Consider the following 121,896-nt stretch of genomic DNA (forward strand, 5'->3'; position numbering starts at 1 on the left):
GCTCAGAGAGAATTCTGTGACTTGCTCAAGGTCACACAGCCAGATAGAAGCAGAATCAAAAGTACAATTTAGATCTCCAAATTCTGAGGACAGAGCTGTTTTCTGAAAATATTGTGAGTCTCCTATATTTAGTTTAACCACCTGTTACTTTAAAGCCAAAATTTTATTCTACTTATAAATGTGCCTTATACTTTGAAATATCTTAAGAGGTTTTTACAAAATAAGCTCAAAAGTACATGTGGTTCCAAACAAACAAACAAAATGGCTCTAAGAATCCTACAAAAGTTTTTTGTATGGAAATATAATGAGCTTATCCTATTTTCATAAATAACTCTAGGTACCTCTTGGCATGTATTTATTCTTGGCTCATGAGCCTCTTATCCGTTAAAATTCAAACCTCTACTAATCTAGGCTAGCATTTTTTGCTCTTATTATTGTCATTTTCTTTCTTCCCCACTGTTTTTGTTTTTGTTTTTGTTTTGTCTATGGTCTGCTAGCAGATGGTGTAGAATCCAATTAAGTGGAATACCTAGGTGATTTAGATTATGTCTTTGATTTTTCTGATCACTAATAAGTAGCATGAAAATCTGCCATTGGATTCTTATGCATATCAGAAAGGTATACATAACAAAACTGTAACTGATTTTGCTTAGCATAATACGCTCTAGTTCCATCCACGTCATTGTAAATGGCAAGATTTCATTCTTTTTGATGAAGAGTAATATTCCACTGTGTGTGTATATATACCACATCTTCTTTATCCACTCATCAAGCAATGGACGTTTGGGCTCTTTCCATAATTTGGCTATTGTTTATAGGGCCGCTATAAACATTGGGGTGCATGTGCCCTTTCAAATCAGTATTTTTATATCCTTTGGATACAGGCCTAGTAGTGCAATTTCTGGGTCATAGGGTAGCACTATCTTTAACTTTCTGAGGAACCTAAATCAGTCAGAGAAAGATAAATACCATACGATTTCACTCATATTGGAATTTAAGGAACAAAACAGATGAACATAGAGGAATGGGAGGAAAAACAAAATAAGAAAAACAGAGAGGGAGGCAAACCATAAGTGACTCTTAACTATAGAGAACAAACAGGGTTGCTGAAGGGGAGGTGGGCGGATGATGGACTAAATGGGCATTAAGGAGGGCATTTGTTGAGATGAGCACTGGGTGTTATATGTGATGAATCACTAAATTCTACTCCTGAAACCAGTACTATACTATATGTTAACTAACTTGAATTTAAGTGAAATCTTGGAAGAAAAAAAAAAATGAAACTGCAACTGAAAGTCAAAAGCAGAATTCTCTTTAATTATGAGAAAGGTATTGGGTATTTTCCTGGCCTGGGTCCTCTAAAACTTCCTGTGAGGCAAGAACGAATATGTTAACATTTTATTTGGAAGTCATAAACCCAAACTGGTGAGAGTAAAGAGAAAAGAGAAGGAAGACAAGGGAAGATACTGAGGGATGCAATGCGTTATCATGCTGGCTGTATATTTCATAGCAAAACAAGAAGAGACACAAATAGATAAACCTCAGCACATGGGACTTCTCTTGAAGGGTACAAGGAAGATCTGAACAGAAATAAGTTGCACTTATTGAACACTTACTAATAAAACAAGTTAATATCTATACCATCTCAAAGGAAATACAGTTCAGGAACTTCCAAAGTTCACTGTTCTTTCCAATATATTTCTCAATAGATTATAATATTCAGTGAGTTAATGATGATGACATAATGGAAAGCAACCAGACCAATAAAAATCTCAAAGAAATACTTTTTGATTTTGTAAGAGGAAGATTATATAGTTGATATTCAAAGAAGATATCAAGAGAATTACTATTTTCTCTTTTTTAATGTTTATTTGTTTTTGAGACAGACAGCAAGTGGGTGAGGGGCAGAGAGAGAGGGGGACAGAGGATGTGAAGTAGACTCTGTGCTGACAGCACAGAGCCCAATGCGGGGTTCAAACTCATGAACTGTGAAATCATGATCTGAGCCAAAGTCGGACACTTAACTGAGCCATCCAGGCGCCCCGGGAATTAGAATTTTCTAAACTTCAACGCAGAAAGCTTCAGACATGAAATATATAAGGAAAAGTACCACCAAGCAACTTCAAATTTAAATCTTTATTTTTGGCTTAAAAATTTCTGGACAAGTAGCAATAAATATTTATCAACATTAGAAAGCCTAATATTTATTGGGTTAATTTTTTTTAACAAATGGGACACTTTTGGTGTTTTCTTTGTACAGGATTCCTTCTCTTGAACATACACGTCTTTACAGAAATCAGCCTCTCAAGTGTATTTCTAGTATATGATCTTCCCACCTACTCTTCACAGCTGATTAGATAAAGAAACAGCTAACAAATAAGGAACTAGTCTGGAGATAGATCTGAATCCATCTCATTTTCTTCCCTAGGGAATTAGAATTAGTACATTGAGAAAGTGGGTCAGTTTGAGACACTGGACTTTCCAGATTCATGTGTATTTGGAGTCAGGTAGCCTTGTCAGAAAGGTCTGGCAAATTAAGTGAAGTATGTTCTGCCAAGAGAGAAAAGAGTGAAGCAGAGATACAAGAAGGGGTAACTGCCAGCCTGCAAGGAGAGATGGGAACAGTATTGCATCAGATCAGGTAACCTTCCAAGTTCTGGGACTACTCCTTTGTAAGTACAGTAACCACACAATTTGTCTTCTAAGCCAGGTGTATTGGTTTCTTTGGGCTGCCAAATTACCACATACTTGAAGTTTAAAACAACAGAAGTTTATTTTCTCACAGTCCTGGAAGTCAGAAGTCTGAAATCAGTATCACTGAGCCAAAATCATGGCAGCAGCAGGACCATATTCCTTCTGGAGGCTCTAGAGGAGAATCAGTTCCTTGCCTCTCCCAGCTTCCAGTGGCTGCCAGCATTCCTTGGCTGTGGCCACACAACCCCAATCTGTGTGCCAAGACTCCCTCTACCTCTCTTTTATAAGGAGACTTGTGATTGCATTTAGAGCCCACTGAGATAATCCAGGATAGCCTCTCCATATTGAGTTCTAGAATAATTCCAACTGCAAAGACCCCTTTTCCTTATAAGGCAACGTTTACAGATTCCAGGTTAGGAACTACCTGAGATAGACAGATAGCTAGCTAGCTAGCTAGATAGCTTTACTTACTATGGCAGTTTCAGGACAGATAGCTAGCTAGCTAGCTAGATATTTCAAGTTTACTTATTTAAGTAAATTTCACACCCAGTGTAGGGCTCAAACCCACAACCCTGAGACCGAGAGTCGCATGCTCTTCTGACTGAGCCAGCTGGGTGCCCCGGACCTACCTGACATTTTGGGGGGAACGTACCACACCAGGGCATCTTTGAGAGTCAAAAGGAGGGACCATTACATAACTATGAAAGGATAAAAGACAAAATCCAGCTCTGTCTCAGGCGAACTGCGGATGTGTTCTTCCTTGAGTCCATACATGAGCTAGAGATGAACTTCTGGCCCCAAGGCCAGAACAACCTCATTATTTTACCTCTGCACGATTATAAATGTTCTTCCTGAAACTGCCATAGTAAGTAAATACTAAATTCACTTCCCAGTATTGAGTTTTATAAGAGACTGACATTTCTTTCTGATATATTCTCATTTATAAAACTATTTAGAGAAATGTGTGTGTTTTGCATTCAAAAGATCCCTGATTAACACAGAGGACAAAATTCTGTAAAGTCAAGTTTCATTGTCTCTCCTATTTTTAAATATATGGTGCCCTCTTTGAATGAACCCATACTTTAAGCCTTTCCTACATAAATGTTAAATGACAGGCTTGAATCTATTTAGTAAATAAATAAATAAATAAATAAATAAATAAATAAATAAATCCTGCAGGTGTCAGCAAAAAAGTGAGGGGGAAATTTGCAGTGACGAATAGGCTTTCTGATGTTCCATGAAATGATATCGTCCAGATACCCGCCCTTATACCACCTAAGGTAATGTCACTTTTACTGGACTGCATGCAAAGTCAGTAACTTTCTTTCCTCTGACTATAACATGGTAAAAAGGAAGAAACCACATTCCTATTCTTGCAATAATTCCATTATCAGGTACCAGAGACTATTAGCAATAAGTATTTTCCAGCACTTTTGAGGTAGAAATGAACAAATACCACTCCCTGGAAAAACTTTAAATACGTCTGCACCACAAAAGATACAAGAAACCTCAGAATACACAGCAATCAAAAGAACATTACCACAACTTTTAAAATTAAGACTATTGATTATTTTCATCGCCAGTACGATTGTACATACCACTGAGCATATTATTCAGTGGTCACTAAAATGATTGCATGTGATTCAAAAAGCCATTCCAATAAATACTTCTATTAAGATTACTCTGCTCCTACTAGTTTGTTTCAATTTTAGGGTCATTGGAGGGCAAAGACACATCACTTCCCTCTTCCTACTATCAGACTTTGTGTTTAATATAAAGCACCATTCATCGCTCATTTTTTAATGTTTTCTCCTCTCTCTTCACTTGCAATGACAAAGGTTAGGACTCTTGTATAATTAAAACTAGCTTTGGGGTGCTGGATTGGCTCATTCGGTAGAGCATGCAACTCTTGATCTCAGGATCCTGAGTTCGAGCCCCACACTGAGTGTAGATTACTAAAAAAAATAAACTTTAGAAATAGCATCAAGGTACTAAATCCGTGTGACAGTTTCAGATGAATCACGCAAAAGTTTCCATTCATAGAAGCCATATTAGTCCAATAAGGTCAAGAAATCTTCAGGGAAAAATAGAGTAGGTACTAGGTAATAATTAATTAGTTAATTCAGCCTGTTTCTTTGCTTGAAAATAAAATTTGACACATATTTCTTGAGCCTATGCAACACCAGACACTATTTTAGGATAGAGATAAAGTCTCTCCCCATGAGGCATTTGCAAAAACTTAGAGAAAACAGGATAATCTCAGGGAAAAAAAAAATGTATTGGGCTGTCAAATCTCCAAAACAGGAGACCATGTGTTTCTTGAGTACCAATGATTCCTCAGTCCATAAAAACATAATAAGGATTCAATAAATAATTGCCAAATTAATGAAAGTTAAGTAATACACCATGAACAACGTCACATGACAACTGTCTTTAGAAAGAATTAGAAATGTCTATGAGAGTTCAGATGTGGGAAAAATTACTTTGAGTTGGGGAGGTTCAGGCAGGTGATACTAGGAAAGGATGGGTTAAACTTGGATTCTAAAGGGTGGATGGAATTTAAATAGAAATACAAGAGAACCGAGAAGAAATATGCAAGTTGCATTAAACAACTAAAGGAAAAGGCTGGTTGTGCCAAAGCCAGAGATGGAATATTAAATTAATGGATGCTAAAACTGGAAACACCAGTTGGAGAGAGATTATGTAGTCCTTCCAAGTACATATAGGAGTTAGGACTTTGTTCTGTTATACAGCAGTAAAACTATCAGCCAGGCTAGGAGAAGGTAAGTCCCTATGCATTCACTGGAACTTGAACCTATTCATTCAATCATACTTTCCTCATCTACATTAAGAAAAGATGGACTAGAAATTGGTCTAAGGCATTGTTTCCCAGTCCTGTTGAATATAAAAAACACTTTTTAGAGTAAAAAAAATAAACTAATTAAATTATTTGAATGATCATAACTGTATTTTTCAACATTATGAAATATATAAAAAAGCTATTATAAATTTAACAATGTTTTTTGATATATTTCTACTCTATTGTCCACAATACCAATGACATATTCATTTTTTCTTTTTTTAATTTTATTTAAATACAAGTTAGTTAACATACAGTGCAATAATGGCTTCAGGTCTAGAATTTAGTGATTCATCACTTACATATAACACCCAGTGCTCATCCCAACAAGTGCCCTCCTTAATTCCCAACACACATTTAGCCCATCCCCCCACCCAACACCCCTCCAGCAACCTTCGGTTTATTCTCTGTATTTAAGAGTCTCTTATGATTTGCCTCTTTCTCTGTTTTTCTTATTTTTCCTTCCTTTCCCCTATGTTCATTTTTAAAAGCTCTGATGGATATAATGCTTATCACATATTTTTAATTTGCATTTCCCTAATTAATGATGAGATTATGAATTCTTTCGTGTATTTATAGGTCTTTTTAAGCCTTCTTTTATGAAATGCCTATTCACATCTTTTGCTCATTTCTCTATTGTGCAACCTTTATGATTGACTTGAGGGATACTTTGTATATATCAAAATATATATTTTGTGTATACAAAATCCTTTTCAACTTTTTCCTTTTCAAATGCTTTCTCCTTTTCAAATGTTTTCATATTACTTTCTTTATAATGCTCTTAAAATGAAGAGAAATTCTTCATTTTAATGGACTTAAATTTATCCATTCGTTTCCTTTATAGTTTGTATTTTTTGTATTTTCTTATGTAATCCTTTCTTATCCCAAGGTCATAAAGGCATTCTATGTTTTCTATTAAATATTTTATTACTGGGGCCCCTGGGTGGCTCAGTCAGTTATGTGTCCAACTTCAGCTCAGGTCATGATCTCACAGTTCGTGAGTTCGAGCCCCACATCAGGCTCTGTGCTGACAGCTCAGAGTCTGGAGCCTGCTTCGGATTCTGTGTCTCCCTCTCTCTCTGCCCTCCCCTGCTTGCACTCCGTCTCTGTCTCTCTCTTTCTCTAAAAAATAAGTAAACATTAAAAAAAGTTTTTTAAATATTTTATTTCCTTTCATATTTCAGTCCACCTGATACATGTTGTTGTAGTACAGGATGGGTATAAAAGTTGATTTTCCACATCAATGATTATCCTACACAATTTTTTAATAATCCATCTTCTCCCCACCAGACGCTTAACCAACTGAGCCACCCAGGCGCCCCACTGCCACAATGTTTTAATCACCAAAGCTTTATAATAAAACTTGATATCTGCTAGGGCAAATCCCTCGACATCATCAAGTTCCATTAAATGCAATTCAAAGTGAACAAATGTTCAGATAACATTCACTTCACCAATAAACACATCACCCTCTCTCTTAAACATTTTGTTGAGGGTGGGCCAGGGGAAGATGAACCAAATTACACTAAAACCCTGGATTGCGAGTAACTTGTTCTGCCAGTGTTCCACAAAATGAGCAAACACTTCCAATAAATTTTAACTTGATAAATGAGCAATGTCTTGCAATATGAGTAGTACATGACACCAAATGTCACATGATCACAACTCAGCCAATCATTCTTCTCTCTGTCTCTGTCTCCCTCCCTCTCTTGCTGCAGGACTATGGGTGATCACCTCCCATGTTTGAATGCTCTGTCTCAGGCCACGGTGTTTGGCAGAAGTCAGTGATTTTTTCAGAACACTGGAAGGTGCCCACAACTGGCACTAGTGTAGTTTTTGTTCCTTCAAAAAACCTGTGGACAGGCCTTTGCTTTTCCATACAAGAGTAAGCTTAGGAATGCTTTGCTTCATTCTAGGTCAGGCTGCCTGCAGATATAGACCCTTTCCTCTGCTGCCTTATTGCCAGTTACATTAAATACGGTATATGACAAGAGTTTATTAATACTGTACTGTAGTCAACATCCATGCGAGTATATGCAGTGGCCCCCATGCAGAAAAGGGTTGAAAAAAAAGGTAGTAAGAAGATGATTACAATGGAAGTTAAGAAAGAAATCACTGAGAAGTATGAATGATGTACATGAGTGGCCAAAATTGCAAGATTTTATAAGAAGTCTACATCTGCATCTCGTCTACAGCAGAGGAGAAGAAAAAGGTGGAGGAATCCCTCACTTCAAATGAGATTAGGGAAATGTATAAAATGTGGGAAATGGTGCAAAATTTTGTAGAAAAGCACCACCCAAATAAGGGTGTAGCAGTGCGAACGATGAATCTATTTAACAACAATGCAATGTCACATTTCCACAAAATCCTCAAAAGGAGACAAAAGCAAATGTCATTGGATAGGTTCCTTGTTAAAGTTGAGTGAAAAGAAAAAGATTCCATTGAGCCAATAGATAGCAGGAATTCCGTTAGTGATAGTGAAAGTCACCCTACACGATAACCCTCCTCTCTCTTGTCTCCCTCACACCAGCCACAAAGGTTTTCAGAGGTGAGTGCAGGTTAATTTGTTTATTTTTCTTTATATTTTGTATTTTCTTTATTATTTTGTATTAGATTACAGTATTGTAATCATTTTTATATGAATATTTTTGGGTTGTGGAACAAATCATCTGAATTTCCATTATTTCTTAGGGGGAAATTTGCTTTGATGTACAAATTCGCTTTGGATTATAAGCATGTTTCCAGAACAAATTATGCTTGCAAACTGAGGGTTTACTGTACTTAACTTAAACATATAATCAGTTATGAATAACTGGATATTGATTTTAGTGCATCTCTGGGCTCCTATTCTGAGAATGCCTTAGCCACCCACATAATGGAAAGAAAAAAGCAAATCCCAGATTACCTTGAGACATCTCAGCCACCTACATGAGAAACATTCCAAATAATAACTCGTAACCAGGATGAAATGTACTACCTTTGGAGGCGAGAAAAGTCTTTATTTGACCTTTTCATAAAGTGATGAGTTCAACAGGTGGTGAGAAAATGTTTAAATAATTGACATCTCAAAAATAATTCTATTAAAAAAAACTGTCTAAGGACACCACACAGAATGAGTGGCTAAAGATGCAAACATGTCTGAGTTTCTTTTAATCGTGTTATTTACATGGAAATGTATGAAGGATATAATCTGAGAAGAAAACCTTGAAACAGGTTCTGGCTTACTGTAATATACATGTCATACTCTTTCAGTCCTTCCAATGTGAAATTTTTTTCAAATAATATGCCCCTCCGCTCATTTATGTGCCACATTTTTTCTAAAGATTACACAATGAAAGGAATTATAACTGAACACATAATTCTACTTGAATAATCAAGCTCATTTGGGAAGTCAGTTCTAATGTCTGCAGCTGGGCTGTGAAGGCATTACTGGGCTCGCAGCTATAAGCCCGTAAATGTCAGCAGGAGAACACTTGGAAACGGGTAACATCTTCCCTTCACAGCAGCCTCTTGGTTAAATGGAATGTTGTGCTCTAAACTAAATTACTTTAAGTCTATTTGTGAAACTCAGTTGGATACGTGTTTCTTACATAAACAACGGCTGGAGATAAATCTGCCAAAACTGGTGTGGTGATTTGTATTTTTAGTCATGTAAAACTTTTAAACCCAGAAGTGGAATCTGAGAAAAATATGTTATTTTAGGCCTGAAAATTTCCTGGATATTTTATTGACGACATTATAATGTTTAATACATACATTTACTATTGGCCTCTTGGTAGTGCAGAAATTATACTCATTTCTCTGAACTGTCCCCCAATGACCAACTTACTTCCAGGGCATTTCAGCTGCTACTGAGTGGAAATTGGTAACAAGGGAATTTAAAAGTTGCCAAAACTCTTCAATATTAAAGACAACAAATAAGACATGGTAAGGCCTTTTCTCAAGGGATCAAGACTTAAACACACTTGGAAACACAGGAAATTCTTTTCTAATGTTTTCACACATTTGAGGAAGGGTGTAGTTCAAGAGTTAGCAAGCTATAAATTAGGCAGACTACCGTGATGGCTTGACACATAGGGAGGTAGACATATTAGGATAAACATCTGGAAAATATTCAAATAATATTTATCTCCATTTAAAGGATGAAGTAAGAATGCAAAATTGTGGCAGAGAGAACTGAGGTCTTTTTTTTAATGTTTATTCATTCATTCATTCATTCATTCATTCATTGAGAGAGAGAGAGAGAGAGAGAGAGAGAGAGAGAGAGAGAGAATGCACACGCACAAGCAGGGGAGAGGCAGAGAGAAAGGAGGACAGAGGATCCGAGCAGGATCCATGCTGACAGCAGCAGCCTGACTCAGGGCTCAAACTCATGAACCGCAAGATCATGACCTGAGCTGAAACCGATGCTCAACCAGCTGAGCCACCCAGGCTCCCCAAGAACTAAGGTCTTAATTCCAAAGGCGTGTGGTTCAGGATAACTCATTCCATACTCCTGAGATAATTTTTTAAAACCTCATTCCATAGTTTCCAGTGTATTTATTTCAGAATCTCCACCATTTATACCTCCCCCTCCCCCTCCATGTCTAAAGCAACTTCATCAGTGATGATCCTACGGAGCTCCAACTATTGTTTAGAAAAAACAGAAAATCCCACACCAGTTTACATGAAATTGGATACATTTTGGATAACTACTCTCTGTTCAGGCCTAACTGATAGGACAAAAAGAAAACATTTGCTATTAGGCATAAACGTTCTCTGCCAAGTATAGGTTATCCTTTCAACATAGCATCCAATTTGATAGATGGTAAATCTGAGAGGAATCTGTCCTTCTTATGACGGATGGTAGGTTCACTGGTTCAGTACCTGTTCCAACCCCCTTCTATGGAAGCATGCCAAAGCAGGTAGGCTAGAAAATTATATTTCCCAAACTCTCTGTAGCTAGCATTCTACATGTTATTCAACTGCCAGCAATCAGATATCCCTGTGCGAGACCTTGATTCAAAACCGAGTCACTTAGAGAGGATAGCATGCACGTCAGACTTTCAGGACCTGGGGTGGATTTACACAGAGCAAGCAAAGCAAGATTCAGTACACCTATCTTCCTGGCGGTGAGGCTGGCAGAGCAGGTGAGTGCTTGGTGTCAGTCACTACTGTAGCTGCCTGTAACAGCTCCAATCCCCTCCCCACGGCAGCCTGGTCCTACGCTGGGGCTCTGTAGGAGTGCAGTCAGAGACAGTTTGTGCAGGCTTCTCAATGAACCTGTGAGTTCTTTATTTATTTCTCTGAATACATACTCATCTAACTAAAGAACCCACAGTGGATTCTGTTATATGTATATAAGAACTCTGACGACTAACATCTTATAAATCTCTGAAATATTCTAGCATTAAACAGAAACCAATCACTGGGTGAAATAGTGCACTATCACTCTGAAAATTAACAGTGGGTTAAGAATTAAGCCTTCTTTTTAACAAGTGGTTTACATAGCTATGTAAAAATGTTTCTAAATCAGACAAAAGAGAGAGACTTTGCCTCAGATGCCAAGAAAATACAAGCAATCTTAAAATTATGAGCAAATTATATTCCTAAATTAATTTTCAGGGGAGTAGTTGTGACCTTGGTTATATTTGTATAGAACATCAGTGTTCTAAATAGTGAATGAGTTCCTAAATCATGTCAAAAACATTACATAAGCTTTACTGCAGCAGAAATATCACAAAATTGCCATAAAAAAGAAATAAAAAACTGTCACGTTATGAAACTAGTGATTATACAAAATAGAAACAAATTAAATAAGAAGAATGTAATTCCACATGAATGCTGGTTCTTGAGGGGACAGATGAGTTTCATTAGATGAAGAAAACTCATAATTGTTATTGAGCTTCTCAAAGGAACACTGGAAGTCATAATACTAATTCATTTTTATGTCTAATTTTTCTTCAAAAAATTATGGCATCCCTTTTCTAAGAAATACATGTACCACTGATATTATGCACAGCTTTTCAGTCATAATTAGTGACATTTTGAGAACTCATAAGTACAATAGAGAAGGGAAGGCCAAAGAAGCAAGACAATAAATTTTTCTTAAGAAACTGTTAAAAGAAGAATGAAGATATCTGTGTAAATGTGCAGTAAAGGGTAACTCAGTGGGCTTGGGGTGCTCAAACCCTGCACATTCCAAAAAAAGGACTGGCCCTTAACTGGTTTCCAGGAGTCACCTCTAAGCCTTTGGAATGTCCTACCTGAGACGTTGGACCACACCAGATAGTTGATGCCAACAATGAGATTTACGGTGAATGACCGTTTTTGTTTTCCTGGTCTCCTAGGCCATGCTATATTAGTTTGACCTACTGGGTGGGGAGAAGATAGATAGAAACTGTGCTCCATGGCTACAGGATTGACACCCAGTGAAAAGCCTAAACACCAAGGCTCAGGTGGGCTTGCCTGGTGGGTAATACATCATATATGTTGTCATGCTTGTTTGATGGGAGAAGTAAGAACTATTAATGTGATTCCACCAGAAGCTTACTCTTGACTTCTCCTAGACTCTGCCCTCTGTACCTGTTCCATTTGATGATTTTAACCTGTGTTCTTTTCCTTTAATAAAACATAACCATGAGTAAAACAGCTTTTCTAAGTTCTGTGAACCCCACTGACGCATCAAAACTGAAAGTTGGGGACTCCCAGCACAGTAACTTTGAAAAGAATATTGCATGGGTAGAGTTAACAAAAAGATACTGCTTGCAGTGGAGTTAATAGAAGACAGATCAAGGAGAAAGACAGCATGGGCCCATTTTTTCCAGAGATGGATAAAAAAGTTATTTAGATATGCACATGACCTCAAAACACTACTCATAGATTACAAAGGGTAATGTGCATCCATAGTGGAAAACTCTGGTACTCACTGCCTTCACCAAGTGATCTAGCCCAGCATCGCGAATATTGAGAAGGATGGATGTGATACAGTGAGGAGTTGATATGTAGATTTGGGACATATGTACACACACAAAACATCACACACATACACATACACATACACACACACCCACACACACACCTGTCATGTATATGTATGTAACATACCATGAAGATTGGATTTAATGTAGAAAAAAATGTGGGAATTTTGGAAAGATGATTGTATCTATTATATTATTGCATGTAAATATAATTGAGTTTCTGAAATGGGAAGACAGTATGTATAATATTATAAATGTTTTTTAATGTTTACTTATTTTTGACAGAGAGAGAGAGAAAGAGAGAGAGTGTGAGCAGGGGAAGGGGCAGAGAGAGAGAGAGACACAGAATCTAAAGCAGGCTCCAGGCTCTGATCTGTCAGCACAGAGCCTGATGCGGGACTCAAACCCACCAACCGTGAGATCATGACCTGAGCCAAAGTCAGATGCTTAACTGACTGAGCCACACAGGCACCCCAATATTATCAATTTTTTTTAATTGATTGTATAGATCCATAGAGTTCTAAAGTCTTGGAGCTAGATGAAAATCTAGTATCACTAGGAATTAGTGTCACTTAAGGAATTAACATCCAAAAGCTCACTCTCTCTAGGTAGAATATCATGCTAGTAACTATTGTGGGGATGGGGATGAGATAAATTCAAAGAAACAGAACAGCTTAATCCATACTCTTGAGAAACTTGGATTCTTTTTGGAAAGACAGGACACACTGCTTCTGCAAAAGCTATTATTTTCATTTCCATAAACATCTTTAAAACTTTCCTATTGGAAGATTATTAGAATCCTGTAATAACCAAACAAAAAGGTTATGTGAAATCTTTGAAAGACTAAGTTATTGACTTTTCAGTTCCAAGGCTCAAGCAAATGTTTGATGAAATGGTGCAGAGGAACCCCATGAGAGGTTAAAATGCTGTTAATTTTGGAGGGTCTCCATACTGGAAATGTGACAACTGGGAGAGAGGAAAGAAGTATAGGCTAGGAGTCTTCGGACCTTGGCCAGATCCCAGTTCTGCAATGTGCTGGTATATTACATGGGAAACATTATCTGGCATCTCTGAGCCTCAGCTTTCATTATACAATGATGTCCACAATGATACCACTGAGGGCTCTTGTAAAAATAAAATAGCTGAAATATGTGAAAGTCTTTGTCAATAATTCAGCACTCTGCAAATATTAGGCAGGAGGAGTTGAAGGAAGTTTGGCTACCCACTCCTACTACCTATACCCTTCCTTTTTCTTCCTAGTTTCTATCTCCTTTCAAAACAAAACTTTTGAAGCCTTGGGCTAATATTCAAGAAAGCAGCATTTCTACAGGCTACAACAGGAGAGGTAGACCTGACCCTACCACATCAAACATGACTTTGGAAAGAACAAAATACAAACCTAAATATCCTAATTCAACTGCTTAAACAAGGAACTCCTTTTCTCTGGCAGGTTGCAAAGACCATCTTGCTCTAGGAATTTTTTAAAAAGTCAAAAAATTATTTATTATGAAGTATTTCTTAAACTGATGGGGCATATACCTATAAACTTTCTGGAAAATAAATACATTTTACCAAGGTGACTTATTATTTTATAAGGGTGCTTGAATATTAAGGATATAATTCTTAACATACATAAATACTCTTCAATCCAAGAGTGTTAACTGAATAAAAGTTATCAAAAACTTTCAAAGAAGCTAAAAATTAAAGACACTACCAACACAAGAAAATTTTAGAAGTGTATTTTCATTCTTATGAGAAATCAGGGCTGTGGTGATGGAAAGAGAATGGGACCAGGAGTCAGTTCACTCAGGCTCAGCCAAAGCCTGGCCATTGACTCACTTGACTTTAGACAAATCACTTAACTTTTCACAGCCCCAGTTTTCTCTGGGTAAATTAGATGCATGTAAAGTCTTTTTCAACTGTAACATTCCATGTATATCATTATTTTAAATTCCTATTCTAACCTAAATTTCATTTAGAACCTTCCCTTTTCTAAAACTAGAAAATTGTGAGTTGGTCCTACAATATAATTATTTCCAATCTACTCGACTGAAATGGATTTTAACTTCAGAATGGAATGCTTTTATGCCTAACCCTTGACATGGAGTGCAGTAAAATTTCTCATCAGACTACCAATGAGCCAAGCACAGGCCAAGTTTACCCCCCCCCCACCCAGAAAATGTATTTATCCCTGAATACTAATTTCACCACCCAGCAGAAAATACCATGAATTGAAATTATAAGTAAATGCATTTTTTTCCAACTGCAGAGTACCCTCTGAAATGACTACTGACTTTACTGTGGATTAATTTGTCTTCCCTAAAACCAGCATGTTTCTCAATGCACCTGCCTTAATCTCCATGGCACTCGTCTCTGCCTCAGCCTAACAACACAGCATTCATAGGTCTGCCGCATCTCCTTACCTCTGGACGACATGAGAGGAAAACAAACACAAAGGGCTTGATTTCTTGGTGTCTTACCATTCTGAGGCTCTAGTTATTCTTCTCTAAAAGGGTTATTATTAATGCCTGCAGCACTCATTGAGTCAAATACATGCCAACTCTATTTTCACCTTTTAATATTTTAGCAAATATTTCACTCACCACAGACTAAAAAAAAAAAAAAAGCCCATTGTCTGTTTCTTTTTTTTTAATTTTTTTTTTCAACGTTTTTTATTTATTTTTTTTGGGACAGAGAGAGACAGAGCATGAACGGGGGAGGGGCAGAGAGAGAGGGAGACACAGAGTCGGAAACAGGCTCCAGGCTCCGAGCCATCAGCCCGGAGCCTGACGCGGGGCTCGAACTCACGGACCGCGAGATCGTGACCTGGCTGAAGTCGGACGCTTAACCAACTGCGCCACCCAGGTGTCCCTGTCTGTTTCTTGATATTTATCCTTTTCCCAACAATTTGTGCCCACTTTCTAAATAGAATAATGTTCAACCAGTGCATAGTACCATTTGCTCAGTTCAATTTGACAAAAAGTTTCAAATTCCTACCACGCTGTCTAGATCCAAACATTGTACTAAGCTCTGGAGATATAAAGATGAAGACCATGCTAAAATATTGTCCCTATTTTCACAATGTTTCTATTTACTGAGGGGAGTGTGCTCATAAGTAAAAATAACAAACTATGCACACATTTAATATTATGTGTTTATTATAAGTGGTACAGAGGCATGCAGTAAATATTGTGGTGATACCAAGGAAGGGACAGTAAGAAGGGACTAATTCTTACTAGGGAGTTCCAGGAAAATTTCACAAGGAAGATGACACTTGAAGATTGAAAAAGTTACCCAGAGAAGGAACTGATGGTACAGGAAGCAACATGAACAAAACTACAGAGGGTAGCAAGTATGTAGAGAATGGCAAGACCAGCATGAGCAGTGTGAACGATTCATGGGCAAAGTAACAAGAGATGATCTGGACACTGAATGTCATGCCAGGATCTTTAAAAACACCCTGAAGAAGTGGTGCCTCCTGGCCCAGTCAGTTAAGCATACGACTTTTGGTTTTGGCTCAGGTCATGATCTCACAATTTGTGAGTGTGAGCCCTGCATTGGGCTCTACGCTGACAGCACAGAGCCTGCTTGGGATTTCCCTCTCCCTCTCTCTCTGCCCCTCCCTGACATGTTCTCTTTTCTCTCTCTCTCTCTCTCTCTCTCTCTCTCTCTCTCTTTCAAATAAATAAATAAAAATAGTTTTTTAATTCTGAAGAAAATGCATAATGAACAAAGATTTTTAGCCAAAGTTGTTGAATGATCAAATTTGTATTTGTTTTGTAATGCTAACTCTGATGACAATATTATGGATAAACTATAGATGGGTATACTGGACATAAGGCTTAAATGGGGGAGACTAGGGAGACATTCTCTTGGGGAAATGTAAGAATAGAAAGCCTGATTCTAGAGACATATAACAGGTGGCCTTCACAGCACTTGGTGATCAGATGAGTGTAGAGGTAAAGGTGGAAAGAATTAAAAAAGAAGGAAGAGTAAAAACCAGTTCCAAGATACCTATCTAGCTTAGGGAATACAGGAGAAGGAGCAGTGCTAATGGGAGAAGAAAGGTAGAGGTTGACATTAGATATAGACTATAAGCTACCTTCAACACCTCAACGTTAAATATTCAGTCATTTTAAAGAAAAGTGCTACTGAGCTCAAGTTAATAATAGGTGGATGCTAGAGAGAGGTGACAAAAGGTCTGAGACTCACTAGGGCCTCAGTAGCAGCAGAGGTCATGAGGGTAGATGTGATAACCTACGGGAAGTTTATATGGGAAGAAAAGAACAGGAATAAGGACAGAAGCCTGAGGAATAGCTACATGGAAGGAACATGAAAGGAAGAAGCTTACAAAGAAAGACTGAGAAGGGGTTGAGGATGCTGGAATGGGCCTTACAGTCACTGTTTGAAATGGGAGAGAACAGAGCCTACCAAAACACAAAAGAGCGGTGAAGACCTGTTCCAGGAAGCAGTGAGGAAACTTTTTGTGGCTGATTGTTCTGTCTACCAAGAAATTTCTAGAAACACATACCAAAGGGAGAAATGGAGTGCTGGACCCATCTGGCAAGTCATAAAGCCTGTACTAACTCTTGGGAAGCAGGGCTATCAAGAATGATTAACGTAAGAACAAAAGAGGGAACCTAGCCAGGTCAGAGAGCGGCTGGGAAAGACATCCCTGGGGAGACAATGATGGGGTGGAGATCTGATGGGGAAATGAACATTAGCTGGGTGAGAAGGAAATGAAATAATATTATAAAAAGAGGGATTATCAGGAGCAAATTCTCTATGGCAGGACAGAAAAGGACCTGAAAGAAAGTCAGTGAGTCTTGAGCTCCAGGCCTGACAGAAAGAATAAGCAGATGACATTGGAGATGAAGGACCCAGAAATGATGGGAATGAGAGGCTGTTAAATGGTTCGAGGTAGGGAGAGAGACATGGTCAGATTTTGCATTTTTAAATTTTTTTTTAAGTTTATTTATTTTTGAGACAGAGAGAGAGAGAGAGAGAGAGAGAGAGAGAGAGAGAGAATGAACGGGGGAGGGGCAGAGAGAGAGGGAGACACAGAATCCAAAGCAGGCTCCAGGCTCTGAGCTGTCAGCACAGAGCCCGATGCGGGGCTCGAACTCAGGGACCGCGAGATCATGACCTGAGCTGAAGTCGGACGCTTAACCGACTGAGCCACCCAGGCGCCCCAGATTTTGCATTTTTAAATGATCCAGTTAAGCGGTTAAATGGACAAGGCTCTACAAATATAAGGGACGTGATTTTCTTTTTCTTTTTTTTAATATGAAATTTATTGTCAAATTGGTTTCCATACAACACCCAATGCTCATCCCAAAAGATGCCCTCTTCAATACCCATCACCTACCCTCCCCTCCCTCCCACCCCCCATCAACCCTCGGTTTATTCTGTTTTTAAGAGTCTCTTATGGTTTGGCTCCCTCCCTCTCTAACTTTTTTTTTCCTTCCCCGCCCCCCCCCCCCGCACGGTCTTCTGTTAAGTTTCTCAGAATCCGACTCATTTCACTTAGCATACCACTCTCCAGTTCCATCCACATTGCTACAAAAGGCCATATTTCATTCTTTCTCATTGCCAAGTAGTACTCCATTGTGTATATAAACCACAATTTCTTTATCCATTCATCAGTTGATGGACATTTAGGCTCTTTCCATAATTTGGCTATTGCTGAAAGCGCTGCTATAAACATTGGGGTACAAGTGCCCCTAGGCATCAGTACTCCTGTATCCCTTGGGTAAATTCCTAGCAATGCTTTTGCTGGGTCATAGAGTAGATCTGTTTTTAATTTTTTGAGGAAACTCCACACTGTTTTCCAGAGTGGCTGCACCAGTTTGCATTTCCACCAACAGTGCAAGAGGGTTCCCGTTTCTCCACATCCTCTCTGGTATCTATAGTCTCCTTATTTGTTCATTTTAGCCACTCTGACTGACATGAGGTGGTATCTCAGTGTGGTTTTGATCTATATTTCCCTGATGAGGAGTGACGTTGAGCATCTTTTCATGTGCCTGTTGGCATCTGGATGTCTTCTTTAGAGAAGTGTCTATTCAAGTTTTCTGCCCATTTCTTCACTGGATTATTTTTTGGGTGTGGAATTTAGTGAGTTCTTTATATATTTTGGATACTAGCCCTTTGTCAAATATGTCATTTACAAATATCTTTTCCCATTCCATTGGTTGCCTTTTAGTTTTGTTGTTCCCTTTGCAATGCAGAAGCTTTTTATCTTGACGAGGTCCCAATAGCTCATTTTTGTTTTTAATTCCCTTGCTTTTGGAGATGTGTCAAGTAAGAAATTGCTGCAGCTGAGGTCAGAGGTCTTTTCTTGCTTTCTCCTCTAAGGTTTTGATGGTTTCCTGTCTCACATTCAGATCCTTCATCCATTTTGGGTTTATTTTTGTGAATGGTGTAAGAAAGTGGTCTAGTTTCATTCTTCTGCATGTTGCTGTCCAGTTCTCCTAGCACCATTTGTTAAAGAGACTGCCTTTTTTTCCATTGGATATTCTTTCCTGCTTTGTCAAAGATTAGTTGGTCATACTTTTGTGGGTCCAATTCTGGAGTCTCTACTCTATTTCATTGTGTCTGTTTTTGTGCCAATACCATGTTGTCTTGATGACTACAGCTTTGCAGTAGAGGCTAAAGTCTGGGATTGTGATGCCTCCCACTTTGGTCTTCCTCTTCAATATGAACTTTGGCTATTCGGGGTCTTTTGTGGTTCCATACAAATTTTAGGATTGCTTGTTCTAGCTTCAAGAAGAATGCTGGTGCAATTTTGATTGGGATTGCATTGAATGTGTAGCTTGCTTTGGGTAGTATTGACATTTTAACAATATTTATTCTTCCAATCCATGAGCATGGAATGTTTTTCCGTTTCTTTATATCTTCTTCAATTTCCTTCATAAGCTTTCTATAGTTTTCAGCATACAGATCTTTTACATCTTTGGTTAGGTTTATTCCTAGGTATTTTATGCTTCTTGGTGCAATTGTGAATGGAATCAGTTTCTTTATTTGTCTTTCTGTTGCTTCATTATTAGTGTATAAGAATGCAACTGATTTCTGTACATTGATTTTGTATCCTGCGACTTTGCTGAATTCATATATCAGTTCCAGCAGACTTTTGGTGGAGTCTATAGGGTTTTCCATGTATAATATCATGTCATCTGCAGAAAGTGAAAGCCTGACTTCATCTTTGCCAATTTTGATGCCTTTGATTTCCTTTTGTTGTCTGATTGCTGATGCTAGAACTTCCAGCACTATGTTAAACAACAGCGGTGAGAGTGGACATCCCTGTCATGTTCCTGATCTCAGGGGGAAAGCTCTCAGTTTTTCCCCATTGAGGACGATATTAGCTGTGGGCTTTTCATAAATGGCTTTTATGATATTTAAGTGTGTTCCTTCTATCCCAACTTTCTTGAGGGTTTTTATTAAGAAAGAATGCTAAATTTTGTCAAATGCTTTTTCTGCATTGATTGACAGGATCATATGGTTCTTATCTTTTCTTTTATTAATGTGATGTATCACATTGATTGATTTGTGAAAGTTGAACCAGCCCTGCAGCCCAGGAATGAATCCCACTTGATCATGGTGAATAATTCTTTTTATATGCTGTTGAATTCGATTTGCTAGTATCTGATTGAGAATTTTTGCATCCATATTCATCAGGGATATTGCCCGTAGTTCTCTTTTCTTGCTGGGTCTCTGTCTCATTTAGGAATCAAAGTAATGTTGGCTTCATAGAATGAGTCTGGAAGTTTTCCTTCCCTTTCTATTTCTTGGAACAGCTTGAGAAGGATAGGTATTATCTCTGCTTTAAATGCCTGGTAGAATTCCCCAGGGAAGCCATCTGGTCCTGGACTCTTATTTCTTGGGAGATTTTTGATAACTGATTCAATTTCTCCACTGGTTATTGGTTTGTTCAAGTTTTCTATTTCTTCCAGTTTGAGTTTTAGAAGTGTGTGGGTACTTAGGAATTTGTCCATTTCTTCCAGGTTATCCAGTTTGTTGGCATATAATTTTTCATAGTATTCCCTGATAATTGCTTGTATTTCTGAGGGATTGGTTGTAATAATTCCACTTTCATTCATGATTTTATCTATTTGGGTCATCTCCCTTTTCTTTTTGAGAAGGCTGGCTAGAGGTTTATCAATTTTGTTTATTTTTTCAAAAAACCAACTCTTGGTTTCATTGATCTGCTCTACAGTTTTTTTAGATTCTATATTGTTTATTTCTGCTCTGATCTTTATTATTTCTCTTCTTCTGCTGGATTTGGGGTGTCTTTGCTGTTCTGCTTCTATTTCCTTTAGGTGTGCTGTTACATTTTGTATTTGGGATTTTTCTTGTTTCTTGAGATAGGCCTGGATTGCAATGTATTTTCCTCTCAGGACTGCCTTCACTGCACCCCAAAGTATTTGGATTGTTGTATTTTCATTTTGTTTCCATATATTTTTTAATTTCTTCTCTAATTGCCTGGTTGACCCATTCATTCTTTAGTAGGATGTTCTTTAACCTCCATGCTTTTGGAGGTATTCCAGATGTTTTTCTGTGGTTGATCTCATGTTTCATAGTATTATGGTCTGAAAGTGTGATGGTATGATCTCAATTCTTTAATACTTATGAAGGGCTGTTTTGTGACCCAGTATGTGATCTATCCTGGAGAATGTTCCATGTGCACTTGAGAAAAAAGTATATTCTGTTGCTTTGGGATGCAGAGTTCTAAATATATCTGTCAAGTCCATCTGATCCAATGTATCATTCAGGGCCCTTGTTTCTTTATTGACCCTGTGTCTAGATGATCTATCCATTGTTGTAAGTGGGGTATTAAAGTCCCCTGTAATTACCACATTCTTATCAATAAGGTTGCTTATGTTTGTGATTAATTGTTTTATATATCTGGGGGCTCCCGTATTGGGCACATTGTTAGCTAATTGTTAGCTAATTGTTAGCTAATTGTTAGCTCTTCCTGATGGATACACCCTATAGTTATTATATAATGCCCTTCTTCATCTCTTGTTACAGCCTTTAATTTAAAGTCTAGTTTGTCTGATATAAGTACGGCTATTCCAGCTTTCTTTTGACTTCCTGTAGCATGACAGATAGTTCTCCATCCCCTCACTTTCAATCTGAAGGTGTCCTCAGGCCTAAAATGAGTCTCTTGTAGACAGCAAATAGATAGGTCTTGTTTTTTTATCCATTCTGATACCCTATGTCTTTTGGTTGGAGCATTCAGTCCATTTACATTCAGTGTTATTATTGAAAGATATGGGTTTAGAGTCATTGTGATGTCTGTAGGTTTCATGCTTATAGTGATGTCTCTGGTACTTTGTGGTCCTTGCAATATTTCATTCACAGAGTCCCCCTTAGGATCTCTTGTAGGGCTGGTTTAGTTGTGATGAATTCTTTCAGTTTTTGTTTGTTTGGGAAAACCTTTATCTCTCCTTCTATTCTGAATGATAGACTTGCTGGATAAAGGATTCTCGGCTGCATATTTTTTCTGTTCATCATATTGAAGATTTCCTGCCATTCCTTTCTGGTCTACCAAGTTTCAGTACATAGGTCTGCGACTACTCTTATGGGTCTACCTTTGTAGGTTAGAGCCTGTTTATCCCTAGCTGCTTTCAGAATTTTCTCTTTATTCTTGTATTTTGCCAGTTCACTATGATATGTCATGCAGAAGATCGATTCAAGTTACTTCTAAAGGGAGTTCTCTGTGACTCTTGGATTTCAATGCCTTTTTCCTTCCCCAGATCAGGGAAGTTCTCAGCTATGATTTGTTCAAGTACACCTTCAGCCCCTTTCTCTCTCTTCTTCTTCTGGAATTCCTATGATACAGATATTGTCCCATTTGATTGCATCACTTAGTTCTCTAATTCTCCCCACATTCTCCTGGATTTTTTTATATCTCTTTTTCTCAGCTTCCTCTTTTTCCGTAATTTTATCTTCTAATTCACCTAGTCTCTCCTCTGCCTCTTCTATCCATGCTATGACCACCTCCATTTTATTTTGCACCTCATTTATAGCATTTTTTAGCTCCTCATGACTATTTCTTAGTCCCTTGATCTCTGTAGCAATAGAGTTTCTGCTGTCCTCTATGCTTTTTTCAACCCCAGCGATTAATTTTATGACTATTATTCTAAAGTCTTGTTCCATTATATTGCTTAAATCATTTTTGATCAATTCATTAGCTGTCGCTACTTCCTGGAGTTTCTTTTGAGGAGAATTCTTCCCTTTCGTCATTTTGGGTAGTCCCCACAGTGGCTGCAAACTGCAGGGCACTTCCCCTGTGCTGTCCAGAGTAACTTGTGTTGGTGGGCAGTCAGACCCGATGTCTGCCCCCAGCCCACCACTGGGGCCACAGTCAGACTGGTGTGTACCTTATCTTCCCCTCTCCCAGGGGCAGGACTCATTGTGGATGGTGTGGTCCCTGGCTGGGCTACTTGCACACTGCCAGCCTTGTGGTGCTGCTTCGATGGGATCTGGCGTATTGGCCAGGGTGGATCCACAAGGTGCACAGGGGCAGGAGGGGCAGGCTTAGCTCACTTTGCCGGCGGTGGTCCCCTGCGGAAGGGGCCCTGCAGCACTGGGAGGGAGGCCAACCCATCAGAGGGATGGATCCACAGAAGCACAGCGTTGGGCGTTTGCGTGGTGCAAGCAAGTTCGGTGACCAGACCGGTTCCCTTTAGAATTTCGGCTGAGGGGTAGGAGAAGGAGATGGCACTTGCCAGCACCTTTGTTCCCGTGCCAAGCTGAGCTCTGTCTTCTGGGGCTCAACTGTCCTCTCACCCTCCTGCTCTCCAAGCAGAGCTGTTGACTTTTAACATTCCAGATGTTAAGTCCCGCTGGCTGTCAGAACACATGCAGTCCAGCCCCTCCGCTTTTGCAAGCCAGACTTGGGGATTCCGCCTCCCCAGGTGGGCTGCCCCTCCACCGCCCTGGCTCCCTCCCGCCAGTCCGTGTAGCACACACCGCCTCTCCGCCCTTCCTACCCTCTTCTATGGGCCTCTCGTCTACACTTGGCTCCAGAGAGTCCGTTCTGCTAGTCTTCTGGTGGTTTTCTGGGCTATTTAGGCACATGTGGGTGGAATCTAAGCGATCAGCAGGATGAGGTAAGCCCAGCGTTCTCCTAAGCTGCCATCTTCACACAATTCCAGGGATGTGATTTTCAAAAATGACTAACCACTAAGAGTGATTCACCATAAGATACAGGTTTAAAACTAAACGTGCTCAGGATTCACACTTGTTCAATGAAAAACAGGAGGAAGGATTTTTATCTGCCCTACTATTCATTGCAAGGGATACATCCTTATTTGGCAAAGAGCAGTACCTCTTTGAGATGTGAAAGCAAATCACCAGTATTAGGAACTACAAATTTTCTGAAGGACCTGGAAATCATGGCCTTACTTCTGCCAGAATAAATATAAACTCCTTAGCAAAACTGGAAAATGTCCTTCAAAATCTTGACTCTACCTACTTCAACCTCACTTGTTCTTACCTTCCCCTCTTTACCTTACACTCTCTCATTTTTGGGCCTTTGTCCCCATTTTTTTTCTCCAGGTGGGGAATGCTTATGCATCCATCCTTTAGGTAGCAGTTTAGAAAAAGTGTCTTCAACGAAGTCCTCCATGTTGCGATAAAACTGACAGCCTATAACTATGTACATGTGCACCATATGCATAGCTTGTTCCCAACCTGTAGGCACGCCTCGCCTACTTTCCAGATGTTCTAATGGTGGCTGTGGGGAAGGCAGAGGAAATCTGATATGCTATGGCAAGTGGGGGTCCATACAAGGAAGAGAAGTGGTAAGAAGCCAAGGCGATCCGAAACAAGTTAGGGAGTAAAATCTGACTATTACTCTGTTACTCACAAAAATGATAAAGAATTATTTTGTGAACATTAACACTCAATACTCATCTATTAAAAAAAAACACTTGGAGATAGGAGTAACACAGGGGGAGACTATATCACTAAGCATCTTCCAACCTCCAACAAAAAGATTCACTAGAAATCTTACCATTCTTTCAAAAACTTGATTTGCAAATAGAAGTTCCATTAGTTAGGTAACAGGGGTTGTTAGGAGATTTCAAGGAAGGTGAAATAATTTACAAGTAGAAGAAAGGGATTTTTGTTTCTAGGAATTTCAGTGAAGGGCTGCCTGAAGATAGCAAAGACTCTGATAGGAACGAGAGGTTGTCTCTTCTCCAACAGGCACAGTGGAATTTGGGGAAAAGAACTGTGACTTAACCCAACTTTTTTATATTGAGCTGGACAGGGGGGTCTGTCATCTCTTTCCATAATGCTGTTACTTTACTTTATCTGCATGCTGCACCACACAATCACACAAACTGGGAACCAATGCTAATACTAACAATAGTATTATCATTTCACAAATTCTTATACTTAAAGAAATTGGAAGAAAGAGTGGAGGCAGACTCTATAGCAATTTGGAGTAATGTGACCAGGCAATTTATCAAGAGAGACAGGGACTGCCAGTGATATTGAAAAATCAGTCCCAGGACTTGGAGGATTTTACTGAAGTTACAGAGAAGTTCAAACTGCCAAACTCCCCAATGACTGAAATCTGAAGATCAACGGTTGGCCCAAATGGTATCATTTTCACCCTGCTCTGGAAATTAAGCAGCTCTGAGCTGATAAAGTCCATAATTTAACATGTAGGGCAAATTGCTAAAGCACTTAACCAGTGAGGTACTAATCTTCCTTTCCTATGTGAACTCGAACTGACTCCTGACAGCAAAATCAATTGGAGAGATTTACTCTAGGGATAGCTTCTAAAAAGCAGTGTAATCAGGAGATAAGGGAATTGATGGGGGTGCGTTATCACAGCCCTCCACCGACCCACCACCAGCTGCCAAAGGCTTCTGACAGCCCTGAACCTAGAGCTGCATTCCTCTCGAGCAGATCTCATTGAACTCAAGGTACTTGGAGGTCAAGAAACCTTCTCCCATGTTGATTTAGTCTTGTCACTGGAAACACTTGAGGTCGAGCAAATTCACCACACTGGCTAGGCAGGGGCAACCAGGGCAGCTAGAGAATTATTAAAAAAAGACCTCTGTTTTTTCATGTTTTACAGAATGCTTTGAGCTACCTGCTTGATGTATTTGATGGCTGACATCTTTGCATGTGCATTATGGCTTCTTAAAGTGAACTGTCTGCTTTGAACTCAAGGGGGTTCCAGAAATTCAATACTTTAGTCTTATGAATTTTCCATTAAAAGCAAATAACCATTTGTTGCTTCAAATGATGAAAAGATCATTATGACCTCATTGCCCCATTGCTAAATATTATGTCTTGAAATCCTCACCTCTATGCCTGCTACAGAGAATGCAGTGTGGCATAGTATCAAAGACAAACATATATCAGAGTAAATCACCATAGCTTCTATAGCTTCTATAGCTTACTAGCTGTGTATACACCTGGGCAAGTATTTAACCTCCAAACTGTTTCCTTACCTTCAACTTTTACCACCTTCTTCTAAGGGGTGCTAATGAGATTTGAAGGAGATATCACAGGTAAAGTACCTAGCACAGGCCACGGCACAAAAGAAGATAAATGTTATTTTCTTTCACTCTTTTCTTAGAATGTTGAATAAATTCAAGTCTCCTGTCTAACTATCAGAACACGCTCGGAGTAATACCAGAGGAGGACACCCACCCCAAGCTGAAATAACCATGATCCTCTCTATATAAGAAAACAGCCTGTTATAAAGACTCTCCCAAATCTTTGTCTCTTATTTTGTCTCTTCATATCCCTGCTCACCTCTACCTCACCCCCACCATTACCTCAAACTGTTCCATACCCAAATGGGTTTCAAAATAAACTCATTTGTGAGAGAAAGACATGAATGTAATTGTGGAGGTTATAACGTCTAGAAGTAAATTATTTAAACTTACAGGTGTATAAAGACTATGAGTTTTCACAGAAAGTTCTATACCTGGTCAAATGTAAGAGCCTAGGAGAAGAAGCAGCAGAATATTGATTGGGTCTTGTTGAGGCTCTGTCACCAAACTCCTGCCAATCATTTGATTGGAATAACAGTGTTAAGAAGCCTTTTCATCAGGCTAGCTTTAGCTAGAAATTAGAAAGCTATAGGTGATCTGGATACCTGTGCCATAAAAGGGGCTTAAGTTTAAAGGGGAAGGAATTTTCAGAAAGACAGGATGGCAGTCAGAAGCCACTTGAATGCAAATCAGGCAAAAAGTTAGGGAGAAAGGAAGCTAAGCAAGAACCCTATTAAGTTGTACCATCCCTTTGAGGTTAAAACGTAATTATCTTGGATTGAGTTACTAGAAAATTGGGCTCTTTGAAGTCAAGCAAGCTGAAAACAGCTTCATAGAATGCTAAAAATTCGGGCATGAAAAAAGACTTTAAGTGTTACTTAATCATCCAAAGCTTGGGTGCTTGCTGTAACATCCCATGAAATGATGCCTCTATTCTGGAATATCTCCAATGACTTAAAAATAAATCACACACATTCAACTTTAGATGACTCTGACCATTTGAAAATTCTTCCATATCTTGAGCCAAAATCTGTCTCTCTGGAAGTTCTATTACTGGTTAAAATGCTAAACCTCAACCTTCACAGAAAATCTAATTATACATTCACATGATAGCCCTTCAAATATCAAAAGATGGTCATCACATCACCCAAGTTATCTCTTTTCCGGAATATTTATTATTTCTTTCAACAGGTTGTTTAAATGACATGGCTTACCCACATTGGTTACTTTCTTTTGTATCTCTTGGCTATCAATCTGTCTAAATCTGCTTTAAGTGACCCACTAGAATAGAGAAGGAACAAGGCTACAACTGCTGCCTTTGTAGACATCTACATGCATCCTACAACCCTGAAACATGCTCCATTTTCTTTGAAAGCCCCATCACACTATTAGTCCACTGTGTACTTACTGCTGTATGAAACTTCCTGTATTTTTAGGCAGAATTTCTGGAAACTAATAAGGGACCATATACTCAGACTTGTTTAATTCCAGCATATTGGAATATCTTCCAGATAGTAAAGATATTTTGGCTGATGACTCTGTTATCCACAATTTGGATAAACAGACCTTCTATTTCTTCTTCAATGTCATTGGCAAAAATGGCAAAGTTAAAATAGAAACTTCCCTCCAACTGAACAGAAATCCATTATTTCAATTATATTGGGATCCAATCTGTATGTCTCCATCTTGTCCACAAATTAAAGAGACCTTGTCAAATTTCTTGATTACGTTCAGATATATAGTATGAATTTGGCTGCATTTCCTTGACAAGTTAAGGAATTCCAAGAAAGATGAAGGCAGTCTAGTATGACCTTTTATCAACCCATTCTGTGCCCCAATGATCATTTCCCACTTCTGGTAAATCACAAATATTTGTTAAATAAGCCACCTTTGCTGGTATTGTGGTTATATATGTAAAAATAGCTTTTTTTATTTTCTAAATGAATAATGATATGTTTAGAGATAAAAATAACATGATACCTGAGACTGTTTAAAATTATCAGCAAAAAAAGGTAGGGGCAGTTGTATCAGAGTAACAGTAGATATGGCTAAATAGTGACAGAAATGAGTGCTATGTTTACAGAAATCACCTTTTTCATTTAAAAATTTTTAGAATAATTCCCCGACTTCTGTCTCCTACATCTTGCCCAGCTTCCACAATTTCTCTAGAATAACAAATAGCGATTCAGTTAATTTGTTTGAATTTTCTGAGTACCCTAAGGTGTCATTCTTTTGCTTCATATAATTTGGATTCATTTGAACTGCTAATGCTCTCTCATCACTTTATTTGTGAGTTTGCATTTCCCATTCCAATGTTTGCCCCACTCTTTTTAGTATGAAGATCAAGCTGATACAAGGAAATCTACTGGGTAATACATAATACTGCATCTTCTTCCCCAGTGTTGTTACTTGGCCTCTGCTTGATCTTTTACTTGTTCTGAATATATTGAAGAAATTCTATTTTATTTTTATTGTCAGTGGTACTTTCTGCAAATCTGAGTATACTTCAGCCTTATGGACGTTACTTGTATACATGTGGCTCATCCTTATATACTTGGTAATTTCTTTGTACTCCTTTGTCTATCATTTACACATATCATGCAAAAATCTGAGTTCACTGAAGATCATGTAACAATCTAGAATTCCCCCTAATTATTATCAGATGGCTGGTTTACAATATGCACAGTTAAACTGTATTTCTAGAAAGTTCCCAAATATGTTGTCATCTCCTCTTTATATAGCACACCATAAAATCATGCCTATGTTATTATTCTTTATTTTTATTTTTGAAACCTACCCTCTTGAAGTGTGTGTAGCACGTGGCTGACATTGCCAGGTATCCCTTCAATGGTTATCATGAACTCTAAGATGTCAAAGGACTTCTCCCAAACCTGCTCCTCTCAATAGTCAGTAAATTTCTTCTATATATAAAAGAGACAGACTCAGGGAAACTTTTTCTAATGGCCTACGTTTTGGGAGATTGCTACCAATTTCTCAAAATACCTTATGAGCTTGCAAGCACTGAGCTTCTTAGCAGGTTGAGAATTCTAGCAGATTTTTAATAACTAAATCCCTCAATCATGACTGTGTCTTGACACAGGTCATCGTTTGGACCTCTATCAAAAGCATATTATCTCTTCCTTCCATCTGGCCAGCAAGGTTGGAAACACTCCTCCAACAATATGATTTCTGATTCCATTTTCAATTTTCCTCATTGATAAACCAGCATAGAAACTCACAATGGTGTAGACCATGTCTCCTTGATACATAACTACATCTCTAACCTCTTATCACAAAATGCCTGTTCCTTTGAAAGGGATACTACCACCATCTTTCAATTTTGAATCACGTCTCAATGAATTTCAATGATAATTATGAAAGTATATAAACCTCTTGCCATGTATTAAAATCTCACTATGTCTTGCTCATTTCTCATGTTCTGCACAGGTATGTAAGTGTTAGAGGTCATAATTTTGGCTCTTACTACCATTGCTAATTGTCCATGCAAATCACTACATATTTCCTATATTCCTTATTACTACCTTCATTTTCCAAAAATATAATCTACACAAGTGTAGCTGATCATATGTCTTATTCTCCTTCATATTTGCTTAAGATCCCAACCATATAATTTTGAGACCTGTCCTCACCTTGCAAAAAACGAATCGTGCTAGGGTCTTGAGTTAAGGATCAAAACTCTAAATTCTATTTTTACAACACCATGGTGATCCATCCAACATCAATATTTTCCTCTTTCACGTGTTTATTCAACAAACTTCTATTAAGAAACACTTTGTACAATGTGCTCTGGTAATAACTGGGGTTATTAGTTTATAATATTGGAAAGTTAGACAATGCCTACACCCTCTATTGAGCATGTCAAATAAGTAAACAGGTAATTTTAATACTCATTTACAGCTCCATCCCCAGACAAGAAGTAATAAGGACACCCTTTGTATAACCAAATTCGCGCATTTCTTATGGGACTTCTATGTCACTGTTACTTATCATAAGTCTTCTCTCATAGGCACAATCAACTTCGTGTGAATCAACAGAATGAGAAAATGGATGGCAGGATTGGATATATTAGTGAGGACTCGGTGTCACGTCCCATCTACCTGATCCAGGAAAACAGAGCACCGTCCAATTTCCCATGTTTCCCATGTAAGATTGGCATAAAACTACCTCCATAAAACTGTTACTACCCCCTGAATGAGAAGAAACCAACCATCATTACCTACTTCTCAAACCTCCTTGACCTTGTAAACATGCTTACCTGCACAGACTAGGACCTAGTACTTTTTTTTTTTTTTAAGAATTTTTTTTTTAATGTTTATTTGTTTCTAAGAGAGACAGATGAGCGGGGGAGGGGCAGAGAGAGAGGGAGACACAGAATCCGAAGCAGGCTCCAGGCTCTGAGCTGTCAGCACAGAGCCCAACGCGGGGCTCGAACTCACTGACTGTGAGATCATGACCTGAGCCGAAGTCGGACGCTCAACTGACTGAGCCACCCAGGCGCCCCTAGGACCTAGTACTTTTAATGATCATTCTGTGGAGCATGAGATGGTACCATTTCTTCAAAAGATCCAAACTCCCCTTTTCTGGGAAGGTCCCATATACACAGTATAAAATGTTAAAGGATATGCTCTGCTTTCCCCTGTGTCAGAATCTTCCACTTACCAGTAGTATTCATCTCTCCCTTCTTCATTAAAATTTCCTTTCCTTCTCCCTGTATTCTTTGATTAGGTCCTCCATTCTGACTGGCAAGCACTCATTATCTCTAACCAATTAGAGTTGAGAAAGGCTTGTACCTCCCTGGTTTCTCCTTTATAAGTACAGACTGTAAACTTCTTAAGTGAAGCAAAAAATCCTTATTCACCTTGATGTAGTCCCCTAACACGGGACTCCCTTAACACTGGCACAGGGCCTCGAAGCTCACAGGCAGCGAGTAAACACCTACTGAGGTGACCTGAGACAAGCAGAACAGGGAGAACTGATAAGTCCCATAATTGGTCTGGGCCTCAGACAGGAAGACTAACATCCTGCAGGCGTAGACACACACTTCTGCCCTAATGCACACTTTGTAGATTGTTATAGAAAATAAAGACCTTTATAGTTTCCCTTAGGAAATATCCCTTAAACCGCTGTACCTCATTGCCCAGAGGCTCCTAGGAATACTGCCTTCAAGGAAGCCAATTATATGGCCCCTTTCCTCTCACCTCTGCCCTCTTCTGTTCAGAACTTGGTACCTAACCTAGTTCTCATCTGCTCAAAGATATCTTTATCTCCTTCAGCAATACCAATCAAATGCACACACAAAAAAGTAAATCTACAAAACACTTCTTAATCACTCTTCCTGCCTTTTTTCTGTCTGCTCTAGACTTCTTCTCAGAAACAGTATGGAAGAATGTCTTCCCACAGCTTTAAAAAATTTTAAACACTATCTACTGCATATCATTCCTTTAAAAAACATAGGCAAGAGGTAGGGAGTGGGTAGATATTTTATTTATGAATAGATTTAGCATGAGCGCTAAAGCTCTTTAACTTGATTGTACACTCATCTGAGCCCAGAAAATGGAGGTGAGGACTCATAAAGGAGAAATGTTGACTGGTCCCCTTTCATTACAAATCTGCTTGAAAAATTAGAACACTATGTCAAACATCCATTTCTGAATGCTTTTAAATAGCTCAAACATTATGCAAATTAGCAAGCATAATAAGAATGAAATAAAAATTCAATATTTGGATTCCCCCATGCCCTTTATACATAACAGTAGAGTGACTCCCATCCGCTCTATTTGGGGAAGAAGTTATAGACATTTTCCAAACCAAAACATTAAATGAGATAGTACAAAATCCTAGTATTCACCCTAGGGAACTTCTTCATTTAAAATGAAACTAGAGGGGATGCCTGGGCGGCTCAGGTTGTTGAGCCTCAGACTTTAGCTCAGGTCATGGATCTCATGGTCTGTGAATTTGAGCCCCAAATGGGGGCTCTGTGCTGACAGCTCAGGACCAGGAGCCTGCTTCAGATTCTGTGTCTCCTCCTCTCTCTGTCCCTGCCCAGTTCATGCTCTTTCTCTCTCTCAAAAATAAACATTTAAAAAAATTTTTAAATAAGTAAGATAGTAGAAACTCCACCTGCCTATATAATAATCAGGGTAGAATCTATTGAGAATACTGAAAAGTTTGTAATTTGCAAAGCTCCCAGGAAAAAAAATGAGGGACCAGTTAATTAAATCAAGCAAAACTATTCAGAATTTCAAGTAATAATCATTTAACAAAGTAAATACTCTTACATATCTGGGTACATATGATATATCGTTTTTAATATTTTATCATATTCCCAAAATAACACCATGATAATTTATTCTATTCATCACAGGTACAAAGTTTGACCTGTAGTTTCTAGTAGCCTAAACAAAATACTACAACAGAAAGAAAAATTATTCAGTAGAATTCCTCTACTTCAAATGATTTATTCCTTGATAATAATCCATTATGATCAATATGCAAGGGAATATCAAGTTACAAAAATGTCCTAAATACTATAAAGGGGTAGAGAATTTTAGGCACCATGGAAAACCATGGAAAGAAAACACACAAAATAATAAGGCTGGATCTAGTATGGATTCCATGAGTGAACAAAAGGTTAAAAAGGGGCTATAATCCCCCTTCTCCTCCATATTAGCTTCCTAGAACTGTTATAATAAATACCACAGGCTTGTGGTTTAAACAGAAATCTGTTTTCTTACTTTCTGGAGGCTGGAAGCCCAAGATCATGGTATTAGAAGGGTTGGTTTCTTTTGGGGCCTCTCTCCTAAGGTGTTAGATGTCTTTCTTCTCACTGTATCCACACGGTGTCTTCCTTCTGTACCACTTTGTGTCCAAACTTCCTCTTTCTTTTTAAATGTTTACTTATTTTGAGAGAGAGAGAGAGAGAGAGAGAGAGAGAGAGAGAGAGAGAGAAGGAGCAAGGGAGGGGCAGAAACAGAGGGGGAGAGAGAATCCCAAGCAGGCTCCACACTGTCAGCACAGAGCCTGACACAGGGCTCGAACCCACAAACCATGAGATCATGACCTGAGTCGAAATCAAGAGTCAGATGCATAACTGACTGAGTCACCCAGACACCCCAAACTTCCTCTTTTAAGGACACCAATCATATTAGTCTGGAGCCCACCTTAAAGACCAAGTTGTAAATTAATTACCTTTTTAAAGACAGTATCTCCAAATACAGTCACTTTCTGAGATACTGGCAGTTAACAATTGAACATATGAATTTTGAGGGAACACAATTCATCCCATAACATCATCCTCCAGTGGTGCAGGTGGGGAAATAATTCTGTAGGAGAGAAATGCTTTATAAGGATCTCAGTTGTTTTCTGAAGGATTAAGCTAATGCAAAGGATTAGATTATCAGTCAGGCTCACCTAAACCAAAGATCTCCCCAGCATCAAAGTTTACTAATAATTTCAAAGGATACAAGCAATCAAAAGGCACAAGTGAAACAGGAAATGTCTGGAACATTCCATGGGATTCCCCAGGTCCTCCCATCTAATACTGGAAAAGTGCTGCCCAGCTGAGGGTAACAGGGAGGTCTCCATTGACATACATGGGGCCTCACAGCAGGAAATATTTATGACATGAAAAACCTCCACACTTGACCAAGCTTACACAACATTTCCCAGAGTCATGCCCCATAAATCCATATATCCTAAATTTGGTCACCATTAGCAATCTTAAACCAGGAACACAAGGATTCTCTTCCTTGTAAACATCATTAATTTATTTACTAAAAGTTTTAGATATCAGCATGTTTACAAGAGATTAGACCGGTTCATCTGCTTTGTGCCTTTCCCCCAGGAGTATCTTCCTAGTAATCAGGAGAAATAGATCTGGGCCAGCTGCTTTAACTTCCTCCTCCCCAGGGATCCAGTGCAATGTAAACTCACTCTCCTGTTTCTCTATACAACCTGCAGTATGTGATACATTGCTCGCTCATGTCAAATATAATAAATTTTATGGAACATTTTATTGAGTAAAATCTGTTTGGTTACCTTTATGTGAAATAACTGCATATTCAGTCAGGATATAACCTGTTAAATGGTCATATATAGAGTGTGGTTACTATATACAGAAATTTCACTAAAATTACATTAGGGTTCAACCTCACTGAAGAATTTATCTTGCAGAGGGCACCCACTGAGCTTTATATCCAATGTCTCTACTTCTGGCAACTTCTTTCCCCTTTCCCATCATTTACATGATAACCGAAGTAGCAGACCCTAACGCCCCGCCACCTGAACAGAATCTCCTCACTAGACCCCAGCCCCCAGCCAAATCATTCAATCAATCTAAACGTCAACACCTGATCCTTGCTGAGGCCAAACCCCTTCCCCAAAAAAGTAATTCCAGGTTTAATCTTTGATGTTCTCTTGAACTCAACACTTGTCAGCAGCCACTCTCCCACTACACACAAGAGAACCAGTTCTGTGGTGAGAGAAGAGATATAATCAGATGCTCTGGAGGAGCACAGGTGAAGAAATGGAGAGAGCCCTGATGCTATGCCAATCTCTGCTTCTCGGCCATTCTGGCTGTGTGTTGTCATTGGGTTCTGTATGACAACTGTGCCTACATCTTAAAAATAAATTTATTCTCTTAAAAAAGCATTTTTCTATTGATGTTGACCAAAAGAATCCTAACATGTATCTACAAATCTATCTTCAAACTGTGGCACTGCCATTTACCAATTGTGTGACTTTACATTATTTATTCCCTCCAAGTTGAAGCCTCTTTATTAATAAAAACAGGGATAATACCATGCACCTTAAAAGTTTGTTTTGTAAATGAAATATTAAAATTTTATGGACCACAGTAGGCACTCCATAAATGACAGATGTTAATGGAGACTGAAGCCTCCAGCTGCTGCTCTTTGGATCCCTCATGGTATTCATGGCAAGGCCACACTTTCCCCTGATACTCCCACCCAAGGGCTGAGCTTGAAGGGGGTTACTAGACCTGGCCCACGACTGTCCAAAGCAGGACTCTTCAAATGGGCAATCTTTGCTCAAGGACTTCCCATCATCCTGGGCAAAACTTTCTCAGAAATACACTGCAGTCTGAGACTCCTGCTACCCGGCCCTTCCTTTCCACTCTCCTTTCACAAGTCCTAAACCTGTATCACTACCTAAAGTCTCTACCTACTGACTCCTGTTCCCTCCTCTTTCACCCTCCACTGGCATTTCCCTGCAAAATCTCAACCATATATAACCCCATGTTGACATCAGCTTCTCAAAGGACTTGAACTAACACAATGAGAGTATACTGCAATAATTAATCTGCTGATAAAATACTACTTTTGTTGTATATTCACAGCATATCCCACACCATAGCAGCCATTCCTAAGTATTCTTGGCTCTAAGTCTGTAGCTGATCTCACATGATCTCACATTTCTCTTTAAGATACACAGTAGCTGTCAACTCATCTCAGTTGGTGTATATACACATTAACTTCCAATTTCTTCTAAGAAACTAATGAAACACTTGGCCAGGAATGACTAAAGAAAAACATTTCTCCCTTGGTTCTTCCCAGATCCTTTTCAGCTTTCCTTGTTACATGGCTGTGTCCTTCACTAAACTTTCTTTTTCCAGCTTGTTTAAACCCCCAGCTAGTCTGGTCTAAATCAGTATAGTACAATTATTAAGACTGACAGTTTGTGGAATTCAATTTTTATATGACATCTAAATTGCAGATCTCAGTGCAACTTCTACTATCATCCCATTAAAAGTACATGTGAGGGGTGCCTGGGTGGCTCAGTTGGTTAAGCGGCCGACTTCGGCTCAGGTCATGATCTCACGGTCCATGGGTTCGAGCCCCGCGTCAGGCTCTGTGCTGACAGCTCAGAGCCTAGAGCCTATTTCAGATTCTGTGTCTCCCTCTCTCTGACCCTCCCCCGTTCATGCTCTGTCTCTCTCTGTCACAAAAATAAATAAATGTTAAAAAAAATTTAAAAAAAAATAAAATAAAAAATAAATTAAAAAAAAGTACATGTGAAATTGAAGAAAAAATAAAAATACCTAACAGAAAATCTAAGGATTTGTTGCTAATGTAAAAAGAACTTGCATGAACTGTAAGACCTATAGAACAAAATTCAGCATCAAAAGCAATGGGAAAATACAAGATTTGATACTGACCCTAAGCATATCACTTTCTACAAAGACAGGGACACACTCTTTCCCTCACACACTCTCTGCCTGCCCCATAGTTCAAGATTGTAGGGTCCAAATCAGTTCGAGGAAATCCCATGGGTATTTCTTTTGAGGTGGCCACTATACTAGCTTCTCCCTTAGTTGATATCTCCCTTCTTATATCCATACAGAGAACCCAATTCAGAAATCAACATGTATCACCATGTAGATAGATGACGCCACATTGTGTCCTGGAAAGAGAAGCACCAGCATAGAAATAGGAGTAGAGCTAGGATATGTCAACAGTGTCTAACAGGATGTTGCAGCTTTTCATGTTCTAGCTTGCTTCCAATTGTTAGAAATCAGGTATTGAGGAGAGGAAACCCTATCTCCTCCAGAATAAGTACTTAAGTTACATACATAGGACTAAGAATCTGCACAAGAATCTACGTTGCAGCCATAGGTTTGAGAATAGTATTTAACAAGACTCACTTGAACTTTTAAGAATAGAGCCAAGGAAGATACACATTCTCCATTGGCAAATAGTGGGCCTGGAAACATCTGTTTTGATTCACACATAAGGACGCAAAAATTCATAAGAACGGTGGGAAAAAAATTCTAGAGATCAATGGAACACCATCCTGAATACCTCTGAAAATGACTAGAGGGAACTAAAAGTGAAATTGAGAACACCATTGGCATTCTAGAGTATCAAAATTGATGTACAGAATGAACAGTAGCTGAAGACAGGTTAATTCATCTGAGATTTAAAAAAATAAATCAAAAACTTAAATAAAAATAGAATAAAAAATAAAATGGTATAAAAAAGAACAAGTTGTAGAATAAGAGTATAAAAGCCTTCATTTGTGGTGTAAAACACATGAAATGATATTATATTGTTAGGAATGCTTACACATGTTTAAAAGTATAAAAACTTACATGTTATTGGTATATACACCAACTTTAGGACAGTAGTTATCTCAGACGCAGAAGACAAAGAAGAACCCACCAGGAATGAGTAAAGAGGGCTTCACCTATGACTGAAATTGTGCATGCATGTGTGTGTGTGCACGTGTATGTGTTTCTATGGCAAATAGGCCAAAATGGTAAATCTTCTTACATGAAGGCTACATGAATATTCCCTAGATTACCTCTATAATTTCATGTATATTTGAAGTGTTTTATAATTTAGAATTTTAAATAATACACAAGATTGTAAAACAAAATTCAACTTTATGCTGTTGACAGATCTAAAAACTCAACTAGCACCACCAGTTTAAAATCAAATAGATTTATCAGGTAAATGCAGCAATTTTCATTTCAGACAAAGTAGAATTCAAAGCCAAAAAAAATTTTTAAAAGAAGATTAAATGGGACTACTTTTATATTAATACAAACTACACAATTAAGATATCCTGAAAAACATAACATCCAATGCTGGTCTGTAAGAAATACAAGTGGAACAAAATGAAAATATAACAGCCAACAGTTATTAATTAGGTTCTCGCTATATATCAAATTGTGCCAAGGTCACACTTGGTATAATCACACTCACAAATGAGTCACGTACAGTATCTCATTTAATACTCAGAGCAATCAAGTGAAGCCATGTCTTATTACCCATTTTTTTTAAGACAGGGAAAGTGAGGCTCAAACAACCGCTGAGGTAGGAAAGTGCAAATCTAGCATTTAGGCCCAACCTGTCTGATTCAGAACCCGTACTTACTAGAACTGTGGCTTTCCATTTCCCCAAGTTACAGCAGGAGACTAACATTTCTCTGTCAGATTTTGATTAATAAAGTAGAAAAGAAATACCTATACAATTCAAAGAATTCAAGTTTCAGTTCAAAGATGTAAACAAATTAGTACCTAGATATTAAATTGTGTACCTTACATAGAATTCATCTTTTTAAGAATCAATGTAACATGTACAAGATTAATCCTGGACCAATTTACAAGAAAAATAAAGAAAAGGTAAAACAAGTAAAAATTATAACTTACTTTCTCTGACTATAATCAATTCATAATAATACAGCACAATAGTGAATAATAGTCCACATATTTAGAAATTTTGAAACATCTTGGTCAGGGTATATACCCAAACTGTAATTTCTAAACTATAGAACAAAATGAAAATGAGGACTCAATGAGGGGCTTTTGCCAAAGACATACTCTAAGGTAAATTTCAATAATTTATTTTTGGGTTCAAATTATTTTTACAATAACATGTATCTGGTTTGTAATTATATTAAAACATTTAAATTTCATTAAGCAAATTTGAGAATTAAGGAAGCCAAAAACAACAACAACAGGATAGTAAAAGGATAAAGCAAATTAAGACAACATTAATAAACTATTTTTTTAAATCACAAATCAATAAGTCAAAAAATGATTTTTTTGGAAAATAATTTAGATAAATATTTTCCCTTTATTTATTTTTTAATGTTTATTTCTGACAGAGAGAGAGAGAGACAGAACATGAGTGGGGGAGAGGCAGAGAGAGAGGGAGACACAGAATCGGAAGCAGAAAGCAGGCTCCAGGCTCTGAGCTGTCAGCACAGAGTCCAACGCAGGGCTCGAACTCACAGACCGCGAGATCATGACCTGAGCGGAGTCGGACGCTCAACCAACTGAGCCATCCAGGCGCCCCAAATATTTTCCCTTTAAAACTTGAATATTAGGGGCACCTGTATGGCTTAGTCCATTAAGCTTCTGACTTTGGCTCAGCTCATGATCTCCTGGTTTATGAGTTTGAGCCCTACGTCAGGCTCTGTGTTGACAGTTCAGAGCCTAGAGCCTGCTTCAGATTCTGTGTCTCCATCTCTCTGTGCTCCTCCCCTCATCATGTTCTGTCTTTCTTTCTCTCTCTCTCTCAAAAATAAATAAACATTAAAATTTTTTTAATTTAAAAAATTTAATATTAAAGAAGGAAAAAAGTATTCAATGTATTAATATGAATAAGCACAGACAGGAAAAATTAAGACTTGGTTTTTATAATTTTGCAAAAGAATTTGAATGAAAAAATTTTTAGGAAATTATACAAATAGAATGAAGAAGATACCCTGGCCCCATAAATTATCATGAAATAAACTGAAATTTTCCAGTGTCTAAAAGTTTATTATTGATTTTTTTTTTTAGGTTTATTTATTTATTTTGAGAGAGACAGAGAGACCGTGAGCTGGGAAAGGGCAGAGAGAGAGGGGGAGAGAGGGAGAATCCCAACCAGGCTCCAGAGAGTCAGTGAGCAGAGCCCAATGCAGGGCTGGAAGTCACAAACCAAACTGTGATATCATGCCCTGAGCCAAAATCAAGAGTCAGATGCTCAAATGACTGAGCCACCCAGATGCCCCGTACCAAGCCCTCCCAAAGCCTTAGAAAACTATTATAAGTATACAATGACCTTTATAAAACTAACATAACCCAGATTTTATAAACTGTCAAAGAAAAAATATACCTACCCTATACAGCAATTTTATTTATATATATAGACGCAAAATTTCTAAATAAAATGCCAGTCTATTGCCCAACAGCAAATATCCACTTAATGATAAGAGATTTTTCTCTCATAACGAGCCTGACATTACGTCGTGAAATTTCTCAGCATAATATATTCATCGATCTCATAGGAAATTCCAAATAATTATTTGCTGGCTCACAAACTGGCCCCATACCCAGAGGAGAAGAAGGGAGCACCCACGTTAGTAGGTGGCAGGTTTAGTAAGCAAGGGAACTTATGTGCAAGGTGTGTCCTTAGGGCTCTGCAAGTAGAGCAGATCTCTGCACCCACCCGCCAGAATGTTAAATGTTTATATAGTGGCCTTAAAGAGGTTCAGTCACATATATATGGTGTCCAGTCACAATAACACCTTGCTCTCTTCAAGGCTGCATCCTTGAGGCAGGTTCTGGAATGGGGAAAGCAAGTGGAAGACATTCCAAGGACAGGGGGTGGAGTGAAGAGCCTCTGATTGCCCGGATGTAGCTCACAGGGTCAAACAGAGGTCACATCCTCTAACTGACCTCCTCTAACACTCCACCCTTTGTGACCAGCTCTTGGCATCTCGGGATATGCCCTGAGAGATCAGCAAGGGGTTTCACTAGCATGGGGGTGGCTCCTTTGGCAGCTATCCAGCCACACTGGAGACAGCTATCACAGCAATAGTATAGATACATGCAAGAGAAAACACAGATCAAGATAATGATGCCCAAAATATAACAATATTTTCTACTCAGAGCTCTTTGATCCAAACCACTGATTTATTAAGTCCCCTGCATGGGGATCAGATCACTCAGGGCATTTCTGTGTCATCATATGATTTAATAAAGATACATTAGAAGGCTTATCGGCTATGAACACACAACATTCTATCTGGATAACGAATAGCATGAGTGGGGTCCTTGCAAGGCAATAATGATGTCCAAGGCCATTCTGTTTTAAAGGACAACTTTTTTCATTAGAGACATTTCAATGTACAGTAACAATAGGTTTTGCTGACTAAAGCTTGTTGGGTGAATTTGGTAAGGGCTAAACTTAATGTGTGCTTATAGTGTGCAATATAAAATTTACATATAAATTGTGTGAATTTGTCATGTGCTATAATGCCCTCCAGGCCAAAAGAAAGAACAAAGATGGCAGCCAAATGATCATACCAGTGGAGAAGAGAATGTGCTCACCTGGCCTTGAGGAGAGAGAGGTAGGCAATTGTTACCTTGGGATGGATTCTCCCATGTGTGTGGGGGTGCAGAGAGGGGAAACCCAAGGTTCAGTGGCCCAACCATCCAGGTGGGGAGATTTGTACCACATAACCACTGGTTTCCCTTTGGGGCTACTCAACAAATACCTGGGCAGCCCAAAAAGTCAGTGCCAACCATCACTATTTTTTAACATGACAAAATGACTACACAGTTCCAGTGATATCTATCCCATATTCCTGGTACAATTGGGTTGGTTCTGTTTATAGTAATTTTTCTGTTCTCAACATAGGAGTGCTTGTGTGCTCAAAGGTCCATAACTTGGAATAAGCCACATAAACCAATCCCAGATCTGAACCTAGCCACCCATGGTTCTAGTGGTGGTATTTTTAGGGTACTTCTGGTCAGTAGTTTGATGGGCTGCCTGTGTAGTCTGATTGCCAGAGAAAGAATACCCAGGCCAAGTGTTATTGATAGTACACGTACAGGCCAGTTTTCTAGGTCAACATCGGTAATATCAGATGGATTAAGAGTACTAGTCCTAACTTGCTGCTTTAGGGCCTCCAATCCCCTCCGTGGAGTAGTGATACTATGGCAATTCTGATGAGCTTTCCTGAGGGGCAGCTGCCCACATACCCAACAACTGGACTGATTTCTTTTTTGGGCATATAAGTGGGCCTGCTGCAGGTACCCATCCCATGACCAGACACCACAGGGGCAGAAGCCTAAGGTCTAAAAGACAGATATTTAGTAGGAACTTGTATGGGGAGATATTCTTAGATAAGAATTAACTTATGGCCTAATCTTTAGATATTAATATGGCTGCAGCTTTAAGAATTTGACCTGGTTGTGCATACCATCCGTGTTGGCCAGGGAAGACAGCACTGTCAAGCATGAGGAGATGGACTGGGGGCAGGACATGCCAGACCAAGACGCCCATCTCCCCACCCCCTCTTCCAACGGTGTGTTCCATTCCATACATACTACATTTTAACAGATTCAATTTGCAGCAGTACAACAGGATCCCAGTGGAAACTGAGTAGATTCCCCTCACCTAGGGGTGCAAAGTAACGCGCCCATCCCAGTGGGATGTTCCATTGCAAATTCCAGTAGACAACAACCTTCCCAGGCATGATGGGGCTTGGTGTTCTCAGCAGCCACAGCACACTGATTCATGGAGAGAGTCTAGGTGATAGCTGTTTCCCACAACTTCCATGCCTTTACAGTGTTGGGTGTTTCGGCAGGTATGTCAGTGAAACCACCTTGGCCACGTGGACTAAAGTACTGTCCGAGGCTTTAATACATCTGAGTGATCAACAGGTAGGGATGCTGCCTCAAATGCCAGACTGGGGACCCCTGCTGAAACAGGCTGTTGAAAGCATTGTGGGCAGGGCATACAAAACCCACCTGGTGCAGCTCTTAAAGACAGCGAGAACTGCCTCAGGCTCTTGCAGGCAAACTTCAGTGTGTTCCTATGTATTCTGACCCTGTCAGGACTTATTCATTATCATCTATCCCTTGGCTTTCCATTGTCTAAACCAGAGTCAATCTCTTTAGAGCAGCCCAACTTTCAGTGCAAAGGGTTAACTGTCAAGGCTCTTGAGCGATCATCAGTCAAACCACTCTGAGTTCAGCCCACTGGCTACTGTGGTCATTGCTCTTTCCACCCAGATGGTGTCAGTGTTGGGCTGAAGAGCAACTGTTGTCCACCAGGGACAGGTTGCCCTGATTAGATCCATCTGTATACCAAGCATCAGAAGGAGCTTCCCCCACTCTCTCTCTAGACCACTGGTGCTGCCACAGAAATCGAGGCAGAACATCTGGAAGATCTACATACCTACAGGGCCTAGTAGCTCCTGTATTTCTAGAGACAGAGGACTGGCGGACAGGGTGCTCCTCTGCTGCAAATAGCACACCGTTTGGTCAAAGTGGAAGTATGAGCCATGGCAGAGCTGGGTCAATGGAACATATTCTCAACCACCCCTTGATAGGAAGGGAATGGTTTCTCCTATTTCCTTATGCTTCCCCAACCAAGGCAACTTATATTGTTTGACAGGCACCACTCTTCACGGAAGCAATATGCTTACAGGTTCCCAGTTGGCACTTCTCCTCCATACTGGCTTCATTCTCTTAACCCAGAGACAGAATTTACCAATAGAGGTTTGCAGAGCTTGATCTTTTAGGATAGCAATGCCCAATATTTTCTCTGGTATTGGAGAGATAAAAACCTCATATTCTCATGGGGGAGAATGCCCAATCTGAAGTTTCAAAGAGACTGTCCTGCATGGAACCTGCTTAAGATTCTCTCCCTCTCTCTCTCTCTCTCTCTCTTTTACATATATATATATAATATATATATTATATATGTTTTACATATATAATATATATATATATATATGGAGATAGAGAAGGAGGGGGGAGAGAGAGGGAGGGGGAGAGAGAGAGAGGGGGAGGGGGGGGGAGACTTTCCTGACCATAACCATTTGTCCTCCATAACCACTGATGACACTGAGGAGCCAGAAAATTTCTGAGGGTTTCCAAGTGTTAGAGTATGTTCAGCTCAGCGTCAACCCTGAATAGGACTAACACAGCATTGGATAGCCAGTCTGTCTGTTCAGATGGGGTCCTGGTACCAGTGAGGTCAAACCACACTTCCTTCTAAGTTACTTTCACATGACCTTTACAGCCAGTTGGGATAGCCTTTTGGTTTTTCCAACTCTTTCTGTCTCTAGCCCTCAGCCCATACCCATTCCCAGGATTTGCCAGTTTCCCCCAAATCAGCAGTGGATGGTCCAACATCTTAAATGTTTTGTCCTACAAATGGGCTCAACATGAATATCAGCATCCTCTACCAGGTGCTGGGGGCAAAGTGGAATATCTTGGATTTCATTCCTGCAATGAATGTAGCCCAATAAGGGCCTTCAAAAATAAAGGTATAGATGGCCTGTCTCATTCCCAATTCCCTAAGAAATTGTTGTACCGCCTGTACAGGTTTCCAGGGTCCCACGTGCCCAGGGTCCCACATGCCCTCATTGGGCCTCGTTCTACCTGCGGGCTAGAGTAATTCAATCTATGAGAGAGTGAGCACCTTGAAATCCCTAAGCACCATGCACACACTGCCAGAAGACAGAGTGTGGGGTTATATTACTCATTTACTCTGCCTCCTGCCCAGTCAGAGAAACGCCATCGTCCCCCCACCCCGCATATCCTATAGCCACACTCACCACGCCTGGATATTTTCCCTGGCCTTTTGCTGGAACTTAGCAGCTGTACCAATAATCACAGTGGGAGTACATTCTCTCATCATGAACGTTTCCTGAACTGGGGGCTGGCACTCCTGTTGCTATCCTTTCGCTTTCTTTTGTATTACAGGGTCAGAACAGCACAAAGTGCCCAACTGTCTAATCTGGAAGTTGTCAATGCATTCACCCATGAAACAGAAATTAAAGGTAGAAATATCCAAAAAGAGGATAACATGAGAATTTAGTACAATGTCTCTTGGAAATAAAAGACAAATGTACAATATCGATTGCTTTCCTTTATTGCCATAAAACTCCTGATCTCCATGCCATTTGGTAGAGCCCACCCACACTGACTCTGGTTTGGGCTATGTGACTCGTTTTAGCCAATGTTTCACTAGCAAACTTCACTCAGTCAGAACCTTGAGAAAGCGCTTGCATGTTCCTACTGCTTCCCGTGCCTCCCCTCCTTTGCAATGAGTTGGCAGCTCTCTGCATTTTGCCATAAAGTACATGCCTTGGCTACACTGGCAAAAGATGAAATTTACGGAGCTGAGTCGAGTTACACAATCATACCGGCAGAGACCTCCCCAGATCAGCTTTCCAGCTGACCCCAGCACATATGAGAGCCGCCTTACCTGGCCACCTACCCAACCCACAACTAATCACAGACTCAGGAGTTAAGTTCAGCCAGCACCAGACAAACACCCAAGCTGGCCTACTAACACTCAAGGAAAGTAAGTGCTTACAATTTTAAGGGAAAAACCAAAAAGCAATGCCACTGATACTGCTGACCTCTCAAAGGCTCTTGAATCTGTGGCCCTTGGTATACCTCAGATTTTGTGGTTGTCCGTTAACCAGCATTATTATCATGAGAGATCAATGATACATCAACTATAAACTTTTTTTTTAATCTGTTCATACTAACCACCTGAATCTCTTTCACAGCTACTGAGCATAAATCTAAAATGACATATGCCAACCTAACATGTAGACACCTGTGGAAAAGGAAAGGAAAACCTTTTCCTTCTTCCCTTCTAGATTCTTTGGCTGATCTAATAATTAAATTGACATAAAGCAGATTCACAAGAGAAAAGTCTATTTAATTCTGTATGTACAGGAACCCATAAAAACATGAGACTCAAAAAAAGTGACTGAAACAGGCAGCTCTTAAGCCTTTTAGACAAATAAACAATACATTTGTGAACAACTGACAAGACAAAGGGATTTGGGCTTGGAGTAGCAACTTAGTGAAGCAGTAATAAGGTTTGTTTATGCAGCCTTCTCAGCTTGAATTCCTATCTCTGCTGCTAAGGATGCCTTCTGCACCCCTGGTAGAGGGTACAGGGAGGGTACCCTCACATGGGAGATGTATTTCTTGCTTTCAGAGGGAAAAAGAGGGTCAGAGTGTCCTTCTGACACTGGCTGTTTTTAAAGTGACTTTAATTAAAAAATAGTTAATATACCAAAGTGGCATATTTGGGTGTGGAATATTCTACCCTCCTTCACACCTGTAAAACCTTACTGAGACATGCAAAAGAAGATTGAAATAGGGGCACCTGGGTGGCTCAGTCGGTTAAGCATCCGACTTTAGCTTAGGTCACGATCTCACAGTTCATGCATTTGAGCCCCGTGTCAGGCCCTGTGCTGACAGCTCAGAGCCTGGAGCCTGCTTCTGATTCTGTGTCTCTGTTTCTCTCCGCCCCTCCACTACTCGCACTCTGTCTCTCTCTCTCTCTCAAAAATGAATAAACATTAATAAAATGATAATTTAAAAAAGAATATTGAAATAAATAAAGAGGCAGTCCCGTGTTCTTAAATGAAAAGGTTACCATGGCAGTTCGGAATATCTAGAACACACTCACCATTAACACATAGTAGTAGTAGTAGCAGTAATAATGCATTAGCAGTAGCAACAGCATTCTGATTTTGAATTGTAATCCTATCACTTCTCTATAATTATCTGATTTTTCCAAATTTTCCATAATTAGTGTGAATCACTTCTATAATCAGGGCAAATTCATAAAAATAATGGTTTTCTTTAAAAGATTTTTTTCATCAACTGCATTCTGTCACTTTTTATCACAGATTTATTCTGGAATTTAATTTGATCTGCTCTTTGTAAACTATCTATAGCTGCTTTCACTTACCCAGAAATGGCTTTTACCTTTGAGTATGCAATGAAGCCATGGGAGTTAGGAGATTAAGGGAGGGGGAAGACTTTATAGATTCTCTAGTTTGAATCAGGAGAACTCCCACGTTGGGGAAAATCTGCAAAACCCTCCTGTATCAGAAACTGCTGCACAACAAATTACCTCCGACATTTAATGACTTAAAACAACTACCATTTATTTGCTCACATTTTGGGGGGCAACAATTTGGGCAGATCTCAATTGGGATGGCTCACCTCTGTTTGTTCCACTGTGTTGGCTGGGCTCACTCATGTGTTTGTGATTAGGTGGCTGGTTGGCTGGGGGTTGGATCATTCTGAAAGGCCTCACTCGCATGTGTGGTAGCTGGGGGAGAGGGTAACTTTTGGCTTGGCACCTCACTTCTCCAATGAGCCAGAAGGCTAACCGGGCTTCCACATGGTGGGTTTGTTCCAAGCTGTAGGACTTCTTGAAGCCTAGCCTCAGAAGTCACATGACATCACTTCTGCCACATCTACTGGTCAGAGTAAGTCACAAGGTAAGCCCAGATTCAAGGTGTGGATGGGACAGACTCTACCTCCTGATGCAAAGAGCAATCTGGTCACATTGCAAAGGGGCGAGGAATTGCTGCAGCCACCTTTGCAAACAACTCTCTCACTGCATCATAATTTATTCATCCTTACACTAAAAAAAAAAGTTTTTGAATGCCTTCAAAGTGCTACGTACTGTTCTAGCTACTGGGGAACAGCAGTGTACAAGACAGACATAATCCTTGCCATTTGGGGGGGGTTGGAGGTGCAGCCTCAGGGAAGACAGGCACTGAACAGTGATAATAGTTCTGTGAGTGCTACAAAGTACCAGTCACATGGGAGAATGGTGTAGGCTGACCTCATGTCGAGGGGGCAGGACAGTAACAGAATGGAGCAGGGGTTGGAGAAGGAAAGTCAGAGAAGACTGTTATTTCCTGTGAGAAACTCTCAGAGCTTTCTACTTTCTGTACCTCTGGGTCTCATTTTACTATGTCTCATTTTACTATGTCTGCATTGCACGTGCATTTCTTTCTCCCTTGCCATATAATCGCACAGTTACAGAGTGAAAATAGAAGAAAACTTAGGGGGAAATATTCCTTTCAAAGAAAGGATTGTCTAGCACAGTCCTGGGGGAAAAAAAAAGAAGAAATAACTTTTGTGAAAAAAGTAATACTTTTTTATCATGTCAAAATCTTCTCTTAATTTGAGGAATTTATTATTAATTAAGAAAGCTGAGTTTTTCAAGTGCATAATTCTCCCTTTGATCTATAGGCCTCCGGGCTGTAAGTTCCAAGAGGCCTGAAGTAGGTTTTATCTGAAGTGTTTTCCTAGCAAAGGCATTTTCTGTGGCACAAAATGAAGCCACAGTTGTGGCGCGTTTTGTTAGAAGATCCAAATCGATAAGCTGAGATGCCAGGGTTTGAAAACCCGGTGTGCCGGAGGTAGTCAACTTATTAATCTATATATAGCACACTGAGAAGAAGATTGAGGGGTTTTGATGGCTGTTCAAAGAGTATTCAAGATGAAGAATCCTGTGGGAGAAGAGATGGAACAGAAGAGCACGTTAGAGATTTGTCATACAACTGCGGGAAGGCTCTCCACCAAAGTGTTATTCTCTTCCCTGCAGGTTTGTTGGAAATGTGCTTCTTGTGTTAAGTTCAAAGTGTCCTATGATGGGTCTGTGAGGTAGACACTCCTGGGGGGTGTAGTATGTGCTGTCAAAGAAAATAGCAAATAGCAGCAGGCCCTCTCAACAAGAAGAGTGGTCAGAATTCAGAATGCTGGGAATGTTGTTAAGGGTTATTTGACCAATGAGTCAATAGGTTTTTTTGAACCCCTATTATATACTAACACTATGTCAGGTTCAAGGGATACAATGTTGAGCAAGATAGACAGCATCCCTGCCCTTACTGAGATTATAGTCTGTTGGGCAGGATGGATGGGAATCAGGCAATTCCAAAGCTATGCAAAAAGAACTGTGATAGAGAAATACAGAGACCCATGGAAACACAGTAACAGAGCACCCAGCTCAGACATGAATACCACCTGACAGAAGTGACCTCTGAGCTGAGGACTGAAGGATGTACAATGGCTCCTCAAGAGAAGAAGAGGACCCTGGCTAAAGATAGCGAAAGTCACCAAAATGAAAGTAAAAGAAGCTTTAAAATAAAAGACATAAACACACAAGCCCACAAAGGCAAAGAGAGTGACAAAGAAGGCACCAATGAGAAATTTCAGAATTTGGAAAGCAGACTGACAAATGGAAAATTACTTAGCTGAACGGAGAAAACCCACGCCCGACCAGCAGAAGGGCAAAACCAAAACGCAATGCCATGAATATTGCTGACCGTCTTAAAGGCTCTTGAATCCATGGCCCCTGGTAACTCAGGAAGCAGAAGCAAAGATGGTTTCACCACAAGCGCATGGATTAAAACTCTGCTAAGAGGGGAATTGACCACCTCCTCCACTCCGCCCCCTCCCCCCCACCCAGAATCTGCCTATCACCTATCATGGCAAGATGCTAAAAGCGTTTCCCTTGAGGAAGGTAAAACTAGTGTCTAGACACATGTCACAACCCAAGGCAGAGATACCTTACTACAATCACACCTCACACTGAACGTGGAGAGCCCCTGCTCTTTTGAACCACTTAGTATCCCAATCACAGACCGACAAACTCTACGACCCAAAGAGTCTTTTCTAAGGAAACTCAACAACTGCATAGGAAAGACAAAAGTGGTCTGTCATTGGGGTCCCCTAACCAATGGCACAACAAGGTCGCCCTACAGTGAAGGCTACCGTCAACAAGCGCTCCCCACTTTCCCTGTGCACACAGATTCCAAATGGGCTTTTGGTGCCCTACTCACCAATGTGAACAGTCAAGGATTCCTGGACATTGTAGGAAATCTTGAAAATGGAAAGCAGATATCTATTCAAAAGCAAACAAATCAATCAAAAAAAAAAAAAAAAGCAAACTGATAGAAAGGTTGCAATCAGAGAAGGAATCAACTTCACCCAAAATTTCTTAATGTCCTCAGCAAAATAAGAGGAGATAAGAAATAACAGAAAGCAGCAGCCTTTTATTTGCTCAAGCCACTAACTGATTCACCCTGACTCCTCTCTTTATACACACTCCAGTATCCTATTTGTCAGCAAATCCTATGACTTCTGTCTTCAAAACCTATACGGAATTGGACCACTTCTTAAATCATTCACTACCCCTGCCCTGATCCAAGTGAGGCCCATTTCTCACCTGGATTACTGTAATAGGCTCATAATCATTCTCCTTGCCTCTATCCTTGTCCTAATGCACAGCAGCCAGAGTGATCCTTTTAAAACATAAATTAGATCAGATCATTCCTTTGTCCAAAACCCGCATCAGCTTCTGCTTTCAGTCAGAGTAAAAGCCAAAGTACTTACAAGGGTTTAAGAAGTCCCATGTAATCTGGACCCACGTATACCATCTCTCCCATCCCAAGAAGCCCCGCCATTCTGAATTCCTTAGTTCTCCTCCAACACCCAGGCACACGTGGCCCTGGGGACTCGGCGTCAGCTCTTCCCCTTGCCTAGAACAATGCTCCCTCCTTGAATAACTCCTTCATTAGCTTCAAGTCTTTGCTCAAATGTCACTTTCTCAATGACATCTACACTGCCCCACTCCCCGCCACTACTAACCCTTCTCATTCTTCTATACACTGTTTTCCCTTAGCACATACTACCTTCTCACACATGTCTATGATTCATGGCCCATCACTCTGCACTAAAACATGAATACTCTTCAGGGTAGAGTATTCATTTTGCTGAATGATGCCTTCCAAGTTTCTGAATAGCACGTGGCAAACAGGATGCTGTATTCCTTTCCTAGGGATGCTGTAACAAAGTACTACTAACTGGGTGTTGTCAACATCAGGGTCAGTTAGCAAGACACATCCAAGAATATGAAATGACATCATCAGTCTGACAGGAGCATGGAGCCCAGTGCAGGGACTTTTAATAGTGAGAGATAAACAAATGGAGTTAGACAAAGAGCTCTGTGAGCCATGACAGAAGAATCTAACTTTATCTCAAGACCAGTGAGGAAGCCTGAAGGGAGCTGGAAATGTGATCAGATTTGCCTCTTAAACAATCACTAAGACTGTGCGCATGAGAGTATGCTCTGGGCATAAGGAGGCTGCAGTAACCCAAGCACAGTTCTCCCTTAGGCCCCATGACTCTGTAAGCCAGTCTTTACTTGATCAACTGTTGCCTCTGAAGTCCTATTATGAACAAGCAAGGTCCCCACACACCTCACCCAGCAAGGCTCCTGGTAACCATGAGCACAGCTGCTCTGCCTTTCCAGCTAAAACGTATGGGGCCGATGGACATCCATCCAAAGACCAGCATCGCAGGATGAAGCTGGAGTCCTGAACCAAAACAGACACTCCAAACCAAGCCAACAGTCTCTACGCTTCTTAAGGTCATCGATTATATGATCTGAGTAAAGGAAGTAAAAGGAATTTTTGCATAATATTAAGGAAAGCAAGTTGAAATATCTTTATCTTCTAAGGTAGAAATGTTATGAGAACAAGACAAGTCCAATAGATATAGAAACTTTTTAATGGCAGAGAAAAAAATGTGCCCAGTTGGAAAATAATGACTTTAGGAAACATTATTTGTTTACACCCCTGTGAAGTTTAAGCTAAAATAACTAAGAAGGTCTGAGTTAAATATGTTGTAGAGTATCCAAATTGTTTATGCCTTTAGTAAACTGCTTACAATAGTCTTTAAATACTGAGAACTGGAAAGAGACCACCAAAGTCTATGGAAAAATGCCAAGACATTTTTACAAGCCACAAAACTTTCTAATGTACCCAGCTTTGCTTTCTCACTAAAAAGTACCAGGCAGGGGATGAGAGGAAGGCTTTTTAAAGCATCTAGAATATAATGGCATCATGACTAATATGTTTCAGGCTTTTATGAAGGGAAAAAAAAATCATACTGGACAAACCTGGGAGATGTTTTTGATAGAACGCCAGAATTAATGAATGGAACACAGTAGGTGTTGATTTTATGTCATTATAAGTTAAGCCTTTTATTTTGCCGTCAAGGAATGAAAAATAAATATCAAACCAGTCTGACCCGCTCTCCTGATTTAATAGCTTAATTTCCAGAAATGCCAGTGAAAAATAGCACAAATGTTTGCCTAGGCCAATTCTTCTTTATTATGGTTCATCCATTTTCCCTTTTTCACAAGGAATGCAGCACCTAACAGAGCTTAATTAAGTTTATATTTTACAGCACGAACCACATTGCCTTACAAGGGGAAGCTTGTTAGAGGCATGTGAGAAGGATGTGTCCTGGAACCCAGTCCATAAAAAAGCATGCCAAGAACACTACAGTGTTCCACGGAATTCTTACACCTAGTGGCTAGTGCAACATGAAGACTCTACTTCTCACACATATAAGATAACTGACATTGTACACTAAGCCAGGGCAGTGATGGAAACATACTACATCAATATCAAGAAGGAAATGGTCTCTGGGCGATTTATCTCTAGTCCTAATGACACTTTTCTTCCCCCACATAGCACTGGAGTTTCTATATTCTTTCTTTTTCTATGTTGAGAAAGGGTGTCAGAAGGATTCTCCCTGGCTCCCCTTAATAGTTTTGAAGGCAACATGCATCATGAAATTCCCTTAAGGTAAAAAGCTACTTAATGTATAACAGTTTATTCTGTCAGAGGATTTGATGTGTCACAGCCTCAGGAATCAAGTTGTTGTAACAACTTGCTTGCTAATGTTTGTGAGGAAATTGGCTTGACCCCAGCCAAGTGACCGATTCCCTGTCAAAGCTAACTGAAACATGAATGTTTAAAGAGGGTTTATATCAGGTATATAATTCAAATGGAAATAAAAGCAGGTGGCATTGTTATGACTTCTCTGAGAAAGCAAATATAGAAGTAGGAATGTTTCTGTTAGGACAGGGCCAAGTGCATACACAAATAAAAGCAAAGTAAGAGTTGCCTAAGTAGAAGTTTATGACAGTTTCATGGAAAAGTCCAGATGTAGACAGTGCAGTTTTGGAATAAAAGCATCATAGTGACATCAGGAATTCAGGGTCATCTCTGCTCCATTGTCAAGGTCACCTCATAGTCCAAGATGCATTACATCACATTACAAATGCACCCACACAGCAGGAAGGGAATGGGAGAAAGGTGGAAAGGCCATCTCCCAGGCACATTAGCCCCCTTTAAGCAGTCTTTCCAGAAATTTCATAGAACACCCCTGCTTACATCTCATTGTCAATATCTCAGTTATACAGCAATACTTAGCTGCAAGTAAGGCTGGGAAAGCATCTTCTAGAGATTACATTGTTCTCCATGATATAAATCAGGATTCACTTCAACGGAAAAGGTGGCAATGAGTGTTTGGGTAAGCAACTGGCTTTCCCTGACTCACTGGACTGTTTTTCTCCTTGTTTATAAAATTGAACATGTGACTATGTAATAGTGACAGAGAGCAGATCGGTGGTTGCCTGGAGACAGGGAATAGGTGTAGGACAAGAAACTGTAAAGGGATATGAGGCGTCTTGTAAGAATGATGGATATGCTCACTATCTCAATTGTGGTGAGGTTCTTATAATTCTACACATATGTCAAGTTGTGTGCATAACTATGTGCTTTGTACTGTGCTGGTGGAACGTTTGTGTCTCCCGAAAAATTCATATATTGAATCCTAATCCCCAGTAGGATGGCATTTGAAGTGGGGCAATTGAGAGGTGATTAGGTCATGAGGGTGGAGCCCTCATGAATGAGATTAGTGCCTTCATAAAGGAGACACCAGAGGGCTCCCTGGCCCCCTTCTGCTGTGAGGACACAGTGAATCTGCTGGTGCCTTGATCTTGGACTTCCAGTCTCCAGAACTGTGAGAAATAAATTTTTGTTGTTTAGACGGCCACCCAGTCCATGGTATTTTTGTTACAGTAGCCCAAACAGACTAAGACATACTGATATTAATTATACCTACTAATTAAACTACAGAGAAACTTTAAAAAAAAGTGAACATAACAAAAGAGAATACACATACACGTTTCAGAAAACCATGTCCTAGTGCTGTTAAAGGAATAATTACCCCCACTTAATTGTGGAGTTGCTTTTTTAAATACCCTCCCTGAGAGATTGAGAGATTCTTCTTGTAAAACCTGTGAACAGAGAGATGATAATGACGGTGTCAGATATTCCACTATAGTGGCAATTCTGGTATTAGATAATCTACTGCACTGAGTCATAAGTAAATGCTGACAAGTCTAACATCAGGCTGTGAGCAACAGAAAATGTCTGGCATTCACCAATTTTTAAAAAGTTCAACTCCTCACTTGGAACAGAAATTCATTAAGTTTATTATCTTTGATTATCCTTTTTGGTTGCCAAGGAGGTTTAAGTAAGAACAATTATTTCTTTTACAGAAGGAGTGGCAGTGAAGAAACAAAACTCCAAAGGTCCTTGTAACTCCTGGAGAGGAGGGGAGAAAATACACTCTCCCGTTTCCAGCAGAGCCCACATCCCTTCAACAACAGTGGGCAGGTGCAGCCTCTGCTGGTGTCTGTCACCCCCCTCAGGACCAAACACCCTAGTATCCCTTGCCCCCCAGGCCACACCCCTCCTCAGCAGTCCAGACACCTTCCAGATGTTGAGGTATCTCCACATCCTCCAAACACCAGATGGAGGTATCTCAAGATCTGAGCACCAGCTACACAGCAACCCCTCACTGGAGGCCCAATCACCAACCCCTGAGAGTCCAGAGACCAGTCAGCCCATGGGCCCCTCCTCTAAGCCCCAGGCTCTGGCAATACCACTAGTTCTCTTCTGTTCCCCTGTTCTCAAGGACAATAGCTTCTTCCTAAAGTCCCTAATCTTGAAGTTGTTCTGTCATCCTTTTGCTCCTCCAGACTTCCAGTATGCATATATCCAATTCCCTATATTTAATCCCCTGTGTTTGAAATACCCAGCACGACTTTCTTTTTCTAGCTAGGCTTTGACAGGTAAAAGGGACTCATTTCCCTCATAAACTGCAGTTTCTCCAGATCCTATAAGCTTAACAGACCCATTTTCCACCACTATCAAAGTGAACTAATAATTTATCAACTTTGTCAGCCTGGATTTCCAGAAGCAAAGGGGTATACCTGGGAGCCTGGCCAGCAGACCAGCCCCAACATGAAAGTACAGGCAAGTAGCTGATGGAAAAACACCCAGGTGAGAACCAGAGGACTGGATTCTAATCTGTAGCTGGATCTTTGGCTCCCTGACTTATCAGGGACAAGCCCTCAAGTCTCTTGAACTTGAAGTTATTCATTTGCTAAATGAGAGGGCTTAACTAGATGATCTTTAACTTCCCCTCTAGTTTTTATTTTGTTAGAGTTAAAAACCCCTTTCTGTCTCAATTTCCTTATCTGAAAAATCTGAAAAGTGGCAATTCTACTTCTCTGAGAAGCTTGTTTTAAAGACACCACTTAATAGTTTTTATACTATTTGGAGGACAATTATTCAATCTCAGTACATTTCTTGAGCATCTCACTGTAGCAGGGGTACTATATACCAAGTGCTGAAAACACAGAAATGAATAAGATGCATGTCTTGCCTTCGAGGAATTTGGAGTAATAAACTGGAAAGGAAGGGGGGCTGAGACATGGCCTCCCAGAGGAGGTGCCATCTGAGGTGGGTTTTGAAGGGGCAATAGGCATTGGCTAGGCAGATAAAGGAGGAGAGCGTTCCTAACAGACATCATATTACAAAGACAAAGGTGTGAAAGCTCATGATGTCTTCAGAGAAGTAGAAACCATTCAACACCATGGAAGCTTAAAGGGTGTTGAAGTAGTGGGGAGGAGGATGAGGGCTGAGGATGGCCACACCATTCGAAGAGGTTCGATCTCATCTTGTAGCTCCTGGGGACTACAACTGGGGAGTTTTTAGAAGAGGACTGGCATGGTTCCATTTCAGAAGAAGTGATGCTGGCAGCAACATGGAGAATCAGTCAGGAGCCAGCAGCCCAGCTTCAAGCTATAGCAGTCACCCAGGCCATGGATGATGAAGGCTGGAACTAGGACAATCACAACAGGAGAGGGAAGATTTGAGGAAGACACAGAATCTGAAGCAGGATCCAGGCTCCGAGCTGTCAGCACAGAGCCCAACATGGGACTCAAACCCATGAACCGTGATTATCATGACCTGAGCCAAAGTTGGACGCTTAACTGACTGAGCCACCCAGGTGCCCCAACACTCTCTAATCTTTAATGGACTTGACCATTCAGCAGTATTTAACACTAATGAACATGCCCTCCCCACTTTAGAAATTATTTTTCTTTGAACATAAATAGTATCTCATTTTCCTGACGTTCTTCCAACTCTCTAGTCTCTCCCTGAAGTCTTATCTTTCCTTGCCCAGCCCTTACATTTAATATTCCTCAGGTTTCTCTCTTTGGCCCTCTTCCCTTCTCCCAATATGAACTCCCTGCTTATCTATTTGTTCTCTATACTTTAAATACCTACGATTCCCAAATAACTGTCTGACCCTCCGGCTCATATGGCTGGGAGCCTAGTGGCCATCTGTAAGCTCCATGAGGACAGGTTCCATGTCTGACTCATACAAACAGTGAGTGCATACATGTGCATGTAAAGATGTGTGTGTGTGTGTGTGTGTGTGTGTGTGCACATGCGTGCACACACAGGAAAAGCACACTATCTGGAAAGGATTCATACCAGTTATTTGGGGTTATTTTTATGGGAGAAATGGACTTCCATTTTTTATTTAACATGTATGTATTTGTTTGAATTTTGTACAGTGAGCATGAATTGCTTTTATAATTTTCTAAAAGATAAAGGAATTCGTAAATAAATAAATAAATAAATAAATAAAGGAATTCCATACCCTTTTCCCTTTTCCAACTGCTGCTGATCCTCATCATTTCTCCATGACCACTGTAACATCCTTGCCTCTAATCTCGTCTGCTCTCAGCTCCGTCCTCCAAATCATCTCCAAATCACAGGGTTACTATCACATCGCTCCCTCCTTAGAGACCTGCCAGGAATAAGTTCGCTCCTCATAAGGACTCCTAAGGAGTTCACGATCTGGCCCCCATCTTGGTCCCCAGCTTTATTTCCTCCTATGCCTCCTCACCCGCTTTCAGGCACAAAGACCACATCATTCTCCATACAGCAAATTTCCTGGTGATCCTTGAAGATCCATCTCAATGGATTCCCCTGACTCTTTCAAGCAGATCAATCACCTCAACACTTTGCACCTCCATTTGAGCATTTCTATAGTAAATTCTAATGCATCTATGTTCAGCTTCATGAGAATATGAATCCACAGGTGCAACAGTCCTGCCTCAGCATGTCCTTGTCACCCTAGTGCCTGGCTCATCACCTGCCTGATAGTAGATGTTCAATAAGTATTTATTAAATGAATGAGAGATAAATTTCTTCTTTTTATTTTTTTATGTTTATTTATTTTTGAGAGAGAAGGAGAGACACAGCATGAGCAGGTGAGGGGCAGAGAGAGAGGGAGATACAGAATCCGAAGAAGGCTCCAGGCTCTGAGCTCTCAGCACAGAGCCCAACGCAGGGCTCGAACTCACAAACTGCGAGATCATAACCTGAGCCAAAGTCAAGATGTTCAGCCGACTGAGCCACCCAGGCACCCCAATTTCTAAGTGTACTTGGGAAAATGGTAACAAGTTCTTTCGGTTTCCTTCTACCTCTCCTCTATTTGCCTCCATATCCCATATCCAGGCATCCACTCTGCAGAGGAGGATACCATCACTGCCATCATATGCCTCCCCGAAGCCTTGGTGCCTGACCACACCGCCCCCATCAAGGTGCCCCCCTCCCTGCCGATGCCTTGCTCAGTCACTGGAAAGCCTAGGAGAGCTGCCAGGGACGTGGCCTTTGACGACCACTCACAAAGCACTCCTCTGCTTCCTTATCCAGAAACCCATGGTGGTAAGCAAGATGAGCCCCATGGGGTTGGCTGAGAACTGAATGGGATAGTACCTGTAAAGCAACTAGAGCAGAATCTGGGTCCCTGCAGGAGACTCCACTATTCTTCCTTTCTCCCAGCATTGTTCTCTTTTTAATAGATTTTTGAAAACAAGAAAGACTTTGCCATTTTTTAAATGACTATTTAATGAAGGTAACAGCAGGTGATAGAGAAAGTAAGGGCAAAAGGCTTGCAGACAGAATCCTGCCTGGTGCTCTCAGGTCACTTTGCAAACAGCCCTGCTTTGTCTGCTTAAATACCCCTATTCTCTATTGGACTTCCGCAAATACACCCTGTCCTCCTCCTTCTGCAATGTCCCTTCTGCCCATCTTCTCTGCCTAGCTATACCTTACCCATTTTCAAGGCCCCGGTCACCAAGTTACCTCCTCAGTAGAGCCTGCCCTGATTATCTGAGAAGGAATTAGGTCACTTCTTTCTCTGTGTTTCCACAGAACATCATGCCCGCCTCTCTACCCACCTACATCACATTATTCTCAAAGCTCCATTTCTGGGTCAGCTTTCCCACACTAGAAAGAAGAGAGCTTTTGATGCTTCCTTCTCCATGATGCTTAAGAGATCCGCTCCAGAAGATGAGCCAGCACTTATTTCCAAAGCTACAGAGTAAGTAAAGAAGAAATTAATTATAATTGACATGGAGAATTTTAAATCTGGAAGTTGCTATTTGAATTTTGAACAAGAAAGAGGCCCTTATTAAACCATTACAGGGCACAGAGTGGCAAGAGATACCGTTATCACTGGATGATATGGCGGGAATTCCTGGCTCTTCTGTGTTGGAATTTAATGTCTACCTTAAATAAATCTCACTCTCAATGGGGGTTTTGACAGTACCAGGGCCATTAATGAGGAAGAAAAACCCTGGAAACCTAATTATCAGCTCGAAAGACACCCAGGGACAGCTATGTGAGGAAAAGGTGTGAAATCTGACTGGTGTATCGTTCGGGGCCTGTGCTGCGTCTGATTGTTTGTAACTAATGCAATTATTTTCCTCTAGGGTTGTCTCTAAGGGATGTTTTAAAGAATGCCATTTAAAGTGACCACACAGTAGACTGAAGAAAAAGAAGTAACAAATTGTATACAGACATCATGGAAAAGAGAGCCATCATGGAAAAAAGTGTGCTGACAAAGAAGATTACTCCTTCAAACAAGGTTGCGCCTATTCTCTGATGGGCAGCCTTTAAATTAAAAGGTGCGGGTAGCCAATAAGTACCTTCAAAGAAGAGGGTGGGAGGACCACGATGACAAAAATCGTCCAGATTCTATTACATGTTATTTGTCACTCAAAAGAAAGGCTTTAACCGACAAAAGCAGGCTTTTCACCAGACGGTGGCTTTGCTGGGTATGTACTGGCTGCTTTGCTATATTTTATTGTTCTATGTTTCACTGTTATGTTTTCTTCATTCTGTCTTTCAAGGAGCCTGAATTCAGTGTCCGTATATACACACATGCCCTAAACAGCAGACTCTACTGTTTGATTAGCAAATTGCCTCAGAAACATTCAGGGAATTTCAGAAATATTTCACTCCAAAAAGACATGTGACTGTCCACCTTACTGGAGGGTAATCGCCTACATCAAAGTTCTTAAAAATGTGTCAGGCTTTCAGCCAGAAATTTACCTCCTAGGAAACTATTCTAAGAAAATTGTTAAATATTTGTGCAAATATGTGTGTATGAGGCCAATCATTGTAGTAAGTCGTTCAAATCCCTTAAATATCTGACCATTACAAATCGCTAAAAGAAATTATGATCCATTCACCTAATGAAATCTGATAGCACCTAAAATTATATATCGGTAATAATATATTAAATAGGGAAAAAAAAGGTTACAAAACGAAACGACTAGCACAATCTCATTCTTTTCATTTTAAACTTTTTACATGTTTATTTATTTTTGACAGAGAGAGACAGAGACAGAGTCAAGTGGGGGAGGGGCAGAGAGAGAGGAAGACACAGATTCTGAAGCAGGCTCCAGGCTCTGAGCTGTCAGCACAGAGCCCAAGGCAGGGCTCGAACTCACAAACCACGGGATCATGACCTGAGCTGAAGTCAGACACTCAACCGACTGAGCCACCCAGGCGCCCCTAGCATGATCTCATTCTTGTGAGGAAAATAATATTTTGGTTTTTTATTTTCCTAATCAGGTCATTGGGCTGGTCAGTATAAGAAAAAATAAGTTAAAGTGGTAAAACATAAGAAATAAACATTTTGTTTTAACCTAAAACATAAACGTACACTCCTCCACCAGTCATTTGATAAAGAGCCAAGATTAATTCACTTTGGTTGTCGGTCCACTTTTTATAGCTCTGCATCATCTGTCTTTATGTACCACACTGTCAAGTATTTTCAGTTTCAATTTCTTTAATTGGTGAGAAAACATAAAGACTGTTGTGAAGCAATCTAAGTCCAAAATACTTCCATATTTTTATAATTTTTCTCCAACTCTCATGGCTGTCTTGCCTCCACCTGACTTGATAGCAAATCTTAGCAAGTTGCATTTTTAAAAGTTTTTCCACACCATTGAAGTTAATTTCCATAAAAGTGACTCTCTTTGCAAAATCACATTTCATCAGTTTGCATAATTGGAATAACACAACCAGTATAAACAAATTTCGGTGGCGAAAATACAACTAGCTCTTGATCAGTAGACAAAGCTGGTGAGAAAGTAAATGCATTCTTGAAAGTGACCTCCTTGCCACATTAAGCAAAAAAAATTTTACTGAGCAAATGGAAAGCATTGTTTAACACAGCATGTGGGCCTGGCAGAGATCAGAGGAAGATGGAAATGCTCTTCTCCCAGCTGTCTGTGTGGCTGGCTGGACAATAATCTTCCAGTCTCAACCTCGGCCACCTCCCAAGGAAGTCTTCCATGATTTCCTTGACCATTCCTCCTATTCTTCATCACATCACCCTGTGTTTTCATCATAAAAAATCATTATCTGTAACTCTCATTTATTCTTTGATCACTTGTGTCTTGTCTGTGTTCACCAACAGAATATAAACTTGTCCATCCCATTGTTCGTTAGTGCCTAGCACGGTGCTTGATATGTAGTTGTCATTTGACCTTTATTCAGAGTTCGTATATATGTATGAAAACTTATAGTTTAAGTGATCTAGTGGTGTTGGGAGGATGAAATATTATATCTCATCAGAGGAATACATACTTTTATCACCCACAGTGTAAGTTGCAAACAAGTTACTGATGTGGAAAACAGAAGCAGAAGGAAATGGCAGATAAAATTAAATTTCCTTCTAACCTGCAGCCCATTGACAACTACCTGAGGCTGGCAGAGCAAAACGTTTCTCCAGGAACTCACTGTCTTAATGTTAATGTTTTGCTAGCCTGAAAAACAACCTTAGCTTGACAATAGCTAGGCCTCCAGCATCCTGGGAGTCTTCTTTAGCATAGGAAAATCTCTTTGGAAACTTGCCTTTGACTTTACCTCCCCCAACCCCCAAGTATATAATCAGTCTCTCCTCTATGTCCCAAGGCAGCTCTTCTTGCCCATGGGTCTTGTCCCTGTGCTTTAATAAAAGCACTCTTATTCACTAAAGAAGTCTTTAAGAATTCTTTCTTGGCCGTCAGCTCCAGACCCCACCATCACTCCAAAACCTCATCATTTACCATTAAAAAATAATTAAAATTATGACTGATAACACTCTGTTGTCATCATCTATTATCAAGCAACACATCCCAGGACTCTGATAAATAGAAACACCACAGACAGCAAGGGCACTGACAATTCTCTGGGAACTTCTCCAACAGCACACAATTTCTGAACTATTTGTATTATTAACATTTTACCCTCACAAATTTAACCTAGAGAAAGTAAGTATCTCATCTGATTTGACCTCTCTTCCCATGCAATTCATCCATAGTAACAAATCAAATAAACCTAATTACTTCTAGCATCTCTCCTTTAGAAAGTGAAAGAACAAATTCTTTGTGATTTTCCAGGGCACTTTGAAAATCTCAAAGACCATTTTATATGCAAAAGACATTATTTAGGATTCACGTTTGCAAAGGCAAGAGTCTGACTCACCACCAGTCCCTCATTGCCAATAGAAATTGAGCACAAAGAGCTCCAAGAGGGTGAGCTACCTGGGTGGAGTAAACAGGTTTCCAAAGCAAGAGTTCTACTCCAACCCATGAGGCAGTATCCCAAATGTGAAAAACAATCTGAACCAACCAGCTAAGGGGATGATTTTCTTCAGAAGGAGATTTATTAATGAGGAATGTCTCAAAAGCAAAGGAAGGAGTGTGGGGTTTCATTGTGGCAGATCAACAAGAGAGTCATCTGCCAGTCGTCAAGGAGTCATGATGAAGGATGGGGTGGGTATATCTCAGAAAAAACAAGGGCAAGATGGTCCTTTGTGGTGTCAAGGACTCCTTCCTCAACTGATCTTTAGACTTCTCTGAGCACTCTTCTTAACTAGGTCTCCTGCTTGGCCTCCTGACCCAGTTTCACAAGAATACTGCCAAACCAGTTTAGCAAGAATCTCCCCACCCCATAGCTAACCAAATTCCTCCCAGTAGTTTTCCATCCACTTGACCTTTTCGCCTGCCTACTGGCTATAATTCCCATCTGCCCCTGTTGTATCAGAGATGAGTTCAATCTCTCTCACTGATTGCAATATTCCTGACCCCTGTTGCAGTAGTCTTTTTTTTAAGAGTAATAATTTATTTACTTTAAAATCAAGTTAGTTAACATACTGTAATATTGGTGTCAGAAGTAGAACCCTGTGATTCATCACTTACATACAACACCCAGTGCTCATCCCAACAAGTGCCCTCCTTCATGCCCATCACCCATTTAGTCCATCCCCTCCCCACCTCCCCTCCAGCAGCCTCAGTTCTCTGTATTTAAAAGTCTCTTATGGTTTGTCTCCCTCTCTGTTTTTATCTTATTTTTCCTTCCCTTCCCCTATGTTCATCTGTTTTGCTTCTTAAATTCCACATATGAGTGAAATCATATGGTATCTGTCTTTCTTTGACTGACTTATTTCACTTAGCATAATACATTCTAGCTCCATCCACGTTGTTGCTAATGGCAAGATTTCATTCTTTTTGATCATTGAGTAATATTTCATTGTTCTTTATCCATTCATGGACATTTGGGGTCTTTCCATAGTTTGGCTATTGTCAATAGTGCTGCTATAAACATTAGGGTGCGTGTGCCCCTTTGAATCAGCACTTTTGTATCCTTTGGATAAATACCTACTAATGCAATTGTTGGGTCGTATGGTTAATTCTATTTTTAATTTTTTGAGGAACCTCCATGCTGTTTTCCAGAGTGGCTGCACCAGTTTGCATTCCCACCAGCAATGAAAAAGAGTTCTCTTTTCTCTGCATCCTCACCAACATCTATTGTTTCCTGAGTTGTTAATTTTAGCCATTCTGACAGGTGTGAGGTAGTATTTCATTGTGGTTTTGATTTGTATTTCCCTGATGATGGGTGATATTGAGCATCTTTTCATGTGTCTCCTAGTGACCTGGATGTATTCTTTAGAAAAGTGTCTATTCATGTCTTCTGCCCATTTTTTCACTGGATTATTTGTTTTTTGGGTGTTGAGTTTGGTAAGTTCTTTATAAATTTTCAGTACTAACCCTTTATCCGATATGTCACTTGCAAATATCTTCTCCCACTCCTTTGGTTGCCTTTTAGTTTTGTTGCTGTGCAGAAGCTTTTTATCTTGATGAGGTCCCAATAATTCATTTTTGCTTTTGGTCCCCTTGCCTCCAGAGACAGGTCTGTTAATCAGTTGCTGCAGCCAAGGTCAAAGAGGGTACTGGCCTGTTTTTTCCTCTAGGATTTTGATGGCTTCCTGTATTACACTGAGGTCTTTCACCCATTTTGAGTTTATTTTTGTGTATGGTGTAAGAAAGTGGGCCAGTTTCATTCTTCTGCCTGCCACTGTCCAGTATTTCCAGCACCATTTGCTGAAGAGACGGTCTTTTTACCATTGGATGCTCTTTTCTGCTTTGTCAAATATTAATTGGCCATATATTTGCAGGCCCATTTCTAGGTTCTCTATTCTGCTCAATTATCTATGAGTCTATTTTTGTGCCAATATCATACTGTCTTAATGATTACAGCTTTGTAAAACAGCTTGAAGACAAGAATTGTGATGCCTCCAGCTTTGGTTTTCTTTTTCAACATTACTTTGGCTATTTTGGAGCCTTTTCTGGTTCCATACAAATTTTAGAATTGTTTGTTCTAGCTCTGTGAAGCTAAAATGTTGATGTTATTTTGATAAAGATTGCATTAAGTGTATAGATTGCTTTCAGTAGTATTGACATTTTAACAATATTTGTTCTTCCAATCCATGAGCATGGAATATTTTTCCATATCTCTGTTCCTTCTTCAATTTCTTTCATGAGGTTTCTATAGTTTTCAGCATATAGATCTTTTACCTCTTTGGTTAGGTTTATTCCTACGTATCTTATGAGTTTTAGTACAATTGTAAATGGGACCAATTCCTAGATTTCTCTTCCTGCTGCTTTATTATTGGTGTATAGAAATGCAACCAAGGGGCACCTGGGTGAGTCAGTTGGTTAAGTGTCCAACTTCAGCTTAGGTCATGATCTCGTGGTTCGTGAGTTCGAGCCCCACGTCAGGCTCTGTGCTGACAGCTGCGAGCCTGGAGCCTGCTTCGGATTCTGTGTCTCCCTCTCTCTCTGCCCCTCCCTCACTTACACTCTGGCTCTCTCTTGAAAATAAATAAACATTAAAAATTAAAAAAAAAAAAAAAGAAATGCAACCAATTTTCAGTTATCAAAAATCTCCCAACAAACAAGAGTCCTATGCCAGATGGCTTCCCAGGGGAAATCTACCAGACATTTAAAGAAGAGTTATTATCTATTCTTCTGACTGTTACAAAAAATAGAAATGGAAGGAAAACTTCCAAACCCATTCTACAAGGCCAGCATCACTTTGAGTCCAAAACCAGACAAAAGACCGTACTAAAAAGGAGAATTATAGGCCAATATCCCTGAGGAGCATGGATGCAAAAATTCTCAACAAGATATTAGGAAATCGAATCCAGCAGAACATTAAAAAAATTACTCATTACAATCAAGTGGGATTATTCCTGGACTGCAGTGGTGGTTCAATATTTGCAAATCAATCAATGTGATATACTACATTATAATAAAAGAAAGGATAAGAACCATATGATCCTCTCAATAGACACAGAAAAAGCATTTGACAAAATACTGTATCCTTTCTTGATAAAACCCTCAAGAAGGTAGGGATAGGAAGAACATAACTCAACATCATAAAAGCCATATAAGAAAGATCCACCACTAATATCATCCTTAATGGGGAAAAACAGAGCTTTCCCCCTGAGATCAGGAACTCAACAGGGATGTCCACTTTCACCACTGCTGTTCAACACAGTACTGGAAGTCCTGGCCTCAGCGATCAGACAACGAAAAGAAATAAAAGGCATACAAACTGGCAAAGAAAAAGTCAAACTTTCACTCTTCACAGATGACATGATACTCTACATGGAAAACCCAAAAGACTCCACCAGAAAACTGCTAGAGCTGATACATGAATTCAGCAAAGTTGCAGGATATAAAATCAATGTACAGAAATTGGTTGCAATAGTCTTGAATAAAGTCTTCCTGGACTGTTTAACTCGATATGGTCCAATTTTTTCTTTGAGAACAGCTACCTGTTTCTGAAACACAAATGTGTGGTGGGATTTCTTAACTGTCACTATTTTCTCTGGAAGCACAGGACTCCTATGAAGTTGAACATTGTCAGAGGTGATAAGAAAACTGATCTCCCCAGTGGTTTGCACCAAATAATTAAGTGCTTTCAAAATGCTGATTAAGTCTAATTTCTTTCTGACCATAAGGGAAACAATACCTTTTATCAACAGGTGTTCTTTGAGCACCCTACTCTGGGCCAGCCTATCTGAAAGGAATAATAAGGTGATCAAGATAGGATATGAGAAGAAATCAGCCCCACCCCAATCTAGAAATTTCTTGCCCTGTTAAAAAGTCACCCAGCCAAAACTGTCCTCAAAATTTTACTCCCTAGTGCAATCATGACCCCATTATAAAATTTCAAAGTCATAAGCTTTTTTGTTCTCCAGGACAAATAATGTGCCTCAGTGTATTTTCACAAGTGTATTTGACCTCTTTTCAAATGTATATTACCAGTACTCCTTTCAAATATAGCCCTTTTCAAAAAGGTTTTGGAAGTCAACTTATAAGTTGACTTATAAGTTCATCTTCCCTTCCCTGTTAAGTGTCTCTTTGCCTCCTTTAGCTACCTGCGTATTATGAAGCCCCTTCTCCCCAACTGACCACGAAGCAAAGCCTGAAGTGTACACTGAATAAAAGAGAATGTCTGTCACTGAGACAAGAAAACTGAAGGCACCCCATAAGAGAAAAAGCTGGGTTTTTCCCTTTGCTTCTCTTCCAGCTTTTATTCTTGCTAGGACCTGCACCCCTGCCCTACACATGCCTTCATGTATGCCCTCCTTGTAAGGGACAAAGAGTTAATGATACCTTTGGAGTCTTTCAGCACAACAGATAATATCTAAGGAATGACACGGCAGAGTCATCATGTGACTATTCCAGACTACTGGCACTGGACATATCGACACCAAGACCCTTGGCTTCAGGCTGTAAGTGACTTATGATGGACATCTAGACCCTGTCCTTGTTGTAACCAGTTTCTGGATGCCTAAGAGGACACGTGTACCAGACCACAATCGTTAATAAAAACCCCGGGTCCCAAGCAAAGAAAAGACTCTCTCTTTTCCTTTCCAGGTCTCCTGGACGCTCCATCTGTATCTCTCTCTGTCTCTCCATATAGATACATAGACATAGCTATAGCAATAGTGATAAAGATAGAGATGGATATACATATATCCAATAAGCTCTGCTTTCACTTCCTGCGGGCTTATATTTGATTTCCATCCTGTGTGAAACCAAAGAGCCTCTTAGCTGGTCCTGCGAGATCCCCCTCTGGGTTCTGGAACCCACCTGCTGCTTCATCACCTCCATGTGTTAAAAAATTGGGATGAGGCATCTCCCGGTCCTTGGCTGGTGAGCCCTTTCCTTTTTTTCTCTGATGCAAGTCCTGCAAGCAGCAACATCTTATTTTAAAATTTTGAGCTGAGGTGTTAGCCCCCCACCCCCACCACCCGATCCCTGCTGAGGTAAAGTTCTCTAGAATCTGGCAATACCTAAATCTAAGGTGATAGCAAATCCTTGTCCAAAAAGCAGTTTAGGAATCCTAAATGTTTCTTCTGTGTCTTTCTCAGTTTCTTCTGAGAATCTAAAAGTATGGTTCTGTCAACAAGGTTTGAACAAGTCACTGTATTTTAATATGACAGTTTTTGTACAAGAACCAGTTGGAACACAGTCCCAAATTATTTCCTGTCCCCTTCCCATCTCCCCTACTCCTCTCTCCCTGTCTTTTCCTTTCTCTCTCCCTCTCTTCTTTCTCTTCCTACTTCACACACACACACACACACACACACACACACACACACACACATTTTTTTAACCCTAAATATCCCAGTCCATTACACATCAAATTGGCCCATCCTGACTGTTCCACACAGCTTTCTGTCTTCTCCCACAGGATTTCAGGGACTCTCTGTCTGCAGACAAAAATCTAGAGAACACTGAGGAGAATGTAGGATGGCTCACTGCAAATGAAAGTTTCCATTCTTCTCTTGCCTTTTCTTTTTGACATATCCTCCTTGAACTCTTCCTTGCTCATAAGATGCACAGAAAACTGCAAGGCAGAATTACCTTCACCATACTTTGCACAGGGAGCCGTGTGGGTGGGAAAGAACATTTCGTACTGAGAAAACTTTCCCTTGTCAGTAAGTGCATGATAATAGCACCTGCCTATTAAACAACACTCCCTTTCTGAAACTTTAATTCTGCCTATAGATCATATTTTTCAATGAAAGTTTTGCTATTGAAGTAGCTGCCAGGATGTTATGGACCGGCATGATTGCAATTTACAGTATTTCATAAATCACTGCAAGATTGAAAATGCTTGTGACAAAGGAGGCTTTAAATTGACATCCTGTCTTTTTATGGGCATTAAAAAAGTTGATCTCATGACATACTCCACAGATGCATTCCTCCTTCCTCAGCCAAAAAGTCCCCACCTGGCACAGCCTTGGGCAGGTGACTGGGGAAGGAGGGAAAAAGGGATGTCAGGAAGCAAACCACAGCTCTCCAAAGTGTGCTTTGTAAGAGAGGAAAATCCAAAGAATTGATCTTTGGATATGAATGTGATCTCCAGAATTCACAACTGCTTGAAAGACAAGATCCTTGATCTATCTTCTACCAGCAGCACCAATCTGTGAATATCATCAGCCCCAATGAATCCCTACAGCACCACAAAATTTAAAGAGAAAATTAGATCAATTCTCCTTAAAGGAACCAAGAAACTTGCAGTTTCCTTAATGGAGATCACAAGGTCAAGCAATGAGTGAATTGGGAACCTCACGAGAAAATGATCAGTGCCCACTTTCTATTCTATTCTAATATGGCCACACATTAGAATCATCTGAGAAGCTGTTAAAATACCCCACAGTTCAGGGCTATAGACAAGATCTAAAATTTCCCCAGGTGACTCTAATATGCAGCCAGTTTTGAGAATCATTGGCCCAAAAACAAAAGGCAAGCAACAGAAAGGAGTGACAGGCAAGCTGTTATAAATCAGGGACACCAGAAACCACACACTTAGGTATGAATTTAATGAGTACTGTCACTACTAAATTCCAGCCGTCTGTTGCCATGAAGGAATAGGAGCCCATTGTTGTCAGACTTTCTGATTTGTACCAGAAATCTGGATATTTTTATCATGAAACCTTGACTTTTCATGGTTGAAAAATAACTCAAGAAAATACTATGCAACTTAAACAAAATACATCTTGGAACTACAAGTTTGCAGCCTCTGACCTAGATAATGCTGATTTACACATCAAAATTCTCCACAAATAAAAATACTTCACCACCACCAACATAAATGGCCAGGATGATTCTCTCAGGGCCAAAGGCAAGCTTAGTGGAGAAGTATTACAATGGAAGCCAGTTACACTGATATATAATAGATTTATAAATGTCAGCAACAAACATGGGAGCTGTGGTCAGATGGCCCTCCTGTTTTTATATTTTGAGTTAAGTGTCCTCAGATGAAGAAAGGGAAGCAGAAGTTCTGCTGTTTTGGGGGAGGAATCTGGCTTCCCCACAATGCTCTGGGGAAATTCCAGTCCTTGGTAGGTCTCAGAAACTCGGTCACATTAACCCCAGACCTTCGCTTGGCCATCTCAGAACTACTGAAACTGGTCTTTTACCCACTTTTTCAGTGTTTGCTGACACAAGAGTCTGAGAAGTGAGAGACAAAAGGAAAGGAGGACGGGTACCAGTCGCAAGCTCTTTCAGCATTAAAGCAGTGACTAACACTAATTACGCCTCTCAGACCTGTTTGAGCAGACCTATTTTCTCTATGAATTAATGCAGAGTGACCTACTTTTCTACATGTTATTTGTTATTTGGGCTGTTATGTTATCGATTTTGAGACTGTTTTGTTACATGGGAATGGAAAAATCTAATACAATAAAACTCTTCTCATTGAAAATAATAAAGCTACATCACGAAATATAAATTTATGTGTTTCCTTATAAAAAGATAGCATCTGTGGACTACATTTAGGTTGTGGGAATTAGCTGAAGGCTGTTTCAGTGGATTAATAAAAACAAAAACAAATATAAATACATTAATGTTTAGACATAAAACCTAAGATAAAATAATAGACTGCATTTCTAAATTTTAAAACTTGTTTGTTTATAATATTCTAGAGATATTTATTTCATAAAGGAGCACAATGTTAGTCTTACAAGACCATATATATTTTCTATTTATATTCCTCTTGTCCCATTTTTCATGTGCATTATATCATCTGATTTTATTATGCTTCATATTTTATTTATTCATTTATGAGGCCCTGGGATTTTATTTCTTGAAATCTTAGTGGAATGTTTACTAAAATACAGATAATTAAAAATAAAATCACACAGCTCACATGCACATTTTGTTTTATATGCAATTATAAATGTATTTTCAAGGCAATTTTAATGTCCAATTTCCACAAAGCATTTTCTTCTCCCTGTGCAGCACATACTCTATGGAAATCTTAAAAAGAGGCTGTTTTCATAACTTTGGTAATTGCAAGCCTCAGAGATTCCACCTACCCGGGAATGCATAGGAATGATTTGCATTCTGGTCATGAAAATAACAGTATTTTTGATGCAAGTGGGCTTCCCAGAAAGATACAATTGCCAAGGGGTGTCAGAAGAGGGTGGTTTACAAAGAGGTGGGAATTACTAGCATACAGAACAAGGCCTGAAGCAGTCTTCATAATCCCATGATGGGAGCCATCTTGCTATCTCAAATACTCTCCCACTGACCTGCAGGAGCACAATGAACACTGATTATCAATGCCTCGTAGCTACATAGTGATTCACACACCACACACATATATAAAGCAGCAGGTGTCATCATTTCCTAGCTGCCCTGCCCTCCTCCTTGCCACTGCAAAACAAAAACAAAAACAAAAAAGCAGCGATCTTCCCAGGATGCTACTATCTCCCCTATGAAGCCACTTAGAATACAGAGCACGGGAGTCGTACCTACAGTGTTGTGCCTTGCAATCTTCCTCCACCCTTTAGATTTTCCTGTGCTGGTAAGGAGAGATTAAGGAAAATGCAGGAACTCCATGAAAATGGAAAATATTTCAATCAATGTAATTTCCACCCAAAACTAAGAAATTGGATATGAGTTGAGACCACACTGGCCTTTACCCAGCTCTTTCTTCCTTTCTCACTTCCTACTGAATAAATTAAAGTGATTTATACTTGTCTTTCTAGAGTCAACTCAAGGGTCATTGCCTTCAGGAAGCTCTCTGGGCTGGGCCTCCTCATACTCTCATGACACCTGCTGTGCCCACAACGTCATTCTTGTTGCATTACACTACAACACTGGTGTAATGTGTTTTGTTTTCCATTCCCATGTAACAAAACAAAACGACTTCCCCAGTAGACTGACTTCCTTAAGGGCAGTGACTGGGGCTCAATATTTCTGTGGTCCCAGTGCTTCACCCAGGGTCTGATATACCTAAAAGGTGCTCAGTAAATAGTAACATATTATTCACAAAAACAGCCTATACAGCATCATAGCTCAATTAAGGTGGGACATATTCGCCCACCAAACATTTACTGGTCACCTGCCTGTGGTGAGACTGGGCCAAATACTGAACATACATGACGTAACGTAAAGCTCATCTTTCAAGAAGTGTATTTTTTCTCATATGTTACAGGTAAGTAAACACTCAAGATATGTTTATTTAACCAAGGTCACACAACCAGTAAATGACAGAGTTTGGATTTAATCCAAGGGATGTCTGACTCGAAAACCTGTTTTTCCTTTTCTATCTCAGTGCTAGTCAAAGGAAAATATCTCTATGTTACCATTAGAGAAAATAAACTTAAAAACAAATCTATGAATAAGGCCTTCTTGCCACCGCCATTTTCTCTCCCTATCTTTCTTCCTCTCTCTCCTTCATAGTTAACACCTTCACATGTCTTCCAGACACCTGTCCTGAAAACAAAGTCAACATTACCACTTAAACTAAAAATATTAAATATCCCACCAACTGTTTAGTGCTCATATAGTTCTATTTTGTCAGAAATACAGTATGCGTCGCTATAAATCTGTTCACATTTAAGACATAATTATGCTGTCTACAAACATCACAAGCTCTACTGCTATACACAACCTGCCTTACAACCCCCACAAGCCCCTAGCAAGTGAGAATCCCTGATCTAAAGAACATGTTACTATTTACGAGCTTATCAACTGAAGCTCTGATACTTAAATGTACCTCTAAAAACTTCTTCCATAATGAAAACACAGGTATCTTAAAACACACAACAGAAAAAAACAATAGGATGGAACCAGTTCCTTGGCTAGCACCATGATGCCTGTGCTGGAGGTGGGGCAGGAAGGGGGGGGGGTGGTATCCAGCCCACAGTTGTCTCTGGTTTTGCGTAGACTATGTCCTTAAGTTCCATGGCAACCAACCATCAACCTGATTTACTAAAATAAAAAATAAAAGTGCTTCCTCCAAGAGAAATGTAAAAATCCATTTGTAAGGCCAGTGAGAGCTGCCATAAGTAACCCCAGGAGACTTGTCACATTAGAATGCTGTCACTACCACCATCAATTGGTGGGACCAGATCTAGGAGGGTTTCTGGTGTTCAGAAAAGACATCCTTCCCTCTCACAGAACAGGTGCTGCTGCGCTCCTCCAGTGACCCCAAACGGACAGAAACAAAGGAGGTAGTACTCAGCATCTGTAGATGCCAAACACTTGGCCAGATGGTCCTTCTTCATGTCTAGAAGAAAACAAGTCCTAAAAAGAAGAGATGCGGGGAAGTTGTCTAGCCAAGAACCAAGGGAACCATGCCAAGGTGCATCTTTACAGAAGGGAAACTTAAGAGAGCAAAGAACACGTTCCTGGTGGCAAGAGGTCAGGTTAAGGGGCAACAGTAAGAAGTACTCATTTTATCACACGTCTTACTTCCCACTGGATTCTCAGTATCTCGAAGGTAGGGACCATGTCTTCTTCATGTCCCCAGCAGAGTATGTGACCATTAACAAACAATAAATGAAAGAAGAAATGAATGTTTCCTTCATTCTCTCTCAGGTATTTGCCTTCTTTTTAATGCTTCTCTTCTCTGCTTACTGACCTGTGCCTCCTTATGAAGTCTTTATGAGTGGGACAAGAGTCTTGTCCCTCTTTATGAGTAAGACAAGAGACCATGGACACAACTGTCTGAAGCACTACCTATCACTCATCCTTGTTGCCAATTCCCAGAGCAATTAGGAGAATGTAATTATAAATGTCCAAAAATCTCTGAAATATTTCAAGCATCATTCACTAATATTAGTAGCACATTTATTTAATTCCAAGCATCTCTCTGTATTTGATAGATTGTAAAGAGGAATTTATATGAAATGAGACAGGATACTTCTTCCCCTATTAAAATGAATATAAATAGCTTATGAATGATGGTTCACTATAACAATATGCATAACAAATGCACTTCACAAGTAACTGAAGAATAAGCACCTAGTGTTCTAAACTCATGAATATTTGGGGAAATTAAGTAGAGCACAGAATGTAAATAGAAGGAAGGAGAGAAAATAAATACTTCTGCAAAAGCATATCCGTAAACAAAAGCCTTAGAGTTGCATTTGTGTTTTTCTGCTTTTTCATTCTTTAGCATGTTGTGTCTTTAAAAAAGAATTTTATATATATATGTATATATATAAAACATATATATCTACATATAGATAAATATAGATCTATGTCGGGGCGCCTGGGTGGCTCAGTCGGTTGAGCGCCGACTTCGGCTCAGGTCACGATCTCGCGGTCCGTGAGTTCGAGCGCCGCATCGGGCCCCTGTGCTGACAGCTCAGAGCCCGGAGCCTGTTTCAATTCTGTGTCTCCCTCTCTCTGACCCTCCCCCATTCATGCTCTGTCTCTCTCTGTCTCAAAAATAAATAAACGTTAAAAAAAAATATATAGATCTATGTCTGCCTGAAGTTTTAAAGCAGTTTGTAAAATAAACTGATAGCCAACAGAGCATATTTAGACAAGCTATTTAGTATTCTGGTCCTAATGGGTTAAGAGCCTCAAGTGAAATATTCTGATCATACATGTTAATTTCATACTTCCAATGCGATCTGGCAATGCTTAGCTCACATATTCTTGCAAATTACTGGAAATACAACATTCCCATGAGACAAAGTGACAGCTATGAAATTAAGTAGTTTAAGCCAAAGACTCCAACAGCTACATTAAACAAACACACCCCCAGCAAGTTTCTCTGCCCCACTCGTGCGAATGGAATACAATCTCGTCTAAACAGCAACTCACAGCTCTCTGCATTCAATATTAGAAAATAATGTAAATCTCTGGCTTTGTTTTATTATCTTTCCAGGACCTTCTTTCCTTTCTTCCAGGAAAGTAGGTAATCAGGGCACAAGAATGGGGAAAGTCCTCATTGGTCAGGTTCAGATAAATCTGGTATGATTTAAAATAGCTAGCTACGGGTTTTTTTTTCTTGATGTTTTTTATTTTTTGAGAGAGGGAGGGGAAGAGAGACACGGGGGGGGGGCAGAGAGAGGAGGGAGCACACAGAATTTGAAGCAGGGTCCAGGCTCTGAGCTGTCAGCACAGAGCCCAACACAAGGCTTGAACTCACAAGCTGTGAGATCATAATCTGAGCCGAAGTCTGACAATCAACCGACTGAGCCACCCAGGCGCCCCACTAGCTATGGTTTTCAATCACAGCTTAGAAGTTGTTTCTTCTTTAAGTTTCTTTAAGAAAATTTACTGTGTGTTATTTCTAAATTATTAACTGATTATTGTAAGAAGTAGAATCCTTCAATTAAATAAAACAAACAGGTGTGATTTTAGTTTTGACCACAAATTCCTTTTCAGACAGAAAGATAAATCCTTCCTCAATAGGGACAGCTGGGCCAGGGTCCCTATCTTGCTTTTAGTTGCTTTTTGTACATCACTGAAAAATTGGGGGCTAAATATATTCCCTGTCTGCGTTTTGTTGCCCTGGTTGGGAATCCTTACCAGCTCTTACCCTTTCTCCTCTCCATCCTGGGTACATTGTCACAGTTGTGGGCTTCATGTGGTATCCTTGACTGTGCTACGAGGCTGCTCTGCTGGTTTCTACTAGGCCACACTTACTTTTTTTTGCTTGCTGTGTTTACTCTCCACACGCAGTCTGCATCCACCCAAAGCCAGAATATCACTTCTCTCAAGGCAGACTGGGGCTCCAGATTTTATAGAAGAAGGCTTAAGGTTGGAGTCTGCTTTGAACTTGAAGATGCAATTGCACTAGACATCACCTGTCAAAGAGAAGCTGATGCATATTATGGGGGTTACCCTACAGTCCCACAGCCTCCCCACTAAAATCTCCAGTGACTCTAGCCCACCAATCTAGCCACCTGCCCCTTGGGAGGCTGAAACTATCACTCACATCTTTCTTATGCTCCAAGTCCTAGTGATAAGGAGAGGGTTATTTATTAACATCAGGGAATCTGGAGCTCAGGAAGAAGAAATCCCTACTGTAACAGAGGGAAAGAATTAAGATTAAGTGTAATATTTAACTCAGCAAACTTCCAGAATATCTTTGACTTCATTTGTATTCCCTCCGTGTAGACTCAGACTTTCCAGGAGAGTACCTCAGTTGAGTCACCTGCAGCAGGGGAATAACGAAGATAGCTACTACTCTGAGCTTGCATGTGGATCAAATGAGGTAACACATGGAAAGTACGTAGAACAGTTTCTAGCACAGAGTAAACACTCAAAAACTTATTTTTACTCTATTAAAATTTAATCTAGTCATTTCATTTCTCCCACAGTTATAAAATGTATCCCCCTAATGAGAGTTTCGTTGAAGTCAAATCTATGCAAAGCATAATAAAATTCTTGAAGGAGTAGGCAGCCTTGCAGTAAGAATTTAACCCTTCCTCTGTCATGTGCGGTTTAGAGAGCAATAGCATAGCTTCACCATGTGAAACCAATAGCAATTACTGGGTAGAATGTGTTCTCAATGAGACCACCATTATACCCAAAGCCCGTATGCTTCCTGGAAGAAACTGCATCTCAAATCTCAGTCAGTCATGCTGTAAGCACAGAATGAGAAAAAGACATGAGACAATGCCAAAAAAAAAAAAAAAAAAGACTTCAACAAATATGCCTGTTTTGGAATGGTTTTGCAGCAAAATAAAAGGCATAATTCCCTCATTTTACCTGCTTTCTTGTGGTAAGTGAGGTCGGAATGGCATTGATTTTCACATTTTTCTTTCTTTGATCATGACACACTGTCAACAAATCTTTTTAAAGCCACCTTCATGTGCTGCTCACACTTACATTACTTCCTGAGGTTTCAAAATTTTAACTATATGAAAGCAGCTGCCTGGGATCCAGCAGCTAGGCATTAAAGTTGACATTTGCAAACATCATTGTTTCACTCCCAGTTCACAGGCATTTTGACAAGAAGAAAATACAAACCTTCACTCATTCCAGAGAGAGTGAAACCAAATGATTTACATGGTAATGGTCAAAGGTTAAATTCACATGTTTCATAGCTTCCTTGCCAACTTTAGTCAAACCTCTGAAGCATAACTACAGAAATCCTTGGTCTTCCTATATCCCCTGTGAACATAGATGAAATAGGCATTTTAATGATAACCTTTGAGATCACGAGGTTTGGTTTCCATATACAAGATCACTTACCTAAACATGTATATATGCAATAGAAATCATTTTAAGTGTAAGAATTTAGAAAAATGAACTACTATGAAAATAATACCTTGAATGTTCTTTGATACAAGTGTTTATATTTATTTAACATAAATTATATCTCCTGTGCCGTTGAAAACTGGAGTACAACATTTTGGTTGAGTATAAAACAAAAACAAACCAAAAACCACTCAAATCCCAGAATGGCCAAGTGGAGAGCATGTTCAAATAGGACTTTTAGGTATGCAGATGGAATTGTGAAAATGAAAAAGATATCTCTAAAAGTATTTAGGTGACCTTGGGGAGAATTTTTTTAAAGAGATTGTATTTAAACTAATTGCAGAACATTTTCAGAATATTTACCATTTGCTAAGGGAAACTGTTTATTGTTAAAGCTTACAGTTCTGGTTTCGTGGATATGGGAATGTCCCTGTTAGTTCAAAAGTCTCAACATCAATGTTGCGACATCCCAACATACCTCCAACAAGGTGATGCTGCTAATTCACCCAAGCAAAATGAATATGAATTTACATTTTTACACAGGAAATTTTGAGGAACATGACCTTAGATGAAATTCATTGCTTCAAAGGGAAAATTCCCAAGATAGACGGCATCTGAGAACAACTGTGTTCATTGATACAAACACACCAAGACCTCACTTCCAACTTCTGGAGACTGGTCTATGCCTCCAGGAGTTCCTTTCTTTGCTTTCCTCAGGCACAAGTCTAAGCAACTTAAGGAAGCTGCAATACAATAGTTTATCCTCTGTTTCTATTTTTGATAGATCAAGAGCTGTAACAAGGAAAGTTCCTACCCCATGGTGCTTCAGTTGGAATACATTTACAAAATTAACTTTGAAAAAAATTGGAGTTGATTAGTTACATTAGATATTCTGTCAACAAATCCAACTCATCCTAATCAGTCATAATTAACACTGATGTTTGATGAGAGGTACAAGTAAGAGTAGCAAGTTGATGTGCTGAGATGCCCCTCTAGGGAACTGGATAAAGCCTGCTCATTATCTTCCACTTGAAAAAGAAGTGTGTTTGCTGCTTTGGCCAAATTGACAAAAGAAATATATGCCCAAACTCAAGTGGATACAAGAATATTTGGTACACTTTTAGCAAACGTGACAAGTAGGTTTTAGTTTTATCAAGGAACAGAGTGTAAATGTCAAATGCCAAAGTCAAATGCCAACTAACCCATGCTTTCAATTATAGTTCTTCAGCCCAAGAATAATAGAGAATAGCTCCCAGCAAGTGCAGCAATAATTAAATTAGCATGCTTATAGGGCCTAGAATAATCCCCTGGATGACAGAGGCAAAGCTGGTCATGGTGTTACACCAGACATATCCCAATAGCCCCAGATTGGCAAGGAGGGAGTTTCTAGAATGATTTGCTCCTTATCAGCATGCAACAAGACCACCTAAGCAGACAGCATTCCCTATAACTTGAGTCTCACCAAGAATCAATACTGCCTTTTCTATAACTCACATCCATCAAAGCTTTACAAAACAAATTTTTTAAGCACCAAATTCCTTGTAGTTCTGCTAGACAGAAAGGAGAGAAACAGGATCTAATATTTGTGGCTTCATCAGGGCTTAAGACTTTCCTTCCACCCCTGCCTGCCTCCCCTGGAACCAAGTTCTCCTCTCTCACTTGGATTTTCTATCCTTCTTTTGAAACTACTTGCTTCTTAGCTGTCTGCAGACATGCAAGTCTTTCCATTCGAACTCCCCTTCCTCTAATGCTTCACTATCCACTTACTGTTTAACTGCTGGCATCTCATTCCCACTGTCTTTGCCCTGCTTGAATTTCTCCTCCCTCAACCCCTTCCTCCATCCCCTATCTAAGACTCTTTCTTGAAGGCAAATGTGGTCACTACAGGTAGAGTCCCTAAGGGTGCCCTCTTGTTTTTCATAAAGAACGTTTTCTTTAGATTTTTTTTTTCTGAAGTCTTCATTTGTTACTTTCATTCTACATTCTCTCAAAGCCATCAGACCCACCTGGGTGTCTTCATCTGTTGGCCATGTGCAGTGCTCTCCCCCCAGTAAAGTGAGCTCCTTCTGAGACAGAGAGACAGAGAGAGAGAAAGAGAGAGAGAGAGAGAGAGAGAGAGAGAGATAAAGAAAGAAAGAAAGAAAGAAAGAAAGAAAGAAAGAAAGAAAGAAAGAAAGAAAGAGAGAAAGAAAGAAAGGAGGGAGGGAGACTCTTTCTTCCTTCTTGAAGCCTTCTCTGGGACATTTGACAGAGTTGACAATCCATGTTTTTATCTCTTCTTCCCCATGGTACCAGCAACACTAATTCTCTGAACTTTCTGATCAACCTCTTGGGCTTATCCTCTTCTTCCTCTCAAGCACAGATTCGTCCCCAATGGGTCCCTGAGGCTCTTTATCCTCCTTCCTCAGTCCTCTCCATTGACAGTCCCTTCTATCACTAAAAGTGACCACTTAAATCAAATGCTCATTTGCATAGTCCCTCAGGTCCCTGGTAGAGTACAAACAGTAATATCTGGAAGAATTTATTTTCTTTTCCACTATAACTAATATTAAAACATATTCCTCTATTAAAAAATATAAACATCAATTTGTACACTTAAAATTTTTCTCATTTAACTGAATATTTGTCAAGCTCAGTTTCAAAGTTAAAAGAACACATACATGTTGAAAAATAAAATTCAAAATTAAAATAAATGTTTAGATGAAGCATAAACTCTCCAAGAAAATTTGCTTCTTATGCCTTAATTCCTTCCTCCTCGAACAACTCTAGTCAGGGCCTCATATACTCTTGTTTCACAATGACCATATCTTCATGAAAGATCCTTTATGGCTCTCCCACAAGACCCTCACACTCCAACTGAATTCTCCTCCCCTCCTAAGCCTGCTTCTATTCCTAGAGATCGTATCTCTATCGGCGGCAGTACCCCAAGTGTGATAATGACCCAGTCTCAAACTTGTAATTCCTTTCTCTTTGTATTTGCTGTGCCAAAGCAGTTGCCAACCATGCACACTATGACCAGACTTTCATCAGTTTTCTTATCTCCATTCCTACCTTTATTATCCTTCTAGTTCCTACTTCTTTGCCTCAAGCACTGCAACAGTATCTTAAATGATCTGTCTCCTTTTTGCCAACCATATATTTCCACTCTCAAAAACTTCCTGTGGGGCACCTGGATGGCTCAGTCAGTTCATCATCCGACTTCAGCTCAGGTCATGATCTCACGACTCATGAGTTCAAGCCCCGCATCAGGCTTTGAGCTGACTGGAGCCTTCTTGGAATTCTGTGTCTCCATCTGTCTCTGCCCCTTCCCTGCTCATGCTCTGCCTCTGTTTTGTCTGTCTGTCTGTCTCTCTCTCTCAGAAATAAACATTAAAAAAAAAATTTTTTTAATAAAAAAACGTCCTGTGAGGGGTGCCTGAGTGGCTCAGTTGGTTGAGGGTTAACTTCGGCCCAAGTCATTATTCTCGGTTTGTGAGTTCCAGCCCCACATAGGGCTCGCTGCTGTCACGCAAAGCCGGCCTCGGATCTTCTGTCCCCCTCTCTCTCCACACCTCCCCCTCTTGTGCTTTCTCAAAAATAAACAAACATTAAAAAAAAACAACTTCGGGTGATTCCCCATATCTATTGAATAAAGATGGAACTCCTTAGCCTGGCATACAAAATCTTCCCCAGTCTAGTCATAGCTTACCTGACCTTTTGCTACTTTTATCCTCTAAAGTTGTGACATGCTCACAAAAACATCTCATTTGAGCTTTCTACCAACATCAGCATTTTTCCACATATAGAAAAAAAACAAAGTGAGGGTTAAGCACTTCACCACATGAACATTCCAATGAACAAAGTTTGGTTCTTAAATCCATCATGCCCCTTTATCCAAGAGGGGTGTCCTCCATCAGAGTGATGACATGTGTTAAGCAGGGCATAGCATTTGCTGCAGAGGCAGAGAGGTTTAATTTTACTCTAACTGCTCCCCTCTTTTCATGTACAGCACCGCTGCTAAGTCCCTTGGGCCTATTGGATTTCCATGTATGTGTATTTCTTTGCTTCCGTGTGATCTCAGCGGGGATAAATGAACCTAAGATATTAAAATGTAATTTGTTCAGATCTCTGCCTTTAGGGTGAGCACTAAGATGCTGCCATCAGCCAGAAAATTTGTGATCTAATTTGGAAGCAGTGAGCCATGCTGTCTTCTCTCAGACACTTGAGAAAGCTGCACTGAGTTCCCACTTTCCCATGGTTTTGTAAAAGCTTTTCTTTTGAGCTATAAACAATGTTGATTTTTTTTTTCTCCACCTTGCCATTCCAATAAAGATTTGCCTAGTAAAGACAGGGAGTAGGAACTTCACTTTTCAGCTGTCACTCTATTGAAATACCATGTTGCACAAGCAATGCATCTTTAGTCTCTTGACTGGGCTCTACCAAAGACCATCCCACCTTGACCTACTTTTTACCTAGACAGTTTGGAGGAAACCTGTCCCCAGCATTTGCAGACAGATTCCTGGGATCGGCACCGAATTGGCTTACACGAAGATTCTAAATTGACAGTTTTCGTATGCTCTGAAGGAGATTTCTTACCCATATATCATTAGGTTAAAATCTTCAATACTATCGCTAAGCCAAAATCAAAGATTTTTGTTTTTCTGTAGAAAATTTTACCAAATCTAGCTCCCTCCCATCTTATCCCACTTAAAGACAGATTGTCATTACTAGTTCATTGGTTTCTGTAGTTTTAGGTTTGGTTTCTCGGCAAAAGAAAAACATATGCAGGGCTATAAAAAATAATCACATGCAATTCTGGACTTCTTTAACTCTAAGATTTAGTTAAGTTGGAAATGGAAAGCACTGGACATGATTTTGTTTAGAAGAACTCAGCATAATAAGCAGTTGGATTAAACCCCATTTAAGAACGAACCACAAGCTACAAATGAGCTGCTGAACTTCACAGACAGGATCTGAGAAGAGAGACTCAGAGTCCTTTTGGAGTCTGAAGCATCCTCATAACTTCCTGCCATCCTCCAAGAAAAAAGGTGAAGAACAGGGTTTAACTGCATAAATGAAATTTAATTCAGGAAGATGCTAGTGTATTATTACTGACACTAACAGGCACACACACAGAGGGAAAGAAAGTAAACAAAAACGAATGTCCCCACACTAACTTCAGGGTAATACAATAGCAAAATGCTAGGCTAGCTGTTGAAAGTCATGTGCTATTGTTGGTATTCCCTTACAAAAGTCTAGCAACTTCCTGAAATACAACTTTTTTCCAAACTAGATCTAGAGGAGAAAGCACTAGAATCCTCAAGTCTTCAGCATAAAAGTAACTGAGTCACACATTCGTTGGCCGCTGCAGACATCAGCAAGATGTCTTTTATGAATACTAATTGACTGATAGCTTCTTAACAATGCAACAACAAGGGATTTGAGGCTTTTAAAATAAGATGTTGCCTCGCCATTCAGACAGTAAATCTGACAGAAAGCAAATAAAATTCCCAGCAAATGCAGTAGGCTTACAGACTACCAAGTGTATTAGCAAGTGACAAGGAAGCCTTTGAGGGCCCAGTGGCTCACCTTTAAACAACAGTAAAACAACAGGACATAGACACACCCTTTAAAATTCTGTTCTCCGCTACATCTCATGTTTCATCCAACACTGACTGGGTCTCAGTCCCTTCCCGCAAAAAAACAGTGTGGTTTGAAGGACAGAATGATGCCCTGTGCTACAAATTTACATGTTTTAACCCCTCAATCTAATTTTGAAAGACAACTGACAAAGACGATAGTAGGGTTGGGGTAGGTCTTTAATGCTGGAAATGGGTATATGTCTTCCTTTCTTTTTTTTTTTTTTTTTTTTTTTTTTTTTTTTGTATATGCAGCCTATTGCAATGTTCTCCCTCCCTTAAGATAGCAACGATTCTGTGCAAATTATAAGAACAACTTTGCAAGCCTGATTAAAAGGCATATCAATTTCTAGGCATGGGTTTTATTTTTCAATCGCATTTTCCTCTGTGAAAACCTTTATTAGATTCTTAGCTCTAAGTGTGTTCTGACCATGTAATTTAACAGAATGCTGCACTTCCATAAGCCTATTTTCATCATGCAGTCGATTGTTCATCATGAATATAAATATAATCCATAGGCTCCAACAAAATGTGCCATGCTCTGAGGACTACCTTAAAATAAAAGTTGTATACATTGTCACTGAGAATGACACAGCCACATTACCTGTATTTCAACTTGTACTGATTAAGCTTTTCATACACCCAACCCATTCGACAGAGATAATTAGATAGCATAGGAAGCTCTAGCATTATAAAATCAAAGAACTTAAGTCTCATTGTAAGCTCTAAGTGCCAGATTCCTGTCTCTAATGTTTATAGGGCATGACTGCCACCTACTGGCAGACTTTAGACATTGCAACATCTGAGTGCCACGGACTTCATCTTTACAATCTAACCATGGCAGGGCTTTCCTCCAGAGCCGAAATGCACCAGTTTTCGTTGTTTTGTTTTGCTTCTGCCAAGAGATTTTTTTTGAAAGGAATGGATTTTGAGGAGAAAAAACAAGGAGCAGAAAGGTATGGAATAGAAAATAAATACAAAAGCAAGCTGTTTCGCTAACTGTTCTATAGCCACAATAATCCGTACAGAAAATGCCCTGTACAAAATACAATAAAGGTCCAAAGATTGAGCCATTCCCATAGGCAAGGCCGAAGACATCAGTGCTTGAAATTTAGGCTTTTAGTCCTTGTTTTGGGATGGATCACTGGGTTTGTGGACAAACCCATGGACATAGTCCATGCCTTTAACTAGATTTAAACAGAACAAATGGCCACCTGGCCCAGGTAAAAGTAGATGAAGTGTTTGGTTTCATGTGTCACAGAACTACTTAAGTTCCTCCCCACAATGCAGTAACAGGTGGGTTTGTACTTCTCATCAAACTCCTTCATAAGGGCCGCAACAGCCTTCTCTATGTTCTATTTCTCCAACGCCTGAGTAGTACGCTCCGCCAAGTCCTGTTGCATTTTCTCGGGCATACGGGCATTTTTTTTTTATCACAGCTTTTTGGTGACACATGGTTGGCATGGGTGGGACTGGCCAACTGCAACGGTCTCCTGGGGGTGGGGCAGGAGTGGCCATTCCTGACGAAGCCTTGGCCCATCTCTGAAATGCACCAGTTTGTTAGGTATACAGCTTGCCTCACTAGATGTTACTGTTTTTGTAAAGAGATCACACAAAAAGGGTGCTGGCTCTCGTCATTATCTTTTACACTGTGTGTGCAGCATATGCACATAAGTATGTGTGTTTGTGCACTTGTTTTTGAGTCTATCTTCCCCTACTAGAATGTAACCTCAGTACGAGCACAGCATTATTTTATTTGCTAATGTATTCTACTGGGCCTAGAACAGTGCCTGGTACTAGTGAAGAATATTCATTGTACACTATGAATAAATGAGCAAATGATAATGCTGTTTTAAGGCAAGATAGTATATTAGCTAATATCCTAAGTTTTAAAGACAAGCCCTAATAAACTGAACCTGTGGCTCTCTTTCTATCTTCTATCTATTGGATTTTTGTCATGCTTCTTAATTTCCTTGAGACTCAGTTTGCTAATCTATTAAGTAGGGATAAAATAAGACTAAGGTAGTCAGAAAAATTAAATGGACAAATGTTTATAAAGCACTTGGCACAGAGTAAGCGCATGATAATATTATGACATTATTAAGTCATATCATTCAAATGAAAGATCTTTCAGAAATCTAATGAAGGCAGTAAGGAGTTTTATCTTCTTTGTGCATGCTGGGAGCTCTTTCTTCTCCATCATCCTTATTATCCACCCCGATCTATATCCAACCTACAAAATTCCCCACTTCCACCAAGAGCTGGTTCCAAGCTGGTATCCATTAAGCTTTAGCATTCAGAGAGTCATATAGACCCTTAGGGCTGTTAGAAGTTTCAGTGTGATATTTAAGAAGTCACTATTCTGGAAATCTCTAAGTGTATTCTGAAGCATTTAAATAGTTCAGCACTCTCTGGAGGGTTTTATACGTGTTTTAATTTGTATTACAGCTGATATCGTATTTTGTTACCTGCCAGGGAACCATTTTGTACTTACAGGAGAATATCTACCCACGAGAACTTCTGTTCGAATGTCAGCCAAGCAATACAACTCCCATTAAGGAAGTCTATTATCCCATGTGACATGAAGTCCACAGGTAGTATGGTTGCTGACTCGCAGCTGGACAACATCACAAAGAGCCCACGTTGCATTATGCCCTGTCGTCCACAATGTTGTTTTATCTCAAGGCTAGTTCCTTTTAGAGCTTTAGGATGCTTCCAGTAGAAATCTGGGCCACATGGCATGCTATTCACATTCAGTGGGAGAGAGAGAATGGTTCTCAGAAGGATCCTAGGAGGGAGAGAAGGATTTTTCCCATAAAGCTCTGAAAAACCATTTATCTTGGCTCATTGGTTGAAATACTAACACATGTCCATTTTTTTTTTTTAACGTTTATTTATTTTTGAGACAGAGAGAGACAGAGCATGAACGGGGGAGGGTCAGAGAGAGGGAGACACAGATTCTGAAACAGGCTCCAGGCTCTGAGCTGTCAGCACAGAGCCTGAAGCAGGGCTCAAACCCACGAACCGCAAGATCATGACCTGAGCCGAAGTCGGCCGCTTAACCGACTGAGCCACACAGGCACCCCCACATATCCATTCTTAAACTGGCTGACTCCAAGATTAATCTGATTGGCTTAAAGTCTTAATCATGATCCTTCCCTGGAGTAAAATGGAGTCAGCTTCCTCTGAATCCCATGGGCTACATGAAGGAGGAAAGTAGATCTACACAAAGTCCATGTTTATTAGAAAAAATAAAGGAGAGAATGGAGGTGAGGCAGGCAGCTAAAAGTTCCCATGCTAATAAGCACATGGATATATAGTGGTCCTGTCTGTGAACATAAATATCAGTATGCTGAATTGTTCTTGATTTAAAAAAAAAAAGAATCCTTGAAATATTTTTTTTTTTTAAAGAGACATTTTTCTGGCAGTCCACATACAAAGAATCCAATATGCTTCCACAGAAATGTTACATGTTTAGGTTTATTATGACATAAAACTTCTGTATACTTTCAAATGGTTTTTAATGTTTATTTATATTTGGGGGGGGGAGGGAGGGAGGGAGAACAAGCGGGGGAAGGGCAGAAAGGGAGGGAGACACAGAATCCAAAGCAGGCTCCAGGCTCTGAGCTGTCAGCACAGAGACTGATAGGGGGCTTGAGCCCACGAGCTGTGAGATCATGACCGGAGCCGAAGTCGGATGCCCAACCAACTGAGCCACCCAGGCACCCCAAAAACTCCTATATACTTTCAGAATATGATACAGTTCAGGCAACAAGAACACAGTTAAGTTAAAACTCTGAGTACAAGTGCCTATTGCTTCTCTGGATCTTAGTTTCCCTACCTATTAAATAAAAGATGAACTAGATAAGTTCAAAGGTTTCTCCCCAGCTATGTCATTCTGTGTGTTTTAATCTATATCCACTGATATGACCAAGTGAATATACTTAACAATGTGTATGTTTTTATTCATCATTCAAGTAAGTATTGACCTCTTGGTATGGACTCTACTTGGTACAGAACTGACAAGACTGACACAAAGGTGAAGTAAGTTCTTGCTTTCCAGAACCTTCAGTGGGGAGAAAAGGCAGATATAAGAAAATATTAGAAGACACAGCAACAAACAGTAGCAAAGCAACCACAGAATGGAACAAAGGAGGAGTATCCTAAGCAGGAATAGTGAGGTGAGGGGAATATTAGATTCAAGCCCCACCTAGGAGAACAGGTCTGACTTAGAAGACCGAACAAAATGGGGCGGGGGGTAGGGGGTGGGGGGAGCGGATATGCAAACACTGCAGGTCAGGAATTGGTTTCATATGTTTATGAAACTATGAGTAGATAAGACGGTTATAATGACGGACGACGTTGATGATGATGCTTCATGGGGTGATAGCTGCAGGTTACCGTGACCTACCAAGGGCCAGCACTTAAGTTACAGTATTTCATATCATCCTCACAGTAACTCCAGGAAAGAGGTGTCATAAACCACATTTAACCTTCAGCTTACCCTGCTCAAAGTTAAAAAAAAAAAAAAAGGCAGTAAATCTCTGACTAGAACACAATACCCTGTAAGTTCAAAGAGCACAATGCCTTTACCACACTACCCTGCCTCTTTGAAATGCAGTGGCTCTTAGCATCCCCATGAGCCTGAAAGGCAGGAAGTCAAGAAATCAGGCTGTACCTCAATTTCTACATGAGGGCCAATTTAGAAAAGCAAAAACATTTATGGCAAGGCTACATTTTCTTTCATACAAATGAAAATAGCTTTACTGATCTCATAGAGAGGGGCATCTTCAGTTGGAGAAAGATACAGAGTTTCAAATTTTATATTATCTATTGATTAAATAGAATTTTGACAATGAAATCAATGGCATTGCTTGTTAGCCACTGAAATGTAAATATCCAGGCATGTTTGAGAAGTAGTAACACAGAGGCAGGCTTTTATCTGGAAATTGGATTGAGGGGCTCTATTCAAAGTTATGCAGCCCCTGGGTTGCTCCCTACTCTGTGTGATGTGCTGCTTGGAGAGATCAAGAGAGACTCCTCGCTGACCTCCCACCCTTCACATATACCACACATACACCTCTGTCACCTACAAAACATCACCACTACAGGATATTCGGTTCAACACAGCATCTATCTGGGGCCCTTCTGATGGTTTCTGGGGTCCAGGCATATGCTGGTCAGGATCACCCTGTAACATTTCTATAACATGAACACACACACAAAACTCCATCATCCAGTCAGCACTGTTCAAATGGAAATGAATTTCCCACCACTGCCTGAATTCCCAAACACACTCCCCAGGAAGTCATGTACCGTGACTGCTGAACTTCTTTCACCAGCCACCGTTCCCTCCCCTACAATTGTAAAAAATGCCTTTTGATCTGTGACCTGCATTTAAAAACTGACATCTGGTGGTTAGGGTGGTAATTAGGCATCATTTAAAAGTTATTTCTGCCTTGTTAACTGAGGTACTCTGTGATCAAATTATGGGATAATTTAGAGGAATTCAGGCATATTGATTGTATAATCTATAATGTGTGTAATTAATAACTACCCCCTAAAAGCTCTGTGTGAGAAATTGTAAGGGTTCATATTAGACAAAAAGTCAAAGTTTGAACAGTACTTTCTCCTCAATGTCTTTCATTAACAACACACAAAAGGGAAAGCTTTCAAAGGGGATGAAATCAAGTTTTGATGCCAGAATGTCTTGACTCTGTTGCACAACTTGTATCCCTAATGGCCACACACTCATGTCATTTGGGAATCTTCTTGCACTGGGTGCCTAAAGTGTCAGTTCTCTAGGATTATACATCTTTGGGGCTACTCTGGCTGCTGGCCTCTTACAGACAGTCTCTCTAACCACTTTTGGGTTACAAAGGCATGCATGGGGGTGCCAACATTGCAGGCTCTCCAATCTTGCAATGAGCTCATGCCAGCAGTTTTAAGAGCATATGCTGTTTCTACTTGTGCCTCAATTAACAGCAACAATTCTATTGGTTGTAGTAAAGGTGACAAGGGTTAGATCTCTGTGTCCCCAAGAAATACACACACATACACACGCAGACATTATTATTAACTAAGGTTCCTGCCCCAAAATCCTTTTTGTTCTCCTACTCTATGAATTAGGCTGGATCTTCTGTGAGCCAGGAGGACAACTTGAGCTCTATACTATAGGCAAGCAAGATACCTGCTCAGTGGCTCCTTTGTATGAGTCCATTTTAGTGCTATCAGGCCCTCAGAGAACCTGACAGTGCCTGAACAGGAGCATTGAGGAGTAAAGACAGCAGAGTTCATAAAGAAAGAGGTGTACTAACTCAAAGAGAAGGATCTGCCTGGCCCATTTGTATATCAAAGGAAATGTGACCTTGTTTAGTATTTATACACAGTCTGGTTGGGCACCTGCATCAATTTATCATCTTTTTTCTCCACCTACTAATGTACCACTTGATGGGATGGTGATAATAATAGCTTGTATTTGTTGAGCTCAGTACTCCACTAAGTGCTTTACATTTAACCATCAAAAGAACTCTGGTAAGGTAAGTGCCATCACCATCTCCAATTTACAGATACGGACACTGAGGAATGGAGAGCCTCAGCAATCTACCCAACACCCACCGTGTGAAGTGGCAGAGCTGCCAGGTCTCTCTGGACCCCAAGTACCCACCCAGCCTTGAACTTCCCTGAGAATTCCATTCTCTTGGACAAATTTGAGAGTTTCTCCTCCTTAGAGGTAGAATCAGGAAGAGATAAAGAGGTCTAAAGAGAAAGAAAGGTACTGACAACATGAAAATAAAAAGACAATATCATAAGAGGAAAGGATGGCCACGAGAAATTTTCAGTGGTGATGGAAGCCAAGACATCTTTAAAGATGGCTACTCTTCAGGGGCACGTGGGTGGCTCAGTTGGTTAAGCATCTGATTCTTGATTTAGGCTCAGGTCATGATCTCACAGTCTCAGAATCCAGTGTCAACTCACACTGAGTGTGGAGGCTGCTTACAATTCTCTCTCTTCCCCTTCTCCTCCCCTACTCACACACACACACTTGCTCTCTCTCTCAAAATAAATAAATAAACTTTAAAAAAAAGGATATCAATCATACTAGATTAGGGCTCACACCAATGATCTCATGTAAACTTAATTACCTCTTTAAAAACCCTCCCTTCAGAGGTCAAAACTTTCACTCTTCGCAGATGACATGATACTCTATATGGAAAACCCAAAAGATTCCACCAAAAAACTGCTAGAACTGATTCATGAATTCAGCAAAGCTGCAGGATATAAAATCAATGCACAGAAATCGGTTGCATTCCTATACACCAACAATGAAGCAACAGAAAATCAAGGAATCGATCCCATTTACAGTTGCACAAAAAAACATAAAATACCTAGGAATAAATCTAAGCAAAGAGGTGAAAAATTTATACAATGAAAACTATAGAAAGCTCATTAAAGAAACTGAAGAAGACACAAAGAAATGGAAAAAGAGTCCATGCTCCTGGATAGGAAGAACAAATATTGTTAAAATGTCGATACTACCCAAAGCAATCTACATATTCAATGCAATCCCTATCAAAGTAACACCAGCATTCTTCACAGAGCTAGAACAAATAATCCTAAAATTTTTACGGAACTAGAAAAGACCCCGAATAGCCAAAGCAATCTTGAAAAAGAAAACCAAAGCAGGAGGCATCACAATCCCAGACTTCAAGCTATACCACAAAGCTGTAATCATCAAGACCGTATGGTACTGGCACAAGAACAGACACTCAGATCAATGGAACAGAATAGAGAACCCAGAAATGGACCCACAAACGTACAGCCAACTAATCTTTGACAAAGCAGGAAAAAATATCCAATGCAACAAAGACAGTCTCTTCAGCAAGTGGTGCTGGGAAAACTGGACAGCGACATGCAGAAGAATGAATCTGGACCATTTTCTTACACCATACACAAAAATAAACTCTAAATGGATGAAAGACCTCAATGTAAGACAGGAAGCCATCAAAATCCTCGAGGAGAAAGCAGGCAAAAACCTCTTTGATCTTGCCCTCAGCAATTTCTTACTCAACACGACTCCGGAGGCAAGGGAAACAAAAGCAAAAATGAACTACTGGGACCTCATCAAAATTCAAACCTTCTGCACAGCGAAGGAAACAATCAGCAAAACTAAAAGGCAACCAACAGAATGGGAGAAGATATTTGCAAATGACATATCAGATAAAGGGTTAGTATCCAAAATCTACAAAGAACTCATCCAACTCAACACCCAAAAAACAAATAATCCAGTGAAGAAATGAGCAAAAGACATGAATAGACACTTCTCCAAGGAAGACATCCAGATGGCCAACCGACACATGAAAAAATGTTCAACATCACTCATCATCAGGGAAATACAAATCAAAACCACAATGAGATACCACCTTACACCTGTCAGAATAGCTAACATTAACAACTCAAGCAACAACAGATGTTGGCGAGGATGTGGAGAAAGAGGATCCCTTTTTGCGTTGCTGGTGGCAATGCAAGCTGATCAGCCACTCTGGAAAACAGTATGGAGGTTCCTCCAAAAACTAAAACTAGAACTACCCTACAACCCAGCAATTGCACTACTAGGCATTTATCCAAGGGATACAGGTGTGCTGTTTTGAAGGGACACACGCACCCCCGTGTTTATAGCAGCACTATCAACAATAGCCAAAGTATGGAAAGAGCCCAAATGTCCATTGATGGATGAATGGATAAAGAAGATGTGGTATATATATACAATGGAGTATGACTCGGCAATCAAAAAGAATGAAATCTTGCCATTTGCAACTACGTGGATGGAACTGGAGGGTATTATTCTAAGTGAAATTAGTCAGTCAGAGAAAGACAAAAATCATATGACTTCACTCATATGAGGACTTTAAGACACAAAACAGATGAACATAGGGAAAGGGAAACAAAAGTAATATAAAAACAGGGAGGGGGACAAAAGAGACTCATAAATATGTAGAACAAACTGAGGGTTGCTGGAGGGGTTGTGGGAGGGGGGATGGGCTAAATGGGTAAGGGGTATTAAGGAATCTACTCCTGAAATCATTGCTTCACTATATACTAATTTGGATGTAAATTTTAAAAAATAAAAAATAAATTACAAAAAATAAAAAAAAGAGAGAAAAAACCCTACAATACAGTCACTTTCTAAGGTAACAGAGGTTAGGACTTCAATATATGAATGTGGAGGGAGAAACAATTGAGCCCATAATACACACATGCCCCCCACATACTCCTTACCTCCGAATTTTCAGTAGAAGTCTACAAGATAGACTGTCTTAGATTTTACTGTCTTGGGTAAGAGAAAATTGGTAGAAAATCAAAGGCAAAATTGTCCTATATATGGAATTGATGAAAAAACAGAAAGGGAGATACTGGCCAGGAAATCAGATGTAGGGCAGCAAGTAGGAGTTTAGCATAAGCAGGAAACCAAAGGAAGACCTTCTGGGAAGTTTAACCTCCCTGCCCCCACCTCATAGAGATACAAGGATTCCCAAGTACAGGTGAGATGGGCTGAGAGTATATTTGGTTTGTTTGCATTAAAGGAATGATAACTCCTAAAGGCTGGATATCTTTGGGTGGCTTAGTGATGAATGGTATAGCAATTTTTCAGTGAATTACCATCAAATCGCAACATAGTTAAATCAGATGTCAAGCAACCTCTTGTGGTAGAAATGTAATCCAAATATTTATCTCTTGATTGTATTTATCTTTTGATTATCTCTTGGTCCCCAGCCCAGTTTATCATTCCTCACTTTAAAACAGAAACTAGAAAGGATGTCAGAACAGTGGGCATTTTCTTGGACCCAAGGCAGCACAGTAATTCAAAATCAAATGTGCAGCTGGCCAGGAGATGAATCCAAGTGACTCACAAAAGCACTTTGGCTCAATCCTGGGTAATGGAATTTTAAGGCAGAAATAACATTATTAAATCTCATAGCAGTTCACAACCAGTATTTTCAATTAAAAATCGCTGGGTTCTCCCAATCTTAAATAAGGCTATAAGGCTACTAGATAAGTTATGCTAATAAATGGATCTCCTTCATACTCACAAAACTATCCTAAGTGATTCTGAAAGGACATTTCTGCTGACAGTGCAGAGGGAGAAATCAACCCTCTGGTTCTATTTCTGGGTGGAATGGCATGCTGGTGGGGCTAACAGTACCCCTGTGCCAGCATGGTGCCATCTGCCAGCTGGTCCGTACAGCTGGGGAGCATATACATACTGAGTCCTGTATCAGAAGTCTCAGCTGGTCACTGACAAGGCAGCCATGCCAAAGACATATTCGGCAATTTGGTTACACTAAAATTTGATTGTGTGTGTGTGTGTGTGTGTGTGTGTGTGTGTGTGTGTGTGAGAGAGAGAGAGAGAGAGAGAGAGAGAGAGAGAGACTATATGTATGTTTGATGATACAAACCAATAGAGTCTATTGGCAATTGTTTTTCAGACTGACAGTAAGCAACACAAATGCTCATATTAAGTTTCTCATCTCTTTGGAATCATGTGGAGCAAATAAGGAAAATGAAGGACAGCCAGAAAAAGAAGAAAGGTAAATATTTTATAATATATTAAAGTGTGAGGAGTGAAACTGCATATATACTAAAATACCCATGCACACATGTGCTCACACACATGCAGTAACACATACACACACATTGGGGCTACTGAGAGTGAAGAGAAAAGATATAAACTCCAGTTCACCCAATGTAAATTCAAAACATTCTATCTTTATTATTTGCTCCCAAAAGTTACAATCTGGGCAGTGTGACAAGAATTATGCAGACATAAAAATAGGATGCTAAAATAAGGAAATAGAATTAGTGCCTGAAACCCTAAAAAAAACAAATATTCGTATCTTAAGGGGAATATGAAGGACCCTTTAGGAAAATACTGGAAAACACAGAATAGTGATTTTTAAAAGCCCAGATCCATAATGGCAAAATGGGGAGTTATATGGCTAACTGATATACTTTTATGAACCAAAAAATTCCAAAGATGGTAATCTTGACACTGATATCATCTAGTGGGGAAGGAAAAATAATTTGTCCTCTACCCTTCTAGTTCTTGACTGAGATACCTTGGTAATAAAAAAGACAGATTAAAAGAAGAAAACCAAACAAGTAAAATAACAAGAATAATAACAAGTATGCTTCCTATATACAGGAGAAATACCTGGGAAAACTGAGTTATCTCTGAAATGGCCCAGGCCATCACCTTAAATAACATCTCCACATAAAGACAAAAGATGTTGGGGGTTAGGGAGCCATTTTGGGGCGGTTACCAGGAGAGCACAGTAAACAAGGATATAGTTGTTATGCAGATTCTTCAGAGCCTTCTCCACCAATAAGAGTTTCTAGATACTTGGTCAACCTTCCTGGTACAGAGAAAGACACCCTTAGAAATGGAGACTCCCCTTATACATGTAAACGTCTCTTACAAAAGGGTAACTTCTACTGCGTCTGCTGTTTCTTAAAAAACAATCGGCCTAAAATAATCCTTATGCCAAAGAGACATATTCTGGGGTGGTATATTCTGCTCCCCTTCAATCTATAATAATTATGATACTTCTAGTAGTAAGGAATAAATGTGAACACTGGCTACATTCAGAGACATCTACAAGGAAGAAGGGAGGGAGGGGAAGGGAGAGAGAGAGAGAGAGACAGAATATCTATTAGAAGGACACAGGAAGGATTTTATGCCTCTCCAGGGACTTCGGCAATTTCCAATAGCGCATTGATTTTTGACCTTGAGTACATAATAGAATCACATGGGTGAAGGGGTTCAGAACAAGTTTCCCAAAATGTGTTACTTTGGTATGTGGACTATTTTGAGCTGAAGACAATCAAGACCCAGCAGATTCCAGAAAAATCTTTACCTCTCCCTTAAACTAGCTGAAGAATTTAGATAGGGGACCTGACCAGAAAGAGTTATTACCAACGATAATTGTTTTTTAATTGAATGGCCTATCTGTACGGCAGGACAAACATCTAATTACCAAACATCTGTTCTTCTTATGGTCTTGTGAATCGCCCACCTCCCCGCTGAAGCACCAGATCCCCTATCCCACTCTTTAGCTCAGGATGGCATATAAGCCTCATTTGCCCAGTTTGTCCTTGAGTCTCATTGTCTTTGTGGTGAATTAAATTTGTTTTCCTCTTGCTAATTTGTCTTATGTTAATTTGGTTATTAGACCAGCCTAAGAATCAAGGGTAGAATAAGAAGTTTTCCTCCCCAACATGGGTAGATTTGAAATAAAAGCAATGCAAAGGCTCTACTCAAACAAATTACATTAGAATCTCTGGAGCTGAGGCCCATGAATAAGTATACTTAACAACTCTCCAGCTGATCTCAATGTATAGCCAGGCTTGAGAACTACTCCTTTGGAAGGCTGGCATTGACATCACTCAATCATAATGAATCTCAGGTCCATTGTTTTTGGTTTAAAATTCTAAAATTTCCAAGAGAGAGAATATAAATGACCCAATTTACATTCAGAGGATACCACTGAGAAAAATAAGCTATTGCCAAGAAAGCAAGGTCATATTGGACCAGACATGGCAGATGGCAGCTGGGAGTCCATGCCCATGGATCAGAACATGTTGAATTACTGGGAGCTGGGCCGCCACTCAAAAAGTGTCCATCATACCACCCATGAATGTGATGGGAAGCTTCATGCTTAACCAATTCTCTCCTCTCCCTGAGAACACACATAGATTAAATGGCACTCCACAGTCCAAATTCCAGCAGGGCAGTCTAGTGTGACACCTAAATGAGTCCAGAGATGTTTCATGCACCCTAGCCAGTGCAGCATGTGTTCATTCAAACACCAATATCACTCAATAAAAGTTCTGCAGCAGTGAATAAACAATGGCTTGTTATTAGCGTAAAAAAGCCAAGTCTCTGCTTCTGTTTGCCTTATAAATATATGCGAAATAGTAGTTTAAACAATAAAAGAAAAGCTTCTTTTACGGAAATAAATATTTCCCAGACAAACTTTTACCTACACCAAACTTAACAAACCCTCTTTTTTCCTAGTAAGTAGCGCAAAGATGAACTTTGATCTGAATGTAATCCTAACACAAACTTGCAACTGAAGTTCAGATGAACTTTGTTTAATGTAATAAACAACTATAACAGCTGTGACACAGATATAAAAGGAAAGCACATAGCATGTGTGGAATAACCAATAAGTCAAAAACAGCATATGTACTTCCAAACACAAGTTTATGGGAAATTCCCTGGGAGTACTCAGCACCAGGAAAAATTCAAAATCAGGGTGAGGCCACTGCTGTTTTCAAGACAGCCACTGTTTTTAATGGGTGACAAACCTAGACTCAAAAATATTATTAAGCATCTCAAGATAAAATGTTACTGAGAGACAGAATGAGTTAGGACTATATGAGTCACCACAGCAGCCCACAGTGAGTTTGCATCACGAGCCCAGCCCTGCCCCGGGAGGCCCCACACAGCAGCCATGCAATGGGCTGCTCAGTGTCCTTAACAACGTTCTTGAATCCCAAACACACGAGGGTCTAGGTGTCATGAAGGAACAACTGTATGTTCACACCATTTACAATGTGGTTGGGGAGACGGGATAAAATAATGAAGACCTTAAGCGCCAGATAAAGCATATAATGACTGTCACACACCAATGCAGAGTTCTCCGAGGTTGGCTCCTCCAGAAGCCAAATTTGAGACAAGGAACTCAAGTGCAAGTACTTTATTTGACAGGAGGGGGAAAACAGCACTATGGGAATGGAGACAGGGACAGAAGGTACGCAATAAGGGACATGTCCACAAGCAAGTTACCCTTATGAGCAGTTGGAGCTCAACCCCAATTAAGGGAGAAAAATCCAGAGCCTGTGAAGGACACACATTAGGATTATGCCACCAGGGGGAGGGAGGGAGGGCAATTATATAGCAACTCTCATCAGTCATCGGTTGAGGGGAAAACAGGTGTTAATACCTGGGAATTCAGACCTGCTGGGCATGTGGCAGACTGGCTGCAGCAGCCAGGAAAGGTACTCAGCAACTGAGATATATATGTTCTGGGAATTGAATGCAGTTAACCTATAATGGCACAATAAGACATGAAAGGACAGTGTGGGCACTGACAGTCACTGCTACAATGTGGAGTGGCAAATCAGGCATCATGGAAAGAGCACTAGATGTGACCCAAGGATACCTATGTTTGAGGCCAAAATCAAGAATACCTACTCCTGGGGATGCTGTGAGAAGCAGATGCAAATAGATACACACTTTACAAAACAAAGCATAATATGCACAGTAGCTACAATTATCAACTGACAATTTTCAGAACTGAAGTACCATATCCAGTATTGGAAAAGGACAATCTTAGGTTCAAGCCCCAGGTCTACTACTTCCTAACTATAGGGCCTTGGTTCAGTGACTTTAAACTCTCTTTATCTGTCAGTTGGGACCTATTAATAACACCTAACTCATAATGTTGCTGTGGAATTAAAAGCTCTTAAACCATCTAAGACAATGTCCAACAAATGGTGCAAATCTAAATGTTGTCTATCATTATCATCATCTTCCTTATCACCATTTTAAATAGAAATCTATATTAGGTTGGACAACCATAACAAAATACCATAAACTGGGTGGCAAACAACAGAAATGTATTTTCCCACAGATCTGGAGAGTAGAAAATTCAAGATCTGGGTCCTAACCAATTCAATTTCTGGTGAGAGCTCTCTTCCTGGCTGACAAGTGGCTGCCTTCTTACTGTGTCCTCACATGGCAAAGATAGAGAGAGGGATCTGTCTCTCTTCCTCTTCTTATAAGTCCACTAATCCCATCATGAGGTACTACCATCATGACCTATTCTAACCCTAATTGCATCCCAAAGGCCTCCAAATATCGCCTTTGGGGATTAGGGCATCCACATATGAATTTGGGGAGAACACAAACATTCAATCCATAATAAAATGTCTGAATGGCATATATAAAGTGAATACTAATGCAGCAAATTCTATAACAGTTATTCTCCACTGACCCATGTTAAAAGGTAGTATACAGTAACAACAAATGGACAGAGAGAATAACAGACAGTAAGGTAGAAGATTATAAGACAATGAGTGGAGATTGTGGAGTGGTTTTTTTTTTTCTTTTTATGTTACTCTGTCTCCAGGTTGCCCAAAAGCAAATGTTCAATGTTTTCTACTTGTACATGGTATTGTCTGTGCTTCTTGCTAGTGGACAGCTAAATTACACTAGCAAACAAATGCAACTAGGAGAGTACAGAGTCTGTGAAACTGAAACCAATTCCTATTATGGCAAACCATTTTTTTTAATGTCTGCCTCTCCGCTCTAGTAAATAGGACATAGAGAACATAATTGAATATTTGATGATTGAAAATCTTTCAGTGACTGTGGGTTCTCATCAGTTCTCATCCCACAGCCTGTAGGTGTACTTGTGGGACAGCAACAGATTGGACAGAATCTTTAATGGCCTTACGCTACTCCCAGAGGCTTTGTTTTGTCTTTGCCCTTTAAAAACATAAATACTTGCTATCGGTTTGGTAAAGATTTTCTGAGTTTCCTCTATCTGATTGAGTTAAGGGGAGCTTTGTTTACTGCTCTCTGAATGAAATCAGCTCTTTCTCTGTACACAGAGTGCTTGAGGATGAGAGACTCCCTCATCACCTCCCTGAGCATTTGGGACTAGATACGTTTTAGACCTGGAAGGGAGAATAGTGTGCCCAGCCTCCTGCCCAGCCATGGAACCTATGGGCATTCATCTAGGGGAATCATCTAGAAATGTTGAGTCCTTCAGTGTAGACTTGTTCATAATGATCCACGCCCACCCCACTCCAACTAGTGGTGCTCTGTCCTCTCTTCCTTTTCCCAGCTCTTCCTTTACATAAGAGCCTTTCCTAAAGCAATGAGATACCCCAGGATGCAGTTATTCATGACCTATCCTCGACGATCTCCTACAAGGTATATTTCAGAATTCTGGAAGTTGTAGTCTGCATATGGACCCCTTAATGGATATAAGAAAGGAGGAGTCTTGGGGGAAGTGTGGGAGATTTGGGGGACATGTCACAGATATTTCTTGTTCAGCAGATGATTCCTATATAAATGAAAACAGCTACCTGATTCGTTCACTGGGAAGGACTCAGAGTCCAGAATCAGGGATGATCACTGACCTTCATCAAAATGTTCTCCTTTCTCCATAATATTCTGGTTCAGATGGTGGATGGAGTACATGAAGCTATAGAATGCTTTTCAAAATAGAATCCCAACCATGTGCAGGAATAATAGTCCAGCTGGATTCAAGTATTTTTGCTTCCTCCTCAGTTTATAGCTTTGCTGCCACCTTTTTTGTGGTTATTTGTGACATTTTAATAGGAAGTTTAGAGGATACTTATCAAGTATTGCTTATCAGCTACCATACCAATGCAGAAAATACCAAAATAAGCATACTAAAGTTCCAGTTACAGTGAAAGTTAAACACATAGGTTATCTAACCATCAGCCAAAGTCACTGAGAACACAGTAAAAGAGTGCCAGCTTCTATGCATTACAGTTCCTGCACTTGGCTCATAAGAAAGCCCTTAAAACTACCAGTTGTTGAATCCAACAGCCATTCTGTTCTTCCTCCCCAAACAACCCAATTTTTAGGGCTTGTACATTACAACCCAAAATAAAAGATTCATTTTTTTCAGCTTTCCCTGCTGCTGAGAGTGACCATGTAACAAAATTCCAGCCACTAAAACCTAGAAATACTGTATAGGACTTGCAGGAATTTCCCTGAAAGGGCGGAAGTACACTCTTCTTCTTCCATACCTCCATCCTGCTGCCTGGAAAACAGATGGGGTGACTGGAGCTCTGGCAACATCTTAAAACATGAGGATGAGAGGGGCGCCTGGGTGGCTCAGTTGGTTAAGCGTCCAACATCAGCTCAGGTCATGATCTCATGGTTCGTGGGTTTGAGCCCCATATCGGGCTCTGGGCTGTCAGTTCAAAGCCTGGAGCCTGCTTCGGATTCTGTGTCCTCTCTCTCTCTCTGCCCCTCACCTGATCGCACTCTGTCTCTCAAAAAATGAATAAACATTGAGGCACCTGGGTGGCTCAGTCGGTTAAGCGTCCGAGTTTGGCTCAGGTCATGATCTCACAGTTCATGAGTTTGAGCCCCACATCAGGCTCTGTGCTGACAGCTTAGAGCCTGGAGCCTGCTTCAAATTCTATGTCTCCCTCTCTCTCTGCTCCTCCCCTGCTCATGCTCTGTCTGTCTCTCCTTCAAAAATAAATAAAAAACATTTAATTTTTTTTTAAAAATAAATAAACGTTAAAAAAATGAGGATGAGAGTTATGTGCTAGAGATCATAGAGCAGAGAGCTTAAAGGAGCCTGGGTCACCAAAAACTTTCTTGAGTCTCTATTCCAATCATATTTCTGAGTAACAGATGAATGATAATTTAGTGGCATAAAACAACAGCAATTATTTACTATAATTGTCTCTCATGGTTCTAAGGGTTAACTAAGCTTAACTAGGCAGTTCTTGCTGAGGTTTCTCATGGATTCATCTGTGGACTTCCTCACTCATGTGTGAAGGTTCATGCTCAGTTTTGGCTGTGATCCGGATTGCAGCTATAAGCCAGAACACCTACACGTGGCTTCCCAATGTGGCCTGGGCTTCCAACAGCATGGCAGCAGAAACAAGCAAATGTTAGAGAGCCATTTGTGACCTAGCCTCAGAAAATATGTAGGGTCACTTTGACTCTCTATTGATTGAAGCAATCACAAGTTTTGCCCAGGTTCAAGGAGAAGGATCTCATATTTACCTCTGGGGGAGGAGGACGGGGAATGGCAAGATCACAATTTAAGAAGAGCAGAAGATATTGTTATAGCCATCTTTGAAAGATCAAATCTGCCATAACCCCATGCAAGCTCTGAATTATCTACTTCCAGCTTTATGTTATGTGAGAAAAAAACATCTATCTTGTTTAAGCCAATGTTGTTATGGATTTTTCTATTATGTGCGGCCCAACCTGGTCCTAACTGATACATCTCCCAAGACCATCACTCATAGTTGGTCTACATTTACTTTACACACAGCTCTAACCAGCTTGTTTCATCTAGACTCTCCTTCTAAAGAAGATTGATGACAACAGAATAGAAAGGGGGAAAATGCTGTTAGATTCAAACCAGGCACACCCATAGTAACAGAATCTGAGGAAAGAAAGTGAAAAGCCAGAAAAAGTCAACCCGATTACTTTCAAGAGGCATAGCTACCTCTCGCCATTCACCAAAAAGACAAGCAGCATTATATGAATCGAAAAACCCTAGAGATTATAATCGAATTCCGAAGATCTCAAGAATTAATGAGGGCCCTAAAATACTAAAAGGGATAGAGGTTTATTCATGACAGTCCCATCAGAGATAATTTTTGTACATATTATCACTGAAGTCAATCTCTGAGAAAAGATTTTGTTGGTTTTGCAAACATGATTGCATATTCTTATACTCTTCCCTTAAAGAATCCCTGAGAGGTAACTTATTAATTCCCAATTCCATTTTTGAATTAAATAAAGGAACAAACAAAGAAAGCAGAAACACATTCTTAATTCAGGCAGAAATGTTAAAATTCAGCTCAGCGCCTGCCCTGGGTTTTGATCTGGAGGAGTTCCTGCGTAGCTGTGTCTCCATGTCCTGGGGAGCATACCAGAATCCCTCCCCAGGACATGACACAACAGGCTCTGTCCATGGGAAAGCCCACAATGCAAAACCACCGCAGTCTCCACCTTCTCATTTACAAACGAGAGTTAGTGTTGTCTTTCACAGTTGATGATTCTGTTTTGTTTGGGGGCCTCAATATTTTTTCTTGCTTTTCCTGCTCCTGAAATACCTTGGAATTAACAGATACTAAATTCAGCTTAGAAACTCAAAACACGAAGTGTACTTCAGCTATCATCTTCCTCCTTCCATCAACCCCAAAGGGGAAAACTTTTTTTTTTTTGAGATATAAATCTACTTCCTCACTAGCACTGCGAAAGAAAGAAAGAAAGAAAGAAAGAAAGAAAGAAAGAAAGAAAGAAAGAAAGAAAGAAAGAAAGAAAGAAAGAAAGAAAGAAAGAAAGAAAGAAAGAAAGAAAGAAAGAAAGAAAGAAAGAAAGAAAACTAATTCCTAAGCATATTTAAGTCCTTCCCTTCTTGATTCTATTTAGCCTTGCTGACATTAAGTCTCCACAAACACTTCAGCCTCTCATTTCCACTGACCTTCAGAATTTTCTTGCATTTCATTATATTCAGAAATAAAGTAACATTTGCCAAGAAAATGACTCTTTTTATTATTACCACACATACACTGCTCCACACCCAAGCCACAAGCCATTGCTCATACAGACCCACACTGCTCCATCCCCAGTACTGACTGCTCTGTTCCCCCTGCCAGACATGCACGTCCTCTATTCTCACCCACATCAAATGTCTCCTTCTCTATGAAGACTTTCCTCATCCTCTAAATTAAAATTAACCTCTCTCTTCATATTCAACCAATATTTAAGTGCCTAAGGAAAGCTGGGCAGTTTTAGGTGCAAGATGTACAACAAGAAAAAAATATATATAACATGCTGTTCTTCCATTGGGAGAGAGAAACTTTAATTAATTAAATAATGAGTACATGTAAAATCTGTTATGATACATGCTATAAATGAGTAGTTCATGGTACTGTGATAAGGGCGATCTGACCAGTTGTAGGTTACCACAAACTATGAAGGATCACAAATTTATAACAAGATAACCTAGCGGTTCATAAACCTATAATGACAGAAGACACAAGACTCTTGGGTCCGAGATGCAGATAGTGTTACTCATACCAAAAGAGCAGCCACAACAGTACTCTGCATGGCCCCTCATTGCCCAATCTCCACAGAGCAGCTGGATCAGGAATGGATATTACCCGCTCCTGCAATAAGATGCAGCACAAAAAAGGAACCTCGAATTTTAGGAGACTGACTCTTGGTAAGACTGTCCACCTGCCAATTTAACCCTCTGGAGAGAAATTAATGTAAATCAATCTCCTCCAGAGAAGAAGGGAAACATCAATACTGCTCTGGAAGGGAAGCAAACGTCTCCAAAGAGGGGAAGAAGAAGGACTGACTACCCAGGATGTCTCCAGGGAGGTATGTTTCTAGATCTCTCAGGGAAAACACTATCTCTACCTTCCAAGGCTGTTTACTGTTCAAACATACTCAAAAAGCTTGGACCAGTGAGGAATGAAAGAAATCTACAGAGAACTGTCCTCCCATATCGCAAAGAATCCAGAAGTCTTCCTGAACTTTTGTGCTGAGATCTGAAGAATGGGTAGGAATCAGTGGATTTGGGCAGCAGGAAGCATCCACACAGAGGTGCAGTGCTCGGCACAGGACAAAGCACAGTGTTTTCAAGGAAGTAGGTGCATGGCAGCAGCACGCAGAACTAGATGAATCTGAAAAGGGAGACAGGGACGGACAATGCAGGGCCTTGTCAGCCCACATTAAGGATGTCGTGCCTTACATCAAGAGCAGTGGGAAGCCAAAAATGTGTCTTAAGCCAAGAAATGCCAATGAGATTTGCACTTCAGCAAAGCCACTCTCTACTTTGTAAAGGATGAACCAGACTGGGGAAAGACATTGTGTTCGGCTTCCCACAGAATTCTGGATTAAAATAAATTCTTCAAGCTTGTCCCCTCCACATTTTACTGTCCCTCTTATACCCCCCACACAATGCAAACCAATACTATGGAACTTCATGCATCATTTGTTGTTCGCAGACAATACACAAAGCACTAAAGTATCTTCATTGTTGAATCAGTACTAAGAGAAGCCCCTACCTTCCCACAGCTTCTACTTTAATGTGCTAGAACATGTGAATTTGTTTGTGTCAGGTAAGGTCTTGAATCCTTCAACTTCTCTACTTAGGATACCTCAGTGTGTCCACCATCGGAAAGATCTAGATGAAGATGAATGAGATTTGTGAAATGTTCAGCTGCTCTGGAAAATAGTACCTGAATTGGATTAAATCAGTGTGGTTTTGAATGAGAGCTGTGAGTTGGCTTTGGTGGCCTGATACATAAGAAAAGAATATAAGATGCAGCTTGGAATCTAGAACTGTGATAAAAATTTAAAAATCTCAAGGCACTGAGGCTCAGTCAGTTAAGCATCCAACTTCAGCTCAGGTCATGATCTCGTGGTCCGTGAGTTCAAGCCCCGCCTCAGGCTCTGTCTGACAGCTCAGAGCCTGGAGACTGCTTCAGATTCTCTGTCTCCCTCTCTCTCTGCTCCTCCCCTCTAGGTCTCTCAAAAATAAATAAACATTAAAAAAATTTTTTTTCAGTAAAATAAATCTGAAATCTTGACTGGCATGATGAGAGAAGCCCAAAAGTTAAGACAGAGGCTGGAAGTATATGACGGGCTAAGAAGGGCGGAGGACACAGTGGCTGCAAGTAGCAACTTCTTCAGAAATAGCTGATTGGTTTTATATACGAGATATCGTTAAAGTGTTACCTTTTGCATTTTCCCCTTCACCACAAATTTAATAACTTTATTTTCACTGCAGCTCCATCAATTTTAGTTTGGATGTGCTATGATTCACTTCCCCACAGCGTTTGCATAATATGTATCCTGCAGGTTTCATTTCTATAAATCACTGCTTTTTGGGGAGAAGGGGAGTAGATTCCAGGCACGCTCCAGGCTTTGAGTTAAGTTTTGAGACCAAAAAGAGATTGCATATCCTGATTGCTAAGTTATCTCTGCTGTTCACTGAGAAATTATTTTCCCTATAACACTTCCGTTTGTATATTCGATAAAGTTAATATCTGTGAAATCAGTTGATTCTCACTGCACTAAATTATACCAGAATAGACAGAAGATTGACTTCCTGGTATTGACAAGAGAGAACTCTCAATGTCTTTTGACTTATTATCTCTGGCAGTTGGAAAGAATTACAATAACACATAAAATTACTTCACAGGGTATGTTTAGAGAGCAAAGAAAATTAATGGAGGGATGGATTCTTAAGGTATTTTTGCCTTTTGACAAAGATTTCTATTTCCTGTCAAACATTTTCTCTGAAATGAACTGGAGGAACACAATGTAAATTGATTTATCTGCACCTTAAGAAATACCTGAGGTTTAATTGCCTCTGCAATATTTATGCTTACATAAATAATTCAATGGCAAATTAATCCAGCTTTTGTAATTACCTCCCATAGAGGCACATGGCTCAGTCCCAAGGACTTAATTGCGGCTTGATGAAGGTATTTAGGTCACTACAACCAATAAACCATATAGAAATTTTTGAAAACATAAAGAAAAGAAATCCATAGCTTTCAAGCCTAAGCTCTTAGAAAGAAATACAGTATTTGCGGTTGATCCTAACCACTGTGGGCTTCAGGAAACATAGTTCTATTAATGAACTTTCTAAAAATACGTTGTTTTCAACCTCATCCATGAACTCAAAGCACACCGGATCCTTAAATCCACAGTCTAGGGACACTTTTCCCCAATCAGTGTACCTCCCATACAACCAGGTACAAACAGCGATCTCCTCTGCAGGGTTTCGTTCATCATCTGCAGTCAGCCTATGTTGAGCTGTTCATTTCCTTTCACTTTGCACACTGTCTGCTCCTCCCCAGAGCTAAAGCTGTAGTCCTGGACACAGCCTTCAAATAGAGGGGAGGCAGGTGAACTCGGTGCTGGCATCTTACTGGAGCCTTCACCAGCTAGGTGATAGCTTTCTCTTTTTTCAAGAGTTTATATTTAAGGGGCGCCTGGCTAGCTCAGTCGATTAAGCGACTGACTCTTGATTTCAGCTCTCAGGTCATAATCTCATGGGTCATGGGTTCAAGCCCTGCATCTGGCTCTGTACTGACACCACAGAGCCTGCTTGGGACTCCCTCTCTCTCCCTTTCTCTCTGCCTCTCCCTTCCTCGTTCTGTCTCTCAAAATAAATAAACTTCAAAATAGAATTTATATTTAAGAAGCCAGGATGCCCCCCCGAAAAAAGATAAAAATCATATACCCTATCATTCACTCATTGGAATGGTGACTAAAATTGCCATAGAATTTTAGAGCTTATTACATGGTCCAGGTGCATTGTCTGCTTATTCTATTCCTAACTCAACTGTGAAGGAATTAATGTAACTCAGTTGCATAGCTAAAGAAGCACGGGTCCAAAGAGGTTGAATAGTTTTCTCCACATGAACAAGATAATAATTTGTAGAGCCAGGTTCAAAAGCATATCCTCTCACCCCAGCCTGTATGCACTCTGAGGGGAGGTACTTCGGTTCACTGCTCTCTACCTAGACCTAGAACAGTGTCTGCACAAAGACTCCCAGGAAATACTTGTGCAATGATGGACTGTAAGCCCCATGCTCTTTGCTCTGCACCCTATTGTCTTCCTGGAAACCTATGATACTTCCACACTCCCTTCTCCTTCCCACATCCAGCCTGTCCTTCCAAGTTAGGTGATTATCATCTAGACTTCAAACAACACTGACATCTCCTTCATCATAAAGCCTTCCTACGTGATTCCACTCATATAAAATTATCTCATAATTGAGCATCTCATCATGCACTATCTTATGTTAGCTTCTAATTGTATGTTGTTGCTCTTGTCTCCCAGTTCCTCTCCGTCTTCCTCATTTCTGCCAAGCCAGGTGTGTCTGTGTTAATCTGCAGGTGGAGCCCATTTGTACTGAAGATTCAATAGCTAAAGAGCAAAATTTTGGCAAGGCAGCAAGCTGAATCCTTTTAACTCTTGCTGCTACCATGGGAAGGAGGAGGAAAAAGTAATTAGTAGATAGTGAGAGGTAGGAGACATAAAGCCTCAGGGAAGGAATCTTCTAGGTAACAGTCAATCATTTTCCTGCTAAAAGCTACGATGGCTTATATGAGACCCCACCAGTCACAGAAGGGCGGGAGAGAATTTATTTTATAGCAAGTGTTTTGCATGATGAATTTATAGTAAGGAGAACTGCACCTCCCAGAAGCTGGGCAGAAATAAGTCATGCCACCTGGTTGATGGCTTCTGTGATCTGCTAGTGAGGAGGAATTCGTGAGGAACCCCAACACTAGCCAGAAACTAGACCTATAAATTAGTTCTAAATATATAGGGGTTTGGGTGTGCTATTTAAGTAAACAGCTTGGTTTTTTTCATGATGTAGACTCATTCATTCTCAGTTGTTATTTTCCTTACAGAGTTAAGAACATTTTCAGGTGCTTTTAAAAGGGTGCGGTCACTGTTCCCGTGCCTTAACTGAGCCAACAGAGGAGCAGGCTGCCTGACAAGGCCTGTTCTTCACGAACCTGAGAGCAGTCCAGCCCTGAAGGAGAACATGTAAGAAATCCTGGACTCAAGCGCCTTCCTTTTTCTCTCATCTGTGTTTCTTATGTGCACACTTCATATCCTGATCTGCAAGTGCATAGAGACTTTGCTGGACTGCAGCCCTCCCCTCCCCACATTATAGGTCGGTTCCTAGACCTCCCACAGATGACATTTTTGGGTAATTCTCTGCCTACATAAACTGACAATGTCTTCCTACTGCACTGTATCCTGTCTGCACCCTCTGGGTGTTCCCTTGGTCTAGCTAAAACTCAGGAGCTATGTCCAATGTTTCTCCTTTATCCCCTTCAAGTGTAGGCAATGGGCAAATGTTCATTACGTGCTCATTGAATTAAAGCTCACTCAAGTTTAAGTTTAGGAATGCATAAATACTTTCAGATATTGATATATAATAAAATGTGGTTTCTTAGCCTGTAATCTGTAAATGGATTTCACTGGGCCTCTCTTCGAATTGTATGAAAATTTTTATGCTGGATACAAATGTTCATTTTGCTGTGAGGAGCCTAATTAACTGTTACCAGCTTCTCAATGGGATCTACTCCCAAAAACAGAGTCCTGCTATCAAAAACTCTCTAAAGACTGAAAAGATTTAGAAAAGACAAAGAAGCGCACCTGGCTGGCTCAGTTGGTAGAGCACATGACTTTTGATCATGGGGTCGTGAGTTTGAGCCCCACATTGGGTGTAGAGATTACTCAAAAGTAAAATCTTGAAAGAAAGAAAGAAAGAAAGAAAGAAAGAAAGAAAGAAAGAAAGAAAGAAAGAAAGAAAGAAAGAAAGAAAGAAAGAAAGAAAGAAAGAAAGAAAGAAAGAAAGAAAGAAAGAAAGAAAGAAAGAAAGAAAGAAAGAAAGAAAGAGGCAAAGAGATCTCATCCTTAAAAAAAAAAAAAAAAAAAAAAAAACAGATTATGTTTCTGCAGAGTCAACAATCCTCTTTGTTATATAAAGCTCCTGTCTGGGATCAGGAGAGGGGAAGACAAGTGTCACTGCAGACCTGGATTTCTTCTAAATTAGTATTTACAGGATTTGTTATGTCAGAGAACCCACTCTGATAGTCATACTTTGAGGGTCATGGGCTTAGACTACAGGATACGGTCTGTCTAGAGAAAGCAGGTAGCAAAATTAGCTCCTGTCTACAAAGCAAGGGTAAAGAGTCTCATTTGAGAAATATTTAAGGGCTTCATCAATTCTCCTAAGAGTCTCTCCTTTGACAGTCCTTTGACAGTCAAATCCTTCTCTTTTAAAGGGACTCTCTGACATCACCTCAGCAGACTTTCCTTTCTTCCGTGGTTAACTCCTCCAGACCCTCATTTCTCAAAGCCCCCAGTCTTACTTATAGGAAATCCTACATCTTTTACAAGATTCAGTTTCACATTTCATTTTGCCTTATTTTTGCATTGGAACATGGGGTGTTGACACACTGGGTGGCTGGATGTAAGGATTAAGCAGGAAGGGATGTCTAAGAGCTGATATTTTATAATTGGTCAGTTAATTAGTGAATATTTTTAAGCTGCTATACTCTAACAACTCTGTAGCGCTGTAACTCAGGTAATAAATATTCAGATAATTAGGACCCCCTATACATCAAAATGTTAACAGCAGCGATCTCTAAGTGGTGGGATTATGAATAATAAAAATGATAACAGACATTAATTGAATGTTCACTATGCATGCTAAGCACTTTACAAGCATTATCTCATTTAATATTCACAGAATCCCCCTGAGAGAACTACTACTATTTTCCTTCTTTTCAAATGAGGAACCTGAGGTTTAGAGAGGTTAAAATACTTACCCAAGGTCACACTGGTAAGTGGCAGGGCTGGGATTTAACTCAGTTTGTCTGACTTCAGAGTCCAGACTCTTAACCTCTCACTTATTTGTATTTTCTTCTTTCATACAAAGAAAATTTATTACTAGTGACATAAAGGGGGGAGAATGATTATTTCTTAAAACCACTGAGTACAACTATCACCTTGTACAGCTTTTCAAAGTCATATTCCCCAGTCTGTTTACGGTCCATTTGATAAATATCATCTATCAAAGCTTATTTCTCTGGGATTTTATTAGAAATAATGCCAGTTAAATTTCTTTTTAAAAATGAACATTTCAGTCAAAGGTTTTTAACTGCTAACCAATCTCTGGCTACAAGCCTGTAGCATCTACTGTTTGCAAAGTTCCTCTCTTGGTAAGAATACTAACTCACTTCTTTCTCCTAAACTCAACATTGAGGTCTGCATAAAGAGAGCTAAAGAGTTAGGGCTAGACACCGCATTCTCTCCCACAGGGGACAAGAAAGATTTAGAATTTGTATTTAATCATTTGTTCAGTGGCTTTTAAATATTACTTGTATAGATTTCCATTCATTTTACATTTTATTAATATTAATACTTTATTCATAGTATTTATGTAGTAATGTGATTATATTAGAGTTCTCCAGAGAAACAGAACCATTAGGATATATATAGATACATGTAAGAAGATATAGGAATTGGCTCAGGCAGTTACAGAGACCAAGAAACCCACGATCCGTACTATCTGTGGTCTGCACTCTGGAGAACCAGGAAAGTGATGGTGTATTTCAGTCCAAGTCAGTAGGCCTGAGAAGCCAGGGGTGTCAATGGTGCAACTTCTGGTCCAGGGGAGGGGTACAGGGTAAGTCCCAGAGTCTGAAGGTTCAAGAACCAGGAGCTCCAATGAAGATTGATGTCCCAACTCAAAATAAAAGAGAATCTGCCATTCGTCCACCTTTTATTCTGTCTAGGCCCTCAATAGATTGAATGATGCCTGCCAACATTGGTGAGGGCAATCTTCTTTACTCAACATACTGAATTAAATGCTAATCTCTTCCAGAACATGCTCACAGATACGCCTAGAAATAATGTTGTACCTGCTATCTGGGGACCTTTAAGCCCATCCAAGTTGACACACAAAATTAACCATCACAGTGACCATGGATAACTCTGAACAGCCCAGACCCTAGGGAAACCACATATGTCAGGCTGTTCAAATGTCTGGTAGAAGCCTTGAGTAGCAAACTACAGGACCAGGAAGATGGTAAGAGGAAGAGCAGGAGTGGGGCATACTTCAAACAGACTTTGCGAATCATAAGGAGATAAGGAAAGAATATGACCTCAGGAGGCAGACTAGTACTGGCAGTATTCCCAGAAACTCCCCAGTGTTTCTCCTCCCCACAGCAGTGTTGGCGGCAGCCCTGTGGCAGTATGGGTGGTAGCCAGTACAAATGGAGCTTGTCCAAGCTTTGGTGCCATCGATACTGCAGTAGCTGGACACATCAGATTCATATGTTAAAGAGCAAACAGCAGAATCCCCAGTGCCTTACATGACCCCCTGTAGCAGCAACATCAGTCTTACTGAAGACTGGTTAGATTTTTTCAGTTTTCTGGGGCGCCTGGGTGGTGCAGTCGGTTAAGCGTCCGACTTCAGCCAGGTCACGATCTCGCGGTCTGTGAGTTCGAGCCCCACGTCAGGCTCTGGGCTGATGGCTCGGAGCCTGGAGCCTGTTTCCGATTCTGTGTCTCCCTCTCTCTCTGCCCCTCCCCCATTCATGCTCTGTCTCTCTCTGTCCCAAAAATAAATAAAAAATGTTGAAAAAAAAATTAAAAAAAAAAAAAATTTTTCAGTTTTCTTTCCAAGAAGCCAATATACTGAAGACATATCTTGGACTAAATAAACCCATGGATGAAAGGACGCAGAGGATTAAAGAGGGACACCTGGGTGGCTCGGTCAGTTAAGCATACGAGTCTTTATTTCGACTCAGGTTACTATCTCACGGTTCGTGAGTTTGAGCCCCACGTATGGTTCTGCACTGACAGTGCAAAGCCTGCTTGGGATTCTCTCTCTCCCTCTCTCTTCCCCTCCCCTGCTCATGCACACACACTCTCTCTCTCAAAATAAACAAATAAACTAAAAACAAGAAAAGAAAAGAAAAAAGAAAAAGGATGAAAGAAAAAAACTGATACTGAGATAATGGCCTTATTAGTACCCTGGGCTGGTGAAGCAGAAATAGTAAGATATATTTACAGAGCTTATATGCTCTTTTATATGAGTTTCTACCTTAGTTTAATTGATTTTTATGGAGCATAAATGTGAGGAGTTTTGTATTTATATAACTAAACCTATAAGCTTTGTTTATAACATTTTTATATTGCTCTCACATTAATAATTCACAGTCCTAGAGCACACCCTGTGTGCTAAGCATTAAAGACTTAAATTAGATAACTTCGTTCAACCCAACAATAGCTCTAACTTTGTTGCCCTTTACAACCAGGATACTAAGCCTTTTTCATACCTTATAATTTTGTATTCTTTTTGTAATTTCATACATTTTTACAGTAAGTGGAATGAGGCGTGAGTCTAAACGTATTTATCTCCATGCCAATAATTAGTATGCCTAAGAGCAAGAGTCCAGAAATTATGGCTTGTGGGCAAAATCTGGCCTGTTTTCTGTTTGTAAAAATAAAGCTTTATTGGAACAGAATTATACTCATTTGTTTGCATATTGTCCAGGGCTTCTTTCACACCACAAAGGCAGAGCTGAGAAGTTACAAAGTCAAAATATTTACTATCTGGCCCTTTACCTAAAAGCATTCATCACATAATTATTTATTTCTTCATTGTTTTATCTCATCTCATTTGTCATTGCTGTTTACTACCTCTTTTTAAGCCCTCCCTGAGTCACCATAAAAAAAGTGCCAGCCAATATTAATAAATACAGATTTATTTAAGCCAGTCAGGTTTTTCTTTAATGACTTTTACTATTTTGGATGACTTATATTGATTACAATGTTAAAAGTTGTTCAAGTGAATAAAGACAAAGAAACTAATTGTCATTATTTACTATCACTCTAATAATTATGTACAACAAGCAACAACAGTACTTCACTGCCATATAATAATAAGCATTTATTTAGAACATGCATCTGCTGAGGGTTGGCTAGTGTAAGAGGAGCCAGCTGGTAACACTCTTCCATATGTCCATCAACCTCTTCCTGGGACCAGCTGCCCCAAGCAGGTTTTTCTCATTGTGATGGCAGAAACCCACAGGTTTCTTAAACCGGAGGCTCAGAACTGGCACAGTGACACTTTTGCCTCATCCTATTGGCCAAAACAAGTCACAAGGTCAACTCAGATTCAGGAGGCAGGAAACTATACTACAAAGTCACATGGCAAAAGGCAAGGCTACAGGGAGGAATGAAGAATCGGGGTCAATAGTGCAATCTACCGCACAATATTTTATTTGTTTATTATTTGAACTTTAAAGCATTATACACATTTTAATATTTAATGCTGACAACAATCCTAGAAATTAGATATTACCATTACTGCCTTTTAAAAATGAGAAAGCTGAGTAAGAGAATCTGACTTCCCCACTGCCAAACAGTTTGGAAATGGCAGACGCAGGATTTGGATCCAAGCCTACTTCCAAAGGCTTTCCCTCTAGGCCGTATTTGCATTATTCAATTTGTCTAGTGTGGTGGAAATGGCTATCTGCCTGCTAGAATCCAGTCTCTGTTGCCCATAGTATAAAAATCTACCTACCTAGGCACTATAGACTGAATATTTGTACCCGCTTCCAAAATTACATATTAGAATCTAATCTCTATCATGATGGTTGTGGTGGATGGGACCTTTGGGAGTTGATGAGGTCCTGGGGATGGCGCCCTCATAAATGGGATTAGTGCCCTTATAAAAGAGCATCAGAGGGGCACCTAGATGGTTTGGTCAGTTAAGCATCAACTCTTGGTTTTGGCTCAGGTCACAATCTCATGGTTTTGTGGGTTCGGGTCCCATGTCAGGCTCTGCTCTGGCAGCAGAGAGCCTGCTTGGGATTCTCTCTCTCTCTCTCTCTCTCTCTCTCTCTCCCTCCCTCCCTCCCTCCCTCCCTGCCCCTCCCCCACTTGGACTGTCTCTGTGTGTCTCAAAATAAATAAATAAACTTAAAAAAAAAAAAAAGAGCATCAGAGAGCTCCCTTACCCCTTGCATCAAGTGAGGACACAGTGAGAAGACGGTCATTTACAAATCTGCAAGTGAGTCCTCACCAGACACAAAACATGCTGGCCCCTCACTGCTGGACTTCTCAAGCTTCAGAACAGTGAGAAATAACTGTTTTTTGTTTATGCCACACAGCCCATGGTATTCTGTTAGAGCAACTCAAATGAACTAAGACACCAGTCCCCACTGCACAGAAGTTCAAAAGACTTACTTCCACCAATGAAATGTGAGCAGAAGTGATGTGTTCCATGTCCAGGCCAAGGCTTTTTAGAAGAGAATCCGCCTCCTCCACACTTTCTTTCCCTTTTGGCAAGCAGATGAAGAAGACAAGACTGTCCAGTGGACTTTCTGAGATAATGGATGTATTCTGTATTCTGCATCGGAACTATCTCACATGGTATCCCCTAGTCACATGTGAACACTTGATATATGGTTAGGACAACGGAGGAATTGAGTTTTTAATTCAACCTACTCTAAGATCTCTGGTAAAGTAATTCTAACCAATTTAAATTTCTTATGGAATTCACCAAATAGAGTACTGAGGGTTAAGACTGAAAATACATGGGAAGGAACCAGAAAATGTAAATGTTCCCTAAATCTGATTTGGCAGAAGTCAAATAGTAGCCAATACTTTGCAAATCAAAATAAGGCAAAAAACAAAAAACAAAAAAAATTGTAAACTCTTGATATAGTAACAGCTGATATTTTCACAGTTTCCTTCTGACTAGGTTATAAATTGAACTCCCCTTGGGGTGCCTGGGTGGCTCAGTCAGTTAAGCGTTTGACTCGGTTTCAGCTCAGGCCATGTGCTCATGGTTCATGAGTTCAAGCCCCATATCGGGCTCTGCACTGACAATGCGCAACCTGCTTGGGATTCTCCGTCTCCCTCTTTCTCCCTCTCCCCTGCCTGCTCTCTCTCTCAACATAAGTAAACATTAAAAAATTTTAGTAAAAACAAATTGAATACTCCTTTACTACAGAATTAATTTACTACTCTCTTATTGGTAAATAAATTATTATTTTGAGGCAACCTGACATAAGGTATACAGGCATAAAGCCACCTATTTAAAAATCCATTCGTTCCCTAGAGCACATGTATCCTTTAGTGGTATTTGTTATAACAACCCAATATTTCTTATGGCTGTGAAACTCAGATGGTCTGCACACTTTCAGAACAAATCACACTGGCGTAGCTCCCAAACGTCACTCCTAACCATTACTCAAGACAGTCAGCAAGGCCAGTGCCCCTTGGTTTATGCTAAAGTTCCAGAAAACAAGCATTTATTCTTCCAGTGGAGTGGTGAAAGAAAACATGGAGCATATACCCTTCCTTGGCTATTAACACTTTAATTGCGAAGGCTAGGGAAGATGATGGCCCACTGCTCTCTTACACACTATCACATGTAGAAATCAGTTACAAATGAAATGACTATTTGGACATTACAACATCAGAAAACTGTTTGCTTTTCAGCTTCTGTTTATTTTACAAATACAGTGTTGGTTTGCAAGCATAATTCATTCCAGAAACATGCTTGTAATCCAAAGCACTTGTATATCAAAGTAAATTTCCCCATAAGAAATAATGGAGGGGACCCTGGGTGGCTCAGTAGGTTGAGCATCTGACTTCAACTCAGGTCATGATCTCACAGTTCGTGGGTTGGTCCCCACATCCGGCTCTGTGCCAACAACTCAGAGCCTGGAGCCTGCTTTGGATTCTGTGTCTCCCTCTCTCTCTGTACCTCTCTCTCTCTCTCTCTCTCTCTCTCAAAAATAAATAAACGTGAAAAAAAGAAATAATGGAAACTCACATGATTCGTTCCACAACCCAAGAATATTCATATAAAAATGATTACAATACTGCAATATAATACAAAATAATACAGAAAATACAAAATATAAAGAAAAACAAATTAACCTGCATTTATCTTTGAAAACTTTTGTGGCTGTTGTGAGGGAGACAAGAGAGAGGAGGGTTATTGTGCAGGACAACCTTCATTCACTATCACTAATGGAATCACTGCTATCTATTGGCTCAACACAATCTTTTTCTTTTTGTGCAACTTTAACAAGAAGCCTATCCAATGATGCTTGCTTTTGCCTCCTTTTGAGGATTTCCCTGAAATGTGACATTGCATTGATGATCACCCACAATCCCACAGCAAAAGAGTGAGAGAAAGAAGAACCATTGGTTCAGTTGTGATCATGTGACATTAGGCGTCACATACTATTTGCATTGTAAGACATCGTTCATTTATTAAGTTAAAATTTATTAGACATGTTTGCTTATCTTGCAGAACAAGTTACTCACAATGCAAGGTTTCACTGTAGTTCTAAGTACCACTGGGAAATGTTCTGGTGATGAATGCAAATGGTAGTGAGCCCTCACTATCAAGGGGAATGCCACTTTTATTAAAGGCAAGTCTATGAGAAGGACCCATGCTCCATTATCTACCCACAGCTATCTCTCCAGTATCTCCCTTTAGGAGGACCTCTTTGCTCTTGGCTGTAAAGCCTGTAATTAGGAGTGAGAGCGTTCATATTGTGGCTCTTCCTCTTACTAGCTGAGTGACCATGAAGCGGGTCACCTCCCTGAACCTCAGTTTCCTCTTCCACATGAGAATTAAAGGGACTAGTGCAGACAAAGTGTGCAGTATAATGTAAATGCACGTTGTTCGCATTTAATACATGTAGCTGTTACCCATTTTTGGAGACTTCTCCATCCTCCTCCTATATAACACCACGCCTTATGCAGACAACTTAAAATGCCACATGGCAACTTTATCATTTTTAAAACTTCAAAATTCATTCAACTAAAAACAGTCTCACAACGTAACTGAGAAATACAAATGCATTTTAGGAAGCAGATAAAAAGGAAGGTCCTCCAAACAGTAATGTATACAGGCCAGTCCAGTTATGGGTCAGACACATGGAAGATTAACAGACACTCCAAATGGGTCTTAGCCAGGCAGCTCTCCTTGTTACCTTGAAAAGAGATTTTGCTAGTTTCCTTACTCATGCTAATGGTTTGAGTAATAAAGTACATTCCCTTTAATCTTATAAAATAAAATTATTATGATCACAGAAGAGATAACTAATGCTGGGCCCCTCACCTTTCTCCTATTTGTTACCTTGGATTTCTGTGATTTGCATGCTTGTCTTACGCTTAATATGTAGATGTTGGACCTGGCTGAAATCTGAATGACCTGAAGCTTTTTTCCAGGAGGTTCAAATCCAAGGCTTTGATTCAGGTAAGGATTCCAAATACTAAATGTCTGGTACTTGTCAGGGATCTCCAATGACACTGGAGGAGATCATACAGGACAGATGTCCTAAAACATACCCTTCTGCAGCCTTACTTCTCAATTTCCCTGCAAATCACTCTCACTTTCCTTATTTACTTATGGTTTAAAGTTATGAGAAAGACCTCAAACAAGTGAGGGAATTATAAAAGATGTTACCACACAGACCTTAACTGTGTATAAGCATTTTTAAAAATATTTCTCCTATAAGCTGTGTCTTAACAACATATTGTGTTTGTCCATGACAAACTGCTTCCAGCAAGTTTTCTAAGATCCTTCAATTGATCTCTGTCATCACTGCTTCAAGCCAGGGATCCTGAGCAGAATATAGTTTCTGAGGGGGTGGTACACAAAAATGCAAAGATATGTGTGGCAAACACAGTTGGCTGTCCAACAAGTATCTGTGCTCCTTTTCCAGAGTGCAGGGTTGCTAAAGGAAGCAGCTGCCCAACCAGGAAACACCCACCCCCACCCCCTGAATCTAGACATGGCCATGTACTTACTCCTACTAAGGGGATATGAACAGAAAGGACATGTGTCAGGTCCTGGATGAGATGGTTAAAAAGACTGTGTGCCTCCTCCATGCTCTCTCCTCTGGCTATCAAAGATCAGGGTGACATTGGAAGTCACATGCTGAATACTGTGAAGCCACAAAATAAAATAAGTCTGAATCCCTGAATCACTTCTCAGAGGAGAGGAGACTGCCTTACTGGGAAACATCCAGAACAAACTATTTAGTGAGTGAGAAATGAACTGCATCAATGGCAGAAGCTGTTGTTACCTCAACCTAGAGCATGAGCATTCAAAATTAAAATCTAGTAATCCCTATCAAAATAACACCAGCATTCTTCACAGAGCTAGAACAAACAGTCCTAAAATTTGTATGGAACCAGAAAAGACCCTGAATAACCAAAGCAATCTTGAAAAAGATAACCGAAGCTGGAGCCATCACAATCTTGGACTTCAAGATGTATTACAAAGCTGTAATCATCAAGACAGTATGGTACTGGCACAAAAACACACACTCAGATCAATGGAATAGAAAAGAGAACCCAGAAATGGACCCACAAACGTATGGCCAGCTAATCTTTGACAAAGCAGGAAAGAACGTCCAATGGAATAAAGACAGTCTCTTTTTTTTATTATTTTTTTTTAATTTTTAACGTTTATTTATTTTTGAGAGACAGAGACAGAGCATGAGCGGAGGAGGGGCAGAGAGAGAGGGAGACCAGAATCTGAAGTAGGCTCCAGGCTCTGAATTGTCAGCATAGAACCTGACGCAGGGCTTGAACTCACAAACCGCGAGATCATGACCTGAGATGAAGTCAGATGCTTAACCGACTGAGCCACCCAGGTGCCCCAAAGACAGTCTCCTCAGCAAATGGTTCTGGGAAAACTGGATAGTGACATGCAGAAAAATGAACCTGGACCACTTTCTTACACCATACACAGAAATAAACTCAAAATGGATGAAAGACGTAAATGTAAGACAGGAAGCCATCAAAATCCTAAAGAAGAAAGCAGGCAAAAACCTCTTTGACCTCAGCCACAGCAACTTTTTACTCAACACGTCTCTGGAAACAAGGGAAACATAAGCAAAAATGAACTATTGGGACCTCATCAAAATAAAAACCTTCTGCACAGTGAAGGAAATAATCAGCAAAGCTAAAAGGCAACTGATGGAATCGGAGAAGAAGACATTTGCAACTGACATATCAGATGAAGGGTTAGTACCCAAAATCTATAAAGAACTTACCAAACTCAACACCCAAAACAAATAATCCAGTGAAGAAATGGGCAAAAGACATGAATAGACACTTCTCCAAAGAAGACTGACTTCTCCAAAGTCAGAAGAAGACTTCTCCAAAGATGGCTGACAGACACATGAAAAAATCCTCAACATAACTCATTATCAGGGAAATACTAATCAAAATCACAATGACATACTACCTCATACCTATCAGAATGGCTAACATTAACAACTCAGGCAACAACAAATGTTGGCGAGGATGCAGAAAAAGATATATTTTGCACTGCTGGTGGGGAATGTAAACTGGTGCAGCTACTCTGGAAAACAGTATGGATATTCCTCAAAAAATTAAAAATAAAACTATTCTATGACCCAGCAATTGTACCATTAGGTATTTATCCAAGGGATACAGATGTGCTGTTTCAAAGGGGCACATGCACCCCAATGTTTATAGCAGTGCTATTGACAATAGCCAAATTATGGAAAGAGCCCAAATGTCCATCAACAGATGAATGGATAAAGAAGATGTGGTATATATATACAATGGAGTATTACTCAGCAATCAAAAAGAATGAAATCTTGCCATTTGCAAGTACGTGGATGGAACTAGAGGGTATTATGCTAAGCAAATTTGGTCAGAGAGAGACAAATATCATATGACTTCACTCATATGAGGAATTTAAAATACAAAACAGATGAATATAAGGGAAGGGAAGCAAAAATAATATAAAAATAGGGAGGGGGACAAAACACAAAAGACTCTTAAATACAGAGAACAAACAGAGGGTGGCTAGAGGAGTTGTGGCAGAGGGGGATGGGCTAAATAGGTTAGGGGCATTAAGGATCTACTCCTGAAATCATTGTTGCACTATATGCTAACTAACTTGGGTGTAAATTTAAAAAGTAATCAATTAATTTAAAAATAAAATCAAAAATATGTAAGAACAAAAAAATGGACAGTATGTAATAGGTTAAAGAAATAACTGCCATTAAAAATTTATAAAAATAACAATAAATTACAAAAATAAAGAGATGTATGGCATCAAAACAAATAAATAATAAAAATGAGAATCTACTCAATACAATCCTATGTATCCTTTCCTACAATGGCATCTGGCTGTTGTAGTGTGGATAGCTAGAAGAAACAATAATTTTACTATATTATAATGTAACTCGTTCACACAAGTCTGGTGGAGTATATATTAATACAACCACTATGAAAAAGTGTTTGGCAAAATCTACTAAAGCTGAACCTTTGCATAGTCTATAGCCTAACTACATATAATTCCATGAGAAATGTGTACAAATGCCCATCAAAAACATGTACTGCAATGTTGCCTATACAGACTATGAAATATTCAGTCTTTAAAAGGAAGGAAATTCTGATACATGCTACAAGATGGATGAGCCTTGAAGACATGATGGTAAATGAAATAATAAAGTTACAAAAAGGTAACTAATGTGTGATTTCACTTATATGAGGTATGTAAAGTAGTCTAACTCATAAAAACAGGTAGGAGAATGGTGGTTCCAGAGACTAGGGGAAGAGAAGAATGGAGAGTTGCTGTTTAATTGGTAGAGAATTTTGGGGCACCTGGGTGGACTTCAGCTCAGGTCATGATCTCATGGTTCGTGAGTTTGGGCCCCACGTCGGGCTCTGTGCTGACAGCTCAGAGCCTACAGCCTACTTCAGATTCTGGGTCTGCCTCTCCCTCTCTCTCTCGGCGCCTCCCCTGCTTGCACTCTATCTCTCTCAAAAATAAATAGACATTGGGGCGCCTGGGTGGCGCAGTCGGTTAAGCGTCCGACTTCAGCCAGGTCACGATCTCGCGGTCCGTGAGTTCGAGCCCCGCGTCAGGCTCTGGGCTGATGGCTCCGAGCCTGGAGCCTGTTTCCAATTCTGTGTCTCCCTCTCTCTCTGCCCCTCCCCCGTTCATGCTCTGTCTCTCTCTGTCCAAAAATAAATAAAAAACGTTGAAAAAAAAAATAAATAAATAAATAAATAGACATTAAAAAAAATTTCAGTTGGTATAGAATTTCAGTTTTGTAACATGAAAAGAGTTCTGGCGACTGGTCGTACAACAATGTAATGCACTTAACACTACTGAGCTGCACACTTAAAAATGGTTGAGATGGTAGATCTTCTGGTATGCATATTTTGCCAAAATTAAATACAAAAGCAAAAAACATAACATGTACTAGAATGTTCAGAGCAGCACAATTCATAATAGCCAGAAACTGGAGACTAACTGAACATCCTCCAATAGTAAAATGGATAAATAAATCATGGGCTATTCATCCAGTGGGATATTATACAGCATAAGAAATGATCTATGACATGAAACAATATGAATAAAACTTGTAAACATAATGTTAAGTAGAAGAAACCAGAACCCCCCTCCCCAAAAATACAGTATGATTCCATTTCTGTAAATTATCAAAATAGGCAAAAATCTTCAATGTTGTCAGAAGTCAGGATAAGCGTGTGTATAGTCACTGAAAGTAAGCCATATGGAGGCAAGGAGTATTTCTGTATTATTATTAGATTTCTTTTTTCTTTTCTTTCTTTTTTTTTTTTTTTTTTGAGAGAGAGAGAGAACGAGAACCTGTGGAGGAGAAGGACACAGGGAGGGAGAGAGAGGAAGAATCTTAAGCAGACTCCATGCTCAGTGTGGAGCCCAATACAGGGCTCAATCCCATGACCCTGGGATCATGACCTGTGCTGAAGTTGGACTGAGCCACCCAGTGCCCCTATATTTCAATTAAAAAGCATTAATAACAGAATTGTTGAAACAACACATTTCTAAAATTTTCTATATCCTCTCAAAAACAAAAACAAAAACACTTACAGACCAGGGGGTAAAGGGGAGCAGGATATGCCACCCTCAAAATATGCCACAGTAGTATATTGTTTATTTTGAATTAAAGTTACTTAAAAAACAGCAGATGCAAGAAGGGCAATTTTGACCTCCTCTGTCCCCGTGAAAGCAGGAAATAAATCTCCCATGTGAAAGGCACATAGCTCTCTACCAGGGTGCAAAAGGCATCTTCGCAGCAGATAGGAATTCAAGGCTGAGAAGGCTGCATAAACAAACCTTGTCACTGCTTCAATAATTTGCTACCCTAAGTTCAAACCTTTGTCTTGTCAATTATTCACAAATGTATTGTTTCCTTGTCTAAAAGGTATAAAAGCTGCCTGCTTCAGTCACTTCTTTGAGTCTCATTTCTTTATGGGCTCCCATATGTATGAAATTAAATTCATTTTTCCCTGTTAAACTGTCATATATATCAATTTAATTATCAGACCAAGCAAAGAACCCAGAATGGAAGAAGGGAAAAGATTCCCCCCTATTGGGGCAGTGGAAAAGGTCAAAGTGCAGCCTTCTTGCCTGATGGCAGAAGAAACTCCAAAGCAGATGAGGCAAATAAATTTTAAAATTTGTATGTGAATGATCAACTCTAATCAGAATACTTTAGAATTCCTTATTATTTATTAAACAGTCTACTGTATACAGGTTACCTACTTCCTCATCAAATTATCATTCATCTAGGAGAACCAACAAGAAATGTGTTTAACAATTAAAATTCTATGGTAATTTCACACTCAACAATGCCTTGTGTTCATAATTTCAATATTAGATCTGATTGAATATGATTAAATATGGTCTGTGCCTTCCAAAACAGGCTGTACCATGGATCTAAATGAACTCATTAGTAGCTAATGCTGTAGAGATTTTTCTAAATGCTAATGTTTAGCTGCCTTTGGCTCATTAATTAATTTAAAGATTGTATAATTATCAAAGCTTTTGATTCAAGTACATCTATCACTTTTTATTATTGGATAATGCTTATTTGCATGTGAGCATAAAAAATTAAATTATGTCATCCAAAGACAGGAGCAAAATACCAAATGATCATATGGGTTATATATTTATTTGGAAAGGAAAAAAGAAAAGTCAGAGGGGGATGTTCTCTTGAACGTATGAGGAGTTGGGACCTTTGGTTACCAAAAATAGGAGTGATGAAAACATAAGCAAGGATGGGCAAGGAGTCAACGTTGGGAGACCATCAGTAAAATACTAAACTAAACTCTGCATGGGAGAGATGGGGAGTCTGACTTAATTTGAAAATAGACAGCCCCATCTTAAAAATCCACTCAGAGGAAAATCCAAGGTGACAGAAATACACTAAATTCCAAGTCATGCTTTTGGAATCTGATGGCTGGAACCTTCTTCAAACTCTCTAAGATCCCATGAGGTGATTTAAAAATTAGCAATTGCACTACTAGGTATTTGTCCAAAGGATACAAAAATGCTGATTCAAAGTGGTGCATGCATCCCAATGTTTACAGCAGCGCTATCAACAGTAGCCAAATTATGGAAAGAGCCCAAATATCCATTGACTGACAAATGGATAAAGAAGATGTGGTATCTATATGAAATGGAATACTACTCAGCAATGAAAAATAATGAAATCTTGCAATTTGCAAGAATGTGGACGGAACTAGAGTGTATTATAAGTGAAATAAGTCAGGGAAATAAACACAAATATTATAGGATTTCACTCATACTTGGAATTTAAGAAACACAACAGATGAACATAGGAGAAGGGAAGGAAAAATAAAAACAGAGAGGGAGTCAAATCATAAGAGACTCTTAAATACAGAGAATAAACTGGGGGTTGGTAGAGGGGAGGTTGGTGTGGGGGGATGAGCTAAATGGGTGATGGGCATGAAGGAGGGCACTTGTTGGGATAAGCACTGCGTGTTATATGTAAGTGATAAATCACTGGGTTCTACTCCTGAAACCAATACTACAATGTTAACTAACTTGAATTTAAATACATACATACATACATACATACATACATACATACATACATACAACTAGAAATATAATGAGACACTTTTAGATATTTAATGATTTTCTTTCATACTCAGGGTGAAGATTATTAAGTTATAGTCACCTACAAACAGGTGATCTGAGATAAGTCTAGCATTCCTTCCAGGTCACCATCACCACAAACTCAAAAGTCTCATCCTACGAACAAATTAATGTCATATTCTCATACTTAAGAGCAAAGGTAAGAATGAGTCC

At 39.9% G+C, this 121,896-nt stretch overlaps 1 long non-coding RNA gene, 1 other non-coding gene and 1 pseudogene across 4 annotated transcripts; 2 read left to right on the plus strand and 1 right to left on the minus strand.

Moving 5' to 3' along the window:
* The first annotated feature begins 57,790 nt into the window (after positions 1–57,790).
* LOC131512178 (uncharacterized) lies at positions 57,791–69,005 on the plus strand. 3 transcript variants are annotated; one of them, XR_009262012.1, is made up of 3 exons: positions 57,791–57,963; positions 58,355–58,699; positions 68,713–69,005. It is a non-coding gene; the product is annotated as an uncharacterized LOC131512178 (long non-coding RNA). The 3 variants fall into 3 exon arrangements; XR_009262013.1 differs by lacking the exon at positions 68,713–69,005 and adding an exon at positions 59,259–60,302; XR_009262011.1 differs by lacking the exon at positions 68,713–69,005 and adding an exon at positions 59,259–60,302 and having other exon boundaries at positions 57,795–57,963; positions 58,355–58,549.
* A 13,286-nt stretch (positions 69,006–82,291) lies between these two features.
* On the minus strand, positions 82,292–82,806 carry LOC131511379 (dynein light chain 1, cytoplasmic-like; annotated as a pseudogene).
* Positions 82,807–106,350: 23,544 nt separating this feature from the next.
* On the plus strand, positions 106,351–106,423 carry TRNAK-UUU (transfer RNA lysine (anticodon UUU)). The gene has a single exon. It is a non-coding gene; the product is annotated as a tRNA-Lys (tRNA).
* Positions 106,424–121,896: the final 15,473 nt, after the last annotated feature.

The sequence above is a fragment of the Neofelis nebulosa genome, chromosome 5 (assembly GCF_028018385.1).
Source record: "Neofelis nebulosa isolate mNeoNeb1 chromosome 5, mNeoNeb1.pri, whole genome shotgun sequence".
Lineage (NCBI taxonomy): Eukaryota > Metazoa > Chordata > Mammalia > Carnivora > Felidae > Neofelis > Neofelis nebulosa.